Source organism: Hippocampus guttulatus, chromosome 3 (assembly GCF_054856545.1).
Source record: "Hippocampus guttulatus isolate MCC_2025c chromosome 3, RoL_Hgut_1.0, whole genome shotgun sequence".
NCBI lineage: Eukaryota > Metazoa > Chordata > Actinopteri > Syngnathiformes > Syngnathidae > Hippocampus > Hippocampus guttulatus.
The window spans coordinates 22,663,580-22,800,403 of record NC_141263.1 but is presented as its reverse complement, the minus strand read 5'-3'; the positions used below and the strand labels follow the sequence as shown (position 1 = coordinate 22,800,403).

Sequence of the window (136,824 nt, the reverse complement as noted above, 5' to 3'; positions counted from 1 at the left end):
ACAAAAGGTAGAGCATGATGTCGTATATCTACAACATGATAAAAGTGAAATATACATAACAGTGATTGAATGAGAGAGTGCACACACATGCAGATGAACCTAAATAAGGATGCCTAACCATGACAACCAGGCATATGCCTCTCATTTCGTTTTCTTGTGACATCGCGATATTATTACAGGACTAACAAGCTCAGGGAAAATATAACTTTTTTTCCGTAATATCATAAATTTTGAATTTTTCCTTCAACATGACATTTTCTTGCAGTATCACAAATGATTATTTCAAAATTATTTAATTTCCAGAATATAAATCACACTTTTCATCAATAGCTTGGATGGTCCTGCGATTTATATTCAGATGTGACTTGTATGCACCAAAATTAGAGCTCGGACTGGCGCTCAAAGCCCTTGTGCTCGATTCGTGTTGACAGGAGCAAACAAGTTCTGGTTGGATTCAAAATTTCTGCTTCTGAGTACGGACATTTTCTTCTTTTTATCCTAAATGGCTTACTTGAATCCCACGTCACATTGTGGCCACTGGTAGAATATGGGTCGGTTATTGTGCCTTTTGGTACTATAAATACTTTGTAGTAAATCCTTGCCAGGGTGGAAACCACATGCTAGACTTGCGATTTGTCACACATTAGTGGCCATGACTACTACTTCTTCTACGATTTCTTCTTCTACTTTGTTTTGGCAATTGGCAGATGCTTTTCGTCCATTGCGGACACATCTTTTTAGCTTGCTCCCCGCAACCCTCTGATGGATGAAACTATTAATTAATTTGTGACATTTTCTTTCATTATTATATGATGGTCTTGGAAGGGCTTTTTTTCTTGATTTCTTTTTTGTCTTTTAATAACACAATATTTTTCTTTTGTTCTTTTTTACTTTTTTTCACCTAATGTCGTGACATGCTTTTAAAGATTACCCTATTTTCTCAAAAAGTTACAAGTCTTTTATATTTTTTTGTGAAATTATGGCTTTTTCTTGTAAAATTGAAATTAATTATTATTAATTATTCTTGTTTTTAAATCCATCTGTTTTTCTTGCACTTTTATGTAACATTTTTTTACCTCCTTCATTCAATCCTTGAGCAATGTGGGGGTGGTAGGTAGTTTGAATTCTTGTCGTACAGTATACGGTTTTACATATATTGTGCGCACTTTTAGCAGATGTGCACCACCACTAATGTTGACAGGCCTCCACAGTCTACTGGCTTGTCAGGGAGGAGAAAAAAAAAGGGGGGGGGGAGGTGTCGAAATGAAGAGTGCTCCGCTTATTATAGAGGGGCGAACAAAACCCTCAGCTCTGAGTGGGGGCTGCGCAGTCTGTGACGGATCCAACTCTCGCTCCACTGAACCAGTCAAACTGTAAAGTGGCGCGCCCCCCTCTGCCCCCCACCACCAGAGATCACCAAGCTGTCAACACCCGCCGTCATACACTCAGTCATCCATGTGGAACATTCCCAATTTTGATGGTGCTAATGCGTCAATTCTTTGTCTGATAGACACGATATTAGGTACACCTGCAATGAAGTAGACTGCAGATCGAGTATGCATGCTGGACGGCGATAATTGCTACAGGGTGGGAGAAGGGCGTGTCCATAGCACCACAATGCATCGATCTTCACAAGGGTCGCGGGGTGTGGTGGAGCTTATCTCAGCTGTCTTCGGGCAGTAGGCGGGGTACACCCCGAACTCGTTGCCAGCTCATTACAGAGCACACATAGACAAACAAACGTTCACGCTCACAATCACACCTAGGGGCAATTTCGAGTTTCCCATTAACCTGCCATGCATGTTTTTGAAATGTGGGAAGAAACCGAAATACCCGGAGAAAAGCCACACAGGTACAGGGAGACTATACAAACTATACAAGACTATACAAAGACTATACAAACACATCTCTCCACTGTGAGGCGGACGTGCTATCCAGTCAGACACCGTGCCGCCCTTTCAACACTATTATTATTATCCTGAAAAGGGGTTTTTGTTTGACCGTTTATTTTTCATTTTTGTCAAAATGAAATTATTTTAGTTGGTTTGAGTCAAAAAGACTTTTAGTTTGGAATATTACAGTATGATTGGACTTCCGTGAATTAACTTTTTTACTCATTGAAGAAAATATATAAATATTTGTGGTCCTCTGAGATTTGTATTTTGAGTACCACTGTGCTAGACAATTTTAGTCCAGCATTCATGTTGCACTTGCTGACTATTGAATGCATCATCCGACAGAAAAACACGACAGTATTTGCAAAAGTCTCATGAAAAAAAATGGCTTAAAGGGAGCAAAAAGACTTGCTGGAGGAGCACTTTGATTGTTGACACTCGACAATCCAAATAGCGTGTCCGCGAGGGGGAAGCGTTGTCGTTGTTTTCTCGCGACCGTCAGCATTTTTCGCACGTTTTCCAGACAGCGCTCATTAAAGAGCGACATCAAAACGAACATTTGAATCGGGAAGTGGGCGAGCAGCAGACAAGAGGAATTTTGCTGCATCTGTGCTGGCAATCAAACACATACATGTTTTATTTAGCATGCAAAACTGACAAACCTTCAGGCTTTGGTGCACTTAAGGAGGCAAAGACTTCCACCAGGTGTTTTATTAACACTGCTGTGAATTGCTTTCGACAAAATATCCTAGGATAAAAAGAGTTACAGACATTTAACAAAGCATTTTTTTCGAGTCTAGCTGAAATGAGTTTGTCCCATAAAAGTGAACCACCACCCTCTGCTGCGAGCTTTCATTTTTGTGATCCCAGATTTGAACAAAAAGCGAACGCAAAGTGCAGGTGAGCCACTCATGAAGGCAGGACTTTAAATAAAACATGGTGAAGCAGCATTTTGCGATTATGCCGCATACAAATGGAATAAGCTGCCATCAGTGGTGAAGTCGGCCCTCGGTGTGACTGCTTTTAAGTCCATGTTAAAAACTTTTTTTTTTCCCTCATTCCTATGATTGAGCTCTTTGAAAGCATTTTTAAAAATCTTTATCTTGCCCTGGATATTCTTTTAGTATTTTTTTAAGCTATCTGGGGAGCTTGACTTCAAGGTCTTGACAGTCACACTTCATAACGTGACCACTTGGATCAAAATGAATTTTACAATTTTTGGATGCGAGCAGCTTCAGGCCTCCATCGTAGTCTGAGGCACATCCAAGAGAAGAAAAAAAAGGGATCTTACATTTTCTATAAAATTAAAAGCGAAGGCAACCTTTGATCTTTTAATCCGCCCGCTCATAAGGTTGCGAGATAAGCAGCCGTGACTAACGTCTCTCTTTCTAATAGTCTTGAAAGAGCCGAGCCCACATAATGAGCCCTTTTAGTCCCTTTTGAAGACATTGGAGTCAAAGTCCATATTTAGTGGATCTGGCTGGCATTCACTGGACTGGACTCTCCATTGGTGTCACGATAAAGCCCCAGCAGGGGGCTCCTGATATCTGTTTGAACCTCCTTTCTGTCGTTATTTATCCCATGTGGGCTTGTGGAAATCACCACGGTCACCCCAAAAAAAATATTCAAAAAGAGATTCAGGGCACCAAGAAACTGGAGACTACGGAGTAAAATACTGCAAGCGGAGCGCTAACAGGATGCCCTCATGCTAACGTGTTGCAAACCAAGTATACTGCCTTCTTTGGATCTTCTTTTACCATGACTGTCATGCACCATTTTTTTATGGGATCGCCGCATGAAATCGGCTACTCCTGATGTCTTGAAAATGCCACACCCCCGAGCAAAGCCTGCTGACGCCGCCTCAACGGGTGTCATGTGCCCCCTTGCTGTTAACATGTAACGTAACTGATGCTATTACCCTGTTAAAGACGCTCCCTGCTTGGTGAGCTGGGTAATATGTCTTCTCCCACTGTGTGGAATATTAACGGGAGGAAGAACTAATGCTTGGAGCTGTTACAGACACGAACCAGATGTTTTGTTTCACCAATCTGTGGAGGAAAGTGGCTTTTTTGATAAGGAAAATCTCTTGCAAAAAACTATTATTCAAACCATTAAAGATACACTTTGCACCACCACGTCAACATGCTAATGCTAGCAAACATGATAATGGGAACATGCAGTCCTAATGCAGTCAGTCTCTTCTTGAAGGAATTGCAGCGTTATTGTAAATTCTGAGAATACACTGCTAGAAATTACGAAAATAAAGTATATATATCACACTGACTTATTTTTTTGTTGTCGCAGTCTCATAGTCCACGGTGTTCACTTGATCGCAGTGTCTAAAATGTCAACGTCATTGTAACATTTGAGGATGCATGGGGTGAAATGACACAAATAAACACACATTGTAATGTTAGCTTACTGTGTTAGTTCAGCTGTGTATTACCTCCGAATGCTGTGCTATTAAACACCACATTCTCCAATTGACTGCAGTGCTCCACTTTATCAATGCCCTCAGTCTCTTTGTGAATACATACAATTAAAGCTTCGTTATAACATTACTATGTCGTGGCGAACCCAGTTGCTGCATTTTGGCTCTTACAATATAATTGTTCTTAGTCTCCATTTTACTGTATGCAATGCCCTTGTTTCTCACTGCCCTCAGCCTCCTCCTGAATAAAATTGCATAATCTTTATAAAATCTACTGATGTGTGGCAAGATTACCTTGTAGCTGTGCCTTAGCTCTGGATGTTGCAGTATTACGTTCCGCAGTCTCCAAGTGGCTGCGATGACCTGCTTTCTGGCAGACCTCAGTCTTTTCTTGAATAAAATTGTGAGGATGCGCAGATAGAAATTACAAAAATAAACACTCATGCAAATGTTAGCTCACCCTGTATTGCATTATTGCAAATCACCTGTTTCTGGTTGCCCTTAGCTCCTCAGCTTCATTGTAGCATTTGAGGAAATACACAAATCCTCTAATATGCCAATGAACAAATCAATGCACATCAATGAAAAACCTTGGTGACGCTCACTTTATTTATGAAGCATACCAGCAGTGGCCAAGGCCAAATACTGACAATGAACTCAAGTTGGCCTTCTTCTTCTCCCACTTTGCCGCCTCTGAACAACTTCAGGAATGCTGCGTGTGATTGATGTCGTCTGTCTCTGTCTCTTGGCAGCGCCTCTGCTCCGCAGATGTCTTCAGTATGTTGGCCCAGTATGCGTGAATGAGGAGTGAAAACACAGATGATGTGCGAACAATGACACGTACAATAGCAAACATAAGCCCCTTTCGTGCCACATTCCCGCTAAATGTGTGTTTACGTGTCCCTTTAAACAGCTGACTTGTCTGATTGAGATTTATACCGCACAAAAAAGTGTGTTCGACTGACAAAACTTCACAATCTGATTTTGGTTGAGAATATGCAACACGGAATTACAAAAATAAATACACATGCTAACTTTCGTTCATCTTGTGGATATACCTTTGGTCCGAACACTGTAGTATTGTATTCTTAGTCTTTGCTCTTGCTCCACCGACCCTCATTTTTCTCGTGTATACAATTATAGGACCAGGGACGTGCGGTCAGGGGAGGCAGGTGAGGCAGAGCCTCACCTCTGAATGCGCATTTCATTGCGCAATCATCACAAACTGGGTTGATACATGCAACTGGCTCGTGCTGCTTGCCGTATATCTGCATGTCGCAAATATAATGTTTAGCCAATTGAATAAGCGACCCTTTGTGCTTTATATATTTGTAAATGTGACACTAAAGGACTCAGTGCCTCACCAACCATGAACCTCACCGCACGCCACTGTATAGGACCATTGTAATATACAACTACACATGACTAAATCAAATACACATCCTAATGCTAGCTTAGCCTGTTGCTATGCCTTAGTTCCTGACACTGCAGTATCTTATCATACTCCACAGTCTCCACTTTGATGCACCTCCCTCATTCTTTTGGATAAAAATTCTGGACCAAATCTACAAAATAACATTTGAGGATATACAGCTAGTAATGAAATAGCTGCCCTTCTCCTTATTCTGCTCTTGGATAAAATCGCAGCACATTTGTAACATTGAATAATACTTGACTAGAAATGCTCACACGAGCATGCATTCTAATGTTAGCTTGTCCTGCTGCTGCGCCATAGCTCTGGATGATGCAGTATTATACCTGTACTCCACAATCTCCACATAGCTGCCTGTGCCCTTGTTGTTCTCTTGGTTAGAACTACAGCACCATATTGTAACATTTAAAGATGTACAACTAAAAATGACCAAATAAAACATGCTGTCCCTCAGCACTGGATGCCGCTGTATTTTACTCCACAGTCTCCACTTTGCTGCAGTGGCCCAATCAACAGCGCCTTTGCTTGTTGTAGAGAAGCAGTGCACTCCATTTTACTCTCCAAATATGACTCTCGTAACGACACATGTTTTCCTCCTTCACGTTAAACATCAATGCTTTCTCAGAAGCGGGCCCGCTTTCACTGGCAGTCGTCCCTTGGGTGTGTCTGAGCGGCGGTCCCGCCTGTCTGAACGGCAGTCCCGCTTGTCCGAGCATAAAAAGCGATCGGTCGGCTAATTGGCGGCGTGGAGGGGAAGATGGCGCTCGTCGTCATCTTCTTCCATCAAACGGATCGCAGCGGGGCTTTGATCGTCATGTTTTATTCATGTCATTACGACGCTGCCGTCGTCTACGCTGGGTTTGAGGATGAAGCGGCCTGTGTCAATTAAAGCCATCGCACATTTTTGAAGCGCTGCGGCTGGCACAAAAGCCTCTGTCATGTGTAGCGTGATCAAATATTATTTCCTATTATTGTTTACTCCCAAACGGAGGTGCTCCAGTTCGTCGCAGCTCACTTCGAGGCACGACATCACAAGGCAGAACGGCGCAAACTTATCAGAGACTGCTTTCAAAAGCACGCTGCCGAGCCAAAGGCTTTGGAATGTGTGTGATCCTCAAACCGGACTGCGCTGTCATCGTGCTTTCAACTGTGTCGCAATGGACACGTGCATTCCTTTTGCTGACTTACTCTGTTAAAACATCTGCAAAATGTCTCACCAGGAATCCATCCGTTTTCTATAGCGCTTGGCCTCATTAAGATCCTGGGTGAGCTGGAGCTGGGAAAAAAAAAAACTGTGTACACCAAGGAGTGGTCATCAGCCCATTGCAAGGCATATCGAGGCAAAAAAATATTCACACAATTTTGTCTTTAGTTATGTTCTTGTGTAATCTGTTAAATCCTACTCTGCTGCTGTTAGTCCGCGAACCAAAATGCTAATGCTTTGCGACACCGTGAGGACCTAGTTGCTATCAAACTCAGCCAGCTAAGCTAACAAGACTCACTATGTGCTCATAGTTTTTTGGGAAGGTCTATCCGAGAGGTATTTCAAAGAAGAATTTCCACTTAGTGAACTCACTTCTGTACCGGGTAACTCCAGATCGAACCCAGACATTCAACGACGAAGACGTAAAAAAAAAACATTTAATGTTTGATCGAATTCTCAAAGGTGAAGAAGCAATGACGTTTATTTTTTTTTCCCAATGTGACCAAACAATGCGAGTGAGAATCTGAAAGTAAACGGCGAGTGCATTTGATCAGCGGGCTCAAGCCACTGTGCCCCTCAAGAGGATTTACGTGCGCAGACGACATGAAAGCGGTGAATCCTCGAGAGGTTGAAGTTCTTCGTTTAAACTTAAGAAGATTTAGATCAAAAGGTTAGAAAGGGAGGGTAGAAAAAAAATACGCTCACAGGACGGGGGAAGAAAGAAAAAAAATCCACATAGCCTTCACGGTGCTAAGCTGCACAAGTTCACAGGCGTGTAGGACGCGGGACTCGCTGAGATGAAAGGGGAGAAGACTGTCCGTTCGTTTGGATTCAAACTGACTGAACAAAGTCGAAACGACTGCTTTCTTGCACCAAAAAGCTCTTCCATTGAGAAAAACAATTATTCATATAGGAACTATTGGAAATGAAAAAATGCGTTCCATGCCAAATGACCCTGAAATGTCATTTGGCATGGAACTTTTCTCTTCAGGCTGGCTTTTTCTCTTCAGGCATGGCTTCTTGATTTATTTATTTTTTTTGTGGAGCTACATACCTACCATTTATTAGGTTTTCAAACCGTCTGAATATTCAACGCGTGCTACTGAGCCAAGGTTGCGCAAAATGTGGCGAGTCATCAATTTTTGCACATATGCAATGATGAAAACTCATCATTTTCACACTTTAGCATGGGCCATCCGTCTCGTATACATGATTCAAATATGGTGGTAGTTGCTTTGTCTTTCAGGGACAGCGGTTACTACAGTGGACAGCTTATCATGTTATCAGTTGACAGGTTGCATGAAAGGGTTAAAAGATCCCACGGAAGCCTTTCTTATTAGAACCCTAACTCTCTACCCCACTCTCACACTTACCTCACACCTTCATTCACCCGAACCTTGACCTTCACCCTCATTCACATGTGTGTGTGTGTGTGCGTGTGTGTGTGTGCGTGTGTGTGTGTGCGTGCGTGTGTGTGTGTGTGTGTGTGTGTGTGTGTGTGTGTGTGTGTGTGTGTGTGTGTGTGTGTGAGAGCCAATGGCCAAACTAATGACTGTGAGTGGTCTGTTTACTTTCAACATGCAGTTGCTGAAACCTACCCGAGTGATGTCGTGTACCGTGCTATCCCGATAATAAATTTCAATTTGAGCTACTTGGAGAACCTCACACTACTCATTCGAGATTTCACTACCAAAAAGGGAGCTGTTCTTCACCCCCTCCTTTGAGAGTCCGACCACAACCGCAGACACCTTGAGAACACCAACAGGCCACGAAGAAACAGAGGAGGGGTCACAGGGGGTTTGTTTATTTAAGATTTGTATTCTATAAAGGAAATAATATTTTATGTATGTGTTCTTATTTAGTTATTATTATTATTTGATCATTTTTAACCCAACTCACCTTATATTTATATGGTGCTTTCACAACAGCTGCAGCTGTAACAAAGCGCTTTCAAGAACACAAAACGTAAAACATGGACATGTTTTTTGTTTGATTTGTACGATAAACAGTACGACGCTTTGCTACAGCCCTGTTATTATTTTTTTTAAGCACTCGTGAGTTGAGTAACTCTCAACCCTCCCCTTCCCCTAACCCTTACCTCACCATCACCCTAACTATAAACCTCACCCTCACCCTCACCCTCACCCTCACGTTCCATGCTCTTTGTTGACATGGCAAAAACATTCCAGGCAGTCCTGGTCCCGCATTGGTGCTCAACAGGCTTTTTTTTTTCTTTTTTCCCATCTGGCGAACGTACAAAGCTCCATCACTGGCACTTTTGGATGGGCCGGCGAGGGGTTCTGGTGCCAAACGAGCTGCGAGCCGTTGTTCTTTTCATCCCCCGTTAAGCCACTTGGCCCGAGGCGGTGGCGTGAACGACACACACAGAAGAAAAGGAGGCTGAGGAGGGACTCTCAACACTTTATCCTCACACCCTCTCTCTCTCTCTCTCTCTCTCTCTCTCTCTCTGTTCAGCGTGAATCCTTTGGAGCTCTTCATTTACATGTATGCCAACAGGCCTTTTAATGCATTTAAAACTTGGACGGCGTTCAAAGGGAGCTATAATTCCTCCAGAAACGAGCCTTTTGAAGACTTTATCTTGTTCTTTCTCTTCTGGCTAATCTCGTCGTTCCTCGCCGCGCTCTGCCAATTTTCCTCACCGCCAATTAAGCTTGACATTAGCATAAAGCTGTTTTTTTATCTTCCTTTTTTTTTTTTTTGGTAAGAGTCGCGATGAATACCATTCCCCGGCCCCGGCCAATCCTTAGTCTTTGTCTTATTTATTTTTTTTTTTTTACAGTTACCTAACAACAATAATAAGGCCAAGGACTTCATTATTAACCTGTCAACATGTTTTCTTTTGCCAACTAGCGCTCTCCCGTCGCACGCCGTCACCAATCCCAGCTATTAATGCGCCACATGTCGGCGTCGGCTTTCACTTCTCCCTAGACGGAAGGAAGAAGAAGAAGAAGCAGCAGTGTAATTGCCATGAGGAGCGCAATATGAATCAATTAATTATTGGTAGGGCGCGCAGCAATTAAAAAAAAAAAATAATTATGAGCTACAAATGTGCAAATGTGACCCAGAGGAGAAATGCACTTGTACTTTTTTCATGTTTTTACATCTATTTTACCCAACTGCAGATGGGTTTTTGGAACAATATTAAACCAGAATGTAGAGGCTCCAGTTCACCTGCGACCCTAATGAGGACACACACTACGGAGAAATGGCATTATGGTTTTGAATCTCAGCTCGGGCCTTTCTCTGTTGAGTTTGTGTGTTCTAAATGCGCTTGTATGAGTTTTTCTTTTTCCTTACACATTCCTAAAACATACACGTTAGTTTCATTGAAGACTCCACATGATTCGTAGGTGGAAATGTGACAATGAATGCTTGTTTGCGTCCTGCATTTGCTGACAATCACTTCCGGGTGTCAGCTCGATTCCCTGTAGTGATAAGAGGGTGCCAGAGACACCGGAAGTCTGTCATTTGCAAACTCAATAATTGTCTTGTAAAGGAATAAGGAAGACTCTCCCGTGTGGAAGCAAATTGACAGAATGTAAACCCCCTACCCTCCACGCCTGGAAGAAAAAGTGGGCGAGCGCGCCATTAGCAGCAAGTCGCTCGCAGTGATCGTCAGCATTAGAAGGCGCTTTCAACTCCCACTGGCTGTCAGCAACTCTGGCAGCTCTTAGGCAGCTTTAGCTTCGACTCGGCGGCTTTGCAAGAGAGGCAGCGGTCTGGGGGCCGGTGGAGGAGGGGATGACAAAATCAGTTTCTTGTGCGGTGGATCTGTTAAAAGGGGGTTTGGGATCAAAGACGGCCTAAGTGGGTCAAAATTACCTTGACCATCTGAGAGCAGTCACATTTCCAGACGTGGGGGCGGCGGTCGCGGCGGGTAATCTGCAATGTAGAGAGCAGATTAACGTTTCACAAAGAAGATTCCACCCCGAAGTCATTAGATCAAAGCTTTTTTTTTCTTCACTTGTTTTTCTCTTGCTTTTACACGGATGCCAGTGATTGGAAGTGCAAATACTGTACGTTGCCGGTGTACTCTAATAGAATTTCCAGGTATCACACTGTACTAGAACTTTTGAAATCTGTACTTTTTCCTTCTTACTTTGTCAAAATAGGGTTGATACATTTTTCAACCTTTGACCTCATGGTGTGAAAATATATTCATGGAGAAGCGTGAGAGTCAATTGCAAGTTATGAAATTGATTGAAATTTGGAGGGATGAAACACTGCAAAATGGAACAGGAACAATGATGAAGAAACAGATGAGGGGAAGTAAGACACTGACCACTCTGGGCCCTTTTTAAATATTGGTTGATGATGTCTGCCACAACAATGGTTCACGATGATAAATTCAGAATCAGAATCATCTTTATTGGCCAAGTATGTAGAACAGACAAGGAATTTGTCTCCGGTAGAACACGCTGCACTAGTATCCTCATAAACAAAGACATGACAAATAAGTATACAGTAGGACATCCCGTAATGTAAGTGAACCGTTGCGCCGTGGTACCACCCAGTGACAACCGTGAGACAATGTGCAAAGTATCAAGCAGAGCTAAAGTGATCAGTGGTAGAATACAATACGATAACAGTTTTAACACGTTTTAACTTCATTATTTAGAATTCATCTGAGTTGTAATGAACTAACCAACTATTAATAAAATAAACAAACACGCAAAATAAAAAGTAAAACTATTTTTATATTTGACTACACTGGGGAATAATTTGGAAAAAAAAATCCATTGAGTTAAATTGTTATGCTGATATAGCTAAAAGTTCGAAATTGCAGTTGCTATTTTTTTTCTAGCACGGCAACTTTTTTCTCCATAGCTTGTCAGACAAGCAAAATTCTACTGATTAGCTGGAGTAAACGTATTACAGTTGGACTCATATCCAGGTACGTGGCAACTTATTTGTGCAGTCACAATTGAGGAAGTACACTGAGAGGTGTGTACGGCTCCCAATAGGTCAGTACTATCGATATCTGCAAACAGGAAGCTAGCATAGTAGGAAATTAATTTGCAGGTTTATCTCTTAACTTGTTACCATGGGCACACGTCCTAGCTGATTGGTCATCAATACCAAACTGCGATGATATTGCATTCGCAAGTCAGCCAACATGATCGTGCCGATCGCTCTACAACGTTTGAGTTGGACCTAAGTTGGCCTCTCCATTCTTCCGAAAGTTGCGTTGTTCGTCTCCTAAAAACACCACTGTGGGGCACGCATTGTCCCAAAAGTAATGCGGCCTTTTTCGGTCGGGGGGTTGGGGGCGACAAAATGCCTGTCTTTTGGTGAGGCAGAAATAAACCTTGGCAGTTACTCAATGGAAGCTCTTTGTGGGAGCAGGAAGAGTCATAACAGATTACAGTAATAGGGACGGAGACCTGCTGTGAATCATGAAAATTGAGGTTTATCATTTCCCATATTAATGGATGAAACCATAATTATATCACAGAATGCGAACCCAAAAAAGTAAAATATAATTTGAAACTAATCTTAAAACAATACAATTTGAAATAGATGGCTTGCATTTGATTTTGAAAAAAATGCAGCCAGCTGAAGTCATTTGTACATGCCGCGATGACTCTCTTGTACCTTCATCCACTTCCAAGGCCCTATTTCCTCCTCCAAGGCTCCTCTCCAACATAATAATAATAATAATACATTTTATTTATAAGCGCCTTTCAAGACACCCAAGGACACTGTACAATAACAAAAAACACAAAACAATACGGCTTGAGCAGCGGCAGCCAAACGCGCCAGCATTCACTCAACCCGGAAGTCATGCCACACTTGTCACTGTCACCATGTGCCACTTAGACAAAAGTAAAAATACTTTTCTGTACTTTATAGTACACTGTACTTTTCTCGAAAATACAGACATATATTCTTTATGCTCTAAATGATTATATCTCAGTATGTACAGTATGTCTGTATGTCTGTACGCATGCATGTGTCTATGTATGCATACAAAATGTGTGTATGTATACATAAGAATGCTCCTCGTGGCCGGCCAAGGCTTGCAATCAGAAGGAGCATCACAATTTACCTCCAAAAAATCGCGCCGCGGGAGTGGCTGCCTTTCCAGCAGCTCCTATATTTTGTTGTTCTACTTCTTCCTTTCATAACTTTGCTGCTGTGAATTGGGAATTTCTCCATTGCGAGACTAATAAAGGTTTTCTTAATCTTAAAAAACAAGCACCAAAATTCTGTTGAATTCTTTACAATTTATTGAATATATTTAATAAAGTAAAGCCGGAAATCAGACAATGATATGAGTGCAATTTTTTTGTCGTATAATGGATTAATGGAATTTCTAAGATGACGGATGGATGGATGGATGGATCGTCATAAATTTAATCAAACACTGTGTGTACTTTCATTTTTAGAGCGTTTATCTTTTTGCACCAGTGCGGGACAATTTCATTGCCCACTATATGTAATGATGATGAAGATTCTAAATCTAAGGTTAAACTCCTAAAACTGAGTCACACTGTATCTTTTTCTCCCTTCCAGCTCCTTTGCATGCCTTTCTTTGCACTCCAATCACGAGCAATGTTTGGGCGAATTTACAAAAATCATCTTTCCGCACTCCATTAGTGTGTGGTGTAATTTGTGCCCTTGCTAATTTGAGCCTGGCCTTGGATGCATGTGAGGCATCCCCCTTTAAAGGCGCCTTTAAAAGCGTTTGAAGCCTGCTGGTCGCCTCGTTTCAAAGCTGCAGCTGTTTTTTCCCCCCCTCCTGGTGTTTGGCGGCTTTAATTGATGTTTATTTTGGCATTTAGGGTACTGATTCTTTCATGCAAATGTCCTACATGCGTCGAGCACTGGGTCAAGGGATTGCTCAGCCTTAGCATGTGCAGACAAGAGTACTTAAGGAATACACAGTTCACGTGTCACGGCAGGCAAGACAGTTGCATTGCTCAAAGCAGCATCCAAGGGTACGTTTACACATTAACAACCTTGCCAAATGATTTTTTTTGTTTAACACACGTGTTGTCAGAAAAAAAAAAAAGCAAACGGCTTTTTGTGTACTTTGACGACAGCTTTGGCACCAACTACAAAAATGTCTATCCATCTAGTGTTACATGCTTTGAATTACCAGATGAATACGTCCATCCATCCATGATCTGAACCGCTTTATCCTCACGAGGGTCGCGAACGCGCAGGAGCCTAACCCAGCTGTTTTCGGGCCGTAGGCGGGGTATACTTGAACTGGTTGCCAGCCAATCACAGCAGATATATATGTAAAGAGATACAACGTAGGAAACACGTGCACTTGGCACAGGCAAGACTAGAGAGATCTGTGGAGATGAATCAGTACAAGTGTCGTGTTTTCTCGCTTACACCAAGTTGTGGGAGGACAAGCCGACATGGACAAAGTCAACATTCCAACGTTTTCGACTTTGGATATATATATATATATATATATATATATATATATATATATATATATATATATATATAGTATCCGAAGTCACTTTCACCGTATCATCATAATGCAATAATTTTCAGACTTTTTTTTTTTGGTTTCACTATTCTGTAGAAGCTCCACAATAATAATAATAAGAAGAAGAATACATTTTATTTATAAGCAATGTGGACTGAGTTGATACCAGAGATGACGTTAACCCGACACCTGGACAGTTTTTGTAGGTAGTTATCATTTGTGTGAAAACGCTCGCATTCATGCAATATCCTGCTTCACTGGGTTCCGTGTAAAAGGTGAAAAAAAGCATTAAACTCTACGTCTACACTACTGTGATGTATCTGATATGACAATTTTACTGGATCGGTGTGCGAAAGAGGCTACATGTCACTCTATCAGCTGAGAGGAGGTGTGATGGGGCGCTCTTGTATGGGGGTCGTAGGGTTTTGATCATTGTCACCACATTGTTGTCATGGAGGTCTTCCACTGCTCCTCACCATTTTCCCACCAGTCCTGTCAGCCGAGCGATGGGCTGAGCTATAATTGGGAGCAGATGAGGAGGCCCCTGCGTGCCTCCATGCTGATGTCAGCCCGGCTGAGGGAAACACATGGAGGGGCAGGGGGCTAGGAGACAATGAACGAGGGAGGGTGCACGTGTCAGTTTTTCTGTACGTTTGCAGGTGAAGCCATGGAGAATTCTTGAAAAGGCTAGAATGGCCCTCCACCAAGGCTGGAGTGTGTGGCCCCGCTGAAATGCGACCTCCCAGTCTCTCATGTGAGCATCATCTTCATGTTCCAAGAGGTGATGGTTTTTTTATATGTTGAAAATTTCTTGGGGAAAAAAAACAAAACAGTTTGCGAATGTAAAACTTTAAAACCATTTAAGAATGGGTTTCTGAAATAGCTAAAAGAAAATAAATATTTAAAATGTTTCAAAGACCTTAATCAAAGCTATTGGGGTGGGGGGGGGGTACGATTTTAACATGTATTTAAAAGCATTTACACTTGGGCTGACTTCACTTTACATTAATGGGATGTCGAAGTTTCAGACATCCCATAAATGGAGATTTTTTTTTTAAATGACAAAAATGGGCATATGTGTTTTTCACAGGACAGCGACGAAAAACATAATGCGTCATTTTGTGATTAGCTTGTGTGAACTCAATTCTTTCACTTCTACAAAGTGAATAAATTGGCTCATGTAATGAATGCAATTGCATTGCAACAAGGCATGTATTAATGGTGTGTTACATATACTTTCTAATGCGGCTGATTCAGGATGACATCACCGTTGACCTTCCCGAGCCCAACCCCCACATTTGTGGCCCCGACCTGCCTCCCTTGTCTGTGGGAACACCAGTTCATTACGTGGAGATGAATTGCCTTATTGTGAAAAGCTCTGGCGAAGTTGGTGCTGGACATCGGGGGGAATCATTCGGTGACCCAACTTCAGGGGTCAGTACACCCTCTGTTTGGAAAACATCTCACGTAACGCATCGCTGGGCTGACTGGGCGGCTGCCCCCCCCCCGTCCCCCCGTCCCCCTCTCCTCTGAGTCGAGGGCCCACTTGCAGCCACGCCACCGTGATGAGGGACTGCACTGATGGGTTTGCAGCACACTAACGCAAAACCTAATGCGCGTTTGATTTTGATTGGATATATTCAATGATCATATGACACCCCCCCACCACCACCCTACCCCAACAATGAAAGAACGTTGTTGATGGTCATTTACGGGCAAGCAAATCAGGAATTGTTTTGATACCTGTGCCTCTAAAAGATGGAGCCTGGTGGGGTGGAATGTATGCGAGTCTGTGTGAGATTCTGGGTGTGAGCTGTGGCTGACAGAAGTTCCTACTTGAGTGTGCTCATTGTTCTTTGTGTTTTAGAGTACTCCCGGAATTCAATAAATGGCCCGATTGTGCACCAGGTTCTTCGGCTCTCGTTTCCAACATTATATTACGTAAGTATACTTTCAAAAAACAATAGTCTAAAATTTGGAAACACAGTGGAGACGGAAACTATGAACTCCTAAATAAAACAAAAGTACATTTGCTGCATTTAAATTGAAATGAACTTTACACTTATGCTGCTGAAGAGGAAAAACCTTTCATTGTCTTTTCAGTTGAGCCTCCCACAATGGCCTCCTGATCAGTAGTCGCGGGGTTGGGGCATGCAGATGCCACGGCGATGTCCCGGGTAAACTAGGTCATCATTAACACCCAGATCCCCTCAAATCCAATAGGCTACCAGTCCCTCCCCACCGCACCAGTGGGTCACTCATCCAGACGAAGGTTTATTTAGCTAAGCTCCGAGATGAAGGGACTGCCGTGGAATTCATTACTGCGGGCCGTTAACAGCCTTTGATATTGCGTTCTCCGCAACCCAGTCGCAGAGGCACCTCGGTCGGATTGCAGCCGCTGTCGGATCACCCATTTCCACAGCTTGCGTGTTGACACGGCTTTCCTGAAAATCTAATCATTGGCTTGATGTTCAGGTTACATGTAAACACATTAGTTCAAGCAAAATGGGGCCAGATCACATTTCTCATGAGGGTTGAGCTGAGACACCTGGATAATGCAGTGGAAGTAGACTCCCAAGAAGTTGGTCGACCGGCATGCTCACTTGGTACGAGACACTTTCCAAAAACAGATTCATGCATGGTACAGAGCTTCGATACATGCAACATAATGGAACAATATTTTAAAAATTGGGGTTTGACCTGAAAAGAAGAGTACAGGGGGTCCACAGTTCGTTCCTACAGCAGCAGAGTAATCCAAATTTGTCAGACGCGCCAGTCTATTTCCACCCAATGCTAACACAGTACTAAAGACATAATTATTTGTAAATATTTGTAACCGAAACGGAACAGAATATTTGTTCACCCATGCTTGCGTCGGTTTTGGTACTGAAGCCTCCTGCCACATTCCAATAACATGTATGTTAGGTTCATTAATTATTGGTGTGAGCTTGAATGCTTGTTTGTCTTTTTGTGCACTGCAATTGACTCACTGATCCACAACGTTTTGCATGTTGATACATTCTCTGAATTGATACCTTCAAAAAGCAGCAAGTGTCCTTTTCAAGCTTTTTCGTTTGCTGCTAAATGTTGTTGCAGCCAAGCTCCAGCGCGCAGACAGACGGCATGCCTCTAGCAGCGCTGTATAAGACTTGAAATAATTCCACCACAACAAAAAAAAACAACATTTGTGTGTCGGTTCCTAGCCGCCCCGCAGAATTGTTACTGTGGCTGCTTGGCAACAACAACAACAACAACAACAAAAATATTTCTGAATAAAAACAATAAAGGCTGCACTTTCTTCAGCCGCTGTGAAGTGCCTCTTACAATGAACAAATAAATAATAAGGCACATGTTTCCTTTTACGGCACTCTTTTTGGCGCAAGTGGAGAGTCGGCCTTGAAGAATAAGACATTAATAACACAACAAAGATGTTGGCAGCGCCACTTTTCTTCCTCCAGCTGGCTTCTCTGGCTCAGCAACCACTGGAGAAGTTTTTTTTTTCCACATTGTTCTAGCTCCCCCAGGGTGAAAATATAGCTATGTATGAAGATCCTACACATGCGTGTGTATATGAATAGGACCGACTTTGTACTATTCATTCTGTAGCCCCTTTTGCGCTGCTTATGAAAGCTATGAATGTTATATAAATATATATAGATATACTGTATATATTTCATTTAGATATGCAGTGCCCCCTTGACTTAAGGGTTTCATTCATTTCATGACCAAGTTAGTAACTTATATTTAACTCATTCAGTACCAGCCAATTCTAGACCATGTCTGAAAAGACGTTTAAAAACGTCTTTGGGAGTGAATGAGTTAATATCAATTTTCCTCATAGAAATGCCAATTCGTTCCAGACACACAAAGAAAATGCCTTTCAGGGGCGTGGCCTCACGAATGACATCAGAACCTGCCGTCAATCGGGTTGGCTGTTTACCGTGCGCTTTGTATAGTTACTTTCGGATCCATGCTCTTTGCGTGTGTTTTCATTTTGTCGTTAGTGTGTTTTGATTTATGACCAAAAGTGCATCTGCAACTTTAGTTTTTTTTTTTTTGTTTGTTTTCACACGAGGTTCCCAAACTGGGGAGCTGTAGCTTAGGGTTCCACATAAATAATTTGCAATAAATAATGTTCTATCATTTTTAAAAAGTGCATACCTGCATACTCATGTGAAATTGTATCGGTGATGCAGGGCGACCCGGCCGAAGGTGCTCGCTTTGTCAAAACTCCCAAGTTCCACCCTGGGTCGTCATGGTAGTGAAACCTCTTTTTGGAAATGGCCCTGCTGTAGGCAACATTGGGATGAGGAGTGGTTCACTTGCATGAGACAGGATCACATCTCTCAAAATGGGTGAATTTCAGTGAGGCAATTATACAGGTAGATGATGTAAAGTGTCAAATAAATCTTGATCTTTGGCGGGAGTTTGACAAAAGCATGCCATACACATTTTGTTCAAACATCTGGGAACTGTTTTAATTGGGAAGAAAAAACCCCACCAACATAATCTGTCTCTGTCGCCACGCCGCATGTGTCAAGTCCCTTTTGGCTATTATGTCGGTGGGCCTTGGATGTCCACCCAGGATGGGGTGTGAATTTTGCTATGAAGATAATGGCAAGTTTTTTTTCCCTTCTTCTTTTTAACCCCTCGCTCCAGTAACAGTCTCTTTGAAGCTGCTCTGTCCTGGTGGCTGCTCTTATCTCAGGAAGCCATTAGTTGATCTCCCTTTCTTTTCTTTCAATAGAGTCAGCTTTTATGGCCAGGCAACCTTTTTCGAGAGCTTCTCCTTGCCCTCGCCAATCCCCCTCCCCGTTCTGCCTTCTGTATCCTCACCCCTGCAACACATGACAGCCTGTGTAATTAATGAGCATCATAAACCCTCTCTTTTCTATTAGCTCACCATTAGTAAACCTGGCAAGCCTGTCATTTTGGACAAAAACACACAGCTCCTTCATTTGATCCCCACATCAAAGGGGGAACCCCACTGTTTTGGGCTGAATACACTAATTGTGTCCTCGTTCAGGATGGGCCGACAAACCCCCCCACCCGCCGCTTCAAAAAGCCAGCCAGTACCGAAGGCAAATTCTAGCCAAGTATCAATTCTGTCAGCCTATATTTGCTGAGTACCAACCAGCAGTAGTGGGAAGTACCAATAATTCGGTACTGTACTTAAATATATTTTTCAGGACTCATTCATTTAATACCTCACTTTTTTTTTCTTCTCGCCTATACAGTATTTCAAAGCGCCGGCACGTTGGTCGACTGGTTAGCACGTCACCCTCACAGTGCACAAGTGCATGCGTGGGTATTCTCCGGGTACTCCGGTTTCCTCCCTCATTCCAAAAACATGCGTGGCAGGTTAATATTTAGAAACAATGGTCTTTAAACATCATCCAACAAGTACCATGAGTTTTTTCGTTGTGATTTGAACACTATACTGCTGAAAGAGGGAACCTACTGTATTTTTTTCAACTTATCAAAATGGGTATTTGTATATAATTGGCTGTACACAGAGACCACATCACCAACGAGGAGGTGATGAAGAGGGCAGGAGTGGCTGAACTGTCAGACATTGTCTCTGAAAGGAGAAGGAAAATGATCGGCCACGTACTCCGGCTGCCAAGAGAGAGACCGGCAAGTGTGGCCATGGACTGGATGCCAGAGGGTGGAAAGAGGAAGAGAGGTAGGCCAAAGAAGACGTGGAGACAGACTGCCAAAGAAGACCTCAGTGAGATGGGTGTCAGCTGGCATGGAGCAAGAAAGGTCGCCAGTGACCGGAACAAATGGAGGAGGCTCGTCGCCCAATGTTCCAAATAGGAGCGGGCGGAACTAACTAACTAACTAACTAACTAACTAACTGTCTGTACACATTTATTTTTGTATTTGTACTAAAAGTGCAACTCAGAGTCTCCAAGTAAAGGAATTAAATCTTTCACATGCTTTTTTTTAAAGTCATTTGTACTCATACTGTATTAAATGTTAATTATTAAAATGCAGAGTATAAGAGTACCTTTTCCACTTCTGCCAACCACCGTGTTTCATTTTGCATATTGGCACTAATCGGGCCTGGTTGGGCGTTTTATTCCCCAAATTAAAAACCTATAAATACAGTGACATGTAAGGATTAAGCCCATTTCATGCTCAGTTTTATAAAGCTACGTTATTAATGGTGCGATTTGGTGGCTAATCCCTTTCACAAGTTTTTTGGAGGGGGGGTTTTGTATACTTTTTGATGTCTGCATAAATCAAAAGCCTCTCACCACCTTCACTGTCCTTTGCTACGGCTTAACGATTTCTCTCCTAACCACGACAAAACAAATTAAGGCCATAACTAGCTTTAAGGAGCTTTCTCTAACTCTTTGAACTGCAAATGACGTTCCTGAATATTCACTTGATGAATAGCATACATAAAAATACAGTCAAACCCCTAATGTTGAACACAATATGTTGCAATTTGACGGTTTTCCGCAATAATTTTTGGCCTGGCCGCTTTTGAGCCTGACTCGGTGGGATGTATTTCAGCCATGTGAGGCTTTAAGAGGTTTTAGCTTCTTGGCTCAAACATGTAGCTACAGTATGTATAATTATAAGAAAGACACTCGACGAAGTAGCATCCGTTTTGGTCACAGTCGTATTTGATCCCCAAACTTTCATGGGTTTTCTCCGGCTTCCTCACACATTCCATAAACATTCATGTTACGTTCACTGAAGACTCTAATTTGTCCATAGGTGTGAATGTAAGTCTGAATACTTGTTTGTCTATACTGTGTATGTGCCCTGTGATTGGCTGGCTTCAGTCCACCATAAGAATACGCCGCTTCTCTCATAAATGCCGCCCTTTCAGTCCAGGTCTTAGAACGGCGTCTGCCCACACTGCCCCGATCTCACTAGGCCTGGCCTGGCCTCTGTTGCGTCTCCATTACAACAGTCGCCCATCATTTGGGGCGGGATCAACAGAATTGCACACTCGCAGTATGCACAAGTATGGCACCTGATTTTGCTTTTGAATTGCCGTTGCATTCAGAAAAAAGATTATCTATTCAATTGAATGAGAATGCGAGTGAGCCTCAACTGTCAAAATATCTCCTGTTTATGTCTTCAATTTAGACCACATCTTTCCATGGCAACCTGTGTGTTCATTCACTGACACCGTGCAGTGTGCGCATCGCTGACAGAAATGCGAACATCTGCCAGCCACTCACATGACAGTGACGTCACGGCCTGCATTTTGGAACCATCATCGAAGAGATTCTGAAGGCCGGTTTCATTGTAACCTCACGCCGTAAGAAATTGTAAAGGAATTGTAAAGTACGGTAACTTCAAAGGGTGGAACCATGCTGTTTCGGGGAAGAACCACTACAATTGAAAAGGGCCCAAAAAGTCAGCTGGAATAAGTTCCAGCTCCCCTGTGTCTCTGAGGAAAAGCCCTATAAAATGGATGGATAGATGGTTGGACGATGGATCGATGACGGTAAATAATGGAAGCAGGAATACTTGGTAAGTAAAAAGCATGTTGCATCAAAAATACTCTAGCAAGTCTAATTTATCCCACAAGTTGCTTTAGTAAATGTAGCGTGTTATTACCCAACTCTGCACCTACTCAAATTTGACTCAATTGTGCAATGTTTATGACATCGAAAATAAAAATGCTAAAAATATACCGATATGGGAATACCCCTAAATCTGGGCTGTTGTCACCACTTCCTGGCAAGCAGAATGACCCACGCGCGCCAGGCGAGCTTTTCCCTCCCATGCGGACCGTCCGCCTGACACGCCACACGCTGGGTTGACACAATGGAGCTTGGAGTCAGGAACCGACACTGTACTCCAGTGCCGATTGTCTTTTTTTTTTCTTTTCTTTTTTTTTTACATCTTTTGTTCCCGCGGATAAAAGCGACATATTGGAGCTTTTTAAGGGCCCGGCAGCTGCTCTTCACATCCTCTCCCCTGCCCCACTTCCTCTCTCCATGCATCAGCCTCCTAGGTTGTCATATGGACAAACCATGGGGTAGGTGGTTTTAAACGGCGGCGCCAATATAGTGCTCTGTTTTAAAATTTTTGACTGAACATCATCTGACCCCCCCCCCACCCCCACCCCTGGCAAAATGTTAGCTTCCCCATCACTTTAATAAAGGGTTATTGTTGTCTCATCAGCCCATAAAAATCCCAGAATGTTTGAGGCTTGTTTCTTTGTTTTCATGTTGGCTCGACCTCGAGCTAGTGAACCTGTAGTCTTCGAAGGCAAAATTTAAATCTGAAACTGAGCCCAGACATTCAGTGTTATTTATTATTTGAATAATATTCCATATTCTTGAACCGTGTCTTCAATCCAGCCTTAGTTATCCCCAGAATCTGGCATTCAGAGAATACCCCTAAGAGTCCCATGAATTGAGGGTAATGATTACTGTCCCAACATCAGTTCAGTCTTTCAAATAATGGCCTCAAAATCATGACGTGCCATGTCGAAAAATGGCTTCCGGCAATAACGGGGATTCATTGTAATGGGAGTCTTTGGGCTTCAAAGATAAATATCGAGGGCCGCAAAGCCACTCCTCCATTGGCCCTCTTTCACAAGACAGGAAGTGTGTCACATGAACATGCCTTTTTCCCACAATATTCGGGGCCATTCCTGGAATAACAACTTCTCATCTGTATGTCTGGTTCAAAGGGCAGCCTGGTTCCTCTCGGTTTAACATGTGATGATAGAGTCAGGATGTGGGAAAACATTGAGTGGCACCCCCCCGGGAGGGCAACATGTGGCCCAGTCTTTTATCTCGTGTGAACTAGCTTGAATGAAAACTGGTGCCATCGAGTTTGGCATCACACACTTTTTTGGTGGGTCCGTGTGTGTGTGTGTGTGTGTGTGTGTGTGTGTGTGTGTGTGTGTGTGTGTGTGTGTGTGTGTGTGTGTGTGTGTGTGTGATTCTGAGCTGACTTGGCAAAAATATCAAACCCCTTGTTGGGTTATTGTTTGCAGTAGTGCAATTACATACAATAGAATGAAGGCAAACAACCAGCTGCCCGTTGATTGGTCGACACAATTGTTACTACTCGTCTAATGTCATGTAGAGCCAATATGTTGAGAGAAACACTTAAAAGATAAGAATAACTGATTGAAGGTTGAAATTCTGACACCCTAAAATTTTTGGAAGGTATTTTGTTGGCATGTTTTCTGTTTTTAAATGTTAGCTAGGCTACCTTAAATAGAACTATCGAGTTCTGTTCGAACAACTGTACAATATTATCTCAGATAACAGTCAAGGACAGCTGGTTTTATTTTGAATCATTGGTTTTACAAGTGGACAAACATTATGTTAGCTAGACTAGGCTAGCTAGATAGGTGAGAATGATCAATCCACCATGTTTTTCACTGTAAAGACATCGTTTTAGACTTAAAACATGAGGATACCCCATTTTAAACCTGTTCTAACTGTAAAGACAAAATGTTTGACACAAAACTCATTAAGATTTGAAAATGTACTTTTAACTACATGACAGGATTTGCCAAAAATGTCAGTCTGTCAAACTGTACTTACACCATTTTATCTTGTCAAATAGTAGCACAAAGAGAAACCATCTGGATCCAGACTTTTTAAGTAGTCTATACAACTACTTCATATGATAATATTTCGTACAACCACTTGATGAAATAAAATGTACTAAATTCAACAGCAATTCTTTTCAGTGTATGGTTGGAAGAGACACTTCCACTTTAGTACAACACACTAAGAATTGTAAAAAAATCATTGGATGGTTTTTTTTTGTGTGTCAGAAAAAAAAGCGTTTTGGCGAATTGGTGTTTTTGTGTAATCTCGGCTGTCGAAAATTCGATTTGAAAAAAATAACACCTTAAAATTTCTCAGCATATCTCTTCAATCCCTTCATTTCATCTTCTACTTGCAAAACCCCTTCTCCAACTGGTTGCCAAGTTGCAGTTAAAAATATCCATCAATAACCTTGTATGGGCTGAAATGCTAACGAATTCTCTAAGTCAACCTGCCAACATTACTGTGATGGTTCCAAAGGCATCGCTTGCCCTAAAAACTCGACTCTAAGTTACATTATATGTGAGAAGAAAAGTGTGGGCAGTATACTATGTCGAAAAGGTCATGCATGTACACTAGTAGTCAATTGTTTCTTTAATGAATATATTGGTTATGGAGGATTTTAGAGGGTTTTGATGTGCCCATTCCATGTTTTACAAAAAATTCCACAAAGATGGTGGCCACAACTCACATTGCTACAATGAGTGGACAGGTTGATTTCTTTCCTTCTTCTTAGCTGTTTAGATAACAAATTAGCCACAGATAAGACACAAAACAGAAGAATCATGTATTTTAATTTGAAATGTACTTCTACTGGTAGAGGAATTATGATGTTATTAAAAGCGTAGGCTGGGTTAGCATTTAGTTTGATCCAACTACTATGATACCGACTGTAGAGACAATACTGTAGAGACTTATGGCGTACCGATAGGCTGTATTTTAGTTGTAAAGATGGGACTTTTACACAGAAATTGAAAGACACATCTTCTGTTGTTTTGAGTGCTCTATAAATAGAGGTAAATCGAGGCATGCATTGAGGTTGAACAGTTCATCTATTATTTCAAAGTCGTAGAAGCCACTCAATTGATGTTTCATTTGCGATCTAACGTGTGAGATTTATCAGATGTGACAGGAAACACTGTGTAAATGTGAAAAATGGATGAAGAATATTATGTGACGCAGCCTTGTTCCACTTTTACTGAGTGAAATAAATAATAACACCTGCTATTTGGAGGCCATCTGACAGAAATGGGACAAGAAGCATCAATGTCATATTTTTGTCACGAGATGTCTGCCCGTCCATCATATTATGCCTCTGCTGCCTCCATGGCGTCTGTCTTTCATTATATATTTGACGACTTCAAAAGAACATCTCGCCTCCTTTCATCTGCTGCCTCAGCACCCCCCCCCCCCCCCCCCCCCGGAAAAAGAAGAAGAAGAAAAAACAAAACACTGTAGATTTTCCAAAAAGAGCTTTTCATGTCAAAGAGCAGATGTGCACTGACCACAGGGCCTCCCCGTGACACCCCTCTCATCCCCTGGGAGCCTGGTCTTTAATGTTAACTGCTTTATGAGTAACCACTCAAACAGCTTTTTTCCTCTTGGGGATTTTAAAATGACAATCTAGATAACATGAACTATCCATCCATCCACTTTCTCTCTTGCTTATCGTGTTCAGGGCAACGGTCAATCTAAGGGTGCATACATTCATGTCTCTGGATGGAAATGTAGCCATTTCTGCCTGCACTGAAGTGGACCACTACCTGATCAGTGACTCTTCAAGTAAATTACAATTATCCATCCATTCATTTTCTATACCACTTGAGCTAATCCCAATTGAGGCGTGCTGCATCCTGGTCTGGTCGCTGGCCAATCACAGGGTGCATGTAGACAAACAAGCACCCACATTGACATTCACACATTTTAGTGCACGGGTCACCGACATTGGGCCCGCAGGCACTGGGTCTCCCCCAAGGACCAAATGAGTAGCTGTTCTACCGTTTTAAAAATAGTACTGTTAGTCAGTGTTCATGGCTATAGTGAAGAATGGGACATTCTGATTTCTTAGAAATGTTGTATAAGTGATCATTTGCAAATCTTAACGCAGTAGAGATTCATAGAAATATAAGGTAAGAAAACCTTTATTAGTCTCGCAGTGGAGAAATTCCCAATTCACAGCAGCAAAGTTATGAAAGGAAGAAGTAGAACGACAAAATATAGGAGCTGCTGGAAAGGCAGCCACTCTCGCGGCGCCATTTTGAAGTCAAAATAACAAAAATAACACAACACAACACATAGGGCACAGACAGTCGTGCAATCTTCACCACTTTTCTGCATACACTTTGTTGTCTGAAGCAGTTCGAGATGAAAGAGGAGAGGATCAAAGTGTCCTTTCACCAGTGGATCAGAGATAGTGTTGATTGTTGATATTTGTTTCTGATTGAGGTAAATCCAATCATCCATTCACCGAACCACTTATACCCATGAGGGTCATGGGCGTGCTGGCGCCTATCCCAGCTGTCTTCGGGCAGTATGCAGGGTACACACTAAACTGGTTATCAGCCAATCGCAGCCTAGATAAATCATTGTTGATAGTTATTGTGACGCGGTCAGTGTCTTCGAGTAGATGAATATCAATAATTATTATCAATATTTTATCATTAAAGATAATTTGAGCAATTTGTTTTTGAAATGTGTGTATCAAACTGGTAGGCCTTTTGACTTAATCAGTACCCTTTGAGTTTTAAAAAGGTTGGTATCCTTGATTTAGAGTCACATAATATGCATCTTTTTGGAATGTGGGGTGGGGGGGGGCAAATATTCAGAGAAAACCCCCGCAAATATATGGAGAACTTGCAAACTCCAAACAGGAAGGCTGGAGCTGATATTCAAAACTAGAGCTCATAACTGTGAGGCAGATGTGCAAACCGCTAGAAATTAAATGAAATTTGTAAGGAAAGAGAAAATAAGGATGATCTGATTAATTCTCTTCACATAGGCCGAAATTATATTATGTCTGACTACAGTTTACAAAATCGTTTTAATTTTTTTGTTAAGCGCTTTGTTACAGCTGCCGCTGTTGTGAAAGCGCTATATAAATCAGCATGTATTGTATTGTAAGGTTTAATGATGGTATAAGATCAATAGGCATGTATAGACAAAAGGTGAATACAGTATTCAACGCGTGTACAAAAACGGATGGTGTTTTATTGTGAAAGTCTCTCTCTACTCGTCGTTTGTCTCCAAAAGACGGATTTAATTTATTTTATTTTGATAGCGTCTAAGCGGATGTTGACTGTTGTACTACTGGCATCAAGCGAACCACCCGACCCGACACCAACCTCAGACGTTTCATTGCTCACCAGGCGTGCAGACGTCTCTGAGTGTGCTCCCACCACTTTCCTCTTCTCCGCGGACTCATATCGGATATCTCCCGCTCTCTTCGCCCACCCCTTTCACGATACTTTTCGGACTATATTACTCGTCTGATGGTGTCCACCGATGCCGAGAGATGGGGAAACTGCACTCGAAACATGGTGAGGCTTTTTTGTGATATTGAAACTCTCGTAGTTGTGGTACTTGAGTGTTCATTGTCTTCTTTCGTTCTTTTTTTTCCCGGTTTCCATCCACTACAAGCCGCTATTTGTAAAGCGAGAGAGAGCCCCGAAGGTAAGCAGCATGGTTTTAGGGAACATTTGGGTTACTTTGTGGAGAGAGGAAGGGATCTTGCTTGTGTGAACATGTGCACGGACGAGTTCCCACTGTACCACAATATAAAATACACAATTTAAAGCTGGCTTCTGTTTCAGGCGACAGCTTTGTAGTTAATGCCTGTTTGGCTCGGAAGGGACTGGACGACTGGCTGGTAAAGCAGCAGGACTGTCATCTCAAGACCAAGTGCGCGTTGACCACCCGGGTGAGTCAACCGAGGGTCCCCGGAACCTCCACTAACCCCCCCCCCCCCCCCCGCCTCACAGCCGTCTCATTCTCGCCCTGCCTTCTGTTGTGCATGAACGCTCCTTTTTGTAGATCCCTTCACTTTTTGAATCCTCAATGGACATAAATGAGGGCCGCGTGTGGTTTCACGAGCCATCGGTCGTATTGCTGAAAAGACAAGCGCTGCGTCCAAAATGTTGCCATTGCACCAGATTGATGACACTTTCAATGAATAAATGAAGCCACGTGCTTGTCCGCGAGCAGCACGACGCCAAACGCCACATTACCCGATTCATTGACACGTTATACGAGTGAAGCACCGGCGAAATGAAGAATGCAAGGCATATTGACGGGCATCTAGTGCAAGACTGCACTTAGAATAATTTTCTCTAATTTTTTTATTGAATAAACCTTTAATTTCATTGACAGCATAGAGGCGAATGGAGTTGCGTGAACGTTTAAAATTCTCAGTTTTTTTTTTAAATTTTAAATAAGGCTTTGCGCTTTCCAAAATCTAACAATTACAGAATACCTTCTCGGAACTATCCAATGAATTAGAGCTGGCTTGAGTTACTGTACTATACTCCATCCAAATTGATTAATTCCAATTAGTCCCTAAACTCATTCATTGATCCTGGAAGGTTTACTTCTATTAGATTATTACACTTATTTCTATGTTTGTCACACTCATTTTCTGTTTGTTTCTGTTCTTTATTATTTTCTGTGTTTTCTTATAAATATTTATTGTTCCCTGGCCTTGCTTGGAAAAGAGACCTTGATCTCAATAAGGGGGCCTCGTAAAAAAAAAAGTTTAGAAAAATATGCTCAAAGCAATAACAACAGATGGAAATAATCAAGAAAATTAGAGATGCCTGCTTTTTAACAGTACTGCAATTTACTGAGGACTGAGTCTAATGTCCTGTCATGTTGCTAAATAAGAGCTTGAAAATATTAGAAATGACTCCTGGTATCATGCAGCGCAAATTCCACACCACAATTATAAACAGTAACATAATCATTATTGAATACATTTAAAATAAAGTCATCAAAGGCATAAAAACACCATTCACTGAATTTACATTTTCAAATCAATATAAAAATGTTCCCTTTACTTAAAGCTTGTATATTTTTGTAGGGTACATTTTTTAAAATGACATTAAAACCATTTATTATAATTTTTGAAGTTTTTGTCATACTCTTGATTAAAAAAATATGGTGATGCGTGCTTTGATTGTCCACGTAAAGTTACAATGGCAGAAGATGATACACATTTCCTAGATATCCCTGAACATACTCATTAATAAGTTTTAAATGAAACAAATTAATATGTGTTACAAAATGCCTTGTCTTGATGCCTGTCGACTTTCAATGGATTCTTACTTTGCCCTTTCCTCACTCCTACATGAAGTATCGTGGAAGTAGGTTACTGGAAGTCACATTTTGGCTAACCCTGTTCATAAACTATCATCTGTGTGCCATAATCGTGGAATACACATCTCTCTCTCTGACAGCTTCAGTCACAAGCAACCACTGTTACCTCAAAAAAATCCAACATTTTGGATACAGCTTGCGACTGGGTCTTATTTGTGTGTGTTTGATGTTGACAATGCGAATTTCAACACTTGTTTGGTCTCTGCGGGCGAGTCAGATGTTGGTTTTCAGCCCAGTTGATGTTTCTTTTTAAAAAAAGGCGACAATAGATCAAGCCATAGTTCAAAGCATTTTGGGATGACAGCCTGGTGACATGTGAGGATGGTAAAAAGCTGAGGAATGTTGGTCAGGCTCGACGATGTTTTTGTCTTTCTGCATTGCTGTAGACACACACACTGTTGTTGTTGTTGTCAAGTGAGGGGGAAATCCTTTGGAATTGCTTCAGAGGAGTCTTAAGCCTCTTTGGTTGGTGGTGTCGTTCTCAAACGTTGAAAATTGTTCGTTGTTGTGAAGGAAAAGGAGAATAGAGTTCATCCACCACCCACACTTGTCTTTTTGCTGAATGCAGCTTGCAAGAACAGCTTTATTCTGTCCATAAGGAGGAATCCAAACCTTCGGAGACACGCCATGGTTCGCAAAGGTCACAATAGTTTTTTTTTTCTTCAAGCATCACGCTGTAAAAATGAGCTCTTGCGATAAGAGCGTTTATGTGTTGGCGAGAAGACAAGCTAATCCAGCGAGTCTAAAGTCCTCTGACGTGTTTTGTTACGGTTGTCTTTGGATGTCGCTTCATTATCGGGGTTGTTGACACTGTAGTTAAGAATGCTGGATTGTTAGTCTAGGAATCAAGTATTTGGATAGATGCGGGTCCACGATTTATGGCGGCACTAACATATTTGGTTTTGAGATTATAAATGACCCGCAATGAGCTATTTTGCCTTAGGGCGTAAGAATACATAGTCACAGGAAAGCGCTCTCAGTTACCGCCGTACTTGCGGAACTCCATCATAAACCGTGGACCCCTGTTTATTATCCGATAGTAAGAATGGCAAAGTTAAAAGGTCCAAAATATCGTAAGTGAAATTTACTAACACTGGTCAACAGCAAATTTTAACCAGACATGGCTTTATGTGTCGTTAAACATGTTTTTGACGCTGTGCATGGGTCCTTGAGACGTTTTTTTTGGATGCGTTTTAGACCTATCCATTGAATTTTGTGAAACAGGTGTCGAGGCCTTATTTGTTCGATCAATGGGCCCTCATACCACGGGTAGAGAGACAGTCTTGCTTTGAATTATAAACACCTGCAAGTTATTAAAGAAGTTTTTTATTTCCTCGATTAATTGTTTTAAGTGTAAATGTGGTGAACTGTGAATAGATGGGGAAACACCATATAACAAAAAGGTGTAAGTGTGTGAGTGTAAAAAAAATAAATATATATATATATACTGTATATACACACACATATATATATATTTTGTATAACAAGCTTTCGTTAGACTCATGGGCAGCCATGCGCTATGTGGCAGTGGCGCGACAGTGACTGAGTGGTGTTGGCAGGTGGGTCTTGACTTATGACATTGGGGTCATGTGATACCCCATGTGCAGCCTGTCGTGGAGCCCTCCCTGTAATTGGCACGTGCGTCATGTCGGTCCTCGTGGGGGCATTAAACAGCAAACCCTCATTTCAAATATTGATGATAATGGTGTGCCACTTACTTTTGAAGCATTCATCTTTCATATTTCTGAAAAAAAAAATCAAAATCAAACCTGTCACGAACCCCCTCCCCCCATTCCCCCTTGCCTTTAAAATCCCCCTTTCCACCTCCCAGCTGGTGCTCCCTTCTGCCCTCGCAGACTCCATCTGTTTGGTGCGTTTACCCGGTGGCCTTGTGTTGCCGGATGAAACGAGACGCCGTTTGAAAGGGGGCCCTCGCGGGGAGGTGTTCCCATTGATAGTCAAGGCTCCACTTGTATTATAAGTACAGACAGCCTCTTTCCATTTTTAAAAGATGTCTTTCCGCCGAGCATTAAAGTTCGGTATGGTTCAGCTCGGCGAGTGCTGACCCAACTTATGTTTCCCACCATGGGCAGTGTCAATAAGTAAATATAGACAAGTTCTATTCCTATGAGGGCGCCTATTGAGGTACTTCACAAAGTGTGCTGCGAGCCATGATGTCCATTAGCCATAGGTTGAGCTGCACTGTGTTTGTTTACAGAGGAAATGTGTGGCGAGAGCTCGAGCCAATTACATTTACTGCGCCTTACCATATCGGATGTTCTCTACCCGAAAAATACAAATGGGAGTTATTCCCTCAGAGCTTTATCTTTGCAGGTGAATGCTTATTATTGACAAATATTTATACATTTATATGTATACAGTAAACTATTCGCAAATGATGCCACGCTGATTTTTCTTGTGTGAACCCCACAAGGAGGCTCACCAGCCTGTCGGACCGCTGCTTGAATCTGCCATCACGCTCCTGTTCACTGTTCCTGGCCACAAAACTCAATCCATGTCGCCGACTGTTTTTTCTTTTTCTTTTTTTTTTCTTGGTGAAGTAAACTTTTTGGGAAGCAAGCAGGCCCATTTCAGATGCATTCCCTCTCCTCCAAGCACGGTAAGACAGGTTATGCTTTGGCTGTGTTTTTGAACGCCACAAAGCGAGGGCCTTCGTCTGGATGCTGAAAGCAGCTTTCACACCTCCTCATCTTCTCCTTCTTTTTGTGTGCTTTTGTAACCCCCGCCCTTCGCCCTTCTCCCACCACCACCAACTGGCCTCTTGTGTGACGTATGGTCGACTCCCAGCAGGCTTTACCCCCTCAGTGATCCCATGGGACGAGGGCCTGTTGTTTGCTCTTTGAAGTGGCTGCAAAGAGGGTGGGGGTATGTAGGGGGGGTGCAAATTTGGAGGCACATTCTAAAGGAAAGAAAAGCTTCAGGCTTTCGGGAAGGAGTTTGGGGGTTGAGGGGTAGCACCTGGCCGTAGCGGGGGCGATGTGATTTTTAAAGAAGTGTTCCCATGAGAGGATGTCGTGGAAATGACGTTGCCGAGGGCAACTTGCTGGTCGCTTTAATGCCACATTTGGTGGTGCAAAGTGTGAAAAGAACTGTTTTACCTCCACTATAGATGAGAGAATTCCTTGAAATTATTGATTTGAAGGAATTATAGCGGGGTACCATGGTGAGCTAGTGGTTAGAATGTCTGCCTCACAGTTCTGAGGCTTGGGGTTTTGATCTCAGTTTGCTCTTCCTGTACTTGCGTGGGTTTTCTCAGGCCACTTCGGCTTGCGCCCAAATTCCCAAAACATACCTTTGTGGAAGGCTGGCGTCTAAAGTGTCTATAGGTGTTAATGTGAGTCTTAATGCTTGTTTTTCTGTGTATGATGTCATGCCCCAATTAGTCACCGGGTGCATTTCATCCACAAAGACTAATGAACGCTTCACTTTTCTCATCCGGGGAAAACAAAACAGGTGGTGATTGCAACGGTAAAAATCTTCATCCAAGATATTGCTCGCAATATGGAGATTAAAGAGCCAACAGCTGAGCCCATTTGAACTCTGTTGATGGTCAAAACAGCTGCACTAGGGCTGCAAACAAAATGGTCTCGCAGGTGAATTAATATGTAGAGACATCTCTCCAAAATGTAAAAGGGGAAATCAAGTCAGAAATGTTCTTTACGATAAGATGCTCTATTGGGCTAAACACGGCAGTCTGCTTAATATTGCATTTGTGGAATATGAATTGAGCAGCAAAATCCACCGATGATGTGTAAAGCACTTTGTTCCAGCTGCAGCTGTTGTGAAAGAGCTAAATTAATAGAGATGTACTGTTTGTATCCATCTCAGGGGGCGGCCATTTTGCCACTTGCTGTCGACTGAAAATGACATCACGGTGCCTCAGGGCTCATCTTGTGTATATCGCATGACCAAACTCATAAAACAGGCGAGCCGTGACGAGTTGTTTCATCAGCCCTGTGCAACTGTGATGTCATTTTCCGTCAACAGCAAAGTGGCACAATAAAATCCATCTTTGATGGGGCTTCAAATATATCCTTAAGATAAACTCACCATATCTCGTGGATAAGAACGTTACAGTATTTCTCTCTGCATATGCCGTATGTTAATAATATTGCATGTCCTGCGTGGATGTGTGCATGTCCTGTCTGCAATCGGATATCCGGATGCACTCCAGAGATCAAAGTCTTCTTCGCGGAATGTGTGTGGAATCTCTGCGGATTAGCAACTAAGATTGTCCTCCCCAGCCCCGCCCCCTCCAAAATATACACTTGGCAATGTGGACAGCACCTTATCAACAGTGTCTCCTTCACGGTTACTTACTAGCCCCCCCCCCGACGGATTTCGCGTGCAATGCTTTTTGGGGGGATAGTGGTGGGGGTAGGGTGGCAAACCGGAGGTTGAGTTCCTTTCTCGCGGTTGCGCCGCTGCCGAGCTCCTCTGAGCCTGATGTGTGTGCGCTCGGCGCACGTTTTAATCACTCACTTAAAAGGCAGTGCTCAAGTGGCTGTTTAAGTGTTTAGACCCGGAATAATTCTCCCATGTTTGTTTATCGTGTTTTCTCTCGTACCCCCCCTCCCTACCCGCCTTGCGGATTACGCTCTGGCCCATAATGTATAATGCTGAATAATTTCACTCAAATAGGACAAGATCAGTATTATAATAGTAACGTCACGTGACCAAATCTGGAAAACAAGTGAGCCGGTAAGTTTGCAATTTAATGCTCATTAGCCCACAGCGTTGACGCACTACCCTGAAAAAAAAAATCATTCGAAAAGCTTTTATGCCTGCCAATTTATTTAACCGCACACCCCCATTTGACATTTTGACAGCGATCGCGCACCACCCCTGTAAAGAGCCTTTATTTCAGATTTTTGAAATCACACCACCCCAGTCAACATCCCAACAGAGTTAGTGAACCTCTTGTCAGACACACATAAACCTCAAAGTAGTCTAAAAAGTGTGCATTGGAAACATTTTAAGATTGGATTGCATTAGACATCCCAACAGGCTTGCCACCACCCAAAATATCAGAAATGCTTTTATTGCTAATTTTTAAAGCCACACACTTTCTTCAGCATCCTGACAGAGTTATTCCGCAACCTGAATATTTCCTTGGACCCTCTGAAAAACTAGTCATGAAAGCGACCAGTTTGGTTGCACTCTCGAACCCCCCTCTCAGACACACAAAACTCTCAGCAAAGCAGCGCAGTTGATGAATCCCTGTGCTTAAAAGGCATATGGGCGGCTCCATGCATGCACTCTGCAGGTTCCATAAGCTTAGCTGGAGTTTTTATACTCCACGTGTGGGAGAGCGCCGGTAACGGAGGCTAAAAGGCCACCCGAGGTCAATAGAATCAAGGAAGCGGGTGAAGGTAAACAGTCGGGAGAGCATTGTGGACTGCTGCCTCCAAAGGGGCTCCTCGACTCGGCTCTTCCTGTGCCGTAGAGGAATGTTTTTTGGGAGGTGAGAAAAGACAAACAGACCATCTTCTGCTCGAGTGTTTATGCTCCGCGGGTGCCCAGGGAGGACCCTCACCCAGTGTACGCACATGAAAAACTTTGAATTCACCCCCTCCTACGCAAGATGTCATTGAAGGGTTTCACTCAAAGGACATTGACCCCAAGTAACCATCGCTGACGTCATCTTCTACGTCTTTCTACAGCAAACTTCTCAAGAGGAAATCAACAGCTCAAATATGGTTGTCTCGTTCTTGTCTTTAGAGCTGTTCGAATGGTTGAGGAATTGCTAACATTTTTCTTTTTCACATGTGCTGCCTGGCTGAATTTTTGGGGCAATTGACGCTGTCGACCAAATTAGAAAATGGCAGCAACCAGTCATACTCTCTGGATATCTGAAAAGCAAACCCAGTGTGTTCAGTGCCTTGAAATGACATGAAAAGTTAAGTCAGGCATGATTTTTAGTCCATGTTAATTTTACTGTTGGGGCATGACTCTTTGTCTTGTATAAACACACAGTGTATTTGAAAGAAAGAGGGAAAACGAGCTCAATTTCTCACTCATTTCAGAGTGGTTGTGTCTTGAGTCACAATTTTACACAGTATAGTTAGCACTAAAGTTAGCGTATAATTATACCCTGTATTACACAATATAGTACAGACAACAAAGTCAACACCCATAGTTGGGTTTTAAAATTGATAGTTGCTGACTCAGTAACTTTTTTTCTCATTAAAAACAACTGCAAGAACGTGAAACAGCAGACGGTTATCCCTGAAGCTACAGAATACACGCGACAACAATGCATTGTCTTGCGTAGTTAGTCAGATAGCCAGCCAGAGTCAAAGGCAAAAACGTATCTACAAGTATATTGAACTTGCACGACTGGGGCCTCTCACCCCCTTTGTCATGGCAAGGGTCACGTGGACTTTTTTCTTGTGTCGTGTTATGATCGACCAAGCTTTTTTTTTTTTAAGTTCATGTTTGGAACTCATAAAAACATGCATGCGTGATTTAATGACATGTTGCATCTTTCAGTCATGCGTAGTGCTCCAAGTTCATTATATAGGCAAGCCATTAATTCCAGGCTGGCTGGAAATAGAAACGCGCCACTCGTAAATGGCCACGCTTGCGTACAGTAGTTTCAGTGTCTATTTCTAACACGGCGTTTACTCGCCTTGCTCGTACTGTCTTTGTAATTAGAGATTTTAGGTGCACCGTTAAAAGGTCAGATGCGAGGGATGTTTATTGAGGTGGCGGCTGGCAGGAAGTGTTACACGCAACATGACTGTGGATGCTGGAGGCGGGGGGGGGGGGGGGGGGAGTCTTTGGCCAAGTGTGCAGTGATTTGTTGAACATGAACACTTGAGAGGTTTACAAGGTGTAGGAAATGTGAGTTTAGATAAGACGAGCTGGTAGTAAATCCTGGTTATCATTTAACACATTTTATCGCGTCAGATCACATGATCACAACAATACCCTTCACATTTTTACACCATCTGCTGTCTGCAATTATTTCACTTATTTAATGATTGACAAACTCCTATAGTATAGTTTGTATTTTTAACTGTTTATGCTTTCACTCTGGTTAAGTTTTACGTTTAAAAAAAAAAACTTTTTTAAAAAGGATTTTATTGGTGTTGCTTTGGCATCCAATCAGTGTATTTCAATGATGTCAAGCTGGCATTGACGGCGTAGATCCAATCTGCGAGTTTGTGTTGCAATATTATTGACACCTATCAAGCGCGTATCAGATTCCTTATTTGGAAAGAGACCTGATTCTGATCTGAAGACATTTGATACCCGGAGCGTGAGGAGCATTCAAACTCCACACAGGAACGCCGGAGCCGGAATCGAACCTTGCACCTCTTCACCGTGAGGCTGACGTGCTAACGAGCCGACCACACTATGCCGCCTCCGCACCGTCTTGACGATTAATTCATTTTCCTTATCCCTAATGTGTAGTTAAACGGTGACACTCGAGGAAAAAAACTACGACTGATTTTAAAGGGAGCCGTCTGTCTCTTGATGGATAAGTAAGCGTTTCAAGAGGAAATCCTGTGACTTTGACACAGCCAAGTGTTTCCTTTCATCCGTCTGGTGCGCTGAAAGGTTGAAGTACCCGTCACTTCCGCGGCGCCCTTTCGGTAAGACTTCCTCGCCGCGACACTCAACTGGCAGCGTCAGATGAGTAACTAATTGTGAGGACCCTCCAGACCCTTCTAAACACGCTCTGGGATGCTTAAAAATCTGAGTCGTCTGGGCTTTTATAATCCATCCTGCTTTCCATTAGCGACTGTGACACGTGTAAAGTGTGGCGCCTCGCAGCAGGATGGTTCCAGAGATGACTCACTTCCTTTTAAGGACACCCGACGAAATCCAAGCGCATCCAAACAAGCTTGTGGAAATGAGACGTGTCATTTTGCCCTCCCCATTCTGTTTTTTTTTCTTTTCGTCATTCTTTTGGAAGTCTGCTTTACTCTGAATATTCAGAGTGCAGCAATTTAATAATTTGTCACTTTTGGCAGGCGCCGGGCACCTGTAGCTCAGGGCCAAGCGACAGTCTGACGCCTCGCTATGCCACAGTCTTAGCTTACCACGCCATGCAGAATCGCTTTGTTTGCTGCCTCCATGAGTTGCCTCTGAGGGAAAGAAAAGGTTTGGTGCAGAATGTTTAGTCCGAAAACTCGCATATATATATATATATATATTTTTTTTTTTACGAGCTGCACCACACACGAGTAAAAAGTAGTCCCCTTAATCTGTACAAATGAATTCAGCTAATTAAAAATCAACCCATAACTGACAAGTGATTTACATAGTCTAAAAAAAAATAAATGCCACAGTCACCCGAACATCAAGACAGTGAATTCTGCTGAGTGCTCGTTACTGTTTATACAGACGTTTTTATGCACTCTGAAAGGTGCTTCTGTTACTCTGTCTTGTGCATGAAAGGAGGGTTGTGGTTCATCTAAATTTGCTGCAGGGGCAATCGTACGGTTCAACTCTTGATCTTGACGTATTGTATCAACCCGCACCTCCCCTGTGCCGTGGTAGTGCTTTGATAAACAGTGTGATAGATGTTAATTGCGGTGCCTGTATGTTTTTCAAGCGCTAATAACCTACCTTGAGCTAACAGGTGGGGTTCACAACCCCCAGGGGATCGCTGACTTGGAAAAGCAAAAGTATAAAAGCTTATCTTTGCAGCTGTTGCAGTTTTCTAAATGGGTCAATAAAGTGTTAGCCAACTTCACACATGAAATACCAAAAAAAAAAAAAAAGGGGGGGGGGAGTGGGCGGGAGATTACTGGGGATCAGCATGTTTGAGAGGAGGTCCATTAAGTCCCACGAATAATCCACACGGAGATCTCGGGGTTGTGAGCATCGAAGGAATGGTTGCTTTTTCTTGGTTTTTGGAGACACTTTGGAGACACAAAAGAAGGAGCATTGTCAAACAGGTGATACATTCGCGTTCTCGCAACACTTCACTTTTTGTCTCTTTCTTTGGCTTTTTTGTGCATTTTTAGTGGCAGCTTTTTAAACAGACGGATCACGTTTCAGCACTGTCACGTGAGACCTGAGGATAACTCAGAGGATCTGCTGCCGTTCGCTTGCTTTTTCTTATGCCTTTATGGCGACACTTAGTCGGAAAAAAATGGGCCTGATGTCAAGTTAGCATACCTCCCATGAGTTCAGTTCAGCAAGAATCTAAGGATGAACTCGCATCCAGTTGTCTTTAGCTTTTTGCTGCATTACTGCGAAACATATTCCAAAATATGGACGATCGACATGCATGCCACATGAGGCATGAGTGTAACCTACAAGATAACAGTTCAGCAAAAAAATGAAGCATTAACCCATGTATGGATTAAAAAATTATTATTTTTTACTGCCCTAAAAATGAACCGCCGTAATGCCAGATTATATATATCTAACCTTCTTACAGGACTTGCGTTCAGCAAGAATCAAAGGTACTATGAACTTGTTTTGCTTATTCGCTGGCTTTTAAGAATGACGTCAAGGGAGATGTTAGCGTAACCCACAAGAGTTCAGATTATCAAGCGTCGCAGTTCAGGGAACATTGCAAGTTCAGCACGAATCAAAGGATTTGCATTCGTCTTGCTTTTTTTGAGACACTTATTTCATACGTTCTTCCTTTGGCTGCTCATCTTTGCGGTTTTCTGAACTTAGAACTTAACCGAACTTAAAACTCAGTTCTTTCAATCCTCATTCTGCTTTTAAAAATCGAAACACACAATTGTTCAAGTACACGACACTTGCCTTTAATTATTTACTCTCAATGTTCATCGCTGTATTTATTGTCTATTGTGCTCATGTATTTTTGATGTTCCATTTTTGACATGATGTTGGTTTTATTGTTGGTTTTTTGATCACTTTTATACAGCTGCTTCTTATGCTGCCTCTTGGCTAGGTCGTCATTGTGAATGAGAAATTGTTCTCAACTGACCACCCTGGTTAAATAAATGTAAAATTAATGAATTTAAAAAAAAAAGATGACCTATTGTCAAGCATGATGCCAGCTGAGGCGTGAGCACACCTCACAACAGCTCATTTTGCCAGCGTCAAATTATTGTTTGCTTTGTTTTAAGCTTAAAGCTCATCGTAAAAGGTGGATTGCGGTCAAGGCTTTTTGTAGACTATTTTCCAATATTTCTATTTTCTTTTTTAACTCTTTGAATGCCAGACATTACTTTCCCAGTTTAATGATCAAACCAGAGTTGGCCAAGACATTTGACACGAATCAATGGCATTTCAATCCAGTGGGGAATATTGGTTTGGTGCAGTATACAGTATGAGTAGCTTGAATAACAAACTTGGTGACGTAACAAATTAAACTTGTTAGTCAAGGTACAACTGTATAGGCAATTACACTATAAACATTTTCAGTGGGGTGTCAATATTTTGAGGGTTAGTATATATGAGTAAGTCCATAATGTAAACATATACACAAATGTGCTGAACCCAAACAATGTTTCCTCCATACATGGTTCGGTGTGGAGAATCTTACCAACCAACCTGCATCGCGATGGGAATCCTTCTGGCATGCCCAGCTTCCGGTGTCGCCGAGGGTGCACGCTGTAATCACAGTGCTGCTTCTTGAGAACTGCCCGCCTCTTGCCAACAGACGACGACTCCGCGGCTATAATTTGCTTCCCGGAGACCAGGAAGAGAGGCGGGTGTGGCGTGACTGAAAGGATGTCAAGCGTGGGGCCGAGAAGTCTGCCCGAGAGAAAGGTGTCTGTCTCGGATATGGCACTCCCACCCCCACACTCAGTTTCTCCACTTATGACTTGGAAGTTAGGCCGGGGGAAGAGCCCCTATTTTCAAGCGACGGCCGAGATTTGGACGCGCGATCACGTCAAAGCCAAAAGCTAAGCAGTGTTGGCACAGGTTAGCGTTTGCTAACTGGGTTGGCAGCACTGTCGTCTGCTCGGCAGCACATACGCAAATGTTCTCTGTCCCCAGCTCATCATGGTAACGCTAGCTGCACTCAGCATTGGCCCCATAGTAGAAGGCGGAGTGATAAAGAGCGCCTCATTTGCATAAGACACGAGAGTTCAGAGAGTCTAAAAAAAAAATCTGTAAAGTGAGCCTTGAATTTTTATACCCTTGGCGTATTGGATCAAAGCATGTCATAGACATGTTATTAAGACACCCGGAAACAGTTTTGAACGGTTAAAAAAAATCATTTCAAATGAGTTATCGCGTCAGTGTTGCTGCATTGAGTGCATGCTTTTTTGACCTGACGCTGAGAGTCAACTACTGTGCAACAAAACGCACAAGCACACTCACACCAGAGCTGCTGTAGGCCCCGCTCACCTTCAGACATTCGCACACAGACTCACCGATGTCACCCGCCGCCCTACCCCTACCAAGCCCCGCCTCTTAAAAGCACTTACATGTGCAACACACAGACACTGCATACAATACATACTGTAATTTCTATACATTTAAAGCTTGCAAGATTGATGTGAACGAGTAATGTACTAGTGCATGTGCACTCATTTTCAATGTACAGGGTGGCATCTGTGATTTTCAGTGAATACAGCGTGTCGCTTTTCCATTTAAAATATCAAAATACTGAATATGCTACATGTAGTATTTGTAAATCATTTCCCGTGAATAAAGAACAAATAGCACATCAAGTTTACATCACAAATCTTGGAAATTGTTTTGAAGGTGTTAAACATTCCATTTGAAGACCCTCCACAGTCCTCATTTCATTACTTTTTTCTTTTTCTTTTTTTTTTTTTTTATGTTTCGTTTTTTTTGTGCATATATTCTTCCTCGGTTGCATGACCTGGTTCATTGCGGGCGGTTTTGTAACTTGATGACCTCCTGAACAAGGAATTAGGCAAAAAAAAAAAGAGGGTCTAATGGGCTTATCTGGGACAAAACAATTTCCTTGTGAACATTTTAATCAAGATGTCAGTCAGGCCCCTTTGAGACTTTGGGTGGTCCTTGCGCAGCACTTCTGCAGCATGTCGTGCTTTGTTTTGCCCTTCACCGACGAGTGACAGGCAGCAGTGGCCATAAAATAGGTGAGGTGTGTAAAAGTGACACATCTACCAGGCAAATGGTGGTGTTGTGGAAATGACTTGACTTCAAAGACTTTCTTATCAAATGTGTTAAAAAACAAACAAAAGACTTGCACTTGGCACTGCCTTTATGCATCTTTTTTTTTAAGCTAGTTTCCCTGTTGTCTTCTGAAACCGGTGCAGCATACAGTATTAAGCATCAGTTACAGATTTATCTTTCGGACTGCGGAGCAACACGGAGACATTTATTTGCCATAACGATCAGTCTTCCCTCCCTGCGCGCGCCGTTTGCGTCAGCTTTGCTTTGCAACGTGTTTATCTGAGATCGTTATTTCATGTGCGGAAAACGGATCCCCTTTGAAGGGCCAAGTCAGACTGCTCTGGCTCATATCAACACCCTCTATCTTGGCTCCATCTCAAGAGCGCTCTGGGGTTGGGAAAAGCCAAAGACCCTGCGGTGTTTAATGACGCTGGTTTGTTTTTGTTTTCACGATGTAAATTGGGAGCATGGGCGCTGTTTCGGGTTCTTGGCCTTTTGAAAGCGCTTCGACTTACACCCGGGGATGGCGGGAGGGGAGAGGCATTTCCTCTCTGGAAGTTTTTTTTCTTTTTTTTTTTTCTTCCTTTCAGTAATGCTACACCTTGACGCTAATTGGCAGCTTTCGCATTGCTGTTTTACTTTGGTTTTGCAGCTGGACAAGAGCTTTGTCCACTTTTTCAATGCCACATAGCTGCTTTCTTCATCAGAGACTCATAGGTGGTCCACTATTCTTAAATACAATTCACTTTTTTTTTTCCTGTGGACTCTATCCTTACTGAAATACTGACCTATTCACCTCTCTCACAATATTTGTGTATTATTGTTAGAAGTGTGTTTATTTACAGCTTAAGCAATTAATATAGGTAATTCTAAACATTTTGGGGGATGTCTGTCACTGCCGGTTTTTCCCTTTACGCAGCAGCGCTCGGTCCTCATCCACTCAGGCCGTAGGAGACATTATGCAATTTTTCAAAACAGTCCCCAAGTGTTTTAACAGCGTATCTCTGACATGCTTTGGTCAAAAGACTCCAAGTATTCTTTATACATAGTATTTCTAGTCCTGCTGAAATCGGCCCCCATTTAGAGGCTGCCCCGTGCAAGGGAGCCAGCTCTCATTCTGCCCCACGTTTGGCCAACTGTTACCATGTCAAACGAGGGCAAAACGTGAGCTTCTCAACCGCAAAGGCTTCTCTGGTTGTCTCTTGTCATCTCGATGGCACGTTTGGCAGAACAACGGGATGGATCTCGGCAGTGATTGTGCGCATTTTGGCCTAAGTTTGGCTGAATCCTCTTTACTGTTTGGTATGTTCCAGGGGGAAATGGAGAACGGCTTGCTCACAGACACATTTTCAGAAAAAAAGCGTGGAACAAAAGATGTACTTGGAGTTCATTTCACACTTGATGCCACTTGACAGCACTTCAGAGACCCAACTATTTGTCAAAGCATTGAAAAGTAAATCTTGCCATAAAAATGCCCTCATAGAGTGCTGTCATACTAAAACAATAACAAGTGAAACAGTTCCAGGATTATACAAAAATAAAATTTCCCACAAGGTGGTGCATGAGTCAAAAAAGAAGCCATTTTGAATCTATGGATAAAGGTGTCAGACCAGCAGTTGAGGTTGGCCGCTTGGCATCGTTTTACATTCGGTTTAATTTGAAAAGTTGTTATTGTTTTGTGTCTGGTGAAACAGTGAATCAAGATGGCTTCCCCCGCAAGCAAATCTCTAAGATCGTGAGGTTATGTTTTTCGCTCCCCACAATGAAAAGTAAAGCATTAAGTTAAAAACCAAAATTTTGGCAACGGGAGGTTTTTGATCAGGAGATGTCGTTCAGCTATGGGCCCGTGAAGCCCTTTGAGACTTTTTGGTAACAAATAAACTTCACTTCACTTGGCCTGGTCTGGAAGTATCCACCACCCTCAAGTCATCATAGCGAAACATATCTGGTTGGCATTCTCTAGGTACCAGAGCTCATTCTGCTAATGGGGAAACACTGAACAGTTCGGCCTTGGCTGTGGCGTGCGCTCTACTGAGTCACCATCTATCGTTGCGGTTCCCCACATTATTTTGGCACCGTGACACAAAAAACAAAACAAAAACGAATTTCTGAAGGCGTTTCCTTGCGCCGGGTGAGGAGCCGGGCAGGAATCACCCAGTCACGGCCTTAATGAGATTTTGTCCGAGTTTTGATGGAGCGCCAGTAGCCGCCGTCGCCGCAGCTCCAGCGGCCTCCTTCGACCGGGGCCCTGGCTCTCGTTCAGGGGGAGCTGTCGTCGGCCGCATAAATTGTCAGCTTGTGTGGCGGCTCACCGAGGCAGAAAGCGAGCAGACCAAAGAGGCCTTGTGGGACTTTCCCACAATCACATTGAAATACATAGTAGGTATAATTTAATGTAGCCTTTTGCTCTCAAACACTGACAAAAAAAACAAAAAAAAAGACAGTAAGTCCATGTCGGCAGTGCCAAACTTAGTATGGTGCCAGAGGCCACTTTCTGGTCACGAAGGCCTTTAAATTTCTCTTAACTACTCCTCTCTTAAAGCAGAAAAATAAACAAACATCGTAATGAAGTACCAAGAGATGCTAAATATGCAATAGCAGAAGCAAGCTGAACATGAAGATGATTTTACCCAAACACTTGGACTGACAATTGAGCGTGGTTAACAGTTATTCATAGGCCACCTAAATCATTACTTTGTGAAGGATTTCCCATACTCAAAAACTTAAGAAATTGTCCAGACGTGTTTGTTTTGATGAAAATTTAAGTTTGGTTGGCATGTCCCTCCAAAAATTGTCTCGACAGTCCAATGTACATTTTTTAAAAATCAGCTGCACAAGCCATCTTCCTTTTGTGATGAAAAAATTGGTAGGCATGCCTGTCATGAATGGAGTCACAAAATGTCTGAGGAAATCATGCCGAAAAAGACACAAGAAGGCAGCCTATTTGGTATGTGGTGGCCGTTTTTGGGTCATTTAGTCATTTTAGGTAGTAAAACTCATAATGTCTCTTTCACAGCTGCTTGCATCTTTTCTTGTGTTTATCAATGTGCTAATGGTTCTTTGGCAACTTCAAGTTCATTACTTGCCCACCTGATGAGGTTTGCCAAGCCAAACAACCCAGACCAGCGAGGCATATTGAAGAAAGGCATGCACACAAGCTTCTATGTTACAGTTGCTCATAAATCATTTTGTGCTGAAGCAGTTTGAACAAGTTTAAAACACCCAAGGGGGAGAGGCCGCACAATCCCAAAGTAACTCTGACGGACATGGCTGCTGTTGAAAACCGAGCACTTTTATGTCCATTCAAACACAATGTCTGGAAAACGGTTTTGTTGGATGCGAGCGCTCTTGTTAAGGTGTTGGATTATGACCAGAATCTTGCACCATATTGCACATACAGTGTGTGTGCGTGTGTGTGTGATGGATACATTTTGTGTGTGTGTGTGTATTGTGTGAGACGAGGAATTATATACTGTATATAAATGATATAAAATGGCTTTTTTGGGAGGGAGGGGTGATCAGTTGGCAAGTGTACTTTTATTTCCTCCCATTAGTCTTCTCTTGGCCATTAACATTGAAAGAAATGAGAAGACACGGATATACATGAGTGTGTGTGCGTGTTTGTGTGTAAAAGTGACCAAAGGCCTGTGATATTTCCCATTTTTACGCTGACCAGAACAATTCCAGTGGTCACCCCGAGCATACTTAATAAAATGGTTTCCATCCATCACCGCAGACAACAACCAATTAGCACATTCCTGGTTCTCCTGTTTCTCATGCTGTTGACTTGCCCTGCAATCATTTTGAAACATTCATCATCAAAAAAAATCAAAGAAAACATCCAAGGGGCCTGATCTTTGTATATTTATGGATTAAAGGCATTAGTGGAATGTTGACCTTGGAGTCATGTTTGTCTTTGATGCAAGACAAAAATGACATGTAAGTCAGTTAATTATTTGATAAAGTGGTGAAGTTTAAAAGGAAAACAAGCAATCTGGGGTGATGGAGTGCTTTAAGACATGCTTTCCTGAAATGTAATCCACAGTTATTAAGGCCTGCCTGGGACAAAATATAGTGGATTGTTTTTCATTTGGGAATCAGGATCAATTTTATAGCTGTCTGAAGTCCAAATACTCGGACGATTTTGATGTCTCGGCGTCTATCGAAATAGTTCATTAAAACATGTTTTCACTTTGTGTTTACGTAATTCTGCTTCGAGGGGAACAAAACGTAAGATTGAAAACTTTCTGTTACATTTTTTGACGTGAATATCTTTAAAAGCCGCCGTTTACTTAAATCTACAAAGTATTTATTCCAAAATAGAGCTGGGCCACTACCGATACCCGGCATCGTATGGGGCCAACTTCATTGTGTCATGCTAAACAGTAACAGCTGAACCTATATTATTTTGCACTTCAACTTTTTTTTTTTTTTCAAATTCCCACTAAGTACTGCAGGTCGTTGTATTTTCTTCCTGGGAGACCACCCATGGGGCCGCACTATGACCGGCAGTATCTCATGGAGGGTAGGCTCACACTTTTGTGAGCTTCCACCTCCGTGGATGAGGGAACAATTCAATGTGGCGCACCTTTGACTCCCACTCACATTAGTTGGTAAACCTTGTAGTATTGTTTTGGCGGGGCCAAGAGAATGTTTTTAGTCAAAGTTGATGTGCTTTTGTTTGCAATTTTTAGCAATTGCTAAAAATAATGTAAGTAGCAATGTGACAGGATTTCCCAGAAATGCAAATCTGTCAAATTGCTGAGTGTGGTTGGAGCGGTCACTTCAATCTGAATACAAAGCGCCAGGTTTTTGAAAATTGAATGAAGGGTTTTGGAGAAATTGAGCTTTTTGTGTGGTTTTAAAAAAATGGCCTCTTTAAGCAATGTTTTTGTGTTACACTGCCGAACGAAAATCTGGTCAAACCTCTCATTTGAATAACTGACACATTTCAGCTATTATTATTATCCACAAATGAACTCATACAGGCCAAAATTCTGAAGTTTGCTTAAAGTGGACTCCTTAAAATGACTGATGTTGGCAGTACATTCCAGGGTCATGTTCTTAGTTGTTATCTGTCATGGAGGATTTTAGAGGTGTTTGAAGTGCTCATTTTATGTTTTTCCAAAAATGTGCCAATATGGTAGACCCTCATCACGTTGCTAATAAAAGAGCCCTGTTTTATTTTTTTTGGATTAGTTTTTGAGATTCACAGCGGGTCGGTTGCAATATGTTCCGCTGTCACAGTCACAGTTCCATGTTTCAGAGACAACATTGGACCTCACAGAGATAACAGTCTTCCGCTGCCCGTCGGGTCACCCCTCCACGCTGTCTATTAATGCCTGATAATTGCACACCTCGTCAGGCATTAACCCTGGCATATACAGTACGTGTCTTTTGTTGTTTGATCGTTGACATAGCTCATAATGGGTCGATTCTCTAACAACTGGCGCATATAAAACAAATTATTTTTTTTACCAAGAAGTCTGGAAATTATGGTCTGGAATAGGTATGGAATTTTGAAATCTCAAACGTGTAGGCATTCTTTGTACTGCCCCTCTTCATGGAAAGATGGTCTCTGTTTTCATATCAGTGGCTGCGTGCTTGTCAAGGATCTTGTCAACCAGTGAGCGATGGCTTTTTGGATGGATGACAACCCTGTGGATATCTGAGCCACATTGTGAAACCGAGGGATTTTGTGCCCCTTCAAAGCTCCGCATAGCAACAATCTGAGCTGGCTGAAAAGGGGGTTCTAGGACACCACTGAAATAGTTGTGTTCGCCCTCGATGTGCAGTAGCTTCAGCCTGACTGCCAGTCTAGTGTAGCGCGTTTCTGACCCTGCAATTATCCTCCCATGCTGATGTCAAACTTTGTTTGTGTATGTCCATCTGACTGCCCGTGGTTAGATGCTGGGATGCCACTCTGGGTAAGAATGCCCTGCTGTGGATTTGCATTGTTTGTTTTTATGTGCCAGAATGAGAGACTCACTGATATACTTGACAACACATGTTTATTTTTCTTTCTTTCTCTCTTTTCCAGGGCTCCATAAATGAAGCTCAGCAGATTGGTGATGAGCACTACCGCTTAGAAGGTAAGCATTTAGTCAATAAAGCCCAGCTAGGGACTATATTAACACCGCTGTCTTTTTTACTTCACCGCTCGTCTCTCACACGTCATATCAGCATGCAGAGGGGGTTTGGTTGCCTTCAGTGTCAGACAGGAGATGGCAGGTTAGCTTAGCACTAGCTAGCTGGTACAACAACTGGCGTTTTTGATTAAAACAACAGATGTCCTACTACTGACTGCGAAAGAACGGGAAGAAAAAGAAACTTTTTTTTCCCCAAATGATAAAAAAAGTCTACCCTTTCTTTTGGTAGGTAGTTTTTTTATTGTCAAAGAACACAATATTCTGTGCTTCTTGAAAGATAATATAAAACAATATGCCGCAGCTGTAAGAAAGCGCTTTCCAGATCAGTCCAAATGCAGTAAAACTTTGAAAACGACTGACAGCCAATGAGTTAAGACACCCCAGAACTGTGTTGGATAATAAAAATGCGTAAAGAGCCTAATTTAAAGCCAGTTGAGAAGTAACCCCAAACGAACGATGCTTTGTTGCTTACTTTTGGCCACCAATTAGACTCGGCCGCTAATAAAAACCTACATGAAAAAAAAATGAGCAGGATTAACTCCCTTGATCACCCGATGAATAAAATGTGACTTATTTTGCCCACAAAGGCAGAGTCATCCTACTCATCGCCCATGCATTTAGCCTTGGAAGGGCAGGAGGCAGCAGATATGTGTAATCCAGTAGCCAAACTGGATGAGCTCGAACGTGGCAGCGCTCCCAAACTGCGAGCCACGGATTGCCCTTGCCGTGCCCCTCAGAGCCAATCCCACGGCGGCTTCTTGGCGTGTGGACTTCTAAAGGGGGGGGGGGGGCTGGGGGAGTTCAGTGATCCTGCATTACTGTTTCTCCTCCCGGCGTTTCATTAGCTATCTCACCGCCATATTGAGCCTGCTGCCGAACAGATTTGCCCCTCGCACGCACGATCAAACAGCAGGAGCCGCCTCCTCTCTCAATATCCACAAAAAAAAAAAGTTCCCCAGGATGTCGCCTTTCATTTCCGGCCTCCTCCCGACGCAACGGGGATGATCAGACGGTACGGCTTTGATCCGCTTTCGGATGGCGCAGGAAGAAAGTGGGCCGTCGTGTTGTGTCTGCTGCCCCGGCTGGCGCGCAAACAAACAGTGTTTCCAATTTGACTCGGCTTATTAATTAGTGATTCTGTTTTTATTCCACGGACCGGACTGATCCTCATCCAGAAGGTTGGAGAGTGGGGACTTCAAAGTGGGATGGGAGGAGAGGCGAAAAAGAGAGGGAGACGGGGGTGTGGTCTGAAGAGGTGGCAAAAGTACTCACATGAAGTACTTACCGTAAATAGAGGTACAGATACTTGTGTGAGCAAATTTTCTGGTAAAAGTACTAACACTCCTGTCCTCGAACAGATTTTACAATCTGTTCTTTTAATTTTTACTCATGTGTTAAAAAAAAGTTGAAAAAAATGCACAGAAAATTGTTTCTTTTCTTACTTTGCAAAGTGCTTGTAAATTATTTTTTTTTAAATGACTGGATACAGTTTTACGGCAAGCTCAATTCTGTCAGTAGCGAACTGTGAACAGGTCCTGCAGTTAAGTGTCTGCTAAATTAGCGAAAGATAACCTGAAAAGAAAAAAAAAATCCCTCCCAGTGTGTTTTTAGGCCGGTACATGACGATATCTATTATTACGCTCGTGGTTTGCAAAAGTGTTCAACTGCACAGCCTTTTACTGAGAGCTGTTCCGAATATTTTGTTCAGCCAAAACAGCCATAATTAGACAGAAAGTAATCATCCCACCACGCCTTCTTCTCCGGAGGCTGAGGAGCGAAGCCCCACTATAGTTGGAACAAACCCTCTGATCCCGTCACAAGTCCAGAGGCACTGTTCCGGTTGCCATCAGCTGCCTCTGGAGTCCTATGAGCCAAAAATGCTCAATAGAACGCCTTCTTCAACTGGGACGGAATCCCTGACCACTGGTATCTATCAACGAGAACAGTCACCTACCACCTTAGGGCCATAGCTTGGGTCGGCTACCTCAATCAACAATGGTGGCACGCAATACGGTCCACTCGGATTCATTGGCGCCCGCCTGCTACGGAATGTGGTCCAAGTTCTGCTAAACATTGGACTTCAAAACTCCTTCTCACAGGGAACTCTACCAGTCCTGCTTAGCAGACCCACACAATAGGTTGGACCTACCAGGTCCCACCGACAAACTAATTGGATATAATATATACACACACACACACACACACACACATATATATATACATGTATATTTATATTTTGAAGGGATTTTTAATTAAAACCAATTCAGGGTTTCCCCGCCTACTGCTCAAAGTCAGCTGGGATAGGCTTCAGCATGCCCGTGACCCTCGTGAGGATCAAAGTGTTCAGATAATGGATCGATGAATATAATGAAAACACGGTTTTCTCCGGGTACACACGCGACGACAACCTATCCTCAGGTCAGGGCCGCACACCATTTGAGGCTGATTATTTTCATGTGTTTATATGTCTGCAGTGGCTCTTCCTCCGGAGAAGACAGACAGCTGCTGCTTGGGGGACAAGATGATGCAGGAGCGGGATGGCAAGCAGGTCCAGTTTGAAGTGAGTTTCTCACTTTGTCTACACTCAACGGGACCACGATTAACTTCCACAAAGAGGAAACTAGGCCAGACACACTGACACGGAGACACACACGCACCTACTCATTCTGACACACACACACTGACACACAGAGACACATGCACACTGATGTGGCTGTGCTGTTCCAGGAGCTGGAGTGCGCTGTGTCCATGGAGGAGGATAACCGTCAGGAGTGGACGTTCACCCTCTATGACTTTGACAACAACGGGAAAGTCACCAGAGAGGTAAACTGTCTTTTCCCAGAAGGGTGGGCTTGGACGGGCTTAGACTCTGGAGGCGCAAGTCTTTGATCGATGAATGAACAAGTAAATCAGACAAACATCTGCCAAGACATCCCCACCCACATGAACATCTGGGATTTTCTTTTATTAATCAAGCTGGAGAGCTTAAAGTCATCTTATTTCACGAATAAAACATCAAAGAATGAGCACATACCTCCACCAAGGCTTAAAATCCTTCAGGGGGGATGTCTCGTGACATGCTAACCAACAACAGTGAGCATCAACAAGACTCTTCTCTATTCTCGGTTTGTGTGGAGACAGAGGAAGACCGGTTGCCGCAGCAAAGTGGAACATGTGGAGTTTGTGGTTTTACCTTTAAGCACATTTAGCTAGTCCTCACAACTCACAAGTCTAGTTCATTGGATGTAAATGGGTCAACAAAGAACCATATCAACACTTTCCAGGAATTAAGTCATATTTTGATAACAAAAAAAATGTTGTTTTTTTTTGCCTTAAACATCTCATGATGTTGGCCACCTGCTGAAATCAGCTGCATCCTTGGTTAAATCGATCATTCAATTCAACCCCTGAAATAGAATTACCGGTATTAATAAAACATAATATATCCAGTATTTGTTCTATCCACGAAGCTATCTTTTGACGTGGCATCCCCCCGTGCGACATTGATCAGCCAAATTGGCTCTTCACCAATGTGGTGAGTGCAGGAAATATTCAGTGCGCCACATGCTGTTTCAACATGGCATTGCCGCTAACAAACACACACGGAAAACTCGGCTCGTCTGTATTCTCTCGGTACAAAAATGCATTTTTGTCGCAGAGGAGATTGAGAGCAACAGAAAAATGGGCCACCACAGCAAAGATGAGATTGTGGAGTGTAATGCTGCAGTATCCAGTGAAGAAAGCAACATGATGTCCATTATGGGAACATGCTGTTGATTTTGGACCCCCCCCCCCCCCCCCCCCCCCCCACACACACACACACACACAGGTCTGATGTGGAGCCACCACACCCAAACGAAAAGTCTCCTGTCAAAAACCCTCTCCAGACCTATTTCGTCTTTCCTTGCTGCCAGGGAAAGCCGTGCTTGGTGCCTGCAGAGATTGAAGAGAACACCCAGAAAGTTTTGTGTTGTGTGTATGTGGAGCTGTTGCCGGTGGCTCCTTGACTCACGAGACGGCAGACGCTTTCTTTCTTCTCTAGCTCCCCTTTCATGTTGTCATGCCACAGAAGATGGTTTTCTCCTTGGTGTCTGTACCTGGAACTGAAATGTGCACTCATTCCTGCATATTTAGCTCTTTTTGTTGTGAAGGGAGTGATCATCTGCTAAATTGGCAGCGGTTTACAATGGACCCCCGTTTATCACAGGAAATATGTTCCAAAGCCACCCTCTGTAGCTGAAAGTCCGCAATACAGAGAGACCATGTGTATCAGACTGAACAGTGGAACCTTGATTTCACAGACCGGGAACCAACGGACGGAGGAAATGAGCACTAGTTGTCAAAGTCTGTTTATATTTATTGACAATAATGTTGTACTGTACTGGGCATTTTTGGGTCCACGAAAAGAGCACAAAATAATTATCTACTGTAATGGATGTCTTTAGGACACAAAATAGCTGAACAGAGAATCAGCTCAGTATTAGGCTGTATAATTGAGGTTCCACTCTATATCCAAAATTGGCAGAGTAATGTGAAAAAAAAAGTCATGTCCCTCTGTGTGACCATCTTTTTGCAGGACATCACAAGTCTCCTCCACACCATATACGAAGTGGTGGATGCCTCTGTCAACCATTCTCCCAGCAGCAGTAAGACCTTGCGGGTGAAGTTGTCAGTGGCGCCAGACTCCAGCCAGAGATGGAGGAGTTGCACGCAGGGCAGCGCAGGTACCCCTTGGATTTGTGTATAAACATTTTTCAATTCATCATAGGGAATGTGATAGATTGAATGACAAAAATAAGTTGAAATGATCAACTTATTTTTGTCATTGTGAAAATTATCAAGAATTTGTCCCCCCCCCCCTCCGAAAAAAACATCAGTAAAAATTTCCAAGTAAATGAGTGAAAATTGTTAAAGGAGTAAAAAGTCAGTGAATGGACAGAATTGGAAAAGTAGTAAAAATAAATTATGAATATTTTAGTAATGCAAGTATACAAAAAAAGTAAATTGTGGAAAAATGAGTAGAACATCAAAAAATAGCAATATTTTTTAATTGCCGTTTTATTTGGGGGTCACACCTCTTTCTGCCCCCCCCCTCTCTCTCTCTCTGTGTTCCCTCGCTTCTGTCCTGTTGTTACAGCTATAAATACACCTCAAGAGATTCCGACATAGCCTGCTCGCCCCTATGCTTATTTCAGCCTGCGTCAGATCTAGCTGGCATCCTCATTAATTTCTCGGTCTCTTCTGAATACTTTTTTCCCCTGCTTCTATTAGAAGTTGCTGGAAGTTTGAAACAGAGTATGTGAAGCGTTGTTTGAAAATGGTTAAAAAGTTTGACAATTCTCTAAAAACTCTGCAAAAATTGTCCACACGTGAAACATTGCAAAAAGGAAATGCTGTCATAAAAATATAATTAATGTGCTCCGCTCACCATATGGAAATAATGCCCCACAATATCGCCACCTGTGCCAGTGATGGTGAAGGTTTGAGAGATCCTCCCCCAGGCATTTAAGATCATCTCCTTCATCAACTTCTTGCTCGTTAAAAATACTCGGCACAGTGTTGGTTTTTAATATCACCTACATTGGGTGTGTCATCTACAACTGTAAATCACTACTTGTCCCTCCCACGCACGTGCTTGTACCGTCCTTGTCCACACCATGGGCTCAACAAAACTTTTTTTAGTACGCTTTTTGTAAAAATTGGAAAGTAAAATGCTACTGTGTACCTTGCTTACTGTTTCTGGTTGACCCTATGCAAATGTTTGCTGTGCAATATGGCATTGTTTTTCTTTGTGTCCTCCTTGTTGTCTACGGTGTGTCTATTATCCAGCAGTAAATTGCACCTCTTACGTATTGTTGGACCCAACATGGACATACCCATGCGTAGAAAATGTTGCCATAAAAGTGAAATACAATATATCAATATAGAGGTGCATTTTTCAGCTCTTATCTTTTCCAGGGTTCAAGCAATTAATCCCTATTAATCAAGCCACATATTTAAAATTAATGGAGCCTTCCTTGAAGAAAATGTACAAAACAAATGAGACAAATTGGTCAAAAATTACTGTGGTAAATAATATAAAAGAATCAGAGTGAAAATGGTCCATGTGAAAGTTTCCGAAAATGAAGTCTGTGTAAATTGCCCCAAAAATACAGAAACGTCGTGGAAAACTTGTCGGGATATGATAAGATAAAAATGTCAAAAATAAAAGGAAGTGCCGGCATAAAAATGAATGAAATATTGCTGAGAATGTGAGTGAAATAAACTGTAAAACATGAATACTTGCCAAAGGACTTTAAAAAAATCCAAATGGGAAGAAATGTTGTGAAACAACAAATCAATCAGTTAACAAAAAGCGTAAAAAAAAATCAAAAGATGTGGATAAAACGATCAAAAAAAAATATGAGTGAAAAGCGAGCTGTCAAAAAAATCTGATGATGTTCACCTTTCTTTATGACGACTCGGGAGAGGGAAAAAAGTAGCACAAAAATATACATCCATGTATTTTTACCAGCCTTCGTCCTGTTTTTACAGTTATAAATACACCTCAAGAGATTCCGACATCGCCTGTTCGCCTTTATGCTAATTTCAGCCTGCCTCAGATCTGGCGTCTTTATTGCTAAACTATTTCTCAAGTCTATTCTAACTCTATTCTTCCCATATTTAATTTAGAAGATGCCGGGAGTTGAAAATTGAATAAATGAAGCTGTGTTGTTTTTTTTTTCTTCTTCCACCTCCTCTGTAGATCTTCAAAGTAAAAACCCGAAACAAAGGTTGCTTTCTTCTTGTGTGACTGAAGTTGTTGTTGTTGTTGTGCATGTGTGTGTGTGTGTGTGTGTGTGTGTGTGTTGTTCTCATTGATAATAGCCTTCTGTTTTTTTCCCCTGACACAGATGCGTCCCACCCAAGGGAGAGAAATGACAAGTGCGTCGAAGACCCCAAGGGCGCAGACAAGAAAAGTCGAGCGCTGATACGGTAAATCTGCACTTTTGCCTCTTGTACTTTTTGCGTCAGTCACCCTATCCCTTTGAAAATGTTTACTTGGTGCGTTTGTTTTCTGAGACCTGTGATTTTCCCCATCTGCTCCGACAATGGCTGCCTGATCACAAGGGAGCACTCGTTTGGCCTGTGATGAACCTCTCTTAAAATGATTGGTGGTGCTTCCCCTCCCAGGCGCCACCACAGCGACCAGCACGGCCACGGCCAGCCGGGCTGCCAGCGCCACTGCGTGGACGAGAACCTGGAGCGACGGAACCACTATTTGGACCTGGCTGGCATCGAGAACTACACATCCCGCTTTGGGACGGGTGAGTGGACCCTCCCGCATGCTCCGGCGCTACCAGTGCAAACATCTGGGCGACATACAACATTTTTACCTCGTTTAAAACTCCCTAGTGTTGAAGATCTTTTCTGTGCCATCATTTCATCGAAATACAGCACAGAGGTTTAGGAACCGATCCATGTTGGGAAAAGTGAAAACAATACAAGCATTGACACCCCTTCAAAAATGTTATAATAAGCTAAAACTATGAACTGATGCTAACCTGTGCATCTGACAAAACTAAAAGCGGCTCTGCTTAACTTTTGACATGTTAGCCAGCCGGGTATCACACCCTTGGGGGATGTGGGCGTTTCGATATGATAATGTTCCATTCAGTGTAGTCTGACCGTTGCTTGAAAGTGGCACTGTATCTTCATCACGGTGGCTTACGAGTCATCGGCGGTGAGGGAGTGGGAGGGGGGGGGGGGGGCGAGACACACCTCAAATAACCACCCTGCATGTATTTGTCTCAAAGCGACTACAGAGCAGACCAAGGTAGAACCCCAGACCCGGTCGTCCAACCAGACCCGCTCTAAAATAACCACCCTGCATGTATTTGTCTCAAAGCGACTACAGAGCAGACCAAGGTAGAACCCCAGACCCGGTCGTCCAACCAGACCCGCTCTAGATCCCACGAGCCAGAGAACGGCCACTCCCATCATTCGCAGCCTCACCATCATCGCCGTTTGCAAGCTGCCACAGAAGTCAGCCCTCCCGAGGGCCTCAATCTCGGTCGGACACGAGGCCAAGACTCTGCGAAAGCCGCCGTTCGCTCCCCCAAGACCCACAGCCGCACTCCCACTGCTCAGCTCAGCGGCCGGGTGATGCGGAGCAGGGGTCTCCCAGCTCCCCCGGTACTCCCCAGCCAGACGCCCCCTCACCAGTCGGCCGCCCCTTACCGCAAGCACAAGCAGCGCTCCAAGGACCACCAGGCATGCCGGGCACTCGGCACCCTGGTGGGGCCCGGAGTGGAGAAGGAGCAGGTGAGGGAGATGCCCGGGGTTCTGCTCTACGAGGGCCGGCTGGCGCAACTTGTGCAGCGGCACGAGCACCACCATCACCACGAACACCACCACCACTATCACCACTTCTACCAGTCTTGAACACCCACCCCACTTTGAGACCCTCTTAGAAATTCTTTGACATAGGAAGGGGTGAGGGGGGGGCTGACCAAGGTAGTTGAGTTGGGATTGGAGTGCTGCCACTACCACCATAAACACCACCATTGCCACCATCGCTTCTCCTAGTCCCGGTCTCCTGTCCAGCTTTGTGATGCTTAGGGAACCGCTCTTACCACTTCTTCAACAGCCACCCCACTTTGGCACCCTTAAGGTCGAAACCACCACCCCTGAGTGTCTGCCCATGTTAGGACCTGTTGGAAACATCCTGGACACCGAAAGAAAGTGCTTTTGCTCATCAAGAACGATGCCCCACTTGGGGTCCCTGATGGAGCTTCTTCAACACATTAAGTAGGGGTGGACCCGCAAGAGTACCACCACAATCCCTTCCGCCACTTGGACCAGTTCTGAAGGGCCACGCCACTTGGGGACCCTTTGTTAACCTCTTTGATACAGTAACATTGGAAGGGCCTACGGGAGTGGGACCATCACCATTTTACAATCCTCAATGGCTTCTCCAACCCTGTGGCCTCTGGGGATCTTCCTTGACACAAGAAATGCGGACCCAAATATTGAGGGTGACATAGGAAGTCAGAGGGGATGAGGGGCCAAGATAAATCATTGTTATTAACCTATTAGAGGATTCAGGACTAGAGTACTGAGGAGGATCATGGCTGGGACCACAGAGGGACCCACCGTTCATTAAGCTAGTAGCCCTTTTTTTTACACGGTTGTGGTGCCCATGTTGGTTTGGTGCCGGGGCCAACCCATCAGAACTTTTCCAGACCACTAAGACAAGAGGCCGAAGCAAGACTGTGATGTAGGGATGAACACTTATGATGGAAGCTGTGTGTGTGTGTGTGTGTGTGTGTGTGTGTGTGTGTGTGTGTGTGTGTGTGTGTGTGTGTGTGTGTGCGTTTGTGTGTGGGTGTGCGTTTGTGTGTGTGTGTGTGTGTGTGTGCGTGCGTGTGCGTGCGCGTGTGTTGCGACACTTGTGTCTGTCAAAAAAAAAACATTCTGTGGCCGTGCAAGTATTTAAAGTGGAAAATGAAGAATCCGATTTGAGTATCCCGAAATGTTGGAAGGAAAATGCTGAGGAAAAAAAAAAATCCAGAATCTGCTGCTACCTCTAATTTAATCCTAATTTTCACTTTTTTTCATTTATTTTTTTTCGATCTGCAGTAGCGCTCGTTACCTTGACTAACTCTGACTGTATATAAGGTATATATATATATCTCTATATATTGTTATTAATTTTTATAAGCTTTATTGATAATGTGACAATTTTGCATCGACGCTGTAAAAGTGTTTTTTTGCTTCCACTTTTGTACGACTGTGCAGAATCCTTTTGTATTACAGTGACACCCTCTCTCTCTTTCCTCGTCTCTTTCTGGTTTAATCTCGCATGCCCATCTGTTTACACTTTTATACCACATGATCACAGTTTTTTTTTTGTCTTCCTTTTTTTCACAACCAAATGACTTAAAGTCCCAACTCTCAACAGTGTTTTGACAAATAACGCAATTCGCATTCAAGAGCTAATTTTTGCTTGACTTCAAAGGACATCAGCGGGATCGTAGCAGCGTGAGCAAAAATAAGGACAAAAATAACACAAAAGCAATTTAAAAAAAAAGAGAACATCATTTTATACATTATTAAAGGGGAGGGATGGAAAAGTTAAAACCCATTTGTGGCTCAGTATTTACCTATTTGCATTTTTTTTTTTTTTTTTGGAACTGAGGCTCTGCTATTCGCTGAAAATGTTACTAAATTGCAGTTCTTGTCATGTTTAGTGCTCTTTTATAAGACCCGGAGATGCTCTAAAATGGTGCCAAAGCCCTGTCTTTTGGAAAGTGGTAATTGGTGTCAAGGAAGTATGTTCAAGCAATATAATGTGACTGCTCAAAGATCTTTTGTACTGTATGTCGGGGAAGTAGGTGCGTGTGTGCGCTTGTGTGTATACGTCCACAAAAACAATCTTTCATTGTGGTTCCCCACAATTCATAGTTTGAAAAATGAAAGAAAATAATTACGTTGTCTGTCATGGTTGTTCTTAAATACAAAAAATAAAATTACATGGAAACGGTTAAAATAATAATAATAATAATAATACATTTTATTTATAAGCGCCTTTCAAGACACCCAAGGACACTTTACAAGAACAAAAACAATAAAATACAATACGGGTTGAGCAGCGGCAGCCAAACGAAATGTTCAGTTCAGGTTGTACCCCGCCTACCGCTCAGTCAATTGGGATAGGCTCCAGCATGCTCGCGACCCTCGTGAGGATCATTGGTACGGATAATGGATGGGTGGTTAAAATATATCATTAGAAAAAAACGTATTCAACCCTTTCGTGCACTCTGTAACCTCATAACATGATGAGCCGTCCACCGCAGTAACCCCTGAAAAGGTTAAACAAACGTTTCTCGTAATTTGGACGTCACAATCTGAAAGAAGTGAGACATGTTCTCAACTGACTGAAGAAAGACTTTTTTTTAAACAAATATTTTAATGGGATGGGAAAATCTCGTTTTGTGATGCTGGTATCATGATAAGATATTTAAGTTTCGAAGCAGAAGCGCCGTTTCTCACAGCAGTTATAAAGCAAATCACTGAATATGACCGTTGGTAACGATGCATTACTCTGCCCGTTAAATTTACGCGGTTTAAAGGCATCCGTGCAGTTTCATCAAGACGCCATACGAGTAAAAATCAAACGTTACTTTGAAGCCGCTGCCACAATGTTGACTCGTGACTTGCACGTGTCAGTCCTGTGATGCGTTCAAAGACGACGCTTGTGATCAATCGCAGGTGAGATCAGAAGCGCAATCTGCTTTAGGCGCTCTGATGAATGACCTGGATTGAAAACAAGCTCAGACATGCTTTCGTTATTTTTTTTTTTCCAGCTGCATATTGTCATTGTTTCAAATTTAATTGTGCGAGTCCAAAATGTCTGGGGGTTTTTTTTTTTGTGTGTGTGTGAGCATACCCTCACAATTAATGGTTCTTCACTGTTTGGCCACCTTCTAATTCAGCCACCCAACCCAAAAAACAAAAACAAGTCGTCTTTTTCAAATGATGGACCGCAGTCCCCCTTCCACCTGTGCGCATTCTCCCAAAAATTCTGAAATGTCTTTTTTGAAAACTTTTTCATTCACATCTTGGTACACTCCTCCCAAGTGCTGATCTTCACCCTCTGAAAATATGAGGACGCTCATCCCAATAGTTTGTATTTTTTGAGCGTTAAACCTTTTCCCTGAAAAAGCCGAATGCTGCTTAACGTCAGAGAACCACAATTAATTGTCACCAATATTAATGTGGATTGAAGTGGGCATACGTCGAGATGTAAACAGACATTTGGGCGAAGTTTGATGGCAGTTTTGTGATATGATGTGAAGTTCAGCTTTTTCTATGGAGAGAACACTCCCAAATATTCGGGCAATTGTTTTGATATTTTCAAAAAAGGTTGACGTCGGCATGAGTACAGATGTGTACATACATTTTGGTGATGAAGGCTGGTCATTTTTGGACATCAAGTGACGTCAAGCCTTTTGTCTATCGTGAGCGCTTTTAGACAGAAAAAGGCTTAACATTCATAAAATCAAAAATGTTGCTGCGATTGTTCTAGTATCTTCACAGGTTGAAGTGGAAATGAATAGAGACATGCACGTGACGATAGATCCTGCTTTTCGGACATTAAGTGAAGCGAAACTTTTTTTTTTACATTCAGCGTTTAAGCCAACGCTGAAACGAGTGTGACAGTGGCTCTCGTTTAACTGCCTGATTAGAAAATTGTTTTCATGGCTTCTCACTCTTTTTGTCCCCCCCCACACACACACACTATGGACTGTTTCGCCACCAACAACAGTTTGTTTGTGTTGTGACTCTCCCAGCTGTCTAAATTCCTCGGCTGTCTCCATTGCCCACGCCGGGGGGTCTCAGTATCCAGTAAAGTCTGTGGCCTGCCTGTCTGCAGCCCACCCTGGTTGCCTGTCCGTTCACCTGCCTATCCCATGATGTGACAGGCACGCACCATAAACTTGGACGCCCACAACATTGCGGAGCGACCACATGGCGCGAGTCTGCTGGAGCGCTTAATGCAGCTAAAGTCTCCACTGTTCACAGTAGAATTCAAATAGAGCTCCTTTGGGGGCTCCAAAATCCCCTTCTACATCCCGTCTGTTTGACACCCCCCCCCACAAATACCCTTCACAAAGCGTTAGAAAAACTTTAATTGCCAACCTTTTAAAATCTCAACTATCGGCACACCTGTTCACACCCTCAGTAAAAACAGTTTGATCGAAAGTAATCTAAATGAGTTATGGGTAAAAAAAAAAAATGGAGCAACTGCCACTTGGGTCAGCTTGACCCAATGTTTTGAATTATTCATGTAATCCAAGACATTGAGTCAAATGAATAACCAATGAGACGACCCATAAAATTGGTTTGTTTTGTACAAAATGGCCTCCCAAAATGGGTTGTTTTGTACAGAATGACCCCAAAAATAACCCATAATGGTTACAGAACAACTCTCAAAAAAATTAGGTTATTTTTGATACGCAGGTTAAAAGTTTTGTCCCATATAGAGAGTTCTCTTACCTTGCTGACACTTTGTGCTGGAAGAGAATTCTCTTTATTTGAAACATGTTTGTCTGGGAGGAGGGGGGGAGACAAACTTCAAAACCTTTTTTAAAAAGATGACATATTGAACACCATAGAGCTATTTTTGATCCAAATCTATTTACAGTGCACCCTCAAAATTGACAAAAAAAGCCCTTCCCACACCCTTCCCCAAACATGACAATAAAATTGACATGAATGAATGAAACGCCGCCCCCACAAAAAACGACATTTTGAATCAAATGTGTATCCCAGCCTTTCCCACCCCCACAAAAAAATATCCAAACTGAGGCCGAGTTGCTGTACCCCTTCAAAAAAGTGCAAGCTTTTATAGTTTTTTAAAAAATTGCCAACCTTTTGAGCAGCACATCTTCATCATCACAAATGTTGGCGCACCCCCTCTCTCATATCACAAATATCTGAATAAAACCCCCTTCAAATTTATATCAGAGTTGATGCTCTCCTGCACACTCTCTGAAAAACATAAACTGCAAACTTGTAAAGCCACACATCACCCTCAAAATAACCGACACAGTTGACGCCATACTCACTGTCCTCCCTCCGCACCCCACGTTGAAAACGCAGCTGACACTGTCTTAAAAATGTATCCGACTGGAATAGAATAATCTGTCGGGCTCATCTTATGAATGTTTTGCCCTATTATTTATTATTTTATCGCCAAGTCTGCCATCAGCGTGTATTTTGAGGGTAAGTAGGAATGCCGCACACCGCGTTTGTCTCACAGCTGCAGGCCACCCTAAAGCGGAGGGTTAGTGAAGGGGGTGGGTGAGCTGTATCCAGCTGGGCCTCATACGTTGACTTCCTCAACCCGTTTTGCTTTTTTTTGTGGTCACATATGTCGTCGCAGCTTAGAAATTGGTCACGCCGTGCTCCGATTGGTCGCCACTAGCGAGGAATTTAGGGTGAGGCGATCAGTCACGCCCGAAACCAAGACGCATCTTATTTTAGAAAAGTGGATCCTCACTTATTTACCCGACAGCACAGTCCAAAATTCTTTCATGTTCATAGAGCAGCCTTTTCACAAACATTTGCGCCCCCTCTCACCCTAAAACAATTCAAAAGCTTTTATTGTTGCCTTTTTTTTTTTTTTTAATTGCAAACTTTTTCATCCATGCACCAGTGACGTTAGTGCACCCTCTGCTCCCTCCCCACCACAAAAAAAGGCATTACACAGCCTGGTTATATCCAACAAAAGGCATTTTGTCCGATCATGCTGATATGACCGAAGCGCGTGGAAAATCTAACGAAAACGGCAGTGTGCGCAATGTATGGATCCGTGCTTGAGTATCTGTTGAGGGTTGGGATGAGTTGTTTGCAAATGTCTTTTGAGCATCTTATGTTTTATTTATTTTTTTTGGGAAGCAAATCTGTCATTTCAGTCTAGTGTCCACTTTCCTCCTTGCTAATCACCCATTTCCCCACTTTTTAAAGGGGAAGTCAAGTCAAACGTTTTCTTTAGAATAATACAGCCAAGAACTCAACTTTCCAACGCCACAAGACCGACTCCGGAAAATAGCCGTAATTTGTCATTACCTGAGGCCTTAGGCACTGAGATGTTATGTTCAGTCGACAGCAAGTGGCAAAATGGCCGCCCCCGCAGATGGATAAAAATGGGTGGATTTTGCTGCTTGATTCATATCCCACAAATGCAATATTAATCGGAATGCCGTGCTTCGACTACTGGGGCCGCATAGAACATATTATTGTAAAGTAACGTTTGACTTGACTTGCCTGTTAAAAGACGCAAGTGTACCCCAATTTACATCCCCCATCCTAATGTTTTGTAGCCATAACATCTTCAACTCATGTAGCTGACTCGTTGCTTAATTTATTGGACAGCGTATCTGTGCCGAGGTGGTGGATTAGCGTTTAGGGGCCACGTACCTTTTTATTAAAGTATCAACCTGTTATTAATAATCCCGAGCTTGTTGTTTTCTGTTCATGTTATACACCAGCGATCACCAACATGGTAACTCCTCCATAGGCCACTTGAGTATATTATCTGCACCGGTCAACAAAGTTTGACACAATATTTTAATCAGAGATGCAAGTAAACTTTTCTAGATTTATATTTTGCGGCGGTTCCGAATCTGCCCTTGTTTTTTTTCCTCTAGAACATCAAGTTTTCATAATAACAATAATATAACATGGAAACACGGTAATATATTTTGTAATATTTATTCATTAAGGGTTATCCACGTTAGTGCTCGCTCCTTGTTGTATTCGGGTTGTCACCAAAGTTCAACGAGTTCTTGTGAGACACATGACGCCCCTGTAGTGCCCTCTAGAGCCCAAGTGTAACCCCTCCCAGACCCACCCTCAAAAAGAGACAATGAATCTCATTGTAGCAAACATTCCTCTTTGCATTTGGTTTCAGGCAAATGCTTTCATGTGCACACATCTAAAAGAATAAGGAAGGAGAAGGTCCCTATAATTGTGGCCCTAGAGGGGAAATTGACTTTACGCATTCATTTTTTTTTTCTTTTAGTAAGACTTGCGACATGCAATCATCACATGTGATGAAGAACAGTACCCACTTCCATAACCGGGGACCTTCTGAGCCACATGCCAAATCCAGTACTGGCTGAGTCGTCCCCATGACCATGTAGAAGCCAAGCCATGTCACAGCATAGCCCCGTGCTCATTGTCAAAGTGTGTCCCTGTTGAGACATCAAGGGAGGGACAAAATTCAAGGAAAAAAAAAATATGACCCCACTTTAAGTGTGGTTGGTAATGTGACAATCCCCCATGTATTTACAGCATCTAAAGCTGTCGTGATTCCAAATGTGTGAGCACAGCTGCTCAGCACTCGCTGCTTTCATGTAGGAGCTTTAGCAGCTTATCTCCGGCCCGGGCTACCGCAGAGCGTCCGGCTCCGGGCCATAAGATTGGTCTCCCCCACCTCCACAAAGAGGATAAAATATGGAGATTTTTAAAGCAAGACCAAACAGTTTCACGGCTGTTTTTTAGACTGACATGGTACATTTGTTAGCCATTACACTGCAAACTTAAACTTTTGTGGTCGATTTATGCACATTTGTAAGCATAAATGCGTGTTTAAAGTGACACCTTAAGAGCACTTCAATCTCTTGACACTTCCAGTGTCACAGGCCTAAATTGAACACACTTATATGTTAAGTACATAAAAATGGCCCAAAGTGAAACAACGCCATGGTGTTATTTTGTGGGAGTCAAACTGTCACCCATTAAAACTCTATACAGATGATGATTTAAGTGAACATTCTGTCACACGAGCGTAAAAAAAATAAATACATGCAAAAACAAGGAAATTCACAGGTGCTCACCTTTTCCTCATTTTATGTTATATCCTGACTCCAAAATGGAAGAATTATAATTAGTATTGTGTTATTATATCTTGATCAGTCATTTCGTGAGGTGAAGTTAGTTACTTCATGGCTAGTTAACAGGCCAGTCAGTTAGTTACCTAGCTTATCAGTCATTAGGTGAGGTAGTTGATTAGATAGCTGTTTAGCAAGTCAGTCAGTTAGTCAATTAATCTGGCATCTAACTAGTCATTTCAAGTCAAGTCAACTTTATTGTCAAATATGTCCACAGAAGAGAGAGGAGCCGCTGCGGGTACCCGCGCCGCCATCAACAGAACAGTTAACATAAAATAACAAAATAATACAACATTTAACTGGTGAGTTAGTTATTTATATATATTCAGTCTGTTACCTAGCTTGCTAGCTAGTCAGTCATTTGGTGAGGTAGCTGGTTAGCTAGCTTGAACGATAGTTCACTAGATATCTCGGTAGCAAGTTAGTCATTCAGTCAGTTAGGTTGTTTGCCTGCAAGCTAGTTGAATACTTAACTTGGGAGTCGGCTAATTAGCCAGTCAGTCAATTAGTTAGCTAGCTACCCAGTCAGTTGGGTAAGGTAGTTTGTCAATTAGCCAGATGACTTCCGTTGACTTAAAAGCATGTTCATGTAAATGAGAGTATGTCTCACTCGCTGCATCTTTGAAGTGTGAATTCAACTCAGCGGGGTGCAAAATTCACTCAAAAAAAAACAGTCAAGATGCTAAAGTGTTAGCAGCACAGGAGCAATGCTAATGTACATCTGTTCCACTCAATCTGTGGCCTTTGAACACTTTTTTTTTTCCACGTCGGATAATAAGCGGAGCCTTCTTCTTCCGCCCAATCCTCCCGACTTCAAAGCCGATGTGCCACGGATAATGCAAATGATGGCAATACGCCGCTTACTCAAGAGCGGGAAACCAAAGCATGGTGTTGGGGGGAGAGGAATTAATGCTAATTGGCAGGGCCTGCCTTTTATGTCTGCTGACAGGGGGCAAGAAATAAAAACACTTAGGACTGTTTTCGGGTGTGTTCAATTAGGAAACTAGAGTGTATGGGGTTAAAACAAATCGTGGTTTCTGTACTCAACTGTAGATGACGCGTAGCGACCATTTATTGATTTATAATTCCTTTTTTTTTTTTTTTTTTTTACAAGCGAAGGAGGCATTATACATTTTTTTTTCATAATTGAAAAAAAAAAATCCTCATGTCTTAAAGGATCCATCCAGTGAGGATGGCCCATTTTCACTCTAAACTTATTTATTTTTTATATGGAAAGTGATATTAGCTTGCAATTTCAATTTTATAAATTTGTTTTGGATAAATCAGAAAACAACAATAAAAGGTCAACAACTTAGCCGAAAATTGTTACCACATTCATTATCAGAGGATCATTCTGGTTAAGTTTGCTTACGTTAACACTGCAGTTCCACTTATCTTTTGGCTTTGACGCGATAGTGATTTAGCCATCGCATCAAAGTGGTTGCTTTGCTCTGGAACTTTTCAGAATTTCAGTTGTGCATGTGAGAGTGTTCTAGCATTGTGTATGAGAGCTAATCCTGAATTATGTCCCTGACAGCCCCTTATATCACGGCTAGCTTTTTCTTTCTTAGACTCTCTCGTTCACTCTCTCTCGCTTTCTCTATTTCGGCAAAACATCAAAGCTGGAGGCGGCGGCGCTTTGATGTGGCGGCGTGCTGTCGAAGGTACAAAGTGAACGCGGGGGGATGTTGAGCTGCAAGGTGCCTCTGTAACACGGGGGGACGGGCGCACTTGAAAGAGGGTCCTGCACAGGGGAGGCACGGTCGTGAATGTCCAACAAGTCTCAAGTCACAACACTCTGAAGGTCAGGGAGAAGCTGGACGTGACCTTGAAGGCAGAGGCCCGAGTGATGTGACTTTCCAAATTGCAAAAGTGGTGTTGGAAATCAAGTGTGACATTATGCAAGACTTTAGAGAATCTTGTGAGACTTAAGCTCCGTCAGAAGGGGACCACTGATGGCGAACAGGAAAAGTGTGATGACAGACGTAGAACAGGAAATAAAGTTAGAATGGCAAAAATTGTGACAATAACAGAACAACAGAAAATGAACTCTCAAATGTAATAAAAGAAAACGGTATGATGATAAACATGGAAGAGGAAATTTAACTTTGATGGTTAAAAATATGTAAGAAAAACTAATGATTACCATAGAACAGGAAGTGCAAGTTTGGATGGTAAAAGGTCTTGACGATAACCACAGAACAGACATGCAGAAATTGTTTGAAAAAAAACCGTGTGATACAAATTTGAGTAGTGTTAGTTTGTATTTGTTTGACACAAGTTGACTTAATTTTTCACGTCTGCGACTAATAAAAATGTTACTTTAACATTGAAGCTTGAATTTTAATACATACAGTATATGCTGTAGTACGATAGTTATTGCTATACATACACGTGCAACATGACATCTTCAAACCGAAGTGTGCTAGCCAAAGCTGCCTTTGTTGACCATTAATGCAACAGCGACATCAAGTGGCCTGATTCCCGAGTTGCACCTAATCTGCCTTTACAGCCCACACCAACGGAATCCATAAATGAGCGCAATAGTTTCGCTGGATTTTTATCATAAATATATTAAAAGGCCTCTGTTAAAAAAAGGTAATAGCAACAAAAATAATCTTACTTTCTTCCGTCTTTCCCTTCAATACACATTTTGTAGGCAATAATTTGTCAGTAAAAATAATACAATACATGCTGATTTATGTAGCGCTTTCACAACAGCGGCAGCTGTAACAAAGCGCTTAATGTAAGTAAAATAACATTTGAAGGGAAAGTCAACAATAATGTAATTCTTTGTCGTAGTTTTTTTTCTAGTTCATTATAGAGAACCCACATAGGCAACTGATTATTTGTATTATTTATTCGAAAAACGTACGTGTGTATTCACGAATTGCAATAATTTTTTTCTGGATCTAAAAGAAGGTAATCAAATATCACATTTACATTTCTAAACAATAGCTTTGAAGCTTTGACGAGAAGGCTTTATGTTTTCGATATTTGTTAAAAAAAGGGCATACCCAAGAAAAAAAATGAGTATAGATTTCATTATACTGGTAGAGTATCTTAATGACAAAGTTGGTATGATGTTATCCGTGTACCTGTATTTGTATCACTTTGTGTGACTTGCACTGCTGCAAAAGTACTTCCTGAATGTCGAGGACCGTTTGCCCAGAGAGGGTCCAGAAAGAGGAAGTCGATCGTTGAATGTTTTACTGTGTGCGCGTGCATAGAGGACGCGTTTCTCAGTGTTCGTTTGCGTGCGTGCGCGCGCGCGTGTATATGAGCACGCCAGTGTCGGTGTTTGTTTGCGTGTGTCAGTGCATGTGTGTGTGACAGTGTAGAATTGTATACTGTATGTCAGCGTGTGTGTATGGGGGGTGGTGTACGTGAGTGCGTACGTGCTAAAGCCTCTGTGTGTGAAACTTTGAAACAGTTTCACTTTGCTACAGATTGAGGAAGAAGAAGAGGAAGCTCCGTCTAAGAAAACAGGCATGAGGCATGTAGACGATGGACCCGCGGCATGAGCATTAAGCTCAGAGCGTCCACTATGACACCATGTCAACTCCTTGCTGATATCCACTGGACCGTGCCGTGTGTTCCAAGAAGGTGACCATGGCCCAGGATCTGGTGCTGAAGCAACGTAGCGAGATCCTTTGTGGTCTATGTGCCAGCGGGTCGCCCGAGCCCCTGGAGAGGGTATTGGATGTCCTCCTGGCCTGCGGGGAGTTTTCGTGGGAGGATTACCACAACGTGCGAGTGCAGGGGAGGCCGCTTCATGCCAACGCCAGGCACCTGCTGGACCTGGTCTACGCCAAGGGGGAGGCCGCGTGCCAGGCCTTCGCCGAGGCAGTCCGGGAGGTCCGGCCTGAAGACCCGGGGCGTGTCACCGGGATGCTTCTGACCCGAAGGCCCACCCTGGTGGCAGAGCTCCAAAGCTGCATGGACGGAGCTCTGGAAGCTCTGCTGGAATCGGGATGCTTCACCCACGAGGACTGTGGAGACGTACGCTTGCCCATACACACACCCTCGCAGCAGGTAGCGCAAACGTTTAGATGCGCACTCATGAAAATGGCACCACAGTGTGTGTGAATGTGGGACGGTGTGAAATTGTCACCCTAAGTTTCCCATTATATGGTTATCAGTGTATTTTTTAAAAAAAAAGTGATGTGTGAGCTTTCTTAAACTGTCATACAAGTGTAAAAAAAAAAAAAAAAAGTTAACCACTGTGTAAATTAACCTTTGTCTCACTCAGGCCAGACGTTTGTTGGATCACGTGAGCTCGAAAGGCGAGTCAGCAGCTAACGTGGTGCTACGCTACATTGAGCAAAAGCAACAGCCTGGGTGCAACCTAAAATCTGAGAAGACCACACCCGAAGGTTTTGTATCATTTCATACAGTACATATCAGCATTCCGTGTTAGTCAGACATGAGTCAGTGTACAGTGACTATGCACTTGGCCCCAGGTCTGTTTACGTCCTTCTTATTCTTATTTGGATTCCAACAGAGTTCAAATGGACTTAGCAGTTACACCACCGTTTTATTTTAATATCAAGCAATATTTTAAAAAAGGGTAACACGGCTCACGTGACAGAGTGGTCATCTCCCATCTCGAAGGTTGTGGGTTCTATTCTCAACCCGTTTTGAAGTGTCCTTGAGCAACATACCGATGCTTTTCTCCCGATGCTGTGTCATCAGGAGGTAAAATGACAAGACAGTGTTTAAGCCTTTCTTCACAACATCGATCCTTGTGTACCTCTCCATTACAGAGCTCCGAATATATCAGAAGAAGTTGCGCAGTTCTGTGTCAGCCCAGTCCAGCTTCCTCAGTACGTACGGAGGAACTGGACACATGTTGCTTGATGACATCTACACTGAAGGCCAGCTGGAGCTGGCTCAGGACTGCAAGGATCAAGGACATCTGGGCTTAGAAGACATCATAGGTACAGCGGGCAATGTGAATCAGGAGGCGGACACGGTCTTGATATCCGGGGATGCCGGCAGTGGTAAGAGCACCTTACTCCAGAGGCTACACCTTCTCTGGGCTCGAGGGGCCACCCTCCCCGAATTCGTCCTCCTCTTCCCTTTCAGCTGTCGTAAGCTGAATTCGGAACTCAATGAGCTGTCGGTCCAAAAGCTACTCTTCCACCACTGCTGCTGGCCCGACCGCGACCAGGACGAGATCTTTCGCTTTATTCTGGACCACCCGCACCTCGTGGTCATTACATTTGACGGTCTTGATGAGCTAAAGCAAAGCTTCTCGGACGAGCGCTGGGTCTGCTGCCCCACGCAGCCCGCCCCCGTGCATGTACTATTGTTCAACTTGCTCCAGGGATCCCTCCTGAAGGGGGTGCGGAAGGTGGTGACCAGTCGTCCGGAGGCCGTGGGTCCAACGTTGAGGAAGCATCTCCGCAAAGAACTCTTCCTTAAAGGCTTCTCCCCCGATGGCATAAACTGTTTTGTCAAGAAACAACACCACGACTCGTCTGTGGCCTCTAAAGTCTTGGCATCCATTCAGGCCAACACAGCTTTATTTGGACTTTGCCACAGTCCCGTCCTTTGCTGGATTGTCTCGCAGTGCCACAAAGAGCTGCTGGGCTGTGGAGATGGGACACCGCAGACCATAACGGACGTGTACCTCATGATCCTGCAGCACTTTTTGCAGCACCAAAACGCTTCGAAGTGTTCCGAGGGAGCCAGTTTGCTTCAGGAGCACCTGGGCGGCATCTTGCATCTGGGTCAACTTGCTTTCCAGGGTGTAGAAGCTTCCTGTTATGTCTTTACTGGCACTGACCTGGAGACCTGCTGTGTTACGGACAAGGAAATCTGTGCGGGCTTCCTCACCCAAAGCAATGAAATGTCATTCCACCAGAGTCTTCAGTACGAATTCCTTCATGTGACCATGCAGTGTTTCTTCGCTGCGCTTTACATTGTTTTGTCCAACAACGCGGACCGCTCCGCTGTAGCTAAGCTGTTTGGGCTGAGGGAGGCCGACTTCAGTAGCACCTGCTTTTGGTCCTGCTTGTCTGTGGACCACCGCCAAGGGCCGGCCGAAAGCCCCAATTCACAAATCACAGCCACTTTCGTCTCCGGTCTCCTTTCCAAGAGACACAGACGCCTATGGCTGCACTGCACCCCGACAACCACCGTGGAGAGGAAAGCGCGACAGGTGGTCCATTGCCTCCACAAAGGCATGCAGAAACACTTCAAGTCCATCCCCCCGCCAGTTCGGGGTGAAAAAAAGAGCATGCACGCCATGCCGAGCTTTGTCTGGCTCATCAAGTGCATCTATGAGATGCGGGAGAGCAATATGGCCGAGGAGGTGTTGAGCCAGTTGGAGGTGGACCACCTGAAGATGACCTACTGTAACATCGGACCCGTGGAGTGCACAGCACTGGCTTACGTGCTCAAGCATCTGAGGAGTCCCGTGGGAATCGAGCTGGACAACAACTCTGTGGGCGACGTGGGTGTTGAGCAGCTCCTTCCCTGTTTGCATATTTGCAAGTCCCTCTAGTGAGTATAAGAAGCTTCCATACGTCATGATCTTGTGATCACATGAATAACGTATCTCCGCCCCTTCAACAGCCTCAGAAATAATAACATCACTGATGAAGGGATTCGAAAACTGGTGGCAAAGGGAATCCAGTGCGACAACTTCCAGAAAATTGCGTAAGCCTTGTCGTAATAATATTACAGTGTAGACTTGCAGGCAGATCTGCCAATATGACCCATCGGAATTAGCTGTTACCGTTATAGTAAATCCTCGTAATGATCATCAAATGTTGACATCACGCTTGGCCCACATTAGATCGTATCCAGATGATGATACTCTAGGCAAAAATGGCTTTTGCATTTAGTCACCGATCTGTCTCAAAACACTTGTTTCAGATTATTTGGGCCAATTCCCCTGTCGGAGTTCACCAAAGTGCCCCTAGATGTCGCCTAAAATGGTTGCATCAATCCGGAATAGCCCACTTCATGTTCAGTTCCAAGCATGGGTCCTTGAAAGTTCGCTTTGTCATGGTAGACATGTTAACTCAATTTTATCTTCACCGGTGAAAATGATTTGGGGCAGATCATTTTTCCAGGGGCCCTCACAGCTCGTTTTCATTGCGCATGCTTGAAATTGACGCCATGCTCCACCCACGTGAGATGCTGTCGTGAAACTGGTGTCAGAGGCATTTTTTTTTTCACGAATGGGCTCTCGTACCCCTTTTTTAATAGTGAATCTCTAAAATGGTCATCAAACGTTGAAACCGCGCTCCATCCACATTAGATGGTGGAGGCAAAAAAACGTCGTTGTTTAAAATCGGTGAATATAATCACGTCTTAACCACTGTGTTCCCTATTAGACTCTTCAACAACAGGCTGACTGACGCTTGTACGCAACACGTTTCTCATCTGCTGAAGACCAAGCAGAATTTCCTCTCTTTGAGGTTTGTGCAGTGTTCACGGTGTGTTTGGGGATGGGTGAAGATTTTGATCACACGATCATCAGTCTTTGTTTGTCCGCCATGTTGGAGATCCAAATTTTAGGACAGGTAGGCTTGAAATGAAAAAATGAGGAGAGGGTCTCGTGTTTTGTTTTGTTTTTTATTTGTTACCTTCATCAGTTGGTGTCAGCTATGTCATAGAATTTCCAGTTTCCTTAGGTGTGCTCAGATGAGGGCTAATACGTTGACAGCTAACTGGGAAACATGACACGATGACAAATTTAAACAACTACAATCAAAATTCCAGAATCTCTCACCATCTAGCCAGGTGTCAAGACAAGCAGAAACAAAACTGAGACTGTTTCACTTCATGACTTGGAATAGTTGGCAGCTTGGCTTAAAATGAAATAGCAGAGACTTTAGCTATAATAGATAGCGGTTAGCATGGATCAAGTCAATTGCCATTTTGGCAATCAAACAATGCTACGCGCGCGCACACACACACACACACACACTGCGGCTGTGACCTGGTGTACATGATGTCACTGGAAATCTCTGTGTGCTCTCCTTCGTTTCAGGCTAGGCAACAACAATATAACATCGGAAGGAGCCAAACAGCTGGCTAAGGGGCTGGAATGCAACCATTCGTTGACCCATTTGGGGTAAGTTAGAGGTCTATATACTAAATGATATACAACAAGATGCATCTTAATTGTGTCATATTGAATTTGTTCAGGCTTTGGGGCAATAAGATTGGCGATTCAGGTGCAGAGGCCATTGCTGGTGCTCTGGAGGGCAGCAAAACGTTAGCATGGCTAAGGTATTATTTTCTGTTCTCAGGTCAAATGCATTGTCAATACAGCTTGCATTCAACAATGCAGAACCGAATGTGAAAATGTGTTGGTTGGATTGTCCGTACGCGAGATGGCCACTTCCTGTTTTGTGGCTGATAACGAAAGACCATACCATTGTTGTGTACGGGATGGGGGAATTAACTCAAAAGATTAAAAAAAAAACAAAGATGATAATAGAGAATTGGGTGAAAGGTGTGGGCCTGAAACAACACAGCAATGTTGAATTCCTTTCAAATAATATCTATTTAAATATGGGTCCCTTAAGGGTATATTCTACTCCCAACTATACTTGTGCGTGTCGTGCACCACTCACAAAAATCAGATCACACGCTAGCAAAGAGAGATTTGAAGTGGAATTGTCGTAGAAACGATGCCTTGCTCAAGGTTTCCTCGACAGAAGGCAACAAACATCTCTCCAACAAGAAGTTGCCGTTTTTAAATTTTTGTCCAAAGTGAGAATTGAACCTGACTTGACAATGTAACTACCCGCTATATTTTTCTAATGACAGTTTGGTGGGCAATGGCGTGGGCAGCGCCGGAGCTCGTGCCCTGGCCAAGATGCTCAATAGTGGCACATCACTGGAGGACCTGTGGTAAGTTTAGCTTTCTTGCGCAAGTGCTCCACCCTTCAACTCATTCCTCTTCCTCTTCTTCACTGTACAAGGTTAACCGAAAACTGCATCACCAGAGAGGGAGTGGATTGTTTAGTTCAAGCTCTGGAGCATAACAAGCGTATCAAGTCAGTATGGTGAGCGCATAAACACTGTTTGTACTCTATGACCTATGCTAGGGATGGTGAGCTTTTTTATTGTAATAACCCAATTAATTTATTCTCATGCTTTGTTGTAGCGAGTGAAATCATGCTCATAAATACCATGAATTCTTTGGTAGTTTCACACCAGCTGCCCTTTTTTGACACAATTCAGACTTTTTGTCTGGACTTGGGACCGGCCGTGGCTGGTTAATGAACCTTTTCCGTCTTCATGAATAGCATCATGTACCACTACAATATGTGTGCAATAAACTAAATATTTAATAAAATAGAGACTTTGATGTGCACAAGTCTTTATTTCAATTACAAATTCAAATGTTAAAATTTGAGCAAACCTAATTATTGAATCAACTGTTTTTTAAATGTATGTGTAAAATGTCCCTATTTTTTTCATTTTATTAACAATCAAAAATGGCAAATGTTGAAGCAAAATTTTTTAATTTACGTTTTTTTAATTGAGTATTTTCAATAGATTACATTTTTTAAAATATATTTATGTTATCAATCATTGTTTTTTTTTTTTTTATTGTCCAAAGTCTTGGGACTTACTGGGTTAACCTGGAACCTCGGGTATCGTATTTCGTACCATATCATCAGGAAACGTGTGTTGGTTTGACAATAAAATTCCTTGATTCCTTTAATGTGTGACTCGCTACCGGTGAGCTAAAAGCGAGTCGACCTTGCTCACCGGCCACACTTTGCTCATCCTCGTCCTATGCAGCCGATGCAAGCTCCTTGCAATTGATGATGCATTTGTTTTGCAGGTTGAGGAACAATCACCTGAGCCCTGAGGAGGTGGAAGAGATGACATGTCGTGAATCAAGACTCATCTTCTGATGCTTTAAAAAAAAAAAGATATATATAAATATGTATTTATCAAAATGACAACAAATGTGATAACTTTGCTTACCTAGTCTTTACACTTATGCATGTAGTGTAGATGGAAGATGGACTAGTTTATTTATTGACGTAAAATGTGTTTTTGCTTTTTTTTTCCAGTGGTGATGTGACGAAATACAATGTCATATTACATCGTATTATCAGTACAGTTGCCTTTACTCTTGATAGAATATATGAAGATACTGTATTGCCCTACTTCATCTCCTATTCTTCTATTGTCCATTGGAAATAAATCTGGGAATACAATACTGTAGACCATATTAATTCAACTGCAGAGACTGTGGGGTTTTTTTTCGTCCTAATTATTTGTATTGCTCTCAAAGAGCATGAACACATTCAGCAGAAATAATGTAATAAATACAATTTACAACAAGGGGAACGCTGGTCGAAATATCTATAAGCAAAATATAAACTGTTGAGTGTGTGGCCTTTTATTCAGAAATTACAGAATATTTATACTTAAGAACATATTATATATTTTTTGCAAATTATTGTATTTTTATGTATGCCTTCATATTCTTCTATTTTTTATATTTATATGAAATTGTTCTTTTCCAGCTCAGGCGCTTGTGAAGCTACGATGCACCCTAACTACGCAGTTTCACTCTCAATGGGGAACCCCTACTAGACTTGTATAGAAAAAAACTTCAGCCAATCGGCACCCGAGAAAAAAGGCTCTGCCAATTAGTAAGCCTCGTTTTGATGACGTTTGCACAAGGTTTCGTGAGGTCGTCTCATGTAAATAACATAGCTTAAATACACCCGCAACGTAATGCTGTCTCAATTTTGAAATACATTTGTAAATCTATATCTGTATTCTAAATGTCGTTCTTGTGTCGTAGACCACGGCGGTCCCCCGTCGACTTGTTTGCTGTCGGGCAGCCACTTTACCTCACTTTAGTCTGATTACTCAGTGCATAGCCGGTTGGGTAGCTGTTAGCATATTAGCATTATCTCGCCGTTTAGGTAAGCAGAGGTGACCAGAGGTTCGGGCTTGATTTTTCAGACCTCGCCCCGAATTGGAATAATGGCTGTAGTGACATGACACGTTAACCGAAAGCCCCTCAACTAACGCCGAAAAAGGTAAGACGCTGTGTCGTTGACGTTTTCTTTGGTGAGAATGACCCGCGGGAGGTGAGTGCTGGCTGGCTGGGCTAACGCTTTCGAAGCTGAGGGCCCGGCTGTCATTTCGGCTAACTAAACTGGTCTCATTTACCGTGACGCACGATAATGTCATGAAGCTTTGATGTTATATTTACGGGGTTTATCAAACAAAAAGTCTCAAGTCATTCGTCACTACTCAAGTCGGATATGGCGTGCTCACTTTCGACTTCATGTCTGAGGGGAAGTCCACTGTCTAGCTGTATCTAATTATTATTTTTCTAGCGTATTCAAATGAGCAGTTCCGAGCAATTAAACAAAAATCGTACCAATATTCCCAACTAGGTGTTTATATATTTAACTGCAGAGACAACCAGTCGTCTTAAAGGGGTAAGGCCACACATGTGAAGACAAATACGCCACTACGCCGTTGCAACCCGACTATCGACGTGCCTACGTGGCGGCCATGTTGGAAGGGACAACATTCTCATCAATGGCCATGTATTGACATTGAAAATAAATCATAATCTGCTTTTTTCTTAACCGATTTTTACAAAGTTTACATTTTTGACAATGCCAGAATTTGTGCCACCAATTCAGAATATTTTGGGGAAAAAGGCCCATAAATTTAATTTACCTGTGAAACGTATTCTCGGTTCCCTTGTCGTAATTGTTTGAGTTGAGTGCAAATATATGAACACAACAATGTGCCGGCATTCTTTGTTTTTGTTTTTCTGACCGCTCATACATATGGAATGGCCTGAGGTCGGTTCCCCTCCTAACTTAACGTCGCCATAGGCATGCAGGTCAAAGACACATCATGTTAAATAAAATTATGTTCTTATCTATTTGTAAATCAGTCACACATTGATGAAGGTGATTTTACAGATGATAACACAGAGAGAACCCTTTCTATTTGTAATTTCATAACTAACTTAGCAACATGAGAATATCTCAAATCAGTTTGAATATCATTTCAAATTCATCTTACAACATTACCCTTTTTTTGCAAGTGATTTTGATGCTGACAAAATGCAATGGGAGTGCTCGTATGCATTCACATGTGGCTAAGACTCTCTGCAATTTCCACAAACAACTCAGGCCAAACATACTGTCGCTCCTCCACAACATACAAATATGTACTTGACCCCAATTAACGAGGCCCCAACCGATAATGGATTTTTTTAGACTGCTTCCGATATCTGACGGGGAAAAAAACTGCCAACACTGATTAATTAAATAAATATAGAATGGGTAAACTTACTTTTTTGTTTGGTCCCTTATGGCATACCACAAGAAAGATATGACTTACAGGCACTGCAGTTGTACAGTACTACGATCTTTAGTATTCGATCACAACAGAGAGGAATATTCAAGTACAAAAATATGCATAACAAGCATGAGCTGATTAATTTATCTTTGCATTTAGCGCACAAATATTTGCCGTATATAAGCAGCATACTAATTTATGGAAGATACCCTTTTAACGTTAAATTACATTTCTCACACTCCATTTTTTTACTTGGTGTGATGGCTTCAAAATAAAAACCGATGCCTTTCACAGATGTCAAAACGTCATCTTTTATAGCGTTAAATGAACTATGTACAGAGAGATTGTTGAACTGAAATAGTTAAAGATTTCGACATGGTGGGGGAACAAGAATGTGTCTGTTTTGTTCGAGATGATTAACTGACACTCCAGTTGAGGCCATTACTTGGGTAAATGTGTTTTGCAGACTCCAGTTGCTGTGATGCTGCCCTTGTTGCCTCGCATGCAGCCATGAGCTCGGTCCTGTGGAGCCAGGAGAAGCCCAGCGGGGGCTTCAGGGATGACTGGCACTTCTACATGGTGGTGAAGGAGTGCACGGTGGAGAAGCCCTCCCAGAAAACTCTGTGGATCCCACGCGGCAGCCTAGGCCAGGCGTGCCAGGAGCGCAACAGCCTGGGCCGCACGCTCCCGCCGTGCAAGGGCAAAAAGAGCCTGCGCATTCTAGACCAGACCAATGTGGTGCTGAGCCTGGATGAGCGCGACATCCTGGAGATCGACGAGAAGCTGGCTGAACTGCTCTTTCCCATCACTAACTGCGAGGAACGTCACGCCCTGCTGTGCAACAAGTCCCGGCTGGAGCGTGTACGTGACATCGACTGTGGCTCCAAGGTCCGCGTCCAGCTGCGCTCTGGCGATGAGCCGCTGCCCGGCGTGGTGCGCTTCAAGGGCTCGCTGCTGCCTGACAGAGCCCTCTCCGGAATCCTGTTTGGAGTGGAGCTCTTGGTAAGAACCATTTCATCTGTTTTCCTCTGGTTCTATTTACCCACACTGTGTCTTGATAAAGCCATTGTTGGCATTGCCTACAACTTTAACCATGCCATGTCTCAACGATACTAAATTTCGGTTTTATGTGTGTAGTACTGAATGTTGTCCTTTGACATTTAATTAATTTTATTCCAATAATAAAATCTCAAAAATGTTCAGTTTATCATTTATTGTCCCAATATATTCATTATGATAAATGACAAAACATGAATTTAAAACAAATGAGCAAAAGAGGATTAAGAAAATCATGGCATAACAAGAAATAAAGAAGAAATAAAGTATAAATAATGCAATGCATTAACCATTAGACAATGCAAAGAAAAGTTCTTTGCAATGAACTGTACAAGGAACTAAATGAAACTGTAGTACAGAGAATAAATATTCATTGTATTAGTGCTTGTTTGTCTTTGTTGTCTGTGCATTTGTTTTTCAAGAACACGATGAGTTCAGTAAAAAGAGGCTTCCTCTGCAATTGGCTTGTAACCAGTTCAGGGTGTGTACTCCGCCTCCTGCCCAAAGACGGCTGGGATAGGCTCCAGCATGCCCGCGACCCTTGTGAGGAAAATGTAAGGGTGGATGTAAAAAGAAGCTTTCATTTGAGTATAAATGTTTCTGGTGGCACGGTCGGCGACTAGTTAGCACATCCGCCTCTCGGTGCAGAGATGCAGGATTCGATTCCAGCTCCGGCCTTTCTAGGAGTGAGCGAGCGCAGATGATTGTTTGTCTATGTGTGCCCTGCGATTGGCTGGCATACAGTTCAGGGCGTACCCCGCCTGCCTGAAGACAGCTGAGATAGGCTCTAGCACGCCCGCGACCCTCGTGAGGCTGAGTGGATCAGAAAATGGATCGGTAGGTGTTTCTATGTTTAACTGGATGACCTGAAAATTGAGGTGGGGTGTGCATCAGACACAGAGGCCATAATTTGGGACTAATGCAGCGACTCGTAGCAGATCTCAAAATGATGCAGTGCACCACTGTAAAGTACAGCCAGAATAAGAAGGAAGCTTTTGAGCGAGTATATCTCTGACAGCATCAAACAAAAATGACCTATCTTTCGAAAGACAGAATTTTTAACCCAGGCCTTGTATTGGCTCTAATTTGATGGTGTGCCTTGTACTCAAAATAAAACTACAAATAAAATGAGAAGTGATGTTAGCGAGAATTTGCTAAACCAGCGCCGTTTGTTATCCCACATTCGAGAAACCACAATAAATAAGTACATTGTAGCACTGCATGACCCAGAGCTGTTTTGACTGACAGCAATGAGAATATTTCCACGACACCAATGCAACTCGCTGTCAAACATAACCGCTTGCACTGTGGCACATGTTCGCAGAGGCGACAAACACGCGCGCACACAAAGGTTTTCTTATTTCAGCACAATGTTGTTTCTATTCTGCGGCGCTCAGCTGAGTGGGCCGATGGCAGCGCTCGAGCGCTCAGGCTGCTGCTCAGTATAAATAAACACCTCGGTTCAGGTTCTTGGGTTCACACTTTTCGCCCCTGGCGGAAGGCTGAGTGACGAGAGTTTGACAAAAGAAATAAAGCATACATTTTCAAACATTCATAACATGTAATGTTACAAGTGCACCTCACTAGAACTCCTTTCGTCCAGCATGGAGTAATGATTTTTTTTGCACTTTTGTAACACTTTTCTTTTCCCCTTGAATAATTGTGAAAAATTAAAATCTGCATAAAATGTCTTATTTTGATTAAACAAAAAGCTGGTCTGCTTTCATGCCGGACTACAGCAGTCTGTTAATGTTTATTGTTGAGAGTTTAAATTCAGAGATTTGGACACTTTTCGTTAAACAGTGTCTCCAAACATTTAATTGAGTATCGAAACATTAAATATTCAATTAATTGTTGCACCTTGACCTGACTGTTTGATAACAGGCAGAAATTCTGAATGGTTTACTCACATTTTCAGAAATGAGCAGCTCACAAACTATTGATTTGACTGTTTAATTTTGCACTTGACCGATAAGCAGGCACTCTAAAGAATCAGCCATTGCCATCCAAGCAATTTAAAATAAATTTGACAAAATATGTCCCCGATAATTTTACTTAAAGCATTGTCGGTACAGTTAAAGGTTTTATCTTGGCTACAGTTCCCATCTTCAGTCAGATCTCATTTTTACTTTTCTTCCTCCTTCAGGAGGAGGGTCGAGGCCAGGGCTTCACAGAGGGTTCCTTCCAGGGCCGCCAGCTGTTCCGCTGTGAGGAGGAATGCGGCGTGTTCGTGGCCCTGGACAAGCTGGAGCTCTGGGAGGACGATGATGACGACGACGACATGGGTGACCTGGAATCAGATCATGTCACCCTGGTTGAGGAGGACCAGGACTACCCACCGCTGGAGATCAACTCCAGAGTCCTAGTCCAGACCCGGGAGGGACCTGAAAGAGGCACTATCATTTTTTGTGATTTACTGCCTGGTAACGAGAGGCTGGGCTACTATGTGGGGGTTGACATGGTAAGTACCTGGGCCTTTATTTAGCTATTTGTCATTGACTCCATTTTCAACATTTCCCCCCCAAACAATGACCTTTGCTTCATTTCCTTCAAATAGATGGGAGACTATTTTAACAGATATAACAAAGTAGCGAACATTTCCATTACCAAAACATGAAGTCTCACGTGGCTGCCATTTTGTCCTGTACTGCCGCTTGCTGCTCAATTCTTATTCCACAAAGCCAATGTGCATCGGAATACTGTGTGTAAATTAGTGGGGAAACTTGGAACATATTGCAAAAAAAATGTTGGACATGACTTTCGCTTTAAGCAATGGATTTAGCCAATGGTTCAGTTAGAAGATGTAGACACTGATCACAGTACACTTAATGGAGTGCTTTTTTGTTTTAGGGGAATGGGTGGAACAGATTAATGACATTTCCATTCATTTCAATGTGAAAATATGTTTTCAGTTAATAGTCTTGAGTTACCAGCATGTTCACGGAAGAAATATGAATTGTGTCTCAATTCAGCACTGAATATTTATTTTGTTGTGTGTTTGTTACCTTTATTTTTTTTTTTCACTAACCATTGTGACATCTCATATCCAATTATTGGTTTATTACCCCAAATACCACAGCATATGTGGCACCCGTAAAGATGATGTTTTGACAATTTCTGTTTAATATGACACTTTCCCATTCCCTTTTATTAATGTATATATATATATATATATAAGGGCGGCCCGGTAGTCCAGTGGTTAGCACGTCGACTTCACAATGCAGAGGTACCGGGTTCGATTCCAGCTCCGGCCTCCCTGTGTGGAGTTTGCATGTTCTCCCCGGGCCTGCGTGGGTTTTCTCCGGGTACTCCGGTTTCCTCCCACATTCCAAAAACATGCATGGCAGGCTGATTGAACGCTCTAAATTGTCCCTAGGTGTGAATGTGAGCGTGGATGGTTGTTCGTCTCTGTGTGCCCTGCGATTGGCTGGCAACCGATTCAGGGTGTCCCCCGCCTACTGCCCGAAGACAGCTGGGATAGGCTCCAGCACCCCCGTGACCCTAGTGAGGATCAAGCGGTTCGGAAAATGGATGGATGGATGGATGACAGCAACAAAATTACACATTTTTAAAGACCACGTTGTTTATGGTGACAAGGTCTACAGCACAGCATTGGACAAACTACGGCCTGCATCTCACATACGGCCCACTTCATTCTTTCATCCAGCCCACCATTGTCCAGACCCCTATATTTGTTTCATTCATTTTATCCACTCTGACTCTCTAATAATGACTCAAATGTATTTGTCATATTAATGTTACAGTTCCTTTATCTAAATAAATGATCTCTTATAGATTTATTGTTAATGATAACAATATTAGATTGAGCAAAAAATTAATATTCTAATATGTATAAATTATTGTATGAGAAAAAAAGAAATTATTTAATGTCCACATTTTATTTTTTTCTTTATTTCACCTCTTTTTCAAATGACATGGCTCATCTGTCCATTAGAAAAACAATATACGGATGTCCCTTAAAGTTTGCACACCACGGGGAAAAAAAAAGAAATACATTTTTTTATTTCTTTTTATATGTAAGATTTTCCAACAAGCAATTGTTAGATTATTTTATTGCGTCGTGCCTTTTTCTGTATCACAGTTCATTTGCGTGTTTAGGGAATATATTCTTGTTGCCAAGGATCAGCGTAGCCGGTAGCTATGACTACTGTTGTCAGGTTGGGAGTGCTGTTGTGGTTGTAGGTAGATTGTAACGGCGGCATTTGACTGCTGATTGTTAGCAGCGGTGGCAAGCCCACGCCGCGCATCACATCCACTGCCCACACCAAGACGAGGAGGGAGTCACGCTCTGGCGGGGTTGGGGGCGGGGGTCTCAGAGTGGTATGACCTGATAGCCCGACGAGAGGGAAAGTAGGCAGCTAATTGGGAGATCGCTGCTCTTGCCCAGCCTCGCCTTGCTTTCTCGCGAGCTTGCGCTTACGCCGCTGGAGCGCTGCGCTGGATTGCAAACTGTGAGGCGGAAGAATAGCTCGGTTGTACTAGCAGGAGGGATTACAGCTCTAAGGAGGATATGTATCAGAGCGGGCTGCTTATGTGAGGATGATGAACAACTGGGTTATCACCATGCAAGCGTGTTAGATCTAGTGCTGGACTAGACCTGGAAGGGTTATACACTTCTCATGGCTCCAACTCTTGCAGGACAATCCAATCGGCGAGTGGGACGGTATGTTTGACGGGAAGCTGCTGTGTAACTTTGCCAGTTTGGAGCACACTCAACTTGTCCCCATCTGTGACGTAATGCCAGGTGAGCTGCCGCCCCATGTGAGAAATGTCTCTCGATGCTGCCAACAGAGAGTGTTTTGTCCTGATGCCTCGCTTGTTTTCTCAGACAAAATAGTCAAGCTCTTTGTTCACCACATTGCGTTTTGATGTCTTTATGTGCACCAGAAAGATGCCATCGCTGTTCTGATTCTCTCGCTTTCAGTCAACAAATAAACCGGCTCCAAAAACTTAGCCTTGTCACCACGTAAAGACTTATTTTTCCTAAACAGAATAAATTCTCTTCTCACTCTCTCAACAAAAGAACTTTGAGCTAGTTTGCATAGAAAGACAAAACCACCACCATTGTACTGTAAGTGGAACTTAAACACTAGTCAAACAGCCTCCTGTAAATAGAAAGGGACAATTTATTGTTGCCTCTTAGGAGTTCCTGCCTACCCATCAAGTTTGAGATTAAATAACCAAGTAAATCTTTTAAGTCTGAATTTTGCCAAATTGTCACGTAACAGTGTTGTTAATTTAGATAATACCGCCCCCACAATGTGTTTCCCTGCCTATGTCTTGACAGCAGTGCTGAGTGAAGATCCGCCACAAAAGCACTGTAATGTTGAAACCAAAAGTGAAGCACAGTGGCAGTGTTCGCGCAGATGACAGCAAGCTCACAGTCATACCAGCATTTTCAAATAAACAGCATATACTTGAATATCCAGTAAAGTTGTTTATGTAGTTGTGGGTTTGATCCCAAAAAACAAAAGAACTGAACCCATGCTGTTCTTGTAATTCTTTACCCTTTGGGTGTTTTCAAAATGCCACTTTTAACACACCACAAACCTTCACTTTAATATGGTTCGTAGGTGAGGAAACCATTTCCTCAAAAACAACAGCTTGTAGGCAGAATTCACCTGGAGAGCTTGTGCACGTTAGCTCAATGTCCTAGGTGTCACCAATGTTGAATGTTTGTTTTGGTCCACGCAGAATATTCCATGCAGGACCAAAGGCTGCAAAAGCACACCTTTGCTTCCAGAGGCAACAGCAACGACAAGTCGTCCTCTGGCCAAAGCAAACCGAAGAGCAAAGGTACTCCAAAACGGACATTTTCTATGATTTTTATTGTTTTCATTTTAGCTGCTCTCTGGTTGTCAACAACAATGTTGCAAAGATGCATTTTATTTCAGAAGGGTAATACATAGGTTCTAATCATTTTCAGCAATATATATATTTTTTTCAGTAGAAACCAACTTTTTGAAACAGCTCTGTCAGAACAATGTATGCTTCACTCCTACATCGAAATGCAGCGGAACCTCTGAGAACAGAAAAATCTGGAAAAAAAAAATCCCATTGGAAATAATGAAAATAGAAATAATCTGTTCCAAGGTCAAATCGTCACCATCAACCTGTCAGAACATTTAAAAGTTGGGCTTGGTGATTTGATCTATTCAATAGAATTTATTTGTCAGGACTAGAGATAATAATAATAATAATAATAATAATAATACATTTTATTTAAAAGCACCTTTCATGCCACCCAAGGACAGTGTTCAGACAATAAGGAAATACAATGTAAAAATAGATATGAGAAATATTATATAAAAACAGGGCATAAAATCACAATACATAGGAAATGAAAGAATTATGTATTGTAGGCAGTCCTGAATAGGTGTGTTTTTAGACGAGACTCGAAAGTGGAGAGAGGTGTACAGTTTTGGAGGTCCGGAGGTAGATTGTTCCAGAGCTTCCAGATACACGGAAATTAAAATTCTTGCTGAAACTGGAGACCGAAAATGAGGAACTGAAGGCTGAAACACACATATCTTCACTTGGATCATACTCTGCTCTTTGTGCAATTTGACTAAATGCGAGCTCTATGGTTCTTTGAGTGATGCACACTCTTTCACATGCGGTACTGACAAGCACATTTGGAAAAGTTTTGCCGCACATCGTCTCGTCCTCTCGGGAACATTTTCGACTTACCCGACTTACAGTGTTATACAATCGTTTTTCTTTGAAATTAAGTTACCGGTACATTTCGATTAATTGCCCCATCATACTTCAGAGGTTCAACTGTTTGAGAAATCCCTGCTGCATCTACAATAATTTGCTCTCAACATTCTTTTTCTTTTGCATCTTCTTTGATGATGAATGATCATGAGGTCATTTCACTGATCCACTGTTGCAAACACAATGTCACGGTGCAGACATGCCCACACGTGTACACGAGTGCAACACACACACGGACGTGCACACACTTGCGGGCACACACTTTTCTATTTATTATGCATCTGTGTTGTGGTGTACTTGTGTTATTTCCAGGATTAGCTCATCAGTGTGGCAGTAGGAGCAAGTCAGAGTTTTACTATACTTTAAATGGCAGCTCTGTTGACCCCCCAGTGCAGTCCAAATCCAAAAGCACATGGTACATTGACGAAGGTAAAAGGCGGCCACTCGTTGAACGTTCCCTGTCTTGCTGGCAAGCTCCTGTTTCCAAACAAGCATCTCTTTGGCTTTTTCCAGAAAGGTGTTTGTAATTTTCCGTAACGTATGAGCTTGATAAGTATTTGTATATCCACAAAGACTGTAAGGGGTAGTCGTATTTTACTCAATTGCAAATAAGGACAGGCATCTATTTTTTGTGAAGATTTATTTTTTGGGGAATGATAAACAATGTTATTGGTATTATTGTTCAACATTAAAATAGACTATTATAGGGAAATCCTTCGAGTATACAGTACACCCCCTACAAATCATGGTTGTGTGTACATACCTTGGTTGTAAGGCAGCAGATTGGTTCACATTGGGTCCAGTAAGGGAGAAAAATGCGAAACAAAACTGCTTTTCTTTTGTGTGAAACAAAAAAATAAACCAACTGCTAGCAGGGAGTTCTCCCTCTAATAAAATATTCTCAAAAATGAATTCCACGTTATAATTACATGTACGACAATATTGTTACATTTATAAGCATTTAATTTTTTTCCTTTTTTTGGAAAGTGCGACACGAATTGTAAATGAAGACTAGTGTAACAGTAACTGTTTGGGCACTCTAAATTGTCATGCTATAAAAACACAGCTCTATTATAAATTCGACTAATTGAATTTGAATTTCTGCCAAGAGTGTATTGCTATAATACCCGTGTGTAATCAACAAAATCTGACAGATTACCACACTTTTTTTTTCCTAATGTGATTTGGGATGTGTTCAGTGAGCTGTTTATTTTTATTTCTGTGCCCTTGTTTATCGAAATAAGAGATTATGCCACTATTTGAGAAAATACCGGAGAAACTGAGAACTTGATCGATATTCCCAATTGACACAAACGTCATTGCAACGTGGGGCTTTCATGGAACTTGTTCAATATTTACATATTGTGAAATGCGCTCGCTTTATGTGGCGACACGAAATCATACTATTCCATTCACGTAGGCTGCAACACGCTCAGTCAGTCGCAGTAGCTTGCCACCAAGACCTTCCCAGCCGTCCCGTCCCCTTAATCACCATTGTTCGCGTCACATTCCACTTGCATGGTGAGATCGGTGTTGATGAAAAGGCTTTTATTAATGCTCAGTGCTGCAGATTAATCCATAACTGCTGAAATATTTATAAGATAAACTATTTAGTGGCCAAAGCATTTGTAAAAGTCTGATGTCAGAGCTGCACATTGTCTTGTTCCTGTATTTGCATTGGTGTTGGGATTTCCCCCCCCCCCCCCCCCCCCTAGATTACCCATACTTTCCAGAGAAGTTCAGTCCTTTATGTCATGATGTCATGTGTCGATTTGATGACGTGTTTTTCATTTCATAAATGCCTTGTCTCAGTGTGGCAACAAGTGTTCTTTTGCATCTATTCTCACCGACATTATAATGTAGACCTCTAATCTGAATGTCAGCAGTGACTCACAAACAGGTGGTGACCTCCTTAAATTGTTGACTTGAATTATGAATCACAGTTTAGTGACTTATCTCGCACGTTCTCATTAGCATATTTGAACCGCCGATGCGGAAGAGTGCTGCTTTTTTAATTCAATCTTCATTAGGGCGGTGTACATTTTGAGTTGGACTGTTATGTACTGAACAGTTAAAGCCTCATCGTTCTACATACAGTGGAGGATGCTTTTGCTTAATGCTGCAAATGACACACTAAAGTGCCAAAAGACAGAATAAGGGTCAAATTACCCAACTAGCATGTTCTTGAAATTTGGGAGGAAGCCAGAATACATGGTGAAATCCCACGTTAGCTTGGCGAGAACGTGCAGCACTCAGACAGGAAGGCAGTGAGCCGAAGAGCCGAACCATATACCTGCCCAACATGGTCATCATAATGCAAACCAGCTGCCAGGGTGCATGACATTCTCCAGTCACCTCCAGATAGTGTTAAAGAGCATCACAACGGCAACTCATCTCAGACATGGAATTTATCATCTTTGTTTTCCGTTTACTGTATCATGTAGTTGTCAATTGTAAAATGAGGTTCCAATGTTGCTTCGTTGCCTCCTTTTACATTGAATGTCTTCTGTCTGTCCTTCAGTTGGGGAGGACCCTGCAAAGTCTCTCACCGAAACCCCCCCCGACTTCAACCAGTCGCCCCCGCCCATTAGGGCGCCGCCGACCGCTTCGTTGGCGAGTGACAACAAGTTCCACTCGCTGCCCTTCAGTCTGAACCGCAAGAGCGGGACCATTGACAACATGAGCCAGGGCCCGCTTTCCCTGTCCGTCCAGTCGGTAATGGGGGAGCAGGCTGATGCCCCCTCGCCCACCGCCCCATCTTCGCCGCGCCCAGCAACACCTACTCGGGGGCAGCCAGGTCTTGAGGTGGGCTCCCTGGTTGAGGTGAAAGAGAATCCCCCTCTATGCGGTGTCATCCGCTGGGTGGGTCTCCCTCCAGGCTTGTTGGAGCCACTGGCTGGGCTGGAGCTGGTGAGAACACATAGCAACACCATTGGGATAGACCATCGGTGGGCATAGTACAGCATGAGTGAGAATATCAATCAACAACAGTTATGGGAAAAAAAAGCTGCATGCAGTATTATTGACACAACACACACACACACATACAAAATTAAGTGCATAATTTATGTACATGTTGTGACTAGATATTTTTTTTAACTTCATCTATGTGTTTTTAAAATCATGTCTTCCATGAGCACACACAATTTATCCCAAGTACTCATTGCGTGGCTGTACTTTTTTCCAAAACATATTTCAGGAAGAGGAGTGCCCAGGTTGCACCGACGGCACCTTCAAAGGTACACGCTACTTCAGCTGTCCGCCTAAAAAGGCCCTCTTCGTGAAGCTCAAGTGCTGTCGGCCCGACTCCCGCTTCCCATCGCTGCATCACTCTTCCAACCCCATTGAGCGCTGTAACTCTATTGGTGAGTCATCCATTTAGCCATCCATCCATCCATTTTCTGATCCGCTTTATCCTCACAAGGGATCGCGGGGGTGCTGGAGCCTTATCCCAGCTGTCCTCAGGCAGCACGCGGGGGACACCCAAAATTGGTTGCCAGCCAATCGTAGGGCACAAATAGACGAACAACCATGCGCTCTCACTCACACCTAGGGACAATTTAGAGTGTTCAATCAGCCTGCCATGCATGTTTTTGGAATGTGGGAGGAAACCGGAGTACCCGGAGAAAACCCACACAGGCACGGGGAGAACATGCAAACTCCACACAGGAAGGTCGGAGCTGGGATCCAACCCACGACCTCTGCACTGTGAGGTCGACGCGCTAACCACTGGACCACCGGGCCGCCTCATCCATTTATCTTCAGTGCTAATCTGAGCCTTTTCCACCTGATTTAGGCACAATAGGGTGACACAGCCAACAGGGTAATTTCTCGTCTTTGGAGGTAGTATCCGAAGCCCCTTTCACACTGCCTGTATAAGCCTTTTTCCCCAGTCGTCTTGTGTGAAAGAGACTATAGAGAGAGACAGGCAACCCATTCATTCATGCTCACATTGACAGCCATGGACGATTTAAGCCACTTTTTCTCCACACAGTGAGTACATTTTGGTTTGGATCAGGTAAATCCTGATTAAGCAGCACAATAGTGATTCTGTTGCCAGCGATGTAAATTACATGACATCACTTCATACCACCTAAACGGCATGTGACATGGGCCATTCTTTTTTGTGTCCTTCCTGTTCAATTAGTTCTATTGTAACTCTGGAAAAGAGAGATACTTCCCTGTCCAGTAAACGGACAATCAGGGCGTCTACAGTAATCATGCTTAGCGCAGCACTAAAATGAGATTTGGTTTGGGTTGGATTGAATATTATGAAGAGCAATACTGGAATGAATCGCCCCTTTAGGTGAACACGAGGGTTAAGGTCTTCCATGAACCTAATATACATAAAAAGGAGGGTCTTCGTTCACTCTGGTCTCCACGTGACACTTCTCATGGTTAGGAATGGCGCACAGTTACCGGAAAAAGGTTTTGCAGCAGCGTAAAAATACATTGTTACGTATTTAAAGAAAGCATGCTCTGTTTCCGCCCTATTTCCTGGTTGTGATTCTCTTAAAAAGTATTTTTCAGACAGATATACTCTGTAATTGCAAACATTTTCTGGCATAGACATGAGAGTAAAAAAGATGTGAGAGCACCAAGTAAGCCATCTTGTAACTGTGTCCCTTCACACAGCGTTCGGGGGCTACTTAAGCGAAATTGTACACGAGAACACGCCGCCCCGCAGTGAGACGGATGGCCTCGATGTCATGGTAGGCAAGAAGAAAGGCATCCAGGGTCACTACAACTCGTGCTACTTGGATTCGACCCTCTTCTGGTCAGCACCCCTTTTTTTGTATTTCACACCAACCCTTCATTTATTCTTTGGATTTATGTCATATTTATTGGCGATGGCGCACATGCTTGTTCAACGGCAGTGCCCTGAGGCAGAGCTTGATTAGTAAATTGTTTTGACTTTGGCTGTTATACCGCCAAAGGGTTTTCACACCAAACCACACAGAACCTTATGCTTTAAGATTTAATTGGTACTGTACAGAAATAATAAAAGCTTATGTTAGATTCTGAGGGGATTGCATGTCTAATGTGACATTGTATGTATCACATCAGGCTTTACTGAGTATTAGTTGATTTATTGATAATTTTGTACTGTCAAAACAGCAATACTGAATACGTTGTGCAGTCTCTTTTCCTTCAGCTCTGTACTGGACACAGTTCTGCTGAGGCCGCGCTCAAAGACCGATGTGGAGTATTACAGAGAAACCCAAGAACTGTTACGCACTGAGATAGTCAACCCGCTGCGCATGTGAGTGTGATGAGCAAAGGTTTCTTTTTGCCTATTGTTATCCAGACAATCAAATGATTCCGGTTCTCACTCAGACATGGGTATGTGTGCGCCACCAAAGTGATGAAACTCAGGAGGATCCTGGAGAAAGTAGAAGCTGCGTCTGGGTTCACCTCTGAAGAAAAAGGTCAGGTCTTAACATCTGTGCATACGTTTACTCTTCGGATTCTCCTCTTCCTTATTGAGTCACATCTTGTACTGCAGATCCAGAGGAGTTCCTCAATATACTGTTCCATCACATACTGCGGGTGGACCCTTTGCTCAAACTAAGGTAAGTGTTGCTGAGCTTGGGCTCCACCTAGTGGCATGAACGTTGTTTCTATATCTCAGTAGACACTGATGAAATGCAAGCTCATAGTAGAAGAAGGTGGCAGCTGAGAGACATAGTCGCTTAATCTTATCATATTAATTGTACAGGTCAGCGGGACAGAAGGTGCAGGACTGTTACTTTTACCAGATCTTTATGGACAAAAAAGACAAGGTTGACGTTCCCACCATTCAGCAGCTCCTGGAGTGGTCTTTCATCAACAGTGACCTCAAGTTTGCAGAGGTGAGTCTTCCAAAAATTTTGGCTAAGTTGGATCAATGTTACGTAACCTTGTTCGACTTGTGTAACTATGGTTGAGTGGGAAGAATACTCGGGGGAAAGCGCGCCGCAACAGATTCTTATCATTACATCACTTACCGCCAACAGCCGTAAGTAACCTCAGTGCACATAGTGTGATGCATGCGTACAAATGTCCTTTTGTTACCACCATGATTGCTAATAGTAAATTGTTGTTCCAACTTAAATTCCGATCAAGCTTTACATACTGTATCATAATATTGACTGTGTATCGTAAATTATTATTGCCTAGCTTTCTTTCAACGTAGCTAAGTTCCCATTCTCATCTCATTTAACTGTCACGCTAGCAAAATATGTATTTTCTCTCCTGTATTGGAGAATATAAAGTTGATTTCAGTTAAACAAACGAAAGAGAAAAAAAAGGTCTTGATGTGGTCAGACACACCCAGAATCTTATTTCCAGCTACCCCCACATAAATTGGGTTTCAGACCGCTGATCTGAATTGCATTCAAGTGTAATCGCGAGCGCGAATGATTGTTTGGGTGTACTCCACCTACTGCCCCAAAGACAGCTGGGATAATCTCCAGCACACCCGTGACCCCAGTGAGGATAAGCGGTTCGGATAATGGATGGAAGGATGGCTGTTAATTTGTATGTGTACAAATATCAAAACACTACATGTTAGCATTAATACTGGCAAAGGCGTGAGAAGTCTCGCTCTACTTGAGATGTCAACATGGGATATCGTGGTTGTCTTTGACCATTTATTTCTGGTGCCTTTGTCCCTTGTGCAACGATCAGTCAGGATGGCAATGGGGGCGGAGGAGCAAGTGGAAGCATTTTCCCACTGATAGAGTCGTCTGTGTCCGAGTCGCGTTTTCCCATCAGTGGATCTCACTACTATGTGGTCTTAAATGCCGCAGCCCTACACGACACATCCTAGATGTAAAGCAGCCTCCCTCGCTGATCAGATATCTGCTTCAAACAAGAAACGCAGCATGCGAGACAGATTGGTCATGCGTGTTGTAATCGTAAACACCCCTCCGTTCTGGCTGGTGTTGCTTTTGTGCAGGATGATAATAAGCTCTTGCTCTCCTCTGTTTTTGTTGGCCCTTAGGCTCCCTCCTGCCTTATCATCCAGATGCCCCGCTTTGGCAAGGACTTCAAAATGTTTAACAAGATTTTCCCTTCACTGGAATTAGACATCACAGATCTTCTGGAAGACAGTGAGTTAGAGCCAAGTGATTTTGTGTGCGTGTGCGCGTGCGCGTCTTCTTCTCGATCAATTCCTGTCCTGCCGTCTTTCTGTTTACTTTGTAATGAAACTCCAAAGTTGTCACAACCCAAATGAAACAGTCTGCACACACACATACACATGCACAAGGGTGAATGCCAAATCCACTATTTTTAAATTTAAAAAAAAATTTTTTATTAACCATCCAGCTCCCAGAGAATGCCGCATCTGCGGAGGCCTGGCCCTCTTTGAGTGCAGAGACTGCTACGATGACGGCGACATCACGGCGGGCAAGATTAAGCAGTTCTGCGAAAAGTGCAATACGCAGGTAAATAACATGCGTCGTAATACTCACATGGCTACTTGCTCTTCTTGGGCTCGATTTACAGTGCATGATTACAGTGATGCAGTTCCCATTTTTATTTGCTCTCAAGCGACAAGTGAAATATGTGTCAACGCTTGGAATCTGATATCTTCAGATTGGAATAAAATGTGGATAAAAATCTGATCTCGAACCATTGTGAGTACACTGTAAACATGTAGATTGGGTATACTGCATATATGCTAGCCTGATTTTATCAGGCTATATTTCCTGTCGGTGACGTTGTACATGCCCAAGAAACACAAATAAACATAACAAAAAAACAAACAAATGCTGTACATCTAAATGACATTCAACTTAGACAATCAATTATAGTCTCCATATAATACATTATAGGTGTGTTCCTCATTAAATAAGCAACAATGAGATGGTGGCTCATGGAGTAATGTGGACATTACTCTTAGTTAAATCAATTGGGGGAAGAGTCAGCTCAGGCCAATGAAACTCTGTGACCTTTAATACTTCTATTATTTATATCTTCTTAGTCACCTCTGTTATAGTTGCTGCAAAGTGTTGCTTGTGGAGTTACTGTTGTGCAATTTGCTTTGCTGCGTATGTACACCGTAGTGGACTTGAATTAAATCGGTCCAACCATGCCTGTTAAAATGGATTGGCCATGTGATGGCGCCAAATACAAAGAAATAAGGGTGGTGTAGATGTCGCGGCTGCATTTGATTTGATATTACACTTTACTAACAAAAGTAGCTAAATGATTTTATTTCTTGTGGTCTTAATCTGTATTTATCTGCAAATCTCATATTTGACTTTGAGTTTATAAAATGAAGATCCTAAATTATCTTTAAGAATTATCCATCCAGCCATCCATTTTGTATGCCGCCTCCTCATTAGGTTTCACAGGTGTACTGTAGCCTATACACTATATTATTAAATATATGATATAAGAAGAAAAAACAAATAAACATGTAAACAAAAATATATTAAATCAATCTTAAAATTGGAAAATATTGCGATTTACATTGAGCCAATATAACCCACTCTTCCTTTTTTTTATTTTATTTTTTTTGGTGAATGAGAGGTCTTGAATTTGATCCAACAGGTCTTACATTTGGCTTTCTTAATCCTGCAGCGACACCGTTTGTGTTAATGAATTTCTGTTGGCTTCTGTGGTGGTCGCTCACTCGTACTCCATTCAGGTTCACCTTCACCCGAGGAGAAAAAGTCACCGGCACGGCAAGCTGTGCGTCCCCAAGGAGCTGCAAGAAGGCGGCGGACGCCAGGCCACGTTCCCACGCCAGACGATGGAGCTGTTTGCCGTGCTGTGCATTGAGACCAGTCACTACGTGGCCTTCGTGAAGTACGGCAGCGCCGCCTCCACCTGGCTCTTTTTCGACAGCATGGCCGACCGAGACGGTAAGCTGCGGTTCTGACGCTTATCAACCTTTTATGATACGCTGGAGTGGAATTTTACTGTTGTATATGTTCGTTGCTCCATGTACAGCACTTTGTATGCGGCGATGGCTGTCTGAAAGTGCTCTATAAATACAGTTGAGTTGAGTATTTATTTTTACTGTTGCTAGAATAGTGAATAGTGTGACAGCAATTGATATAATAGCAATGTGACCATAAAACCTGAGAAACTAATTACTAAAACAAATAAACTGTAAATAACTTATTATTGTTATTGCCATGATTGTATTCATATTTTAATTATGTTAGTATTGATAAACAGGTGACTCATTGGAAAACCATTTGAGATTAATAATGTTTTTAATATTACGGTATATATAATACATAATATATTATTTTTGAAAATGCTGCATTGCATCTGAAAAAAGTACTCTGAACACATTTTGTAGAGCACAGTTATGTTGCTTACCAAATAGAAATACAGTGCTAGTCATAGTTAATCTAACTTATTGTTGCCTAATAGCACATTTTACTGTTGTCATTTTAAACGTATTGGGAAAAAAAATTGGGTTATTCAACATTTTGTTCAAAAATTCCTAGGTAACTGTAGTATTAGGCCAGTGTTTTATGTACTAAACTAATTTGTTTCCAATTAAAATCACTTAAATAAGATAAAACTAAAGAAAAAATATACAATCACAATAAAATAATATAATTATGAGATGTACATAATCAACCATTTTTTTATTATAAATAAAAAGAAATCTTAGTTGTCATATCACTGGAGGAGGAGAATGAAAAAAGAGAGTCCAATTTTTTTTTTAATCTATATTTTTATTTGTTTATTTGCAAGCAATTAAAAGTGGCTTTCGCTCCATGTCTCCACCGGTTCAAAGAGCAGTGTCTGCATTTTGTTGCTCACCCAACTTTTGAGTCACACCATCACAACAGTGCCATGGAAATTAGATGAAGATTTACAAACACATTCAACAATGTTCTTCATTCTGATCCCGCATATGCTCCGGCAGGAGGACAGAACGGCTTCAACATTCCGCAGGTGTCGCCGTGCCCCGAGGTGGAGGCCTACCTGAAGATGACGCCCGAGGAGCTGCACGCGCTCGACCCCAAGAGCATTCAAGGCCAGGCCCGACGGCTGCTGTGCGACGCCTACATGTGCATGTACCAGAGCCCTACCATGAGCTTGTACAAGTAGCCCTCACCTCGCCACATGAAACACCCTCCATCCTCTCCGTCGTCATCCTCCTCCAGCCCTGCGGCCACTACGCCACGCCCCTCCCTCCCTCAGGGCTGCAGACTTCCCAGAAAGACCCACAATGAAAAATAAACTAAACAGAAGAAAGGCTTGCCGAGTTTGGAGTTAACCCTCGCCACTCCTGTCAAGATGTGTGTGTGTGTGTGTGTGTGTGTGCGTGGGTGGGTGGGGGGGTGTGCTTTATTTGCACTGTGCTTTCGTTCAAGTGTTCTGTTCTTCATATCATCCTACATAGATTCTCCTTATCGCTCAGCCGAGCCTTTGCAAGGCTCAAGAAGGATTTAAAAGATGGAGCAAACTGTGGAGGGTTCGAGGGCACAGGGGTTGGGTGGGGGGTGGGGGGTGGGGGGGGGGGGAGCAAGAGAAGTCCCGCTAGTCTTAACCACCGGGAAAGGCGGGAGTGCTTCATAACACCTCATTAGAGAAGTGGCGCGGTACGCACTATGCGTCTCGCGCTCTCGTGACCCTGTTCTGTAGGAACCCCGGTCACGGTTTGAGTGTTGAAGAAACCAATGTAGCCATTCTAACCGTTTGACTGCACATGCACCCCCACCCCAGTTCCGCTCTCCCCCCTGCGAAAAACTGCACTTTGGCTCTGAGTCCTCTTAAGGTGGAAGTTATGAGGGAGAGCTAATTTATTGGTCAGGGGATGCATTTTTTTCCGTGTGTGTTTGTGTGTGCGTGTGTGTGTGTGTTACAGAATGCAAATCTGCACCCCCAGCGGGGCGTGGGCTTCTAACATGAACAGTATTTGTCCTGTGCGTCTTTATGTTTACGAGGCCTTTTTGAGAGTCCGAGCCCTGACTCACCGCCTTTCTCCAAAATGTGACACACAGCAGATTAATTCAACAAGAGATGTGATCAAATGTTGATATTATTTATTTTAATCTAATCATGTTTGTCCCTTTTAAGGAAATAAAGCAGGGTTGATGATGATGATGATGCTGTCAGGTTTTCAACTACTGGCACAAGGCTGGTAACTTGGAAGCGATTGAAGAGGAAACGGTGTAATTCAATTAATGTTTTTAAAAAGCCACCAAAAAACCCCAAATGAAGTGCTTTTGAAATGGATGTAGATAAATGTGTCTGGCAGAACTGTTTTGAGACGAGGCTCCTTTTCTGGTGGTTTGCACTGTTCCAGGGACGCTTTTACCGCACTGCTGAGTCCCGCCACTGTTTCCTTTCAGGCGACATCGATAGAACCAGATGAGTTTGGTTTTTTTGTTTTTCTTAATTTTTTTTTTTTTTTAAACTAAGTGATTTCTCTGTCCAGTCTGTTTAGTGTGCCCAAATGTAACAGGTGGAATTTGATGTCAGTCACGTTGCTGTACATGTTTCGTTAAATAAATGCCGTTTTGGAAGGACGCAACATGGCCGCGGCCTGTTGTCGTGCGAGACTTTTTTTTAGCATCGGCTCAGCGAGAAATGTGCAGTTAGGTGAGTTTTTCTCTCTCTCCTGTTGTTTTATAAAAGCAGAGTTTTTGATACAGATCTTGTATCGGACAACAGGTACCTCACGAAGTTCCTGGTGAGTGGATTTTGACCAGGCTTATCAGGTGGACTCCCATTAACACTAGAGGTGAGTTTATTGCTAAACTTCCTTACAAAACAGCTTCTAAAGTTTTTTTTTGGGGGGGGGATGGGGGGGTTGAATGTCTCTTACATCAAGGTTTTTGCCTTTTCAATTGCAGAAAACTAATCATTGTTTTCTTTTCCTCAAGATGTCATGAGAACATGGGCTGCGTTGTCTCTTTGTGTTTTGTGTGGGTGCGTGTGTGTGTGTGAAACAACCACTACCACTGAGCCATGTTGCCACACAAGACTCATTTTTCCTTTAGTTAGAATTGTCAACAGAAATCAAAGTAAATACACATGATATGATCACCAGGCTGTGTTTGTTATATATCGTCTAACTTCTGACATGAGAGGTAATCCAAAAACTTTTTTTTTTTAAATCAAGGTCAACACAAAGTAAAAAAAACAAAACAAAAACAGCATACACTGGAATACATATCTACTTTCAGTTGACTTGGCACACTCTTTGAAATTAATATTTTGTTTTTTAACCATCACAAGATTTCACATTGATTAATGACGCAAAGCACAATGTCATGAGGACAAACAGCCAAATAAATAAGCATGAATGACCAGTTGGTCAACGTGTTGGAATGAGTTCAGTAACCTCCAGGGTGGAAGAAAATTTTTGCTGACTGCAGAACGTAAGAGTCGCAGAGCAAGCTCAGAATTCGCCTTTATCGATTGAGGCCTGCGTGTCTTCCCGTGTGATGTAATGATAATCTTTGCCATTCTCTCCAGCTCGTGCGTTTCTTGTTGTATGCGAGACGCTGAAGTCAAAGGCACCATTGTCTTCTTTCATGAGCTTCTTGAGAAAAGTGCTTTTGCCTACCCCCCCCGGTAGCAAAAAACAGGCCGCTCAGCACCACGGGCCTAGGTCCAGTCATAGTTGAGTAAATCCTTGCGAAATATCTCATACACATTGGCGATTATGTTCTGAAGACGCCCATGAGGGATTGTGTTCATCCTAGTTTTATTGAACGAATGGCTAGAAATACAATACTGACTTCATCATGTCACCACATTTGATTTTCTTTTAGTTTTGGGTCTGGATTCTGGCGAGGTTGTTCCAAATTAATTTGCGAATTTCGATTGCTGGGGAGACTGCAGTGTAACTCGGGCCACAAACAACAAAAGCAAGTGTACTTGTCAAGCTCATTTGTAATAGGATGAGTGGGGTCAAAGCCTGTTTAGCGGGATCATCCGCCGTCTCGTAAATGCACAAGAACAATATAAGAAGAGATTGTTATTCTTTGAGGAGGATAAGAAAAGATTAAGCCGTGCGGGTTCCTCGCTGTGTTTCTCACGTCGGTGGAGAATGGACAATGGAAGGGTCCACCATCCACCCTGTCGTACTTGTTATTCCCATGGGAAAAGACAAGAGTGCTGATTTCCAGTAACAAAAGTGGACATTTTTTAGTCAATCAGCTTATAATTCAGTTTACCACTTTGCTGTATTTAACTTGTCACGATAGCTTGTGTGTGTGTGTCTGTCCTCAAAGTTCGATACTTTAATCAACAAAAGTGCACTGTTTTGGTATTTTTACAATTGTCTTGTTTTGATCACAAATTCTGATTAATAATGTAGATCTCATGACCCAAATCCCCAGACAATCTCTTACAAAGTGATACCCTCTGTTAAATTAGCATGTATTATGCATGCAGAAAAACACCATTCCCGCCACCCCGCGCGACACCTAGCAGCTTAGCTTAGCGCTGACTTCAGAAGTGCCAGATAAGTATTTGTCAACACAACAGCTGGCACACAATGCCCTCTTGTAGCTTTATGCCACGGCATATGCCCGCCGCTCGTAGCGTGCCGTAATTTAGCCGGGCCGCTTCTGCCTAAGCAGATGGGCCCCGAGTATTGTTATTCTCGCTCCAGCTCGAGAGTCCCTGGGGGGAATCACTAAATAAAATCAAAGCAGATGGACCTCTCTGGGCTAAGGCTGTATTTATGATAAACAGCCTGTACAACCATTGTCCGTCAAACACCTTAACACACCTCTTTTCTGACAATGCGTGCCAAGTAAGACTGCATCGGAACCTCCTTAGATGGGTGAAAAATCAACATGATTCTTGCCTTTCGGACAGTACTTGAACATTTGAAAGTGACTTTTGACAGGGAAGGTACAGTACCTTCTTTGCTGGTCCATCACGAGTCAAAATGATTCCCAATCAGTAGTGTTCATGATTCGGAATGAGCTAAACAAAAATGGAAAGTTTGAAAATACTCGCTATGTACGTCATAGTAAATAGTCCTTGAAGCAGAGCTGTGGACTCACCATTTGGTAAGAAATGAGAAGGTACTTTCTCCCTCTCCGGTTCACTTTTTATCACTTGTGCCCCAAATAGTTAGCACTATCCTTAAGCAGCTACGAATGTTAATGCAAAGCAGTGGAGCTGCGGGCTCGCTCTCTGGCGAGACTACAATCATAAATAATTGTTGTATCATATTCCTTTTCATACATTTTGAATGACCACTGAGTAAAATGCGCTTACTTATTATAAAATATTTGTCAAGTTCCTTTTCAACAAAGAGGCCTGTGACCAGTCTCTAGACATATACAGTATAAGTGCCTTTTGAAAGCACCAGCCAGCATATGTTGTTGCTCATCGTAAGCCAGATGTGCATAAATTGCATACGGGCGTAATGCGTATCAAATATTTGAAAGTTGTATCTTTCACTTAAGGTGCAAAGTGCTTTTATGGCCCATCACAGCTCTAAGTATGACCCCCGGGGACTGGAGCCCAGCACCTGTGGTGTTAAGACATTGCGGTGTGGGGGGGAGGGCTGCAAAGTGCATTTGTTTGACATCTACCTGTTTGCCCTTTATTGACTACCACCTTTGACACTTGGTTATTTATCGGATGCACGCTGCCTACTGCTTTAAATATGGACATAGCGTTTGTGTGTGTGTGTGTGTTTGTTTCTAGATAGATTTTATTTGTAAATTTTCTGTTCAGAATTTAGTCCAGAGGTGTATCATCTCAGCAGGATTGTGACATAACAGCTGGCATGTGTACTTTTGTCTTTAGGCGAGATGCATATTCACCCAAAACCTAACACAGTATCGTCTGTGCTCTTACAAAAATAGCCTTTAAAAAAAAATGCTTACGGATGATTTGATTTGTATGTGCACAGGCGGCCGAAAGTTTCAACCTTCTTCTGCGAACAACACAGGTCAAAGTCAGGTCCTCTGTCCTCCTCAAGATGGAACATATCAACATTCAAAATCCGTTGTGTGTCGGTGAGTATAATGGTTGACTGAAAAAAGCTTGGTACAGAATTAGGTGTGCTCAAACACGTCTAAAAACGTGCATATAGTCTTGTCACTTCACCAAAATTGAACTCGCTATATCGTTCAGACATTTAGTTTTCTTTTGTGTGTGGCGTCTGGAATGAATCATCCCATGCCAGGTTCAGTGTCACTGTCATCATCTAAATTGTTTTTTTAAATATAAAGTCACTAACGCAACCATTGTGGCAAGGAATTGAACCATATCAGTGGTAGCGGCGAGCTAATAAGAACTACTTTTGTCATGTAACAATCGTACAATGACAAATTGATGATTGCGTCCTGGCCCGGCCGGGCTTATTATCAGCAAGGTGTAATATAAATATGCAAATTTGCCGCTTGAACTTTACAATCCTCCGCTGAGGCTATTCATCTCCTCGAAAGCGTTCGTTTATACACGGCGAGCCCCTCATACATCACGTTGTGTCATTTTGAAAGCAAATATTAATCAGTTGAGTTGAGGATTGACTTCTCTTTGGGCAATAGAAGGAAGCAAGAAGTGGTAAGGGCACAGCAAAATGTACACCCCCCCCCCCCCCCCAAAAAAAATCTGGAAAAAAGTGTATTCCCTCTACCGTGGTAAAAACAGAAATCCCACAAGAAAATGCAGTTGCATTTTAAAAATTCTGATTGTTAATGTATTTATAGATACAGTCCGTAAAATGCTCTCTTGTGATATTGCAACTTCTTGAAATTTGAACTTTTCTCATCAATGACTTCATTCTTCAATTCCACCTATCCCCCGAAATTACCGTGACTGTACTCGTAAGTCGACAGTTTTATTTTTTCTTTATTTGTTTCTTCTTTCGACTTTATTCGTGTGAATTCATTTAATGCCCTCAAATGATCAAATCGATGTTTTTTTTCCATGAACCTTGTTCTTGCAACCATCTTTGCTTTTAGTCTTGAGAATTGGAGCAGTTTTCCTCAAATTATTCTGACTTCATTCTCCAAACTGTAAGATTGTTTTGGTACCTATAGCACGGCTGTGTCCTCATCCTTGCGTACCTCTCAAAAATCCTTTCCCCAAGGGCTGTCCCCCCCCCCCCCCCCGCTTGATGTCGTCAGACAGCACAGACAAATGATGATAAAGTGATCCCCGCGTGACTTTGACAGGCATGACAGCAGGGCGGGCCCGCGCAATAACGCCAGTCAGCCGGGCCCTCAATCGGAGCGCCGTTCACTTCATCTGCGAGAACGCAGTCAACCTAAAGAGCCACGCTCGCCACACCACGCGCCTTCATTATTGCAGGCAGGCACTTAATGAGTATGAGAATGCTCTTAGGGGCGTAACATTTAAAACACTCATTATTACAGAGGGGCGACAAAGGAAAGAGAAAAGCTGGAAGAAACTATTGACTTCCACTTCTTTCAGCTTGTTCAATAAATCAAAGGTGATGAATGTAAAAATAGACCTTACTTTCCTCATCTTTGATTCCCCCCCAATTGTGGCAGTGAGAAGAAAACGTTTGGACACTCCTGCTCTAAATTGTCTGCTGTGTAAATGTGAGCGTGAATGGCTGTTTGTCCCTATGTGCTCTGTGATTGATCCAAGGTACATCCCTCCTTTTTCACAATGTCAGCTGGGATAGACTCAAACCTGTCTAAAATGTTCTCCTCGTGCTTGAATGGCTTTTCTATGGGTACTCTTGCTTGGTATTTTATGCAAACAGAGAATATATTAAAAATAAAACAACATATATATAAACTGGTTACAATTAACCCTTTGTTGCACCCCGTAATCCGATAACAAGCTGTCGACTGTAGTAACCGCTGTCCCTGAAAGGGTTACGCTAAAAGTCACACACAGACTAGTATTCATGCATTGAAGTTGGTGTGTGGCTTTAAGGGGCGTGGCTTTGTGGGTGACATTTAGGAGCTGCGACTTAAGCTTCGGTCGGCCATTGACTTTGCGGTTAGTTCAATGCTAGCATCTTCTCCATGCTCCTTGCCAGCGTTTTCATTTTGTATTTGTGTGTTTGACCGCCTCGTTCACAGGGTATTGGCAGGTAACAAAACACCACCCCATCATGCCATTCCACGAAGCGTCGCTTCGGCGCGACCCGCCCGCCGCAACACGCGGCGCTTTGCAAGTCAATACAGTCAAGAGAAGCTGACAAGAGGCGAGGCGCAACGTGTAATAAATGACATTTTGCCGTCAGCTCTGGCGAGCGTGCACCTGACAACCGCTGTCGTCCGCAGTCGTTTTCATGTGACGCCTGGCTGTTATGCGGAAAGTGGGATTCATTTGGCGCGACTGTCTGGCGCAGATGCTGATATTACAAGTAAGCACCTTGTACCCGCCCGCCCCACCACCATCCACACCCTCAACGCCAAACACCCACCGTGCATGCCCTCCTCCTTTCCGAGAACTGACAGACGTATTACAGTTCTATCTTTTTATTGTTGTTGTCTTTCAAAAAGAAAAGCACCTATATTGAAAGCAATTTTCCTCTTAACGGGGTCAAATTGTTCTGAGAAAATTGTATCTGCCATGGCTTGCTGATGATTGGCTGCATCTTTTGTTTGCTGGTAGACAAGAATGGAAGGATTTCATATGCCGGCTGGGGATGTCGTTTGTGGGAGGAGAGAGAGAGTGGGGGGGGGGGGGGGGGTGCTGCAGTGCATATTAAACGGTGTGTTGTGAACAATGAGTGTGAAATATCACACACTCCGGATGATGAAAACGGTTGCCGTGGTGCCAGGTGGTAAAATAGAAATGTGATGCGTATTTGTTAAAGTGCAAAGAGGCCGTGTTGGAAAGTGGGAAGATGTTTTCTTTTTTTTCTAAATATACATACAAACTTCGAACCTAAACACAAAAAAATAACTACCTTAGCCACTGTGACCTGCAATTTCTCGCCGTGTTTTCGGGTATCCAAGTGTCTTCTCTGATCAAATATTTCATCTGCAAGACTTATTGGCAGAATAAATGTTTATACTCATGTTTCAGTTGGGTGTTGTAAAGCTTTCTTAACATGCCTGCCTGCTCTGTCATGTAATGTTTCAGTTGATCTAAACTCCTTCCAGAAATTCAAAATATAGAGCTTGACCAATATGCATTACTAGCATCATACTTAATGCATTGAATTGGAAGTTCGCTGACTCACATGAACTCCAGAAACAGCATCAGCATAATCCACTGCAAATATATAAAAAATATTTTAAAAATCAACAAAACAAATTAATTAATTAGTCGGTTTAGTTCATGTGTATTGATAAAGATAGCGCTATCGGTCTGATGTTGGCCTTCATTTTGGGTATCGTGTAATAGCGGAGGCTGCCGATACCAGCGACTGATACTCAAGGCAAAAAATAAATAAAAAAATCTTACATTAATCATGATTACGTATTGATCAAATTCATTGTGATTGGCAGCCTTACCTGTAGAAGTTGTAGTGCATTATAAATTAATCGTGGAATTTGACCAGAAAGCTCACAATCCATAACATTTTATTGAGATTTGCGCATGAGACTTGATCCCATCTCTCCTAATTGCCGCTGCTGCTTATTGCTGCTGCTTGTCCACGTCTTGACATTTCTCACTATGGACATAATGAGTTATGAAAGTGGAAGAGTCCACACTGTTACGTCTGCTATCCGATAAAGTTGTTGGTTCTTCGGGCCATCCATTAGTCGCTATTGTTTTCTCCAAACGTGACATTGATTCCATTTACAGCCGATCAATAGCGAATGATTGTGACATTCAGATATGACCTTAAAGCTGGCCCGTGTTTAACAACTATGATGTGGATTAAACTTTTGCTAATGAGGTGATTTTTCTTCGCTCGGGGGACGGGTGCATAACAACGTCCCGGTGGGAGCGGTCACTAAAAATTAAATCAAATATTGGCGCTTTGCTCGATTACCGTTGCTACCCTGCTAATTTACGTAATTAATAACCGTCCTCCGGATCGGGAAAAGAGCACTTTATTAATAACAATCCGCACGTGTTGATGGAGTGGCATCATAATCAATTGCGGCACCCGCGCAATGCTAATTAGCATGGTTATTAATTGTTACAGTTGTGAAACGTGAGCGCGACATGCTGTCGGCGCCTTTGTAGAGCAATCAGCCCATTGAAAACGGCAAATCTAATTAGGCATTCAGCGAGCGGGCTGGGAATCCAAATGAGACGGTATCGGGCCTGACAGCTGGCAGCCGAGGCGCCGTTCACACTGGGCGGGTGGCGTGGGGGGACAAAAAGCGACATTATCCTGGCAGGGCTCGGCGACAACAGGAAAAGACATGTATTGCAAACTAATAAATACATTCACAGCGGCCGCCAGTCATCATCGCACAATGGCGCAATGAAATGCCCGCATCGTGTCTTTTGTTGGGCCCGCAAGAGCTGTTTATGCTTTTTATCCAGCTGGACAGTACCGCTTCCCACCAGTATTTGTGACGAGGCTGAAAATTCAACCTCTATTATAAAATGATGTACAGTGAACCCCCCTTCATTGCGGGGGATGCATTCCATGTTTATAAAAGTCAGGTCCAAATATCCACACTTGTAGCTTAATTCAATGAAGGGTCATGCTTTCCTGTTGTATTTATAAGCCGCGTGCTGAAAGCCAATTGCCGCGAGTGAGAGTCTTCCACTTGCTGGTGTGATAAGAGCACTTGTTAAGATGGAGCATATGTCGCCACGTCAAGCACGAGGAAGGCGATATGGCCAAAAGACAATATGAGCGTAATGTAATATGTGCCATATGTTGAGCATAAATGTTGGAGAAAAATGTCATCAAATAGCACCGATGAGGAGAAGCCATTATGGCAAATGTGCTGTAATACACACCCTGCTTTTCACTGCAGACACTTGATATATGTGAGATTTGTTTTCTTTTCTTCAACTAATACTTGTACTGCAGGTCTTACCTGCTTGGACAGGATTTTAAAGTCGATTATGATCCATCCATCCATCCATCTTCTACCGCTTATCCGGGGCCGGGTCGCGGGGGCAACAGCTTTAGCAGGGAAGCCCAGACTTCCCTCTCCCTAGCTACTTCTTCCAGCTCTCCCCGGGGGATCCCGAGGCGTTCCCAGGCCAGCTGGGTGACATAGTCACTCCAGCGTGTCCTGGGTCTTCCTCGGGGTCTCCTCCCGGTGGGACATGCCCGGAACACCTCACCAGGGAGGCGTTCAGGAGGCATCCGAATCAGATGCCCAAGCCACCTCATCTGGCTCCTCTCGATGTGGAGGAGAAGCGGCTCGACTCTGAGCCCCTCCCGGATGACCGAGCTTCTCACCTTATCTCTAAGGGAGAGCCCGGACACCCTGCGGAGAAAACTCATTTCGGCCGCTTGTATCCGGGATCTCGTTCTTTCGGTCACGACCCATAGCTCGTGACCATAGATGAGGGTTGGAACATAGATCGACCGGTAAATTGAGAGCTTCGCCCTTTGGCTCAGCTCCTTCTTCACCACGACAGACCGATACAACGTCCGCATCACAGCAGACGCTGCACCGATCCGCCTGTCGATCTCTCGCTCCCTCCTGCCCTCACTCGTGAACAAGACCCCAAGATACTTAAACTCCTCCACTTGGGGCAAGATCTCTCCCCCGACCCGGAGGGGGCACTCCACCCTTTTCCGACTGAGGACCATGGTTTCAGATTTGGAGGTGCTGATTTTCATCCCAACCGCTTCACACTCAGCTGCGAAACGCTCCAGTGAGAGTTGGAGAGCCCCGTTTGAAGGAGCCAACAGCACCACATCATCTGCAAAAAGCAGGGATGCAATACTGAGGCCACCAAAACGGACGCCCTCAACGCTTCGGCTGCGCCTAGAAATTCTGTCCATAAAGATTATGAACAGAATCGGCGACAAAGGGCAGCCTTGGCGGAGTCCTACCCTCACTGGAAACGATTCCGACTTACTGCCGGCAATGCGAACCAAACTCTGACATCGGTGGTATAGTGACCGAATAGCCCGTATCAGGGGGTTCGGTACCCCATACCCACGAAGCACCCCCCACAGAACTCCCCGAGGGACACGGTCAAACGCCTTCTCCAAGTCCACAAAACACATGTAGACTGGTTGGGCGAATTCCCACATACCCTCGAGGACCCTGCTAAGGGTGTAGAGCTGGTCCACTGTTCCACGGCCGGGACGAAAACCACACTGCTCCTCCTCAATCTGAGGCTCGACTTCCTGACGGACCCTCCTCTCCAGCACCCCTGAATAGACCTTACCAGGGAGGCTGAGGAGTGTGATCCCTCTGTAGTTGGAACACACCCTCCGGTCCCCCTTTTTAAAAAGAGGGACTACCACCCCGGTCTGCCAATCCAGAGGCACTCTCCCCGTTGACCACGCGATGTTGCAGAGGCGTGTCAACCAGGACAGCCCCACAACATCCAGAGCCTTGAGGAACTCCGGGCGGATCTCATCCACCCCTGGGGCCCTGCCACCGAGGAGCTTTTTAACCACATCGGTGACTTCAACCACAGAGATAGGAGAGCCCACCTCAGGGTCCTCAGACTCTGCTTCCTCCAAGGAAGACGTGTTGGTGGAGTTGAGGAGGTCTTCGAAGTACTCTGCCCACCGGTTCACAACGTCCCGAGTCGAAGTCAGCAGTGCCCCATCCCCACTGTACACAGTGTTAGTGGTGCACTGCTTCCCCCTCCTGAGACGTCGGATGGTGGACCAGAATTTCCTCGAAGCCGTCCGGAAGTCGGCTTCCATGGCCTCACCGAACTCTTCCCACGCTCGGGTTTTTGCCTCGGCGACCACCGAAGCTGCGTTCCGCTTGGCCAGTCGATACCCGTCAGCTGCCTCTGGGGTCCCACAGGCCATAAAGGCTCGATAGGACTCCTTCTTCAGCTTGACGGCATCCCTTACTGCTGGTGTCCACCAGCGAGTACGAGGGTTGCCGCCACGACAGGCACCAACCACCTTACGGCCACAACTCAGATTGGCCGCCTCAACAATAGAGGCACGGAACATGGTCCACTCGGACTCAATGTCCCCCGTCTCCCCCGGAACATGGGAAAAGCTCTGTCGGAGGTGGGAGTTGAAACTCCTTCTGACAGGGGATTCTGCCAGACGCTCCCAACAAACCCTCACAATACGTTTGGGTCTGCCAGGACGGACCGGCATCTTCCCCCACCATCGGAGCCTACTCACCACCAGGTGGTGATCAGTTGACAGCTCCGCCCCTCTCTTCACCCGAGTGTCCAAAACATGCGGCCGCAAATCCGATGATACAACCACAAGGTCGATCATCGAACTACGGCCTAGGGTGTCCTGGTGCCAAGTGCACATATGGACACCCTTATGTTTGAACAAGGTGTTCGTTATGGACAATCCGTGGCGAGCACAGAAGTCCAATAACAAAACACCACTCGAGTTCTGATCGGGGGGGCCGTTCCTCCCAATCACGCCCCTCCAGGTCTCACTGTCATTGCCCACGTGAGCATTGAAGTCCCCCAGCAGAACAAGGGAGTCCCCAGCAGGAGTACTCTCCAGCACACCCTCCAAGGACTCCAAAAAGGGTGGGTATGCTGAGCTGCCGTTTGGTGCATATGCACAAACAACAGTCAGGACCCGTCCCCCCACCCGAAGGCGGAGGGAAGCAACCCTCTCGTCTACCGGTGTGAACCCCAATGTACAGGCACTGAGCCGGGGGGCAATGAGTATGCCCACACCTGCTCTGCGCCTCTCACCATGAGCAACTCCAGAGTGGAAGAGAGTCCAACCCCTCTCGAGAGAACTAGTACCAGAACCCAGGCTGTGTGTGGAGGCAAGTCCAACTATATCCAGTCGGAGCTTCTCTACCTCACACACCAGCTCGGGCTCCTTCCCTGCCAGAGAGGTGACATTCCATGTCCCAAGAGCTAGCTTCTGCAGCCGAGGATCGGACCGCCAGGGTCCCCGCCTTTGGCTGCCGCCCAGCTCGCATTGCACCCGACCCCTTTGACCCCTCCCACGGGTGGTGAGACCATGAGAAGGGGGACCCACGTTGCCTCTTCGGGCTGAGCCCGGCCGGGCCCCATGGGTGTAGGCCCGGCCACCAGGCGCTCGCCAACGAGCCCCACCTCCAGGCCTGGCTCCAGAGGGGGGCCCCGGTGACCCGCGTCCGGGCAAGGGAAACTGAGATCCTTTAATTTTTTTTATCATAAGGGGTCTTGGAGCCGTGCTTTGTCTGGTCCCTCACCTAGAACCTGTTTGCCATGGGTGACCCTGCCAGGGGCATAAAGCCCCAGACAACTTAGCTCCTAGGATCATTGGGACACACAAACCCCTCCACCACGGTAAGGTGACGGCTCACGGAGAGGGTCGATTATGATGTGGTCTAAAAAAAAAAAAAACAGGGTTTTGCTGAAGAAAATGTTTGGACGGATAGAGCCTAGTAATCTTTTCATTTACACATCCATCATTCGAGCAGCAATACTCAGTAATGACTGGATCGAAACCCCTCCCACAGATTCCCTTGCACGCTCTAATTGGCTGCAGCCTGATCGTCATGCTCGTGGATGGGTGACGCGGTACATCATTTTCTTTGCCTGAGCTTTTTAGAGCCACGCAACTTCCACAAACACATACGAAGATCCTAGAAGAGTCGACGTGTATCATGATACTGTGCTTGACACCAATTGCTACTTTATGACTAGCCTGGGCTTTGATGGCATCTTAAGGCATTCCAAAAAAGAGCACCCAAAAAAAATAAACGCCATAAGGTGGATTCATATTCATATATACCGCAAATCGGTAAGAGTTGACTGTATTTCAGCCCTTGAGGTTAGCAATAGCTTCTCCTGCATCAGTGTAAACACCTTAAGGCGACACTAAGAAAGCTACGAATGTGCTTGCAGTTGCACAAAGACAACACTGAATCCCGCATGTTTGCATTGATGCTTTGACCTGTTTTGCGTGTATACCGTGAAGCGTCCATTGTGTCCTGCCGAAGTAACACACTGGAGCCCGTGACCAACATACGGCTCTCAATCCATTTCTTTACGTTATTATTATGTGGTTTCCTGTAATGCAATTACAGCGGATGACTATAATGCGATTTGGGCATTGTTTATTATTCAATTACAGGGACATACATGGGCCCCGGCTTGCATGTGAGGCTGGCCCTCGGAGCGCCTCCTTTACGGCTCAGAAGTCGTGCCCTCCGTGGAGATCATTGTGACTGCCAATTGGATTAGCGTGACGGAAGAAGTCACTCCTTATGAGGCCTAAAGTGTAATGACAACCCCAGTCAAATTCATTTTCCACTCAGTTTTCAGTGATCGTCGGCTCTAAAAAATAAATAAATACATTAAAATTGTTTCCCGTCTTGTCTTGTTAAGATGACGGCGATTTATGGCCCAGTGCTAACAACTGCCAGGGTCCCAGCCCCCCGCCCCCAGAATTTTTCAGACTCCAATTGTCACAGCAAATTGCTACAAATTGGATTAAATCGGCATCTGCGCTGCAGTTCCTTTTTAATGCCCAATTCATTAGCAAAACTAACATTCTTATTAGAGCTTTAATGTTCTCCTCATGGCTTACGAGGAAATATGTACTTGCAATTACACTTAGCCTCTCACTTATGCACTCATGATCGGTACAGTCTAAATCGACACAGGGTCCTTGGTTTATGACAATGCCGACATTCGATGTTTTGAGGTGATGAATGGCGCGCAATAAAATGTTAAAATAAAGAGTGGTTTATATTATCTTAGCCCTCTACCCAATCTTTTAGATTTATACAAACTAAGAACATTTGTTGGGCCGAGCCCTGCCGTCACTGGTGAAAATCAGCAAGGAATTGACACCCACCCAAAAAGGTTTCTAATTGCCTATCGATGCCATAAGATGGCGGTAAAGCTCTGTCTTTGCTTAAACAAGGCTATGGCCTGACTAAACGATGTTCCTTTTCGCACTTGATAAACATCAACATGCCATGAGATAGCAGCAAAGCAATCTTTTCCCGTGAGCTGAGTAGCTTCTTACAGACAAATGTAGAGATGCCACCATATTGTGGCATCTCTCGGAAATTATTAACCTTTTAAGTAATTTCGAGGGCGTCAGTCACATGCACGTAGGGACCGCGCCTTGCCAGGAATTGCAGAGAACACATGAAACAAAAATTAAAGCACACGCAAGGAGCATGGAGCAGATGCGCACACTGAACTAACCGCATACTAAACGGCCGACCTGAACTGGAATCAGAGCTGATATCACTCACGAGGCCACGCCCCTTAAAGTACACAAATACTCCTCTATATGTATGCGTGTTTATCCGAGTGAGTTTATTTTTTTTCCAAGACTTGAGTTCCTGTCCCTACCCAGACGTCCTTGTTCCCAGCGGAGGAATTTGACAAGGGATCTTGTTATGGCAGGCGTAATGTGATAATATCAATCATAATTGTGTTAGGTGTAATCTGTCTGACTGTCAGCGTGGGAAGCATCGAGGGGGCGCAGTGGTGGAGCCCTCCTCCATTAATAATAGGACAGGATCGATGAGGCGCAGTTCCACTGTCACGACTTTAATGGTGGCTCGCTTTCTTGGCCCCCGCCGATCAATAGCGCGTCTCCTCGGGCTCTGCTGCGGCTCCAGGGGACCGAAGCGACACCTCGGTTGGGACTGCGCAACTGACTCATTGTCGGGCTTTACTTTAACTGATTTGACTAAATATAAAAGAGCTTCTCAAGAAGAGAAATCATGATCTTGATTCTGCTCAAATTTCAACTTTTCAACTTGTGACATTTTTCTCCTAATATTACTTCAGTATCATGAAATTGAAAGTTACTTTTTGAAAAAAAAATTCCATTACCATTTATTCGTTTGTTATTACCCCCCCCATATCACTACAGTATATTTTTCCCCACCTTTGTAATACTACTGAGGCATCAGCAAGTGTTTAACAAGCTGAAGCGGCGTGCGTATACCTCCCTGACAGTCCTTTAGTACAGTATAGTTTACAGACACCATCACACTGCTTTCCCACTCCAACTTCCCGAAAAGTGTCTCTTAACAAACTAAACAAGTCGTGTTTACAAAGCAGGCAGGAGTGCTCCATAGGCTCCATCACGAGTCTGTGATCACAGTGACCTCTTGCAGGGAAGCAGTTGAGCGTGGAGGCCGCAAGCTAACGTCTGCTTTTCTCCTCAGATGGGCACAGCTGGAAAAGATCCACCACCCAGGCAGACAGAGCCAGGCTCGCACCTCTCACCGCTGATACCTCCCCCAAGCACTGGCATCTCTCCTCCTCCCTGCTACATGATGCTCATGCTCATTCGCCGACGTGAGTAGACCACAACTATTTTCTATAGAGAATTTAATGACAATGAACAATGCTAAACATGTCGCGGAGGGCCTAAACTTCTGGTGTACAACAATGTGTGAGCAGCATGTAGAGCAAATGCGGAGTGGACCACTTACCTGTGAATGTACTTTGAAGAGTGAAGTCATGCATTCATTTGTTACAACAGGTGCTTGATACTTGAAGAGGGGCAGTTTAGAGTGTGCTGGTGAAGCTGCGTTAACATCGAACTGTTGCTCGCAAAAAACTCTCTGACTAGTTCCTCTTGAAAAGACCCCTAAATCAATGGCTTTGAACCGAAATGGCTGACTTGCTGCGTCTTTTCAGGCATGCCCTCAGGAGACTTTGTTTCTGGGTCTACTCATGATAGACATTCCAACCAACTTTGATGTTGCTAGTTTTAGTTTACTAGCATTGCGGGGTGAATTTTCAAAAAGAGTCGTGTTTCATGGCAAGTCATCAAACTTCACTCCCAGGTCTTCTCAACACAATAATGAAAACTAACTTCTTTTTGGCAGTTTAGAGTTGTCCATCAGTCATGTACACAAATTTGTGAGCAATTGGACAAAATCTACAGGAGTTCAGTTTTGAATGGCCAAAAGGTTGCCCGAAAATGGCCGATTCAAACCAAAATGGCAGACATCCTGTATCTTTTTCCGGCATGGTTACTTGACTGTTTTGTGGGTCTAATCATGATAGATATGCCAACCAAATTTTGGGCCCAATGTTCGTAGGCAGGTGCACGTGCGCTTGGGGTAAAAACTGGCTCGTCCTCATTTTCTGCCAAGGCAAGTCCAGCTTGCCGTGTTTGGCTATTTGGTAGCCAGCGCTACGCATCGTTTGGGATTCTCGTAGACCGAGGCCTTTTTCTGTTTACACATCAGCGGCTCACCTGACAGTTTGATGACAGAAAGTAGAGTAGACTTTAGACCAGGTAAAACCAGGTCTAAGTTGCGGCGCGGGTGGTGTGACGTGAGTTTGGTGGATTTGATACAGGTACAATCATTCTGCGCTCCGCTGTTATGTGTGGCGCACGTATTTCATTCATAAATGACATCAGCATTCATCAAACCTTCCGAATCATTGTAGGAATCAATTCACTGAAATGAATGCATTTATTATTACTATCATCATCATTAATGTGGGGGGGGGGGGGGGTAATCTTCCGCACTTCCTCCAGCAAGTCCAATATGCTTCCGCCATGTAGACTGCACACCTCTGCTGTGCTGAATTCCAAGGGAATGAGGGCTGCCGCTTTGATTGGCAGGGAGTCAAGCCGGCCGTGCTCACTCCCACAACAGTGCAAACCCATTTCGAACTGCGCCTGTCTACAAAAATGCCAAAAGAAATAAAACACCATCGATGCATATAGCTAGAGCACGCCTGCGCTGGGCACGAAAATAGGAACCAATAAGTTGCAAGTGGCTAGTGCCTTGTTGTTCGCCCCGACTTCACACGTCCTCTCCATCTCAAACAGGATCCCCCGCTGTGCAGGAGAATGGCAATTAACATACTAAAGGTAGCACAAAGCGTGACCTTCTTTGAACGCCACTTTTTAGACCTGGGCGGCCATTCCGACTTCCTGAAATGGGATGAATCAAGCATGTGGCGAGCACATTAAGGAGGTTAACTCGTGTGAAATTGGGGAAGTCGGAGGCTGACACACTTAAGCGAACTCTGTTGTAAGAATAACTCCGCCGATGCGATGCAACGGATGCGGTGGAAACTCGACAGTTCACAGCCACTAATGTAGGATGAACCATGACTGAGTGAATTGAAAATATGCAGCAATATTTCTGTAACAATCATTCCTGTAGATAAAAAGGTCAATATAAATAACTCAGTTAACAGCTAAACTGTTACGTCAACTAAATGATGACTGAGCGCAAAATATGCAACGATATCGCAATCAAGTAATCAAACGTAATGGAAATATTAAAAATTAACAATTCGCTAAACTGTTATGTCCACTGAACAATCACAAAATATGTAGCAATGTAGTATCTATCAGCAATATGTAGAAACATTTACAGCCTTACGCTGAAAACTGTAATAAAATACAAAACACAAGATTTCCCATCGCTGACATTCTCATTCGTAATTGACCATTATTTATTCATTGTTGATACAACCCCTCAGATTGTGAGCGCGTACCAAATATTGTGACGCGTGCGTGTAAGTCCGTTCTTTGTTGCAATTTTTTTGGCTTGATTTTTAGAATTGCCCAATGAGGTTCGAGTTGACTCGAGCAGACGCTAAGCCCAAGTGTTTCTCATCGGCTTATGTTAATGTCGGGAGCAAGTGTGACCGCTCCAATAGAAAGCCAGTGACACAGCCTGTCTGTCACCTGACACCTGCCAATAGTGGGGGTCTTGGGGTAGACCCCCCCCCCCCCCCCAACCCCCGCACGCACGCACACACACACACACACAGCCCATGCACACCTGATAATTATTGAATTATACACAGTGCGCCTCTTTCACTAACCTCTCCTCTCCCGGGACCCAGCTGTTCATGAAATACCTCCCAGTAAGACAGAGTAGGGCAGCTTGGGAGGGGGGAGAAAAGACATCCCCCCCCCCAAAAAAAGGTTTATGCTTCAGTGGCTCTCAATAGCGCGGACATTTTTTAAGAGAGGCCAAGTGAAAAGATACAATTTCACTCAATGAGCGCGGCGCAATGGGATGACACAAAGGAGACAAGATAGTGCAATCTGGAGGTCAGTGACACCGTCGCCTGTTGCTGTAATGACTACACTTTCCTTCATACCCCGCGACGCCTTGGTGCGCGCTTCACTTGTACCTTGCAATGCGCTCATCCCGTTCATATTCGCTGACAAAAAGAGCACCAGAATTGGCGGCTGTGTTACTCGCTTGACACGCGTGACAGTCGCATTAAATGTCAGGTAGCGGCAGAATCATTTGGATTCTTGGCGGAGGCTTTATTAGGTATACCGAGAAGCACACTAATATAGACATCTTGTTCAATAAATGTCTTTTTGTCATGGCAAGAAAAAAAAAAAAAGCAGGGACTATGACAATTAAAAAAAAAAGACGTTTGACGTTCCATTCTATTTAATCAGTTTGTTTTTTTGCGATACAAAGCAGACATTTTCGGGGAAAAAAGGTCAACTCACCTCTATTTGAACCCTGTGTCTATTTTATTTTATTTTTTTAAGTATAAGGCGAGCGCAAGAGTACGTTTATTAGCAGATGAATCTTCTATTGTCATCTACTTTCCAGTGGTGAAACCCAATCGGCGTTCAAAGACTACTTCCTTTCTGCTTTATCGTCTCTCAAAGTTGAAAGCGCAGTAATAAATCATCCATCCAGCCAATATATAAAACGAGTAAAAGCAGTGTATTTATCTCCAGTTTTGATGCGTGTTGCAGTTTTAAAGGATGGCGAGTGGGGGTAATGAAAAGGACTGCGGTCGACCAAAAACGAAAAAAACAAAACAAAACAGCCCATCCAGATAACCACTTAAGATATCTTTGAAGATGAATCAATCACGATATTATGGCGAAAGTCGGCAAGGTGGCTGGCTGCCGCTGATCGAACGCTCGGCGTCTTGCACTTCATAGCGGCCCGCGGGGGGCATCATTGACGCCCTTGATTGATCGCGCGGTGGAAGTGACTGCAGAGAAGAAAAGGATTACGCTTGTCAAAGGGCAGTCAATACAGCGGGGCCCGACGCTCAAATGTTTGCACTAAATCCCAAATAGTGTTTGCAAAGCTGAAAAAGGGAAAAAACACACACACACACACACAAAAAAGGTTCCTTTTGCTTAGAGGACTCGGCACTCGAGCTGACAGGCTGGCTAATATGCCTGCGGATGAGCGTCCAAGCAATTCATCACGCTCAATCTCTAATATTTAAAGGTTGACAAGCAAAACCCTTTAAACTATTTAAATATAAAGTTCCCCTTCTTTATTTTGCTTTTATTTTTTATTATTATTATTATTTTTTAACTGCTGTTGGATGTTCTAGCAAGATCGCCAGTAGGAACTCGCATCTCAATCGTCTTCGAATAGCAACACAGTGGAAAGTGGTTCGCACGCTTGCCTCGCAGTTCGAAAGTTCAGCGTTTGAATCTCTACCCCATGCTTGTGAGGGTTTTCTCGAGGCAGTCTGTCTTCCGACCACATTCCAAAAACATTCATGTTCAGTTCATTAAAGAGTCTTCCGTGTGCACTGCGGAAAGGGGCGCACTCGTGGCTAGTGTTTAGCACATCTGCCTCACAGGTCTGAGGTTCTTGGTATGAAGCTTGCAGTTTCTTTGTTCTTCCGCCAGTGTCCGTGTGACATTCCGAAAACATGCGTGGTAGGTGAATTAATGAACAGATCAACTCTTAAGGGGACCCAAAGATGACTGAGTGGGGAACAAAAAGGAACGTCTCTAAATTGACTTCCCTCTGAACATTTTACAATAAAAAATAAAAAGAGCTTAACTGTCCACAGCTACTGAAGTAGATCAAATGATGCCTGGGTGCGAGTATGTACAGTATCTATAGTCCTGAATTTTCAACTGTAGGATTATACAAAATAAAAATGCCAAATGGAAAAATAGTCAAGCTCACCCCAAAGCGGTGAGCTCTCACTGAAACCGAAAGAGTCCGAATCAAAGCATTTTATGACGCTTGATGAAACCATCTCCCAAAATTGGCTGTGGTCTCGTAAATTTGTGAAGCGCCACTGATAAGAGTGTTTAACATACGTTATTAGTTATTAGCCCAGCTGTCATTTAGATTCGCATTTCTCATTACATGAGACAAATGTTACAGCACACCACAAAAACAAAAACGTCCCAAAAAGTACATGTACGGAAAAACTAATTGTGATCTTTGACTCAATGTACTCAGAAAAGTATCAATCTGTGTATGAATGGCAACAGGTGGATACACCGCTTCCTTGTACCTTCTGCCACACACACAGCGGTGTGTTCGTTGTTCTGCCCATCACTATAGATGTCATAAATAGATATGGAAAGATAAATCATTTGTTCCCGATCACTAAATCATTTTACGACCGATGAAATGAAATTGGATCATTTCCCTCTGATGTCGAGAGCATCCGGGCATCATAGCGGGCTTAACGTTTTGACGGTAGCAATAGCGCCGCCTACGGGCCTTTGGCAGTGGCCTGCTCTCTGTGTCAATAAAGATGACGTAAAGATACTCCATCCCGGTGTTATTTACAACACCTTTTTTGGGTGTGTGTGTGCTTTATATAAAAATCAAAACATGATTGATTGGGGTGTAGCATTTTCAGCCCCCCCCCACAATTTTTTTTTTTTTTTTTTTTACTACACAAAACACCAACTTCCATAAAGTGCTATGGAGATAAATCACTGTTATCAGTGACAGCGCTGACAGCGGTTTAAGAAGCAGCAATCATGGGAAGCACCTCGGGAGCCCCCCCCCCCTTTTGTGCTGCATTTTTTTGCAAAATGTCATGAGGGATGGAAGGAAGGAGGGAGGAGGGGGGGCAGGAATCAAACACTGACATAAACATCCCAGAGCAGTAAGCAAATTGTGTTGACGAATAAAGGTAATAAAGGTTTTGAAGTGGGGGTTGGGGCTGGTGGTGGTGGTCCCGCGTGTATTCCGCTCACCCGGGTAAGATTATGGCGTTTGCTTTTATCTGTCAGGGATCAATATTTCAAACGTCCGATAAAAGGGGAAATTGAAGTGGGAATAGACTGGAGGGCCATAAAAGTACAAAAGCACAATTATCAAAACACACTTAAAAGCGCCTAATAGGACTCGCGCATATTAAAAATGGACGCCGCCACACGTTTGATCACCGCCTTCTGCAGTGCATTGTGGGTAGCGCCTCCTTTCTAACGCCATTTATGGACCACTTTTGTCCTTTATGAGCGAGGCATTAAGAGAAAGTGTGACACGAACATTTGTTTGAAAGCCGAATATCGCAGGATAAGTGAAGCTACAGCTTGCTTATCATAGAATCGAAAGTTTTCATCTGTCGTGATGTTGTTCTTCTCCCGTGCTTTTTTATATTAGCAGGACTCTGCATCTACACCCATATCTTAAGACATATTTCATTTCACGTTGATAATGAATAGGGGCAGATGCGACATCAGCCAATTGAAAAAAACAAATTTCTCATGTAATCGCTAATGCTAAATTCCAATGCCTGTCCTGAGAAGGGCTTTTTCACAAGCACACACACACGCACACACACACACACACACACACAAATGTTTTTTTAAATGAAAGGATACAGACACGCCACAGTAGTAAGAAATCGGCCAAGTGAAGGTGATATTATCTGTTTTTGTTTGCTGATGTACCATATTTTCCAGATTACAAATCAATTTTGGCCAGGGGTGCGATTTATACTCCAGAGCAATTTATGTGCGAAGTTATTAACACATTACTATGATCATTTCACATGTTATTTTCACATTAAACCGCAAGAGGGCGCTCAAGGCGTGTGTTGATAAGTTGACGATGAATTTGATGTAAGTGGCGTAGAAGAGGAAGCACCCTATCTTCTACCTCCGGAGTTGGGCAGAGTTGTTTGAAAGTGATACGGAATGAAGATTTCATTGGATTTAGTGATTTGGAGTGACACTGTTTTTGTTTTCGTAAACCTGTTAGCATGTTCTTTATGCTATAGTTATCTGAATAACTCTTAATATGTTACGTGAACATACCAGGCACGTTCTCCGTTCGTTGTATATGCGTCATGTAACGTTAGCATATCGTACACGTATTCAGCCTGTTGTTCTCTATTTTATTTGTATTTTAAATTGCCTTTCAAGATGACATGTCTTTTCTTGGTGTTGGATTTTATCGAATACATTTCCCCCAAATAATGCGACTTATATTCCAGTGCAATTTATGTTTTTTTCTTCTTTGTTATGCATTTTATGGTCGGTGCGATTTATAATCCGGAAAATACCATGTTTCTTTTCACGCTAGTTATTCCGCAGTTAATAACAATTTTGCAACCAGCGTTACTGCCAAGACATTGTTGTCACTATTGAATGAAAAAAAAAATTAAATAACACCTGCATTCTTTGCCACGATATGCCGCCTGAAAGCATTTTATACGTTCCATTAAAATGTCACTGATTGCTTTCCGAATGTCACTCATCACATTTGAAGGCTCTTCCTTGTCCAGGATGTGATCATGTGATTTTCTTGACCAGACATATCGAAATGATCCTTCATTAAAAAACACCGATCAATACTTCTACTCTCCTGATGAAGCAGCGTGAGAGGCGCTTCATTTTCACACTTTTTTTTCCCAAAACAAATCAATGGCTTCTATTATCTTATAAACACACACACTCACAAGGAGACATCACCACACCGTCGGTGTCATTTCTGAGGACGTTTTGATCATGACTTGCATTAATTCAGCAACGCTATCACCAATTAATATTGACTTAAAAGTTTTGCCCCTGGACACCGGAAATCACCTTTATGAACCGCGCATGGGATTTTTGAAGTACAAAAAGAAGCTAACCCAAATGGAACGACATCGTGAGCACCATCTTGACCGAAAAAGGTGGAATATGCTCTTTCACCAGACTCCCTCAATTGACAGAACATTACAATTTCTGCGTTGTATGCAAAGACCGGTTTGGATTGAAGACTTCATGTTGATGAAGGTAATTCAATTCTGGGATCAGTTTAAAGGATGTTTTTTGCCAACTATGTCATTATTAAGATTAAAAAAAAAAAAGATCTGATTTAATATTGACTCTTCACGTTATTGTCAGGTTTCGGTGTCGCTTTCCCAGGCTGCTGAGGCATGAGGGCTACTCAAAACCCCTCTTGAGTAAGCGCTGCACGCTTGGCCTCATTAACAAGAACAAATAACTCCCTCTTATCCGACTAGCATCAACCTTTTCAAGATGTGCTTCTTTTGTCCCCTCAAATTCAGGAAGCGTTTTAAAATCCATCACCACCACCACCACCACCACCACCTAAACTACTACAGAACTCAAAAACGATGAGAAATGGAAGGCGCCAAGTGTTGCACTGAAATCCAACTGTTTTTATTTTATTTTATTTTTTTAGTTTTGCGGTCATACTAATGCACGTACCAACTGATTAAGTGCATATTTACTGTTCTTACAATATGTGGTTTAATTGATATGAGCGACCAACACAGCACACCACACTCATAATGATGACTTTATTTGCAATCAGGGACTGACTTTTGAGAGGTAACGGTGCCACAGGGCATCCGGACTGCCAGGAAATACAAAGAATCCAATTGGCTAGGCTATTGGACAGGTTTCGCATGGATGACTGCGAATTTCTGGCGTGCGCTTTGATGCCAGTTCAACTCTAAAACTTAATTCTGACTTAGAATTTTTTTTAGTCTGAGACTGTGAAAATCGTTGATTTCAAACCCAGCATAAAATTTGACGGTGTATATGTATTCTGCTTCAAACCTTTTTTTTATGTGATTAAAAAAAATATACATTGGCATGTGTGTGCAGAACCTGTGTTGAAAACACAGATGTGAACTTGCAATTATACTTTTTGAACAGATTTAAAATATACAATTGTCTGGCCACCTAAATGTTGTCGAAGCCATCACACCACAGGATCAACGCTCAGTGTCATCTTTCACAGACACCTGACAATCGGATGTTTGCTGACTTTGATCACAAGGGAGAAAAAAAAATGCTCAAATCTGTCCCGATTGTTGCTCTGCATGTAACTCGACAAAGCTGGCATCGGTTTGACCTCCATCTATCAGTCTTCCCTGTCCTTCAGCTTTAATTTTCCCCTACATTCAATTCACTTTTTTTTTTCTTTTTTGCTATTTGCTTTATATGATAGAAAAGTGAAGAGAAACATCTACGGGGATGAATTTGAGTTCCCGCGGCGCGCTTGAGGGCTCATTTTCAAAATAGTAAAGGTCTCGGCGCATTATGACGGTTTGTGCTGGTGCATTTGATGGCGCTCGTGCAAATATGAGGCGGACGACCTCCGGCCATATTCGTCCGTTTTCCGTTTAAAGATCGCGAGTGTACGATCGCCCACCAAGGGGATGACGGCGGGGGAGGCTTTCAAAAGTCTTAACGTCGTCGTCTCCGAAGGCAGGCAGGGGTGACCGATTTGAAGTGGGGCGGTGCATGATCGGTGTGGGAAAAAATTCAAGGCCCACTCTCGGTTCGATACATTCAAACAGCTCGGGTGTTATGAGACGTGGGATAGTGCAGTGTGCACACACTGTCTCTCCGCTCCCGACGAGGATAATTCATTAACTTCCCTTAATCCTCCAGTAGGGAAAAAAAAAGATGAAAAGCTTGCTGCATATCAAAAAAGAAAAAAAAAAAAGATTTTGCTGCTGCTGCTGCTCCCCAAATACACACACACACAGACACACACACACTTTTTTCCCCCCTTACATGCATGTCATGTGTTAATGAGCTCGGAAATACATTTTGGCAGCGTTGTGGGATGAGAGGAGCTCAATAAAATATACACAGGAGGTCGAAACGGCTAGAGAATTAAAAAAAAAGGCTTTTTGACAATGTTAAGCCCAGCAGCCGCTTTGAGGCAGCAGAAGGGTTTTTATCAGCTCTTCAGATGTTAGATCATAGGGCGCGCAAAGCTTTCCAAGGGTAAGCAAAGTCAGGCGAGGTGGTACTGTACCGCTAACACGCTAATGCTACTCATCGCCAATGGTGTGAAGTAACGAATTTCAAGTACCGTATTTTCACGACTATAAGGCGCCATTAAAAGTCTAAAATTTTCTCCAAAATGGAAAGGACGCCTTATGATGCGGAGCGTCTTGTCTATGCGCTGAGTTCCAAAACCTGACTGACAGCCGACAGAGAAAAGGCGGAAGTGACTGTGGACAGGCATGCGGCAAAGAAGTCGGCCAATCAGTGAAGGGTGGGCGTGTATATATACACATATGGAGAGCGAGAGAGAGAAAAGGCAGATGTGAGTGAGGACGGGCATGCGGGGAAGAAGTCCGCCAATGGGTGAAGGGTGGGCGTGTAAGTGGACGCTAAAGGTACGCCCCAAGCAGGTACCAACACCTGTATAGAGTGTGGCTATGTGCATTGTTGCAAAACAACTTTGGTTTTGGTTTCTAAGAACCCCCGAAAATAAATTCTACAAAGAGACACGCCTACGAAGCTCAGTTCAAACTTCAAGCCGTCGGTTATGCTTTTGGCATGCGTGCCCATCTCACAGCAGCGGTGAAAAACCAAGTCAAGCAAATGAACGCTGAGCTTGCCGTTATTCCCGGAGGCTTGACTAAATAACTCCAACCGCTGGACATCGGCATCAACCGGGCGTTCAAAGTAAAGTTGCGAACGGCATGGGAACAATGAATGATCGATGGCAAACACAACTTTACAAAGAGTGAGAGGCAGCGCCGGGCGAGTTACGCCACAATTTGCGAATGGATTGTGGCTGCTTGGACGAACGTGTCTGCTTGCACTGTTGTTCGAGTTTTTGGCAAAGCCGGCATCATTTCTGTGGAGCCACATGGCAATGAGAGTGACTGACAACGAGAGGGAACACAGCGTTTTTGATGGATTACCGGTACTTGCACAATTGTTCAATTCTGATACAGAGGATGAGGACTTTGATGGATTTCTGGGTGATGATTGATCGAAAAACGTGAGTACATTGTACGATGGCTAAATAAAATACAACGGAACTCAGTTTTCCGTTGCCTTTTTAAAAACGTGTTTTTAGCTTGTATCTGTATGTCTTGGCATGCTACCGTATGCTTCAAGCTAACGTGTTTTTAGCGTGCGCGCATGCATGCCGTATGTTTAAGCTGGCGTATGTTTTACCACTTTAAAATTGCGCCCAATAATACAGTGCGTGTCAAATACAGAAATAGCACCTATTAATGAGACTGCGCCCAACCATACGGTGCGTCGAATGGTCGTGAAAATACGGTACTTGGTTTCTGCGCTTGACTCGAATTTTCCAGCATTTGTACTTCGAGTATTTACTTTTATTATAGCTTTTTACTTTTACTGACGGCACTTGAAAACTGTACTTTCTCCTCCCGATTTAGTCAACCTCCACGAATAGCAACACAACAAAAAAAAAAGTAAACGGAGAGACGACGTCAATCTTGGTTGAGGTCTTGATTGATTGAGATCTTGCGTCGTGTCTTGCGCCAGCCTAATAACCTCCAGCTTCTGAGAAAACGCATTCAGCGGTTTTCCGTTTGCTAACATTAGCTAATTTAGCATTTTCTCATTTCACTACATTAAGGTTTTTTTTTGTGGGGTTTTTTTTTTTTTTTTTTTTTGGGTTGAATAAACCAAGAAGTGACTTGCCAACTAACGTAACGCTTATACACGTTTCAACCTTGGTGGAATTCCTTTTCGGGCTGCTGAGTGCTGTTCTCGTTGACATTGCGGATGATGAAACGACAGGCACTTTAGCTACGTCCTGCTGATAAAGCTGCCCCCCCCCCCCCCACCCGTGGATGATGATGGAATCAAAAGCACTTGTGCAGGTTCGCATCACCATCATTACTCTCGTCCCGCTCCATTAAGACTGAGTGTGGGGCCTTGATTCCTGGCCAAGAAGAAGTCAAGTCACTTTAAAAATATCTTTCTCATTGTAGATATTAAAATTTAGTCTTTTTAGGGGGGCAGCTATATGTCGCTCAAAATGTGGAGAATGCTTTTTATGGCACACTGGCAGAATGTGGAACGCAAAATATGGAGATGTATATTTTATACGAGACAGTGTGAAAACACTACTGAAAATTTGGCGATACATGCTTTTTATTCAAACTTCAATGATGAACTTTTTTTATGCGACAGTGCTAAGCAGGAGACATTGATTTTTTTTAAAATGAAATTTTGAAGATACGTGTAATTTTATTAGTGTTAGACTTTGGAGATGTTCTCTCTGCTTTTAAGTGGATGGAGATTCAATGTCACTCAAAATTTTGACGTACAGGACATGTTTTTTGATTGTTGACCGCCAATATATACCACAAAATTTGGAGATACCTAGTTTGCATTAAACACTTTGTATTGGACTCAAAATATGGAACTTACTGTACATGTTTTTATTGTACTCAACATGGGCAGAGTGTGCGTTTGAATGTGTGTTTTAGTGGACGGCGGTGATAACGGAAGTTCACATCAAGAGATACGCTCACTTCAATGATGAGCAAGCTCTTTTCCCGCCTTTAAAAAAAAAAAGTGTCCTTCGAGCTCCCCTCTTATCAAAATAAATAAAGCCAAATCAAGAAAAACGAGCCACTTTGAAGTTGGCTTGTTTATCAAGGTGCGGCCCTTCAACCGTTAATGAATGTTGATTCAGCCAGGGCCGTATCCTGCCCGCGTCCATATCCGGCCCCCGTGATGAAGGGCCGCGCGGCCGCGGGGAAATGGAGGTTGTTTAACATTAAAAATGATGATATTGCATCAAGGCGATAAATAAGTGCGTAAATATGTGGGACGGGAAGCAGGATGACGAATAGCGGCACTTGCCGCAGCCCATTAGTTGTTGACAGCTCCTGCAAGGGAAAAGCAAGTGGGAACGCGCGGCCTGTAATTCTGTCTCATTACCACGCCAGGCGGCACTTCCTCTCGCGCACCTTTAATTCATCTCTTATAGTTTGCCTGTCAGCCACTTTTGTTTTATTGCCAACTAACTTGGCCGCTCGCGATGATGCCTGATTTACGGCGGCCAATCGAAACGCCCGCAAATCAGAGAATATTTTCATCGATTGGCTTCAAATTGTCTGATCTCTGCGATGTTCCCGCACACCAATTTGGCCACTCTTTGCTGATTGGCTCTTTCCGCACTGACAAATCAATCAGCCCAAAGCAGCTGATGCCCCTGACGCATCAAAAATAATTATTGATGATGTTTATGTGATCCGCACCACTTTATCGGCCTTAAAGGGTACTTCAAGCGGATGCTCTTGCCGCAAAATGGAATGCAGGAGCTCCAATTCAGTTTAGCGCGCACGGAACAAGTCAGTTGTCATTACAGGAATGATAAAAAAAAATAAAAAAAAGAAGCATACAATAAAGTATCAAATGTGTAAAGAACGATGCAGCTCAAATGTGAAGCAAAGTTCAGAAATGTGCAACTGCAGATACGTATGAGTTCAGTGAATCATAAGTAAGCAAACTCATCAAGCAAGTTTCAATTTACAGTCGTCTGCAAATAGCCAAAATTCACCAGTACTTGACGTCATCCCGAAAGGTTTAGGATTCCCGATGCGATTGCGTCAAAGAGCTACTTATGTCTAAATGAAGTTCCTCAACTCACTTCAACATAGTTCCACATAGTGCCACTGTATACCATCAGTGTTTGAGTTTGTAAAGAAGAATGCAATACAGATGTGAGACGGTTCTCAGAGACCGCACTGCCGCAAACAAGTGGTCGAAGACAAAAGTGATTTAACATTCAAAAATAAAAGCAAATCAACTGGATTTTTTTCCTCTTTTCCTCCAGTCAAAGCCTCTTTTCCCTCCCCACTACCTTTCTCCTCTCCCCGGAATTCTATCTAAATCTTATTTCATCCCCTTTGGAGCCGCTCCACTACCTTGTCACTATGAAAGCCATTTGCCTGACACCGAGGCAGATTCTCAGCGGGGTGTACTTCCTGCTACAAGGTGTGGCAGATAATTATAGAATGCATTCAGGCCAGCCGAGGTGTGCCGCTGTCCGCCTCGAATCTCAAGCCAGTCACATGCGCTTAGCTTCATCGGCCGGGAAGGCACCTACAGGTCCGAAGGGGTTGGGGCGGGTGGGGGTTTAATGGTGGCAGTGGACAGGTTTAATGTCATGGCCACCGGCGTCTGTGTCCACCTACGGGGAGGGGGCGGCGGGGGGGGGGGGGCTGTTGCATGTTTGCGGCGGGGTTCGTGATATGACTTTGTGATGACAAGAAGTGATTTGGATGGAGCTGGACGTGGAAGTACAGAAGCCTGAGGGCGGCTCACCTACTCGCAAGTTAGCGTCACTGTCAGGGAGACACAATGTGAGCCGAGTTGGCACGAAGTGGAGAGTTGGTGTTGGGGTGGGGGGGCTGTGTGTTGTGTTTTTTTTTCTTTTTTAATCCATGAAATAAAACGAGAATCAAACAAATGGTTCTGCAAGCTTCTAACAAGGCAGCAATGCTGTCAGATGAGATGCCAACCATTGCGATGCCAACATCGAAGATTTTTAACGGCCTAAACAGTCAAACTGGTAATGCCTTAAAAAATGATTAGTTCAGTGATTCACACGAAAGTAAAAACTCACATGTTTCTGTTTATGCGGAGCAATTGAATATATGTGGAGCCATTCTTAAAAGCAATGCTAGGACAAGCTAATTTTAGTTCGGGGATTCACGGGAAAGAACCGAAATAATTTTTAAGGTTTATTCAACCAAATGTTTGTGTTTGTCAAGAAAAACGCAACATGGATATGAAGCATTTCTCAGAAACAACTTCTCATACAACTAAATATGAGCTCACGGAATGCAAACGATTCAGGAATTTTTCACTTCATATCGTAAATCGTTGAGTTTGAAAAGAACAATGCAACTCTGTTGTGAGGCAGTTCCAAGAAAAATAAGGGCAATGGAAATAAATACAACTTCAGTGATCCATGGGAAAGCGACATTTTTAATTGGTAAATAAAAATGCCACATCGATGTGAGTCGGGTCCCATCAACAGTTCTAATATCACCAAATATTTTGACTGGGAAAAAGGAATATTTGAATACGTTTCAAGTCACGCAGAAAGTGTTTGAGGTGGTGAAGAGAAATGCAACACAGATGTAAAGCGCTTCTCGGAATCAGCCGTCACACATATTTTACATCACTTATTTGCAGAAGAGCAAAACTTTGAAGCATTTTTCCTGCTTATTCAATGAATTTTATTTTTTTTTAAATGACCTTAAATGCTGTTTTGAACTTGTACAAAGTAATAGTAAATTCTCATGAGAACAAGCTGATCTGTCATTTTGAACTGAAGAATACGGTGAGAATCTACTACAGAGGACTGCACTGCAATGTAAATAAAAAAAATAAAATAATGTGCGCGTGAGTATGAAAGACTGAGAGATCGGGGATGGGAGCAATTACCATCAGTAATTTCATCCGCTGATATACGCTCAACACCGTGTAGTAAGATTCATTTGTAAAACTGCATGAAATGGGAACTTGTAAGCCGCAAGCCGTAAAAAAAAAAAAAAGGGAAGAATTCAAATAACTTTTCTTATTGAGATGTTTTATAGATTCCACATTACCGCCGACCTTGACAGGGTGAGGAGAGGAAAGCGCCTGTTGAAAGGCAGCCTCCCGAAGCACAAATATTACTTGTTATTTTCAGGAAAGGAAGATCTTCAAGTATTTTTCAAGTTTGTGCAGTGAAATGTTCTCGAAGGCAGCGAATGTTCGTCAGAGTTCGTCAGGGTTGGCTCCCTCCATCTCGTTTGGGGTTAGCGCCATGTCGCAAATGTTTGTAAAATGTTTGCCAGATGTTTGGCGATAGGTCGCCAACAGTTTCTGTGATTTTTTTTTTTTATTTCTTGTCGCAGGGAAATTTTGATCATCTTCAAATTTCCCTCCTCCATCAAGATTTATTGGCTGATTGAAACCATGTTGAGCTTGTTCAAGTCACATTTTCAAATGAACCCTTTCATGCAGCAATAACGGTAACCCGTAACCTGATAAGATGAGAAGCTGTCCACTGGAGTAACCGCTGTGCCCGAAAGGTTTAAAAGCTGCACGTGAAGCTAGTTTATACATTAACTGAGTTTTTGAATCGGACGTGTCCACGTCAGCATGCACAGCTTATTCAAAACATCTTTTTCCATTTCCAACGTTCCCCAAATTTTCAAAATAAAAGCCCTTACTTGAAACATGATTACATACTTACCTCTTTTGTCCACATTTCTTGACCCATTTCAACTTGAAACATTTCCGTTCATTCCCACTCGACTTTTGTTCACATCTTCAATCAAAAGACCAAATTTAAGATTGAAAAAAAAAATGTTTTTTAGATTTACCCCAATGACTGCATTCCTTGACTGATTCAATTAGTTCCTATTTCAAACTGTTGAGTTCATTCAGGCCATCATGTGAACAATACCCATTCCCAGAATTCCCAATATTTTCAAAATAGAAGCCCCAAATTCAAATGTGTGTAGTTATTCATTGCCACTTTCCACATTTCTTGAGCCATTCAGACCACTACAATTTCAGAATTTTTCAGCTAATCTGGTCCAGCTCAAATCATCATATCATCTGTTGTTTCATATTTATGAATGTATTCACGGGGAGGAAGCCTTGCCGATATGAAAGGCAGGGAAATGCAAAAGCAGCGCATGGGGAAGCCTCAATGTGACCGTTTCGTTTTTTGCTGAAGCAGTTCAAAACGTCCTTGTTGTACATCGTTCAGTTTTTCCTCGCTGTCTGTGATCTTGCACAGGAAAACAAACAGCGATGCAATCAACCCCTGATGAGTGGGGCCATCTTTGACTGATTAAAAAAAAAAAACAGCCCAACATACATTTTTGTGGTGCTTCCTGTTTTGTCTGTCCCGCCTCCTCCTCCTTTTGCCTGAGAACCAAGCGCCTGCTGTCTGCTGCATGTTTTTCGCATGAAAAATATTTACTGAGCTCCTTTTAATAACTGCATTTCCCTCTCAACTTTGTGATTCTGAGCGAGATGCTTGTGATAAGGAAGTCCAAACATCCGCCAGGTTTCTCCTTCGCGTGCATTGTTCCCCCCGACAATTAAGAAGTGTGCCGCTTGCTCGCCTTCATTGACAGACAAGTCCCTCCGGGAGGAAAAGAGCGAGAGGAGACCACCACCCCCCCAAAAAAAAGCGACACGATAAAGCCGAGAAATGAGACGAGGCTTGTGGAGGCGCAGGTACGGTAGCTGCACGCCCAAGTATCGCAGGGGCCGGCTGTCCAAAGCACATCACCCCACCGATAAATCCATCAAGGAGATCAATGATGCTGCGGATCACTAAAAGTTATCAGCTGCAGCTCTGCCAAATCAGCAAACACGATCACGATATAAATCCATCCCCTCGGTCTTACAAAGGCAGCACGCCCAGAAGTGGGGCCAAAGTGGTCCTAAAAGCGAGCCGCACACCCCGTTGAAGTTTGTAGCCGTCTATGTCGTGGTGTCAAAATTAATCGATGAATCAACAATGTATCCATGATGAAATTAATCTACAACTATTTTCATCACACTCAGACCTAGGGACAATTTAGTGTTCAATCACCCTGAATGCATGTTTTTGGAATGTGGAAGGAAACCAGAGTACCCGGAGAAAACCCACGCAGGCCCGGGGAGAACATGCAAACTCCACACAGGGAGGCCGTAGCTGGAATTTAACCCGGTACCTCTGCACTGTGAGGTCGACGTGCTAACTACTGGACCGCCGGGCCACCCCTATGCACTTTCGTTGACCGGTAATCTTTCGGGCTGTCACATCTCTGACTCGCTTCGTGCAGTTCATTTGCTTGGTCTAGTGGTTCACGTTAGTGTGGGGCATCAATTCTCTTGGTCTTCCGACTATTGATCAATCCAGGAACTTTGTGGTGGTTGACATTGTTTGTCCAGTCTTACTTGACGTGGTGTTCATCGTCATCCTGTGAGTGACCGCTGGACTGTTGTAGTGGTTCACATAGCTGACATTTGCGCAGCTTGCGTGGACTGAATTCAAACTCAATGTGTCGTTCACAGTCACCATGCGATTGAGTGGCAACAAATCCAGTCTGTAGTTGTTCTCATAGTTGACTTTCATATAGCAAGGGTGAGAATGTCCACATACAAAAGAAGTCTTGGTCGGATCTGAGAAAAATCAGCATTGAACTGTTCACCATGCATGAGAATAAAAACAGATGCATGTCACATGTGACCCCCGCACACACCCTCCAAAAAAATTGGGATTGACATGCAGTGTGAACATGTTATGACCTGCCCTGGACATGATTCACATAGTCGACTTTCATCTGCCACGGGATCAATTCCTCTCGTAGTTTCCCTCTGATTGTCTGCTATTCCGTCTTTGTAGCGGTTCACTTCGCTGACTTTCATGCAGCTGGCGTGGGCTCCGTTCTCACTCACTTCGGCATTCACAGTCACGCTGAGATTGACTGTTCATCAGACCACCGTGTCCAAGGTGTCACCCGTCTTTGTAGTGATTCACCTTGCTGGCTTGTATGCATCTCGTACGGGATCGATTTCTACTCACTGTGCTGATTCTTGAGGTGAAAAAGTTTGCAAACATCTGATGTCGTGTGTACACTTCTACCTGAAGCCTGTCAAGGGGCTGTTCATTCATACTGATGGGGACATCTGTGCCTCCTGATGCTGCCGTGCCCCCCCCCCCACCTCACCCCTTCCATCTTTTCCCGCTAATCCCCCACCCTCACCCCTTCCTCAGCTCTTCCCTCCCTTAAGTTAGTGTCGCCCACCTCCCCCAAGACAGCTGGGTGACCCGCGGGCCCGGCCAGGATGGCGACTAGCCGTGATGAAATAGAGGCAGGCAGTTGTTCAGGTGCCCCCCCAACCCCCCTCCCCGGGTCATTATTTAAAGAGTGACAGAGACTCCAGTGAGTGAAACGTGAGCGATGTAAGGAAAGGAGGGTGAGGAACGGGGGTGGGGGGACGGGGGACGGGGGGGGGGGTTGCAGGTGCATTGTCCGTTGGAGGGCGAGGCTGCCGGGAGACAAATGAATCCAGCAGGCATTTGGTACACACCGGAGATTGCTTATCGATCCGTATCGCAGTATTCAGGCGGGCCTGAGAGAAGGCTGAGAATTTTCTGAGGGAGTTAATAACCCGGCAGCTCAGCTGTCTTGTCCAATCCACCAAAGGCGGAGGCCTAATCAGGGCTGGATTCCCTTTTCTTGTGCCCCCCCCCCCACAACCCCCGCTCAACCCCACGTCCCTTCCCACCCCGGCCACTCACTTCCACTCCGTCGGAGCGGCGCGAGTGATTGAAATGACAGCCTCCGTTGAAAGAGGCTAATCAAATTGTTTATTATCAGTCTGAATCAATATGTATGGATTGTTAAAACATCAAAGTCGGGGGTGGGGGCCACAGAAAGTAATAGTCGGGGGGCCCGGCGGCAGCAGCTGCTCGCCCTGCTCTGTATAAAGCGACTTTCACTCTTACTTAAACCCCCGTGACCCAGCTGAAGGGGACCCCTAAAAAACGTCCCTCCAGCGCATCTGTCCCGGTGCACCCGATAAGTCGGTGGTCCTCAAAATGGGTACCCCAGACGTCCAGAGTTCCCCAAGTCGTAGTTTGGAGGTCTGAAAAAAAATCATTTGCTTGACATGGACTTTTGGACTCGTTGGACTTTGAAACCTAAACATCTATGACATTTTTTCCGAAAAGGAAACCGGACCAAACTGTTGCATATCAAATACATGGGTGGGCCATCTTCTTTTTATTTCCTCAAAGTGATGTGATACTATATATCATAGTCTCCTGTTTCCTGACGGTGAGAGCGTGACAACGGGCCCCAAGGAGTATTTTATCTTTCGCTAAAAAAATGGATGGGTGGACGGATCAGTTAAAAATGTGTTTGAATAAATGTAAATGTGTTTGTGGGAGGAGTTACACCATATAAAATGATATGGTCTCTCTATATTGCGGATATTTCCCAAGCTGTGTCTTATGGACCCCGAGTTTGAGAACCACTTCGATAAGCAATCCGTCAGCGGAATAAACGAGACGCCGCAACGTTGATAAAGAGCTCAGCCTAGCGGCAGCCCCGCACCTCAAGCAAAATTTGGGAGCCCCCGTCATTGGAGGCCTTCACACTCAATATTTCGCACCCGTGCTCTTGTTTTCCTCTCCTCGGCGCGCCAGCCTGATTGCAAATGAGCTCAGGGCTGATGAATGAGTCGGCCCACGGGCCAAAATTGGCCCGAGATGGACATTGTAGTTGGTCGGGAGACAAGCCGGCGTGGAAGATTGATGGATGGCCATTGTGCGTTCATTGGCGCCCGGCGTGACACCTCATGTTTGGCCGGGGTTCACCTCCCTGACACCCCGCAAACACTATACGTGTGCCCGGCTCAATGGAATGATTAGACGCTGAATGATATGTTCTCCTCCATCTTGACCTCTTTACCAGTGCGCAGCATTAAGATGGATCACTGCCGAGTGTGAGGACACAAGGTCAAAAGTGAGAGGGATTCAGCCGCCTGTACACCCTACATTATCAAATGTTTGCCATCCACACATCAATTTGGACACCACTTATCCTATGTAGGGAAGGCACGAGTCATCTAAGTGAACCACGACAAACACTGATCACATCTTGGACTGAGTACAATTCATTGAGTGGGAATTGATCCCACACCACATTTGTGGATGCCGGCTAGGTGAATCACTATATCCTGGACTCATTGGTAGGCAGTCAAAGGGACACTACCCTTTGAACAGCACTTTGCGTGGGAACCGATGCCGCTCCAGCTGCCTCAAAGTTGACTTTGTGAACCACTGCATCCTGCACAATGCCAAGTTAGGCAGTGTGGCTACTTCAGGTCATATATGTGAACCATTACAAAGACAGACTACAACCCGCACTGATCATGATGAAGCATGAAAGTCTGGTATGCGGACCTCTGCAAACCCATTCATCAACTAGATGATTGTGACAGGTGCTTTGAGTGAAAGTTTATTCCACACAAGCTACGCGAGAGTCAGTTATGTCAACCATTACACTCTGGAAAATCACTGGAAAATCTGTCAATTGCAGTGAACATATGCATGAAAGTCAGCTATGTGAACCATTATGATCTGGACTGATTGCTAGTCACTCACAGGGTTACTGTGACATTGAGTCACCGATGATCCCATGCCAGCGACAATAAGTCAACTATGTGAATCACTAGAAAGACCACTGGACTGGGTGTCGGTCAATCTGAGGACAGCAGTGAAAAACGCAATGAGTGATTTCTCTCACAGCAGCTGCACAACAGTCAGCAATGTCAACCAACACGGTAGCACTGCTTGTTTTGCTCACCGTCGTAATCTGTGCACTTGATCAGGACATGAAGCCAACTGTCGTCCGGCATGGCACACAATGAAGGTGATTGATTGGACGCTCCGGGGGATCAAACCCTCATTTCGCTCCTAATTTCGCCTGTCACTCATCTCACTTCTCCCGACGTCCACGTTCAATAACAGCCCACTCATCTTTTCGTCGTAATTGGAAGTCCATGCAAGTCCTTATCATCTGGCCCATTACATAATCCACATGACGGCAGCCGTCATCCATCATACTGCAACATTTGTTCTGTCTTTTGGGGCGGGATGATCAGAGACAGCGGCCGAGTGGGGCCAAGTATTGATTTTTTTGTACCAAACACCGAGCTCAGACTCCAGAAGTGGATTGTTTGTCTGTTATTGATAATTGCTTTAATGACCATGACGGACAGGTTGGGGGGGGGGCAAAAATGATGGGGGGGGGTTTTCACTCTTAAATATGGTGATGTCTTTTTTTCCAAGCGCTAATGACACTGGGCAACTTTTTATTTTTTTTTACATTTGTTTTAAATGAGAGATGCAAATACACGTTTCTAGATTGATCATTTGTTTTTACGCTGCTTCCCAAGCTACCCTCATTTTTGTTCTCTAACACATCAGGTTGATACGAATAATAATAATAACGTAGTTCTGTAGTTATTTGATATATTAATTATTTGTAGTAATATATTTAGTAATATTTATGAATTAAAAGGTAGGTTCAGCAACAGGTGGATGTTTTTTTTTCTGAGATATCTGTGCTCTAAATTACAAATCCATAGTGCTTTTAAAGGTCAAACAAAAAAATGAAAATATCTTAACCTGATGTGCTACGAAATAAGTAAGGACATGAGTTGTATCCAGTTTGGATTTTTGTTGGGCTTTTTGTAAATTTAACCAAGAGATGATGAAGAAGAAAAGTAGGATGACAGACACATTGTCAGCAATTGCTTTGTTTTTTGGGGTTTTTTTGGTTTTTGGTTTTGAAACTGAAATGAAACATTTCCTCGCACTGGCTATTAGGTACAATGTGATGACATCAGCAAAAAAAGAACGGAACGGGGCAATAAGAACAGACTGACCCAGGAACAGCTTATTCATTGCCTTAGCCAATACTTCCGTGATATGATTGTACTTTTTAATGTTAGCAATCCTGAACACGTTTTTACACGAGTAATATTTTCTTTCAAACATAGCCCATACGGTTAACAGAGGCGTTGGTTGACAAGTTTGACCGCAGAACATCTTATTTATTTCATATGGTCCAAGATCCAATTTTTGTTTCATATTAACAGTGCTTGACTTATTCATACACTTGCAAATGTTAAAGGGCTACAGTTTGTCTCTGGATCAGAAACAGATTTCTGGTTATTTCTTTGGGGGGGGGGGGGGGGGTACTGTACAATGAAATATGGTGCAGATACAAATGAGAATTATTTTAAGATAACCTCTACAAAGTAACCACTAGTCTGCATGTCCACAAATATGAAGTGACTGTGGCGGCCTCATCAAGCATCTGGGCCACAATTAACGGAACAGTACTCATCCACTTCACAACTCGACCAAAAAAAATAAAAAAAAACCCCAACAATGTGCCCTTTGCGGCTTTGAAAAGAACATTAAGCCTGATGAGACCGGCGGGGTTTTCTCTGATTGAGTTGCACACATAAAACACACAGCGAGCGCGTTATGTAGTTTGCGTTGGAAAAGATGTGATGGTTTATTTAGCAGGCAGGGATGATCCAAAATGTACTGTGGGAGCTGAAGCATTTACTGGCATGTTTGATCCACTGTGAGAAATAGGGCGGGGGAACTGGTCATGTTCTGTCTAATCTGGGCAAAAGTTTGTCCTTATGGGCCACATTTCAATTATTATTATTATTTTTTTAAACAGGCAGAAGAGGCTAGTCATTTGCAGACAGGTTTTAATTTTAATTTATATTAATTTTATAAATTAATTTTAATTCTAAAATAATGAGATTTTATGTTTGTTGAGATTTTTTTAAATTATGTAATTATCATGATAATTTAACCAAATAAATAAAAGGTAAAATGTTAGAAACAAAGAGTCAAGAATAACTTTTTTTTTTTTTTAATGGCTAAACTATTATGCACCAAATATTTCAGAAGCCTCGATCATGTAAATGCGCAGTGGGCTGGATTCCATGGTACAATATTCAAATTCAGGGCGTCCCGGTGCGCCAGTGGTTAGCGCGTCGACCTCACAGTGCCGAGGTCGTGGGTTCGATCCTGAGTCCGGCTTCCCCTCTGAGGAGTTTGCATGTTCTCCCCGGGCCTGCGATTGAACACTCCAAATTGTCCCGAGGTGTGAGTGTTCGCGTGAGTGTTTTGCCTTTTCTTGACCTTTGTCTACATTCCCGTTCATCGTCCTTTTTCAAGGATTGAGTATCTTTACTGTATTTTAGTTTGAATTTTGCTTTCTTTTTACACTTGTTGTTGTATGATTGTAACATTACTTTCAAAGCTTCCTTGACTTTTTTGTGGTCTTGGACAAACTGTGCCTTGTCACACATCGCCCAAAGGATGAGTAGTTTTATGTTAGAGTGCCGAACTTGTTTTTTTCCTTTTACAATCCTGTAATTAGTGATTTTTAAAAAGTGTCCCTTATAGTTTAATGAAGGTTTCCTGATGATGAATATTTGCCCTATATAGATCATTTCCATTATTTCCTATGAAACAAACGGTTCACTAAAAAGTCACCTCTCTTTGTCGATGCTTTAGAATCACGGCGGCTACTGGAGACTGGGATAAAATCGGATAGGGCACTTGACGGATTTCGGGCTGGGACTTAATGGAGTGCACCTGCCAGGTAAGAAGATAAACCACTGGGGGTCAGCATAGTTGAGGTTGCCAGTGGCGGTGTTGGGTTTCTCCTCTGGGTGAATCTTTCCACTACTTTGTGCATGTTTCAACTTTAATTTGACACCCCCTTCCACGGTACTCCACATATTGTATGGATGCACATTGCGGTATGAAGAATCCGGTCCTAATTAGCAGGGCTTTTGATATGAAATGATGCATCATCTTCTCGCTAGGCAACAGCTGATTGGCCGCCGGCCGCTAATGCCGCTTCACCCCCCCCCCCCCCCCCCCCTCGCTGAGCAGCGCGGCTTTCATGTGAGTACATATTTCCTGATAAAGCGACCGGTTATAATTGGAACAAGGCCCCCACTGACTCATCATAGGCCGGGGCCGACGTGGCCGCGGTCCACTTACTTTATTTATCTCTTACATCTGTTTCCTGCGTGCGGAATCCGCTGTCGTCGTCTCTCTTTCCCCCTGCAAGTCATTAAGGCCCGCAGGTAAGATTGTCTGTCTGCTGAGAAGCCTTCAGCATCTGCTCCCTCGTCATAACCTGACCAGGATGTTTAAAGCGCATGTCCGACTGCTGTGTTTTGACTTGCTGGAAGTGCTGTTTAATGACAATGGACTGCTTGTTCTGTTCACGGCGCAGATTCTAATCAAAGCTTTCATCAATAATGGATGGAGGATCTAATTGTGGGTGTACGGCTAGGCTGGGGGTGGGGTGTCCCCTTGTAGGCTTTAATTAGAGACCACTCGGATGGGATCTTGGGTGTTTTTGACTGTTGCTGAGTAACTCTAATGCTGCGATCAGTTTTCGGCTGAAAAAAGAAAAAGGCGGCTGGAAATAATGAGAGAGTCTCAGTTTTTGATTACAAACTACATTGAAAAGCTACACTTTAGGATTTTTTTCCTTATCCAAAACCAAATTTTTACGGTTGTTTTTTAAAAAAATTGATTTTCTATGCAGGAATAAAGAAAACAACAACAACCAAACACAGTTAAGTGTTTCTTGTCAGTGCAATGCATATATCTTCATATTTTGGGTTATTCTCATTTTTTCCGATATTTTTGTAATTTTCTTTCTTTCTTTTTTTCTGTGATTAAAAAAAAAAAAAAAGAAAAATTCGCGGTATCATTTATGGTCTATGAAAAAAAACATGTCCCTATCTATTTGACCTTAATAATCAGCCAGAACCTTCGTTATTTATTTTTTTGTCACTGAAATAAATGAATTGACATGACAAAAAAAAAAAACACACTTCGGGGGTTGTATTAATCATTTTCCTGTCCTGTTCCGTCCTTTTCACACTGCACTTAGCAGGGCGCATTGTGCCGTGGACGAACCCATTCATTGTGTTTGTTTTTGAGGGCCGGTGACCTAAAAAAAAAAATCAGCGCTGCTTGGAGGCCATTCCAACAGGTTGCCTCGTCGTGAAAAATTGTCTCTTCGAAAGTGGCGTGGCTGTGACATCGGACAAGTACCTCTAATAGGAAACTAGCTGGCTGAGTGACTTGTGCTATTTTGGCAGACTTATTTGCAAGTAACGGCATGAGGACAAGAGAGAATGTGTGCGTGTGTGTGTGTGTGTCAGTCGCATAGTACCTGTTATGCGCTAAAAGATACCATGACCAGCCTATCTCCAAACCAGACGTGTAACATGTCACCACAGGGGGCAGCAGAATACTCCAGTTTCCAGTCCAAGTTCATTTTAAGGTGTATGAGCCCCCCTTTGAATGAACAGCGGCGTCACACCGTATTAGCCGGTGTGCGCCATATCACACTCAGGCCTGTGCACTGGGGCCTAATTAAAACCCACCGAAGGCTTGATAACACTGTGGCTGAAAGTAGATCTCCTTAAGAGATACTTAATCCCGCTAAAGATTTGCAGCAGCTCTCCCGCGCTGCATCGCAATCAAAGCTATCAGTCGGGTCTCTAGTGGACTCATTACTTGATTTCTCCAAACTGACACCCCCTCTCCCACCTTCAGATAACACCCCCTCCCTCCCCCCCACCCTCCCATCCCCTCTTACCCCGAGTCCCGCTCTTGTACCCATTCACTGGCTGACCCCAGCAATCAAAGTATTCTTATGACATTCATTAAGCATTGGCAATAGACACCCAACGCACTCTTGTCTCATCATTATTCAATGCCTTATCGGCAAGACACAAAGCTGCCACTAACCGTAGGTGTGTATATGTGTGTGTGTGTGCGTGTGCGTCCCAGGTCTCCTCTTCCTAACAGGGGCAAGGGTCAGGTATCAGGGATAGTGGTGATCAGGAGCTATACTCTCAGCACATCATTCAGGTGAATGAATGCGCTTGCGTCACCTACATGCGTTTATTCTTTCAGCGCTAACACACCACCTACTGCCCTGGGGTAAGGAATGAAAGCCCAGACCCGGTCCGTCTCAAGATGAGCATAGCCTTTTGTGTGCATATTTTTGTCATTGACACATTGCCGCATTGGAGTTAACTAGGAAGTAGGAAAAATGACCAAATGTCTATTCATTCAACCTTTCATGTGTTGCAGTGCTTGTCCTCTTTCGGGTTACAGGTGAGCTAGAGTCTATCTCAGCTTTTGGCGGTCATGTGGGATATCCACCCAGGACTGG

The 136,824-nt window shown here is 43.4% G+C and overlaps 3 protein-coding genes and 2 long non-coding RNA genes across 6 annotated transcripts; all 5 read left to right on the top strand.

The window, feature by feature from the left end:
- The first annotated feature begins 15,717 nt into the window (after positions 1 to 15,717).
- On the top strand, positions 15,718 to 20,289 carry LOC147207871 (uncharacterized). The gene is made up of 3 exons (XR_015100377.1): positions 15,718 to 15,867; positions 16,301 to 16,374; positions 19,950 to 20,289. It is a non-coding gene; the product is annotated as an uncharacterized LOC147207871 (long non-coding RNA).
- Positions 20,290 to 27,342: 7,053 nt separating this feature from the next.
- Positions 27,343 to 62,566, top strand: nkd1 (NKD inhibitor of WNT signaling pathway 1). Its single transcript, XM_086107463.1, has 10 exons — positions 27,343 to 27,517; positions 27,618 to 27,650; positions 27,791 to 27,897; positions 47,464 to 47,515; positions 50,047 to 50,132; positions 50,300 to 50,395; positions 52,149 to 52,296; positions 54,466 to 54,547; positions 54,746 to 54,879; positions 55,461 to 62,566. Exons 1-10 carry the CDS (start codon positions 27,493 to 27,495, stop codon positions 55,994 to 55,996), a joined length of 1,299 nt encoding a protein of 432 aa, XP_085963589.1. The 5' UTR covers positions 27,343 to 27,492; the 3' UTR covers positions 55,997 to 62,566.
- Positions 62,567 to 67,220: 4,654 nt separating this feature from the next.
- Positions 67,221 to 74,239, top strand: nod2 (nucleotide-binding oligomerization domain containing 2). The gene is made up of 10 exons (XM_086107461.1): positions 67,221 to 68,049; positions 68,267 to 68,390; positions 68,781 to 70,524; positions 70,597 to 70,680; positions 71,364 to 71,447; positions 72,023 to 72,106; positions 72,181 to 72,264; positions 72,808 to 72,891; positions 72,963 to 73,046; positions 73,835 to 74,239. The coding sequence occupies exons 1-10, from the start codon at positions 67,627 to 67,629 to the stop codon at positions 73,905 to 73,907; spliced, it is 2,868 nt and encodes a 955-aa protein (XP_085963587.1). The 5' UTR covers positions 67,221 to 67,626; the 3' UTR covers positions 73,908 to 74,239.
- Positions 74,240 to 74,699: 460 nt separating this feature from the next.
- Positions 74,700 to 94,357, top strand: cyld (cylindromatosis (turban tumor syndrome)). 2 transcript variants are annotated; one of them, XM_086107459.1, is made up of 17 exons: positions 74,700 to 75,053; positions 76,808 to 77,343; positions 79,544 to 79,858; positions 82,057 to 82,162; positions 83,113 to 83,214; positions 84,448 to 84,564; positions 86,657 to 87,045; positions 87,335 to 87,500; positions 88,771 to 88,912; positions 89,276 to 89,398; positions 89,473 to 89,564; positions 89,642 to 89,708; positions 89,855 to 89,987; positions 91,121 to 91,229; positions 91,447 to 91,565; positions 92,774 to 92,990; positions 94,016 to 94,357. In XM_086107459.1, exons 2-17 carry the CDS (start codon positions 76,852 to 76,854, stop codon positions 94,198 to 94,200), a joined length of 2,874 nt encoding a protein of 957 aa, XP_085963585.1. In that variant the 5' UTR covers positions 74,700 to 75,053; positions 76,808 to 76,851; the 3' UTR covers positions 94,201 to 94,357. The 2 variants fall into 2 exon arrangements, with proteins under 2 accessions (XP_085963585.1, XP_085963586.1); XM_086107460.1 differs by lacking the exon at positions 84,448 to 84,564.
- A 255-nt stretch (positions 94,358 to 94,612) lies between these two features.
- On the top strand, positions 94,613 to 101,161 carry LOC147207867 (uncharacterized). The gene is made up of 3 exons (XR_015100415.1): positions 94,613 to 95,839; positions 98,981 to 99,086; positions 101,133 to 101,161. It is a non-coding gene; the product is annotated as an uncharacterized LOC147207867 (long non-coding RNA).
- Positions 101,162 to 136,824: the final 35,663 nt, after the last annotated feature.

Bases quoted from the DNA above. Each gene is read 5' to 3' on its own strand.
- nkd1 (XM_086107463.1), top strand. From the start codon at position 27,493: ATGGGGAAACTGCACTCGAAACATG. The intron at 27,898-47,463 runs GTGAGTCAACCG...TCTCTTTTCCAG, and splicing joins AGTGCGCGTTGACCACCCGG to GGCTCCATAAATGAAGCTCA. The intron at 50,396-52,148 runs GTAAACTGTCTT...ATCTTTTTGCAG, and splicing joins ACGGGAAAGTCACCAGAGAG to GACATCACAAGTCTCCTCCA.
- nod2 (XM_086107461.1), top strand. From the start codon at position 67,627: ATGGCCCAGGATCTGGTGCTGAAGCAACGTAGCGAGATCCTTTGTGGT. The intron at 68,050-68,266 runs GTAGCGCAAACG...TGTCTCACTCAG, and splicing joins TACACACACCCTCGCAGCAG to GCCAGACGTTTGTTGGATCA. The intron at 72,265-72,807 runs GTATTATTTTCT...TTCTAATGACAG, and splicing joins AAAACGTTAGCATGGCTAAG to TTTGGTGGGCAATGGCGTGG.
- cyld (XM_086107459.1), top strand. From the start codon at position 76,852: ATGAGCTCGGTCCTGTGGAGCCAGGAGAAGCCCAGCGGGGGCTTCAGG. The intron at 83,215-84,447 runs GTACTCCAAAAC...TGTTATTTCCAG, and splicing joins AAGCAAACCGAAGAGCAAAG to GATTAGCTCATCAGTGTGGC. The intron at 89,709-89,854 runs GTAAGTGTTGCT...TTAATTGTACAG, and splicing joins GACCCTTTGCTCAAACTAAG to GTCAGCGGGACAGAAGGTGC.